We start from the raw sequence: 119,462 nt of genomic DNA, 5'->3' as shown, positions 1-119,462 counted from the left end.
CAGCTGTCCAGGGCCGCCGCAGGAGACCTCCCCCAGAGACCTCCCCATCAGCGGGCGGGCAACCAGACGTCTACAGCCCAGGATTGCTGGGGTTGCCGGACCCCCTCCACCACGGGTCGCCCAGGGGCATAGAGAACAGGATGCCAGCAAGGGCACGTGGGACACCCTCCATGTGCAGAGGAGGCCTCACTGCAGCGGCTCCCCCAGTCACCATGGGAACGACCACGCTGCCACCGTGTAAATGGAGGGCCTGTTGCTGCTCCATCGCAGCCACAGAGAAGGTATGCTGCCCCTGGCCTTTCCACCACTGCTGCCCAGCCAGGGTGCCCCCCCCCCGGCCTCATCTCCACCACTGCTTCCCAGCCCGGGTGGCCCCAGGCCCCACGTCCACCACTGCTGCCCAGCAAAGGTGCCCCCTGGCACCACAGGGCCCCCACTGTGTCTGCACCCTCATTACCCAGCCGTGCGGACTTTTGAAATTAGAAGCGCTTCTCCTCGAGCAACCTGGCTCAAGTGAACACTGCTGTCCGCCTCCATCATGATCCCCCCTCAGCTTCCTCTCTACTTTTCGTGGACAATCGGTAGCACCTGTCTAGTTGGGAGCGTGTCGCTGTGTAGCGTCCAGTGCCGAAAATGGCAGCGCTCATATCAGCTCTCAGGCTGCTCCTCCAGTCCCACTCTTTTCTGTTCCTGCTATCAGTGTATGCTTTGCTATGTTTTGTATTACGTTAATTGTACGTGTATGCTGTAATGTTCTCTGTGCTTGCTTTTGATTTTGCTTTTATTGTCTATATGTATGTACCATGCTTAACTGTATACGACGCTCTGCTTAAATGTACGCACAAACTGTAATGTTGTCCTATTATTATTATTATTATTTTTTATTTATATAGCGCCAACATCTTCCGTAGCGCTGTACATAGTACAAACAAATAATGGGGAACAAATATACATAAGAAATACAAGACACTGTACAGTCATGACATTGAATAGAGTAAATACAGATACATACATAGTTGATATGTAGTTGGTACATATACATATGTTAAAATTACAGCAGCATGAGAAACACTAGGAGGAGGTCCCTGCCCTTGCGGGCTTACAATCTAGAGGGTAGTGGGTAGGAAACAAAGGGGAAGGAAACACAAGGATAAGTGGGTGAGCCAGTGTGCCTTCAGTGCTGCCTATGGCAAATTATAGGCTTGTCTGAACAGGTGTGTTTTCAGAGTACGTTTGAAGGTTTCCAGACTCGTGGCATGACGAACCGGTTGAGGGTCCTATGAATGCTTGTCCCACGTCTACGTATGTACCATGCTTAACCGTGCTATTTTCTTGTTTTTCATCAACGACCCTGTATGCGCCAAAACCAATTCCGGGTACAATCCACCGTAGTACTTGGCGAAATAAATTCTGATTCTGATTCTGATATCACAAAAGTGAGATACTCTTTTTTTTTTTTTTTAAATACTGTATTTGTATTATATCTTTTCATGGAACAACACTGCAGATATGACACATTGATACAATGTAAAGTAGTCAGAGTCCAGTTTGGATAACAGTGTAATTTTGGTGTTCAATCAAAATATCACACAGCCATAAATGTCTAAACCAAAGGCAAAAAAGTGAGCACAACCCTAACTTAAAAACTTGAAAATTGTGCCCAAATTGTCAATTTTTGACCACAATTTTTTTTCATTTTCCAGCACTATCTGAGCAGTGTCAAAAAAAAAAAAAGAAAGAAAACTGGACCTACCTGAGTCTTCCTCCAGCCCACCGTAGCCCGCAAGGCCCCCCAACGTCCTCCTGGCTCCTTCCGCAGATCCGCTGGCGGCCCTGGCAATGTGGCGACTTCAGGTGAAGTCATGCGTGCCCCCGCCCCGCAACGTCATCACGCCGGTCCCCGTAAGAGTCTTGCGCATGCATAATTCAGTCTTTAGAGAACCTCGCATGTGCAGGATTCTTACAACGACCGGCATGGTGACACAACAGGTGCGTGGTGGAGCTCACACGCGTGACTTCACCCAAAGTCGCCACATTACTGGAGCCGCTAGCGGGACCACTGTAGCGGCCAGGAGGATGCTGGGGTGGGGGGGGGGGTCTCACAGGCTACAGTGGGCTGGAGGAAGCCCGAGGTAAGTCCAGTTTTCTTTTTTTTGCCACCGCTCAGGGTCCCTTTAAAGCATACCAGAGCTGAAACGGTTATTAAAAACGGAGGGGCAGGTATGTGTTAGATGCAGTCCTCATGCACACCACTCCCTCCCCCTCCTTTCTCCGATGACATCATTGTGCTGTCGTGGGCATCTGCGCACTACCGCCTGACCTGGTTGACCAGGAATGAGTTGTGGTGGCAATTTAGGTAAGAAAAGAGGGGGAGGGAAGAGAAACTGTGGGCACGAGAACCGAATCCAATACATACCTGTGGCGTCACCCTCCAATTCCTGTTCCCTTTGCCGCAGTTTACCATTCAGCCTCAGACCCTGAGGGAATCCTGAGGACATTCAGCACTGCAGGCAAAGTAACCTTTTGGATTGGTTGGTGAGTCTTCACATAGTACAATTTTGATTGTATGTACAAATCGATGCAATCAGCAATTTCCTTGGATCGGGATCAATTCACAATAAGCCTGCGGACATGCAATCTAACTCTATCTAAATCTTGTAGGAAAAAGGGTTAATTCAACAACCTTTCTAGAGATAGCAAAATAATATCAATAAAATGGTTATGGTAACATTCTCTTCTGAAATCTCTGCAGAGTGCCACGTTTCCTAACAAGCACTTAGACAAACATTTTTTTAATTGTTTATTTCATAGGAAAATAATGCATAAAACTGAATACAGAAATGGAACAGATTTATACATCTAAAATAAAATGAATAAAAGTGAAAAATAACTGAGTATAATGTCTGAGTTGTGTGTTAAATGACCATGCCCTTTGCGATGGTAAGTCCAAACAGAAGATATAAAGTTCTGTGTGTAATAGTCCAATGATGGAAAGTCTAGATCCTTGATGGATACTGGCTGGGACTTTTTGACAGACTGTGTCCAGCAGTTTTAACTCTTTCTCTGTTGGAGGGTGGAGATGGTAATGGGAGATGGGCAGGGTCTTCTACATGCTCCAGCTCCACCCTCTGTCATGGCAGGCAGAAAAGAATATGAAATACCTGCAATGGTCATATCGCGACGTCACTTGACCAGAACCCACAGAGAATGATCCATACGTCTTCCTGCCATTCTCTGCTTTACTTGGAGTCTAAACACATATATATTAGGATATTTCATTTCAGAGAAAACTAGATCTCGGCTAGAGCCAGAAGATGCTAGACAAACGCTTTGTTAAACACCCCCAGATTGGATCTAGTGCACATCTGATAATTTTGACATTTCTGGCATCTATGGAAAGCTGATTATTTTAGTAAAAGTACTATTCTTTTATTCCAAGGTTAATTATAAGTAATTGCCCCTGTCACCATACGTGAAGGAATGTGGCTCTGGTCAGCTAGCAATTTATGAGGGGGGTCTGGACTTCTCTGCCTGTCTTTGAAGTAGAACCAAAAAGAATGTCAGAGAGATCTGCTGGGTTAATTGTATCCTTTTCCAAGGAGCAGAGAGTGACTGGTTTGGTAAGACAGAATATTTCTTGTTTTTTCAAGTCAGGCTGGACCTTAAGGGGCGCTGGGCGCACTTACCGCAGGTGAATCCGTCACAATGCCTGCTCCCCCCCCCCCCCTCCCCCATTTTTAATAACTGTTTCAGCTCTAGGGCATGGAGTTCACTAGGGCTTTGCGGGTTGCCACTGGAATCCTCTTTCACACCAGCATCCTTTTATTGTGTGCTTACACATGGTTAATATTACCAGAAAAGCACATTTTTGGCAAGGTAGCCTTTTGTCAAAGGAGCATTTAAGAAAGTGCTACCTTGCCTGGAATGTGCTTTTCTGCTTTTGTAAGGCCCCTTTCAGACGGACAGCTGAAATTGCCACATGCCACGTGACACATGCCAAGTGACACGTGCTAAGTGCCAATTGTCACGTCCGGCATGCTCCTGGCAGACCTTACACCTGCTGCTGCTGCATTGCTCTGCTCCTGCTGCCTTTGCTGCTCCCACCGCCAGGTTGCCACTGGCCACTATTGCTGTGCTGATACCACCTATATTTAACCCAAAACACAATTGCTTGTCATTTTTTGGGAGGTGTCTGGGCTGAAAACTGCTATGTCCCAGTTGTGCGGTTGGACTTTGGACACAATGTGGGCTGCACGACCGCTGTCTGGAACTTAGTCCTGATGTTAATTGACAGCCATTTTTTTTTGGGGGGGGGGGGGATTTAAAGTCCCCACATCATCAATTAGTGTTTCCCTTTAAAAAAAATAATGATTCTACCTGCCTCATTTACCCTAGAAAACGTTTTTAAAGCAATTTAAAGGCCACTACCGTTTTTTCTATCCGGTTATCCGAATCCGCCCGGATACTGGAGTCGGATATCCGATTCGGATCGGATACCCAAAAGTTAAAATCCGGATATCCGATCTGGATCCGGATATCTGGGTATCCGGATCCGGGTCAATACGGATTTTGAAAAGGGGTATCCGAGCACCCCTGATTGTGACCAGTGAAACGCGTTGCAACTTTGGAGCTTTTAATAAAAGTTACTTTATACTGTGAGTAACGTCCCACTGTCCAGTTTGTCTTTACATGAGGGAGGTGAGTCCACCAACTTCCCCCTTTTTAAACGGTTTTTAATCGCTTTTATTCTACTTGGCGCCTCTGTGTTACTACTCTACCAATGATTTCAAGCATCACCCTCCTTTTAACATGTCAAGTCTGCCATTCTAACCCAATCAGCCTGACATAATGATCTCCAGCCTTGTGCTAGTCAACATCCTCACCTGAGTTAACCAGACGATTACTGAAATGATCTCAGCAGGTCCTTTAATGACAGCAATGAAATGCAGTGGAAAGGTTTTTTTGGGATTCAGTTAATTTTCATGGCAAAGAAGGACTATGCAATTCATCTGAACACTCTTCATAACATTCTGGAGTATATGCAAATTGCTATTATAAAAACTTAAGCACACTTAACACTGTACACTGGACTAGCTTCCTGTACATCATCATACGGATCTGCAAGGTATGTAAGGCCCCATTCACACTTGCGGTTCAAGTCCGCAAGTGTCCGGGGGTCCGGGTCCGGGGCCACAAAGAGACCGTACGGGTCTCTGCGGTGGCCACAAGCAGAGCCGGGACAAGGTCCTCCAGCACCCAAGGCTGAGACACCAAAGTGCGCCCCTCCATCCCTCCCACCCCAGCAGTCACACACTGATTACTATTAGACTAAAAGACGCCCGAAGGCCCCCAACACCTTAATCTCTAGTTATCTGGCTTGCAGTCACTGCCATGTATCCCCTTTTCTTACTTCTCTCTGCTTCGAACACAATAGGGTAATGATAGCTAAGTGAGATGTGCACCCCCTCCTACACTGCGCCCTGAGGCTGGAGCCTCTCTCGCCTTTGCCTCGGCCCTGGCCACAAGTTGCCACCAGTTGCGGATCCGGAATGTATCAGTTCCGGCTACAATAAAGTAGCCAGAACTAGATACATTGCAGTACCAGAAAGGCACCGCAAGCATGGGGGATACCGGCGTGTAGTCCGGGCCCCCCAAGTGGCATAGGACCGGTGCTGGAAGCATCTGGTCCTATTGCCAGTGTGATGAGAAACATCCGTTTCTCATTGCACAGCATGGCCGCATGTTCGGGTCAGGATCCGGCCCGGGTCCGCAGCCGCACGGGGACGGACTGAAAAATAGAGCATATTGGAAAAAAAGCCAGATCGTCTCGGAGCTGCGTTCCCGGATCGAATCCGGACGGTCGCACGAGTGTGAATGGATACATTGATTAACAATGTATCCATTCACCATCCGCTGTGTGCGGAGCGTTCCGGGGAAGCCGGACCTGCAACGCTAATGTGAACCGGGCCTTAGATTTCGTCTTCATTGTTGATCCTCTTCCACTCCTCCATGATGACGTCATGAAGCTGCTGGATGTTAGAGACCTTGCGCTCCTCCACAATTAGTTTGAGGATGCCCCACAGATGCTCAATAGGTTTAGATCTGGAGAAACTGATGACGCAAGTTTGCGAAACTGGTCTGGTAGGAGATGAGTGACACCTCATATTCTTGTTCTTACCACTGGCCAGTATACATGCGCTATTTTAATTCGGAGTACCCATAACTTTGGGCCCTTTAACCTCCCTGGCGGCTAGCCCGACACAGTGTCAGGCTAGCCGCCGCAGGGAATTGCGTGGCCCCAGGAGGATTTTTTAAAATAAAATTTGTTACATAGTCTTCAGCTAGCACTTGGCTAGCTACCTGTACCCCCCAAGTGTCTCCGCTCTCCCCCCCGATCCTTGCCGCAATACATACCCCCAAGGGATCCCACAATGGCGCAACCTCCCGATCAGCTCAAGGCTTCGTTATGGGGAGGATCGAGACTGCGCATGACATCATGTCCGATCGTCATAGCGACGACTGAAGCTAATTGGGAAGCTACGGCTCTCGCGGGATCGCGGACGGGTGAGTTGCCGGCGGCGATCGGGGGGGGGGGAGCAGATAGGTGCCGGGGAACTTGGGGGACGCTGGTAGCTTGCCTATTGCTAGATACGAAGTGTAAAACAAGATTTATTCCAAAAATCCCCCCCGCGGACGCAGGCTCATAAACTGCGTACCGCCAGGGAGGGTAAGTACTCTTTTTATGATTTTATGTTTCATTTATCCTTAAAGGATACCCGAGGTGATGTGACATGATGAGATAGACATGTGTATGTACAGTGCCAAGCACACAAATAACTATGTTGTGTTCCTTTTCTTCTTTCTCTGCCTGAAAGAGTTACATATCAGGTATGTAAGTGGCTGACTCGGTCCTGACTCAGACAGGAAGTGACTACAGTGTGACCCTCGCTGATAGGAAGTTCAAACTATAAAACACTTTCCTAGCAGAAAATGGCTTCTGAGAGCAGGAAAGAGATAAAAAGGGTCAATAGTTCATAGATTTTAGCTCTGGCATACTTCAATGAATGTAGATCCCAGGTAGACAAAAACCCCAGGGGGACAGATGTGTGCTTAAAGGGAACCAGAGAGGAAGCACCCTTGTGTATTTTACCATGTATATCAGTAAGAACATTAGAGAAAACACTTACCATGCTCTCTGTTTCCTCCTCACTGCTAAAAGTGTCTGTTTTCAGCAGTCACAAGAATCCCAGACTGAGCAATTAAATCTGGCTTTGCTGGGAATGATTATAGCTGAGTCATTATAGCAAAGCCACAAGGGGGCAGGCTTGAGCTTGAAATAACACCACAGAATACATACTTAGCTATAATCTTTCTGTAGCAAAGCTAGACGGAGCAGCCTGACTTCTCAGTCGAGGATTCTTATCAGACGTGATAACAGTCAGATTACACAGAGAACAATGAAACAAAGGGCAGATTAGGTGTTTACTGTCATGTTCCCACTGATTTATAAGGTAAAATACAAGAGGGTGCTTCATCTCTGGTTCTCTTTAAGTGGAAAGACACAATAGCCAAATGAGTCAAATAAAATCTATTGCGAAGAATCCACAGCACCACGTCAGTAATGTATATGTAACGATCGGTGTAACACAGAGAGGGTCTGACTACCGGTGAACTGCAGTATCACCGAGAATACAGAATATACCCGATTATTGGTGATCTGCAGTATCACCGATAATCAGATATATCTACTAACCTCTGGACACCTGAGATAACAAGTGAGTGTTAGATGCAACAGTATACTTTGAGTACTGCACAGAAGTATGTTCCTTCCGATGGCCTAGACTCTCCCAGGGGAGGAGCTAGGCTGAGAGTAGGAAGGACAGAGCGTGAGTGACACCAGAGAGAGAGGGTGTCACTAACAGATCTGAGAACTGCCTCTAACGGTAAGGCCAGTTCTCGAGGTCGGCAAGCCAGGTCGTTAACACACAGACAGATAAGGTACAGATTCAGGAGACAGATACGGAATCCAATAAACAGGCAGGGTTTGGCAACAGAGTATCAGAATAGCAAGGTACAGAATCAGGAGGCAAATACAGAGTCCAGGAACGAGCAGAGTTTGGCAACAGGATATCAGAAATAGCAAGGTACAGAATCAGAGTTCAGAGGAATAGTCAGGCAGGCAGAAGGTCATAACAAATAATACAATTCAATATTCCTAATGCTAAGGTGTGAGTTCCTTGATCATCAACACCTTTGGAAACTATGCTAGAACACAGATACAGACAAGGTCTGAGTGCTACCACGTAGTGATTGCAACGGCAGACACCAGAGAAATGACCAGCATCCAGTATATATACTATAGCGCTCACCAGCGCCTCCCCTAAGTGCTGGACCAATGGAAGGCGGTGAAAATGTCAGCTGACCCGCTTGGTCAGCTGACTCTTCTCTGGCTGTCATATAAGCTCTGCCTCTCAGCGCGCGTGCGCGTCCTTCTGAACCTGTGTGGACTAGCAGTCCCAGCCACCCCAGACATGTCTTGCAATGCATCCGCTGACTCAGGCGCGGGGGCCGCCGCCCCGCTCACCAAGCAAGCGGCGGCTTCCCCGCGTCCAACCACAATGTCAGCAGTATTGCTATGCACGCAATCCGCTGCATCCAACACGGACTCCACCGCTCTGCCCATGCGGCAGTTTCTTCGCGTTGTTCCGCCATGTTAGACGCGGAAACAGCCGCCTCACTCTGAGCCCTTGCGGCGGCTTTTCCACGTTTCCTCAGTCCTCACAGTATAGCTCTTTTACTGTTTAAAATAATAAAGAGATAGCCATAGCAGCATGAATGTGTCACTGAACAAAAACAATAAACCAGTTAAAGCTTAAAAAGTAGATTTAAACATAAAATAAAATGGTGGAATATCTTAAAGTCATTTTTAGGAGAAGGAAGATAGATACGATCGTTTATTTCATTAATTTATTTTCACCTCGGGTGTCCTTTAATAAAGCGGTCCACACTTATTACTGCAGTTTTTTAAATCATTTTTATAGACGATTATCGATCTTCCACTGATGCTATCTGGAGGACGACTTAACGCAGTTGGAACACCGGGAGCCTCATGCTATGTATACAACCTCATAACGCAGGTTGTTATTGGCTGCTAAGCCTTTTTCCTTCTGGGTGCTGGGATTCACTCATTGGCCTGATACCCCAGATATGAAGCACAGTGGAAATGTATCACATACCTACTTGTGGCCTGCGCTGATTCAGTTACATTGTTACTTGAACATTGGACACTGTTTTCTCTCAGCTGCAGTCTTTAGATGATAAACATTGGCGCGGTTCTGCTTTCTCTTTCGATCTTGAGACAAGCTTGGCCAGTCCAGCACCACTGTCCTCACTTTCTTTAGCAGGGTAGAGGTGGTCTTGGAGGTGTGTTCGGAAACTTGGCTACTTGGTAGTATTCAAATATATCAACTCCAAAGGGAAGGAATCATGCTCTGCTCCAGTATTGGCATTCATAGGATTCATAGGATCCCAGTGTCGGCAGCACTCATGCAGCCCCAAACCATGACACTCCCACCACCAGGCTTCACTGTAGGCAGGACACACTTATCTTTGTACTCCTCACTCGGTTACTGCCACACACTCTTGACACCATCTGAACCAAATACGTTTATCTTGGTCTCATCAGACCACAGGACATGGTTCCAGTAATCCATGTCCTGAAGGTGCATACACACATCCAATTTTGATTGGCCACTAATCAATTTTACTACCTCTGTATAGTAGGAGTGCCAACAGATTTTGAATACTATGAACTGATTGGGTAGGTAAACCTTCATAATACAGGGAAGTGGTAAATTGGCCAAACAAAATTGGATGTGTGTACCAGGCTTGGTCTGCTTGTCTTCAGCAAACTGTTTTCAGGCTTTCTTGTGCATTATCTTTAGAAGAGACTTCCTTCTGGGACGACAGACATGCAGACCAATTTGATGCAGCGTGTGGAGTATGGTCTGAGCACTGATAGGTCACCCCCACATCCTCTGTATACCGAGAGCTCCCTCTGTCAGGGTAGGAACACACTAGACAGTCCGGTAAAAGTTGTGTTTTGCAGCATATGCTTTTTAAGTGCGTTTGTGGTTTCTCCCACACGTGTTTTTCTTGTGTGTTGTGTGCATTTTAACCACTTAAAGACCACAAGCTTTACCCCCCAAAAGACCAGGCCATTTTTTCTAAAATAGGCCACTGCAGCCTTAAAGCCAAGCTGCAAGGTCGCACAACACAGCACACAAGTAATCCCCCCCCCCCTTTTCTCCCCACCAACAGAGGTTTCTGTTGGTGGGGTCTGATTGCCCCCCCCCCCATGTTGTTTTTTCTTTTTTTTTTTTTTTTTAGAAATCTGCCTTTTTTATTTTTATTTTACACTCCTCCCTCCCCCAGCCAATACCTGTGATCAGCTGTCATAGGCTTCAGCCTATGACAGCCGATCACCCCTGTGCCTCTGGAGGGGACAGTAGTGTCACACGGCTGTCCCCAGTACAGCGCTGCTGTACATCGCAGCGCTGTACCTGCTAATTAGACAGCGGTTTCACCATCTAACAGTCTCCGAGCGGCGATCACTGCTGAGAGACTGAAGGAGGAGCTCCGCCTACCAAGTAGGAGATGCGCGCGCAATCTCCTGCAAACTGAAGCCCCTGGACTTTACGCCGGTCGGCATTAGGCAGTCCAGGGGCTACCGGCGTGGCCACGCCCATCGGCTAGTAGTTCATGTGTTTGCGGTTCACATATATAAAATGGATATGCATTTGCATTGCATTTTGGATGCGTTTTATGCAAATCACTAGGAAGACAACAGGAAGCGGAAAATCATCAAACTTCTTTTTTTTTTAAAGTAACGCATGAAAAAAAAACAAAAAAAAAACATACAAAACGCATAACAAATGCAATAAAACGCAATGCCCTTGCTTCAGCACTGACTTTCATTATGTGCATTTCTAATGCGTTTTGGAAAAATATGCACCAAAACCAGCATTTGAAAAAACGCCCATTGCAAACTGATGCGTTTTTTTATTGCCCATTGACTTGCATTAGGAGCGTTTAACCCTTTTTAAAAAGCTGAAAGTCTCGGCTTTCCATTACACCAGATCCCGTGTCAGTGTAATGCTCCGTTGCCAAGTTATAGGGTTTTGAAGGAGGAGTGTCTCCTGCATCTTGGCTGCTCAAAGCGTGATTGCAGAAGTACCGGACAAACCCGACATTGATGATCAGCAGCGCCCCCGGGAGGTGGTCTTCTGTAGCACAGGGGTATCATTACAGAAGACTGAGGAGCAGACAAGCTACACACCCTCCTGACCTCTCTCTGTGTTACTGGCCGGGGCTGGAGATTCTATGAAGAAGGAGCAGACAAGCTATACACCCTCCTGACCTCTCTCTGTGTGTTACTGGCCAGGGCTGGAGACTCTATTAAGAAGGAGCAGTCCAGCTATACACCCTCCTGACCTGTCTCTGTGTTACTGGCCGGGGCTGGAGACCATTAAGATGAAGGAGCAGACAAGCCATACACCCTCCTGACCTCTCTCTGTGTGTTACTGGCCGGGGCTGGAGACTCTATGAAGAAGGAGCAGACAAGCCATACACCCTCCTGACCTGTCTCTGTGTTACTAGCCGGGGCTGGAGACTCTATGAAGAAGGAGCAGACAAGCCAAACACCCTCCTGACCTCTCTCTGTGTGTTACTAGCCGGGGCTGGAGATTCTATGAAGAAGGAGCAGACAAGCTATACACCCTCCTGACCTGTCTCTGTGTTACTGGCCGGGGCTGGAGACTCTATTAAGATGAAGGAGCAGACAAGCCATACACCCTCCTGACCTCTCTCTGTGTGTTACTAGCCGGGGCTGGAGATTCTATGAAGAAGGAGCAGACAAGCTATACACCCTCCTGACCTGTCTCTGTGTTACTGGCCGGGGCTGGAGACTCTATTAAGATGAAGGAGCAGCTCAGCTATGCACCCTCTTCACCTCTCAAGATGCAGCGGACACCCCTCCTTCAAAAACCCTTTAACTTGGCAACAGAGCATTACACTGACACGGGACCTGGTGTAATGGAAAGCCAGGACTTTCAGCTTTTCAAAAAGGGTTAAATTTTGGTAGTGGAGCAAACAGAACTTAAACAAGGAACTGCCAAAGTCTTCAGACGGTATAATACATAAGTACCAAAATAAATTTTATTCACCTGGGGCTTCTACCAGCCCCCTGCAGCCGCCCCGTGCCCTCATAGTCACTCTCAGATCCTCCGGTCCACCGCCGCCAGCTAGTTTCAACGCGTAGTCTTCTTCATGTTCCTGTCCACAATAGTGCTATTGCAGACGGGAACGCGAAGAAGACCCGTGGCCAGGCCTGCGCAGGAAGCCTGTCAGCCGAAAACGACACTAACTGGCGGCGGGGGACAGGAGGGTCCGTAAGTGACTGCGAGGGCACAGGGTGGCTGGTAGAAGCCCCAGGTGAGTAAAACTGATTTTAGGCTTAAAGATCCCTTTAAGGCTGTAAAGGAGAATTAATAAAGAGATGAATACAGGTGACTTCATTGAGGTCGGTTTCACACTGAGAATTCGTGGCAAACAGGAAGTCACATGACTTCCAGTCTGCAGCACGTCACTACCCGTTGCATCGCGCCGCGTCAGTATGAACAGCCCCATAGACTTTCATTGGGCTGCGGTGGGGTACAGTAACATCACCGCACCAGTGTGAAAGGACCTGAGGGTTTGGAGACCGTTCCTTGCAGTCCGGCGAATGCATCATGTGTATGGGGGAGGGTCTTGCTGGAGTGAAATGCAACGTGTGTATGGGGGAGGGATTTGCTGGAGTGTAATGCATCGTGTGTATAGAGATGGGTTTTGCTGGAGTGACATGCATCGTGTGTATGGGGGAGGGATTTGCTGGAGTGAAATGCATCGTGTGTATGGGGGAGGGTCTTGCTGGAGTGAAATGCATCGTGTGTATGGGGGAGGGTCTTGCTGGAGTGAAATGCATCGTGTGTATGGGGGAGGGTCTTGCTGGAGTGAAATGCATCATGTGTATGGGGGAGGGATTTGCTGGAGTGAAAAGCATCGTGTGTATGGGGGAGGGATTTGCTGGAGTGAAATGCATCGTGTGTATGGGGGAGGGTCTTGCTGGAGGGAAATGCATCATGTGTATGGGGGAGGGTCTTGCTGGAGTGAAATGCATCATGTGTATGGGGGAGGGTCTTGCTGGAGTGAAATGCATCATGTGTATGGGGGAGGGTCTTGCTGGAGGGAAATGCATCGTGTGTATTGGGGGAGGGTCTTGCTGGAGTGAAATGCATCGTGTGTATGGGGGAGGGATTTGCTGGAGTGAAATGCATCGTGTGTATGGGGGAGGGTCTTGCTGGAGTGAAATGCATCGTGTGTATGGGGGAGGGTCTTGCTGGAGGGAAATGCATCGTGTGTATGGGGGAGGGTCTTGCTGGAGGGAAATGCATCGTGTGTATGGGGGAGGGTCTTGCTGGAGTAAAATGCATTGTGTGTATGGGGGAGGGTCTTGCTGGAGTGAAATGCATCGTGTGTATGGGGGAGGGATTTGCTGTAGTGAAATGCATCGTGTGTATGGGGGAGGGATTTGCTGGAGTGAAATGCATCGTGTGTATGGGGGAGGGATGAATACAGGTGACTTCATTGAGGTCGGTTTCACACTGAGAATTCGTGGCAAACAGGAAGTCACATGACTTCCAGTCTGCAGCACGTCACTACCCGTTGCATCGCGCCGCGTCAGTATGAACAGCCCCATAGACTTTCATTGGGCTGCGGTGGGGTACAGTAACATCACCGCACCAGTGTGAAAGGACCTGAGGGTTTGGAGACCGTTCCTTGCAGTCCGGCGAATGCATCATGTGTATGGGGGAGGGTCTTGCTGGAGTGAAATGCAACGTGTGTATGGGGGAGGGATTTGCTGGAGTGTAATGCATCGTGTGTATAGAGATGGGTTTTGCTGGAGTGACATGCATCGTGTGTATGGGGGAGGGATTTGCTGGAGTGAAATGCATCGTGTGTATGGGGGAGGGTCTTGCTGGAGTGAAATGCATCGTGTGTATGGGGGAGGGTCTTGCTGGAGTGAAATGCATCGTGTGTATGGGGGAGGGTCTTGCTGGAGTGAAATGCATCATGTGTATGGGGGAGGGATTTGCTGGAGTGAAAAGCATCGTGTGTATGGGGGAGGGATTTGCTGGAGTGAAATGCATCGTGTGTATGGGGGAGGGTCTTGCTGGAGGGAAATGCATCATGTGTATGGGGGAGGGTCTTGCTGGAGTGAAATGCATCATGTGTATGGGGGAGGGTCTTGCTGGAGTGAAATGCATCATGTGTATGGGGGAGGGTCTTGCTGGAGTGAAATGCATCGTGTGTATTGGGGGAGGGTCTTGCTGGAGTGAAATGCATCGTGTGTATGGGGGAGGGATTTGCTGGAGTGAAATGCATCGTGTGTATGGGGGAGGGTCTTGCTGGAGTGAAATGCATCGTGTGTATGGGGGAGGGTCTTGCTGGAGGGAAATGCATCGTGTGTATGGGGGAGGGTCTTGCTGGAGGGAAATGCATCGTGTGTATGGGGGAGGGTCTTGCTGGAGTAAAATGCATTGTGTGTATGGGGGAGGGTCTTGCTGGAGTGAAATGCATCATGTGTATGGGGGAGGGATTTGCTGTAGTGAAATGCATCGTGTGTATGGGGGAGGGATTTGCTGGAGTGAAATGCATCGTGTGTATGGGGGAGGGTCTTGCTGGAGGGAAATGCATCATGTGTATGGGGGAGGGATTTGCTGGAGTGAAATGCATCATGTGTATGGGGGAGGGTCTTGCTGGAGTGAAATGCATCTTGTGTATGGGGGAGGGTCTTGCTGGAGTGAAATGCATCTTGTGTATGGGGGAGGGTCTTGCTGGAGTGAAATGCATCATGTGTATGGGGGAGGGTCTTGCTGGAGTGAAATGCATCGTGTGTATGGGGGAGGGTCTTGCTGGAGTGAAATGCATCGTGTGTATGGGGGAGGGATTTGCTGGAGTGAAATGCATCGTGTGTATGGGGGAGGGATTTGCTGGAGTGAAATGCATCATGTGTATGGGGGAGGGATTTGCTGGAGTGAAATGCATCGTGTGTATGGGGGAGGGATTTGCTGGAGTGAAATGCATCGTGTGTATGGGGGAGGGTCTTGCTGGAGTGAAATGCATCGTGTGTATGAGGGAGGGTTTTGCTGGAGTGAAATGCATCGTGTGTATGGGGGAGGGTCTTGCTGGAGGGAAATGCATCGTGTGTATGGGGGAGGGTCTTGCTGGAGTGAAATGCATCGTGTGTATGGGGGAGGGTTTTGCTGGAGTGAAATGCATCGTGTGTATGGGGGAGGGTCTTGCTGGAGTGAAATGCATCATGTGTATGGGGGAGGGTCTTGCTGGAGGGAAATGCATCATGTGTATGGGGGAGGGTCTTGCTGGAGTGAAATGCATCATGTGTATGGGGGAGGGTCTTGCTGGAGGGAAATGCATCATGTGTATGGGGGAGGGTCTTGCTGGAGTGAAATGCAGCGTGTGTATGGGGGAGGGATTTGCTGGAGTGAAATGCAGCGTGTGTATGGGGGAGGGTCTTGCTGGAGGGAAATGCATCATGTGTATGGGGGAGGGTCTTGCTAGAGTGAAATGCATCATGTGTATGGGGGAGGGTCTTGCTGGAGGGAAATGCATCATGTGTATGGGGGAGGGTCTTGCTGGAGTGAAATGCATCGTGTGTATGGGGGAGGGTCTTGCTGGAGGGAAATGCATCATGTGTATGGGGGAGGGTCTTGCTGGAGGGAAATGCATCGTGTGTATGGGGGAGGGTCTTGCTGGAGTGAAATGCATTGTGTGTATGGGGGAGGGAGTTGCTGGAGTGAAATGCAGCATGTGTATGGGGGGAGGGTCTTGCTGGAGTGAAATGCAGCGTATGGGGGAGGGTGTTGCTGGAGGGAAATGCATCGTGTGTATGGGGGGAGGGATTTGCTGGAGTGTAATGCATCGTGTGTATAGAGATGGGTTTTGCTGGAGTGACATGCATCGTGTGTATGGGGGAGGGATTTGCTGGAGTGAAATGCATCGTGTGTATGGGGGAGGGTCTTGCTGGAGTGAAATGCATCGTGTGTATGGGGGAGGGTCTTGCTGGAGTGAAATGCATCATGTGTATGGGGGAGGGATTTGCTGGAGTGAAAAGCATCGTGTGTATGGGGGAGGGATTTGCTGGAGTGAAATGCATCGTGTGTATGGGGGAGGGTCTTGCTGGAGGGAAATGCATCATGTGTATGGGGGAGGGTCTTGCTGGAGTGAAATGCATCATGTGTATGGGGGAGGGTCTTGCTGGAGTGAAATGCATCATGTGTATGGGGGAGGGTCTTGCTGGAGGGAAATGCATCGTGTGTATTGGGGGAGGGTCTTGCTGGAGTGAAATGCATCGTGTGTATGGGGGAGGGATTTGCTGGAGTGAAATGCATCGTGTGTATGGGGGAGGGTCTTGCTGGAGTGAAATGCATCGTGTGTATGGGGGAGGGTCTTGCTGGAGGGAAATGCATCGTGTGTATGGGGGAGGGTCTTGCTGGAGGGAAATGCATCGTGTGTATGGGGGAGGGTCTTGCTGGAGTAAAATGCATTGTGTGTATGGGGGAGGGTCTTGCTGGAGTGAAATGCATCGTGTGTATGGGGGAGGGATTTGCTGTAGTGAAATGCATCGTGTGTATGGGGGAGGGATTTGCTGGAGTGAAATGCATCGTGTGTATGGGGGAGGGTCTTGCTGGAGGGAAATGCATCATGTGTATGGGGGAGGGATTTGCTGGAGTGAAATGCATCATGTGTATGGGGGAGGGTCTTGCTGGAGTGAAATGCATCTTGTGTATGGGGGAGGGTCTTGCTGGAGTGAAATGCATCTTGTGTATGGGGGAGGGTCTTGCTGGAGTGAAATGCATCATGTGTATGGGGGAGGGTCTTGCTGGAGTGAAATGCATCGTGTGTATGGGGGAGGGTCTTGCTGGAGTGAAATGCATCGTGTGTATGGGGGAGGGATTTGCTGGAGTGAAATGCATCATGTGTATGGGGGAGGGATTTGCTGGAGTGAAATGCATCATGTGTATGGGGGAGGGATTTGCTGGAGTGAAATGCATCGTGTGTATGGGGGAGGGATTTGCTGGAGTGAAATGCATCGTGTGTATGGGGGAGGGTCTTGCTGGAGTGAAATGCATCGTGTGTATGAGGGAGGGTTTTGCTGGAGTGAAATGCATCGTGTGTATGGGGGAGGGTCTTGCTGGAGGGAAATGCATCGTGTGTATGGGGGAGGGTCTTGCTGGAGTGAAATGCATCGTGTGTATGGGGGAGGGTTTTGCTGGAGTGAAATGCATCGTGTGTATGGGGGAGGGTCTTGCTGGAGTGAAATGCATCATGTGTATGGGGGAGGGTCTTGCTGGAGGGAAATGCATCATGTGTATGGGGGAGGGTCTTGCTGGAGTGAAATGCATCATGTGTATGGGGGAGGGTCTTGCTGGAGGGAAATGCATCATGTGTATGGGGGAGGGTCTTGCTGGAGTGAAATGCAGCGTGTGTATGGGGGAGGGATTTGCTGGAGTGAAATGCAGCGTGTGTATGGGGGAGGGTCTTGCTGGAGGGAAATGCATCATGTGTATGGGGGAGGGTCTTGCTGGAGTGAAATGCATCATGTGTATGGGGGAGGGTCTTGCTGGAGGGAAATGCATCATGTGTATGGGGGAGGGTCTTGCTGGAGTGAAATGCATCGTGTGTATGGGGGAGGGTCTTGCTGGAGGGAAATGCATCATGTGTATGGGGGAGGGTCTTGCTGGAGGGAAATGCATCGTGTGTATGGGGGAGGGTCTTGCTGGAGTGAAATGCATTGTGTGTATGGGGGAGGGAGTTGCTGGAGTGAAATGCAGCATGTGTATAGGGGGAGGGTCTTGCTGGAGTGAAATGCAGCGTATGGGGGAGGGTGTTGCTGGAGGGAAATGCATCGTGTGTATGGGGGGAGGGTCTTGCTGGAGTGAAATGCATTGTGTGTATGGGGGAGGGATTTGCTGGAGTGAAATGCAGCGTGTGTATGGGGGAGGGTCTTGCTGGAGTGAAATGCATCGTGTGTATGGGGGAGGGTCTTGCTGGAGTGAAATGCAGCGTGTGTATGGGGGAGGGATTTGCTGGAGTGAAATGCAGCGTGTGTATGGGGGAGGGTCTTGCTGGAGTGAAATGCATCGTGTGTATGGGGGAGGGTCTTGCTGGAGTGAAATGCAGCGTGTGTATGGGGGAGGGTCTTGCTGGAGGGAAATGCATCATGTGTATGGGGGAGGGTCTTGCTGGAGGGAAATGCATCATGTGTATGGGGGAGGGTCTTGCTGGAGTGAAATGCATCATGTGTATGGGGGAGGGTCTTGCTGGAGGGAAATGCATCATGTGTATGGGGGAGGGTCTTGCTGGAGTGAAATGCATCGTGTGTATGGGGGAGGGTCTTGCTGGAGGGAAATGCATCATGTGTATGGGGGAGGGTCTTGCTGGAGGGAAATGCATCGTGGGTATGGGGGAGGGTCTTGCTGGAGTGAAATGCATCGTGTGTATGGGGGAGGGTCTTGCTGGAGTGAAATGCATCGTGTGTATGGGGGAGGGAGTTGCTGGAGTGAAATGCAGCATGTGTATGGGGGGAGGGTCTTGCTGGAGTGAAATGCAGCGTATGGGGGAGGGTGTTGCTGGAGGGAAATGCATCGTGTGTATGGGGGGAGGGTCTTGCTGGAGTGAAATGCATTGTGTGTATGGGGGAGGGATTTGCTGGAGTGAAATGCAGCGTGTGTATGGGGGAGGGTCTTGCTGGAGTGAAATGCATCGTGTGTATGGGGGAGGGTCTTGCTGGAGTGAAATGCATCGTGTGTATGAGGGAGGGTCTTGCTGGAGGGAAATGCATCATGTGTATGGGGGAGGGTCTTGCTGGAGGGAAATGCATCATGTGTATGGGGGAGGGTCTTGCTGGAGTGAAATGCATCGTGTGTATGGGGGAGGGTCTTGCTGGAGTGAAATGCAGCATGTGTATGGGGGAGGGTCTTGCTGGAGTGAAATGCATCGTGTGTATGGGGGAGGGTCTTGCTGGAGGGAAATGCAGCGTGTGTATGGGGGAGGGTCTTGCTGGAGGGAAATGCATCATGTGTATGGGGGAGGGTCTTGCTGGAGGGAAATGCATCATGTGTATGGGGGAGGGTCTTGCTGGAGTGAAATGCATCGTGTGTATGGGGGAGGGTCTTGCTGGAGTGAAATGCATTGTGTGTATGGGGGAGGGTCTTGCTGGAGGGAAATGCATTGTGTGTAAAGCCAATATAACATGCAGCAGCCATACAAATTAAGACTATTTTAATTTAAATTATTTAATTCAAAATGATTACGTGTATCCAAAATATACAACTCCAAAGCAACTATTTTCAGCCGTCCCAGTCCCTGCATCCTATTGTCTTGTATAAATAATCTTTTCATGTTCACAAATTATGTATATAGTGCAGCATCCTCTATAGTAGCCTGAGATGCCTGCACTCGCACCTGCCCTGTTATAGTGTGAACACAAGCCTTATGCTGTCAGATACTGAGATTCCTGTGCTCGCACCTGCCCTGTCATAGTGTGAACACAAGCCTTATGCTGTCAGATACTGAGATCCCTGTGCTCGCACCTGCCCTGTCATAGTGTGAACACAAGCCTTATGCTGTCAGATACTGAGATCCCTGTGCTCGCACCTGCCCTGTCATAGTGTGAACACAAGCCTTACGCTGTCAGATACTGAGATCCCTGTGCTCGCACCTGCCCTGTCATAGTGTGAACACAAGCCTTACGCTGTCAGATACTGAGATCCCTGCGCTCGCACCTGCCCTGTCATAGTGTGAACACAAGCCTTACGCTGTCAGATACTGAGATCCCTGCGCTCGCACCTGCCCTGTCATAGTGTGAACACAAGCCTTATGCTGTCAGATACTGAGATCCCTGCACTCGCACCTGCCCTGTCATAGTGTGAACACAAGCCTTACGCTGTCAGATACTGAGATCCCTGCGCTCGCACCTGCCCTGTCATAGTGTGAACACAAACCTTATGCTGTCAGATACTGAGATCCCTGCACTCGCACCTGCCCTGTCATAGTGTGAACACAAACCTTATGCTGTCAGATACTGAGATCCCTGTGCTCGCACCTGCCCTGTCATAGTGTGAACACAAGCCTTATGCTGTCAGATACTGAGATCCCTGTGCTCGCACCTGCCCTGTCATAGTGTGAACACAAGCCTTATGCTGTCAGATACTGAGATCCCTGTGCTCGCACCTGCCCTGTCATAGTGTGAATAATTTATGCAGCCATATACCCACACCCATCAACTGCTTGACACTTCTCACTATGGCCTGAAAGAACCCAGGTGACTACTGTAAACTCCTGCTCTATGACAGCAGACTAAATGTTATAAACCCAGGCCTGTCCGTAAAACAACCCCAAAGGGTTCATTTAGTTAGTGGATAAGCAGTATGTTGAAGGACGCTGAACTAGCTCATCTGTGCCGGGAATATCTGAGAGTAAATTTAGAGAGCCCCTTCATCTCATGTAGGGTAATGATGAGCTCGAGATTTGTGAGCTACTCGAATTCGTGATCAACATGAGGCTTGATTGCCTCAGGTGTGCGGCTGGGAGAGAGGGGGTTACTTACCCAGAAGTCCGCTGTCTTCTATGCGTTCCAACTGTCTTGCACGCGTCCTATTGGACGGACTCACTACACGCACTTCCTCCTTCAAGCCAGGTAGAGGAAGTGCGCGTAGTGAGTCTTACAACGCGTCCAATAGGATGCATGCAAGACATTTGGAACGCATAGAAGACAGCTCGTGAGCTCATCACTAATGTAGGGTACAGAAGTCTATTACCTCCCAGGGGTGCGAGCCCAACTCCCCTCTGCTGCACAGAATACCTGACAACCCAGTAAGTCTTTTCATGCCTGCCAGCAGTGAAGATGAAGACCTGGAGGCTCTCTGTATCAAACAAACTCATTACATGGCAAGTGTCACTCATTTTCTGATCATTCTTCTATTTTATTTTTTTTAAACTTCTCACTTTGCAATGTATGGATTTATTTCCCCCCCCCCCCCCCCCACTGCTACCTTTCGATAAAGTTCCTCTTTAACAGAGCTTCCTCACACCACTCCCTGCTGCTAAAAAGTATCCACCACCTGTCTGTCCCTCCACCTGAGAGACCCTCTGCAGTCTCTGCCCCAGTCTGGCAATGTGGCTGAAGTTCCATTGCGAAGGTTTGGTTTCCTACATGCCAGCTTGTATGCTGGGTTAATGAGTGCAGAGACAGCACGTCGCCCTGCAGTTCTCAATATGAAGAAATAGCCACTGCTTCCCTCCTGAGGAGAATGCCACCCGCTCTGCATGACTGACAGCTGCAATCAGGTTAGGGCAATTCCAGCACATGGGCTCCATAAATCATTCAAGACAACCAGCGATGCGTAAAACATGGGCTGAGCCAGAAAGACACAGCAAAGGGAGTACAGGTAGTCCCCGACTTACGAACGGCATGGATTCTGTGTTTCCATGGGAACAAGTCCAACTGTTTTTTTTTCTATTGGACTTGTAGTTTTTGAGAAAATTAATAATAAAATAAAAAAAAAAATTGAAAGAAAAATGGCTTTTAAAACTTGTATAAGCAGGTACAGAGGACAGAGGTGACACAGGGGGATACTGGAGGCCCAAGAGGGAACAAAGGAGGTACAGGGGACAGAGATAGCACAATGTTCCGACTTAAGAACAGATTCAGGTTAAGAACGAGCCTACAGTCTATTTTGTTCGTTAATCGGGGACTACCTGTATTGTGAAGTCATCTAAAGAAGATCTGTCATATAACTAGTGTAAAATGTTGGTCCTCTGATTATAATACTACAATCCTTAAGTCACTCGGCCACAAGTAGTATGACAGAGGGGTAGACGTTATAGCCAGAGGACCAGCATGACAGCAGGCGGTCACCTATGGCAGTCTCCATCAGTCAATAAACATGGCAGAGCGGGGAAGGCACGCTGTAATCAGTTTCCAGTGTCCAGAAAGCTCCTTCATTACACACAATGAAGAATCCTCCAGCTATTGTGCCCTGAGCCATCATTGGTGAACTCAGGTCATGTGATCAGCCCATTTCCTGCAACCAGTAGGGTCTGTACAGCGCTCAGGCTGGGCTCAGGTTTGTGTCATCATCTAAATCTTTTGGAGGCGGTGCTCTGGGTTGCTCCTCCTCTCCGTTGTCCTGTTGGTCCTTCTCTGCCTCGATCCAGCTCTGCGGAGCAATCATCGTTTTCGGTCCGTGTGGAGGAGGACCGATCAGGGCTTCTATGTCACTGTAATTAATGACTTCCTTTTCCAACAGAGCACTGGCCAACTGTGAAGACAGAATTAGGAACCCACTTTAAGAGGAACTGCAGTGAAAATAATGTAATTAATACAATTGCTTTTTTTTCACCATATTCATTTCATAAGTTTAGTGTTTGCCCATTGTGAAATCTTTCCTCTCCTTGATTTACATTCTGAAATTAATCACAGGTGGTTAAATCTTTAGTCCTGCCAGGAGATCTCTGTTCATTTACTGAGTTCTAAATCCAGTAGAAAATATACCTGGTCTACCAGAACAGCTAAACAGCCTAGGGAGGGAAGGGCCACATTCAATATACAGCAATATATACAGGCTGAAACCAGGAAAATTACCATACTCCTAAATAATTTCCTGCACTCTACTATAAGTCACTACAGAGCATCTTTTACCACTTTATCCACCACTACAGTATATCTACATCCTCTGACTTCATCTAAGCCATGAGTATGTAGATCAGGGGCGGATATACGGCCGTGCAGCCGCACAAGGGCCCCTGAAGTTCCGTTGCTTCAGGGGCCCATTAAGTACTTCTGTTTTTTTGTTTGTTTTTTTAATTATTATTATTATTTTTCCTGGGGGGCCCCGACTCCTATCCTCCCCCCTTCACCTCGGGGCCCCCCCTCATGCGGTGGGAGAGCGGCAAACATATGAAGTCTCCGGCGTTCCATCACGCGCTAGAGGTTCAGCCGCTTGGTCTCCGCCTCTGTATATCGCTCGCTACTAAACCAGGAAGTAGCGAGCAGTATACAGAGGAGAGAGACATCGGAGACCAAGCGGCTGAACCTCTAGCGCTTGCTGGAGCCCCGGAGACTTCCTGTATTTGCCGCTCTCCCGCCGCGCATACCGGGAGGCCCCCCCCCCCGAGGTGAGGGAGGATCGGAGTCGGGCCCCCCACCCGGATAGCTACCCACCCGGCTACCTACCTACCCGGCAACCTACCTACCCACTCACCTGGCTAACTACCAGGCTAACTATCCACCCACCCGCGAACCAGGGTACCTACCCACCCACCAGGCTACCTACCTACCCACCCACCTGGCTACCTACCCACCTGGCTACCTACCTACCGGGCTAGTTACCAACCCACCCACCCGGCTACCTAACCACCCACCAACCAGGCTACCTACCCACCAGGCTACCTACCTACCCACCCGGCTACCTACCCACCTAGCTACCTACCCACCAGGCTACCTAACCACCCACCCCGGCTACCTAACTACCCACCCACCAGGCTACCTACCCACCCACCCACCAGGCTACCAACCTACCCCCCACCAGGCTACCTTACCCACCCAGCTACCTACCCACCTAGCTACCTACCCAGCCACCCACCTGGCTACCCAGCCACCCACCCGGCTACCTACCTTCCTACCTACCTACCTGGCTACCTACCTACCTACCCACCAGGCTACCTACCTAAGCACCCACCCACCAGGCTACCAACCCATGTTGCGGAAACGATATCGGCCAGATTTGATCATTATGATTGAATTAGCTGTATATCAATTTTAGGAATAGAATAATGAATGGGCACCCTGAAGCCTGGTACACACTTTCAAATCACTGACCTACTTTAACACCTCCATGCAGTGTGAGTGTCAACCGATATTGAATACTACGAGCAGATCGTGTTGGTCAAGACAAGACACACAGGACATTTATATCGCGCTTTTCTCCTGGCGGACTCAAAGCGCCAGAGCTGCAGCCACTAGGACACGCTCTATAGGCAGTAGCAGTGTTAGGCCAGAGCTGCAGCAACTAGGACGTGCTCTATAGGCAGTAGCAGTGTTAGGCCAGAGCTGCAGCCACTAGGGGTGCTATATAGACAGTAGCAGTGTTAGGCCAGAGCTGCAGTCACTAGGACGTGCTCTATAGGCAGTAGCAGTGTTAGGCCAGAGCTGCAGCCACTAGGACGTACTCTATAGGCAGTAGCAGTGTTAGGCCAGAACTGCAGCCACTAGGGGGTGGTCTATAGGCAGTAGCAGTGTTAGGCCAGAGCTACAGCCACTAGGGGGCGCTCTATAGGCAGTAGAAGTGTTAGGCCAGAGCTGCAGCCACTAGGACGTACTCTATGGGCAGTAGCAGTGTTAGGCCAGAGCTGCAGCCACTAGGGGGCGCTCTATAGGCAGTAGAAGTGTTAGGCCAGAGCTGCAGCCACTAGGACGCGCTCTATAGGCAGTAGCAGTGTTAGGCCAGAGCTGCAGCCACTAGGGGGCGCTCTATAGGCAGTAGCAGTGTTATGCCAGAGCTGCAGCCACTAGGGGGCATGCTCTATAGGCAGTAGCAGTGTTATGCCAGAGCTGCAGCCACTAGGACGCGCTCTATAGGCAGTAGCAGTGTTAGGGAGTCTTGCCCAAGGTCTCCTATTGAATAGGTGCTGGCTTACTGAACAGACACAGCCGAGATTTGGACCCAGGTCTCCTGTGTCAGAAGCAGAGCCCTTAACCAGTACACTATCCAGTGTCGGCAAACCCTCATACTACATAGAGGTGGTAAAATTGGTCAGTGATTGGCCAATCAAAATTGGATGTGTGTACCAGGCTTTATTCCAGGCTGAGAGAGCAGAGTTATCAGCTTATGTAAGGCTGAAGAGAGGGATGACTCTCCTCATTGGCCAGATACACAGCACTCTACTATCCATTGCTCCTCCTCCTCTGTCAGCTGATCACAGGAGAGACAAACCTCCATCCTGCACATGCTGGGGAGGGGCTTACTGCCGGTCCTACATGAACGGATGAGACAGCTTTCCGATGCTCCCTACTGGAGACCCCCCCCCCCCCGGCCAATGAGTGCAATACTCACCATCTGTAGCTTATCTCTGTTGTCCAGCAGTAGCTGCTCTGTGCGTTTATAAGCCAAGGACACCAGCTGCTGTGCTTCCTGATGGGAGAGAAGAGTATGAAGCAGTAAGGTCAGTCACACAGATTCACCATGTCTAATATAAATCTGCTGAGCTGCCCCTGCAGCAATCTGCAAACTTGTCTCTCCAGCTGTTAAGGAACTACAAGTCCCACAATGCATTGCGGGAGCCTGACAGCCACAGTCATGATTCATAAAGGCAAATGCATTGTGGGACTTGTAGTTCCTTAAAGGAAAACTTAAGTCAAATATAAAAAATGATTTTTACTCACCCGGGGCATCCCTCAGCCCCCCGAAGCTGGATGGTGCCCTCACAGCCCCGCTCCGATCGTCCTGTCCCTGCCGGCGGCTACTTCCGGGTTCGGCGACAGCCGCCGACAGGCTGGGAACGCGGCTGATTTTCCGCGTTCCCAGCCGCTATATCACCCTCTATGCTGCTATAGCGTATAACATATAAAAAAAAAATCAGCCGCGTTCCCAGCCTGTCGGCGGCTGTCGCCGAACCCGGAAGTAGCCGCCGGCGGGGACAGGACGATTGGAGCGGGGCTGTGAGGGCACCATCCAGCTTCGGGGGGCTGAGGGAAGCCCCGGGTGAGTAAAAATCATTTTTTATATTTGACTTAAGTTTTCCTTTAACAGCTGGAAAGCCAAGTTTGCAGATCACTGCTAGAGGGAGCTGCAGCCCAGACACCGCGCTCCTGACCTTCCAGCGGCATGGAAACACAAACTTTGTAGCACACAAAAAAGGGAAGCTGACCATGGTTTACCGCCATGACTTCTCGGGGGCGGAAATGTAGCGGTCACCCGAGGGCAGCCATCAGGGGGGGACAACTGACACTAGAGTGAGGGGCCCAAGCCCTCCAACACGTTGGCATTAAAAAGGACACACGAGGCGAGAACATCATAAAAAAAATACCTTGTAATGTCAATGATGCTGCCCTCACCCCTCCCAGGTCAGGATGGCTGACTCGGATACAGTATTTCCCCATCGCTCCCCGCGCAGTTTGCTATACAGACGTCCAGGAGCGCTCTGCACAGGCGCATTTGGTAGTTGTGACATCACAAATAAGTAGTGCACCTGCGCAGACCACACCCCCCCGGCTGCGTGAATGGATACAAGGATATGCTTCGCCAAGCAGCGCCAAGCAGGAAAGCCGCAACCACCCCAACCTGGAAGTAAGTTTGGAGAGTCGCTACTGACTAACTGAGGGGGACAGAGGAGAAGGGGGTAGCAGTGGGCATGAGGAGAGCCCACTAAACATGCCTGCTCCTGCCGTTATTTTATTTTCCACTAAGGTATCCTTAACCCTTTGAAAGCTCTTACTGGCAGGCACAGTGGTGGGGTGGCTAGTGGGCAGGCACAGCAGCCAGTGGGTGGGCCCAGGCCTGATGATGTGTGAGGGGCCCAACATTTCTGATGGCGGCCCTGGGTCACCCTGCTTCCTGCTGTTTTCTATGACGAAGGCCGTCTCTCACAATCCTATGCACTGGATCCTGGGATCAGGTGGCAGTAATTGTGGGAGGGGCACAGTCGCCATGTCGCTGCCTCCTCATGGTTTGTCTTTTGAGGCGAGTGTGGCCTGGAGAGGAATCCAAAAAGGCAAAGACTGGGGCGAGGGACCCCAACATTTTGCATGAAGGGCAGTCACATGACTGATGAAACTTATAACTGATTGGCAGTTAGTTTTTTCAAAACCACTATTTAGTAGCTGGGGGTGAGCTGCACTGCACGGCCAATTCTCTGGATGTCACACCCACCATCCAACCGCACTTCCTGCATGCTCCACCCAAACGGTTGGGCGGGGCAGGAGGGCCATGTGTACAGCGCTGCAGTCAGAGCAGGGCATGAGGGGGCATGTGTGGGACAGAAGGACACTCATACTGAACATACAGCTAGGAAGTTATAGATTTGTCTTTCAGGAGGGAAAAAGGGAGGGGAGGGGCAGAAGATCATAAATGAAGCTGTGGAAAAACAATAAAACAGACAAAGTGGAAAATACGAACCATGGAAATCCTGGGGAAAGTCCTATTTAGGAGTAGAACTAGTGACAATTGTGTTTTCATCAGTTTCTTTCTGGTTCAGGTTTGCTTTAAGTGGATGTAAGATTACATTGCAGTCCACATTACACAAATGGCATCAAATAAAGGAAAGTGGGTGGATAAGCAGGTAACAATCCTTTAAAACTGCTTTAAGCTGCATCTACACGCTGATGCGGCTCGATTGATAAGATCCGACAGGACGGATCTTGCCACTGCCGATTCCCTGCTCGCTCCCCGCGAGGGGACAATGGCAGGGAATCGAGCAGAAGATAAGCGGCGCCGGCGGGGACGAGCGGGGAATCGAATGCGGCGCACGCGCGGGGACGCTAATCGAGCCGCCGGATTGCAGCCTCATCTACCCGTGTAGATGAGGCTTTAAGGGGCCCATACACCAAATGATTTTTCCCGCTGATATACAGCAGATTCGATCACTGTGATCGAATCTGCTGTGAAATAGTCGCGTAAACGCTGACAGAACGATTGATTTCCGTCCGAAATCCATCGTTCCCGTCAATCCGTCCGTGCGGAAGATTTTTCTCGATCGCCGGCGGGTCAGGAGTGCGTCGATAGCGGCGTTCGAATGCCCGACGACCGACGCAATACAGCGGAGATACATTACCTGTTCCGGGCCGGTGTAATGTCTGATTGCGCTGCCCGGAAGCTCCCCTCCACAGTGAGTAGCACACATGCGCAGTGTGAAGTTAATTATGCTGCTGATGGTAACATAATAAATATCTCCGCTTCCACACATCCTACACGCCTCAAATTTTTAGGGAAGGGAGAGGATCCCCCGTACTACCTATATGCCAAATTGCAGCCCCCTAGCCCCACTGGTTCAGGAGATATATATGCAATTTGGTATAGAGGTAGTTCGGGGGATCCCTTCCCTACCCTGAAAATTTGAGGAGTGTAGGATATGTGGAAGCGGAGATATTTATTGTGTTACTATCAGCAGCATTATGAAATGGGAAATGTGACCGCACAGTCTCCTTCTGCGCATGCGGGGCAGCGCAAATCCACAGGCAGCGTAATCAGACACAACACCGGCACGACTCCCCCGGTCTCCGCTGTCTTCTTCTCCACTCCGGGCTCCAGCTTCACTGAACTTCCTGTCCCAGCAGGAAGTTTAAACAGTAGAGTGCACTCTACTGTTTAAACTTCCCCTGGACAGGAAGTTCAGTGAAGCAAGCCAGCGGGACCGGAGACCAGCGCGGAGAAGAAGACAGTCCGGGGGAGTCGCGCCGGCCGGATCAGGTAACGTATAGCTGGCGGGCAGCTCCACAGATTGTGATCGGATTCATGCTGAAATCGATTCACAATCTGTTTGCAGTAAAGGTGGCCATACGATCCCTCTCTGATCAGATTTGATCAGAGAGGGATCTATCTGTTGGTCGAATCTGATGGCAAATCGACCAGTGTATGGCCACCTTAAGACTTACAAAGCCTATAAGCCTCAGAGAGCGGCACTTCCACAGCTGCAACCACCACATGAGAGGAGGGAGCACCCTCATCCATTAATACTCACATAATCCATCATTTCCTGAAGACCCTGGCTGAAGGGTCGTCTTCCAATGCCCGTCTTCTCACTATCTGGGAAGGAAACTTGTCCAATGCTGGGCACCATCCCATACTGCTTCACCATGTCATACGCCACCCGGGTCACCTTCCTCAGGTCATCCTGAGCTCCTGCACAACAACCAATCACTAAATGAGTATACAGCTCCACCCCCCAGGTCACAGTGACCTATCTGCAGAGACACATTCCTGAGAATAGAAGCCGTAGACTGGACTGTCTACCGGGGCTGGAGGAAGCCCCAGGTACATGTAATTTATTTTCTCTGAGCCCATCTCAGGTTTCCGTTAAAGAGAATCTGTACTGTAAAATTCTTACAATAAAAAGCATACCATTCTATTCATTATGTTCTCCTGGGCCCCTCTGTGCTGTTTCTGCCACTCCTACTGGAGCTTGCTGTGAGTGTCTTGAGTGCAGAGGGTTAAAGGATCTCTGTCGCGAAAATCTTAAAATTTAAAATACATGCAAACATAAACAAATAAGAAGTACGTTTCTTCCAGGGTAAAAATGAGCCATAAAGTACTTTTCTCCTATGTTGCTGTCACTTACAGTAGGTAGTAGAAATCTGACATTATCGACAGGTTTTGTACTAGCCCATCTGCTCATGGGGGTTCTCAGGGTTTTCTTTATTTTCAAAAGCACTTAGTGAATGACAGTTGCTCCATCCAACTGCCAAAAAAGTGTATGGTGAGCACGGAGGCTGGCCAGTATCTTTTTATAAATCTTTTTCAAGGGGTGTCTTTATAAAGGAGAGATGGACTAGCCCAAAACCTGTCGGTAATGTCAGATTTCTACTACTTACTGCAAGTAACAGCAACACAGGTGAAAAGTAATTTATGGCTCATTTTACTCAGGAGGATATGTACTTGTTATTTGTATGTGTGTTGAATTTTAAGGTTTTCGCGACACATCCTCTTTAAATGACGAAAATAATGGAGATTGGGGAGACATAAGGGCATTGCTAGTTCGCTTACAGTATAATATGCAAAGGATGACATTTCCCGTGAAAGCCGCAACATGTAAATACACTGCAGGATTAGAGGCGGGTCTTCCATCATTTACCGGTTGTGACCTGGTTGAAGGTGATGACCTCAGCGACCCGGCCCCCCAGGGCCATACACATCCGCTCACACAGCTGCTCCTTGGTGTACAGGAACTGCTCCCGAGGCAAGATTTGAGCAAAGCCCAGCGCCGCGTTCGTCCTGGGAGCGATGGACACCTGCGGAAGATAAGCCCACAGTCACCGTGCTGCAACAATACCACAGCGTCAGCGTTCCTCAGTGTGTGACGAGTAACGCACAATCATCATAGTATCTCTACCAGCAGTCACAGGAGTGTGCACAGCACTCAGTCTAGAAGAACCAGACACCCTGACAAATGTTGTGTCTCACGTATCCCAGGACAGGGCAGCTGCCTTAGCTTCAAGGGAGTGCAGCCTATTTTGCTTGATTCAAACGTATTCAGTGACGGTTCTATAAGAATAGGCCACAAACAGGAACTGACACTGGAATCCCTGCATGTGTACACAGACGAGTTACACACAGTCTGTATTTATGGGAAGAGAAAACTTACCTCCACACAGTGAGAGAATTATATCTCTTCATTCCTTAAGTTACCTCCTCTGTAGTTATTTTCACACGCAGTTAACAGCCTGTCTTTAACTTTAGAATTCTGGAGTTATTTTAAGGATTGAAGAGTTAAAGGGACTCCGAGCTCACAATAAAAAAGAAAGTTGAACTCACCTGCGGCTTTCTCCAGCCCAGTGCTGGTCGGGAGGTCCCACGACGGCGTCCTGGCTCCTCTCCAACACCCCGATCCGGAATGGCTGACAGGCCGCAGCCCGGGCGACACTCTCCCGAGTGTCGGGCTGCTCCTTCCGCGTATGACGCGGATGACGTCACACGCCGGCCGCCTCGCGTCATCACGGCGGCCGGCGTGAAAGTACTGCGCATGCGCGATTAAAGCGCGCATGCGCAGTACTTTCACGCCGGCCGCCGTGATGCCATTCCGGATCGGGGTGTTGGAGAGGAGCCAGGACGCCGTCGTGGGACCTCCCGACCAGCACTGGGCTGGAGAAAGCCCCAGGTGAGTTCAACTTTCTTTTTTATTGTGAGCTCGGAGTCCCTTTAACTTAAAGACAGAAGAGTTAACTTTAGGTTTGCCTGAGGTAAAATGTTTCCTGAATACTACATGCTGCATCACCATGGTGACCACTCTAGAAAAGTTATTAAAGACAAGAGATAAGCTTAGTGAATTGAGGCCAATTGTGTAGTATGTATTGGAACAGGGAGGATTAATGAATCGTAAGTATTATACTTACAAACCTGGGTTACCCCTGAGGCAACCACTGTATAGGCAGGTGGGGAGATTAGGTCTTTCCCCACTCAGGACTAAGATGTCGCTCTCTGTAGATAGAAGATAAGAGGGTGTACCACCCTTCCACCTGGGGTGGGAAACTTGATATAAGGATATACAGAGGCGCCAAAAGGATAGAAATATGCTAAAAAGTTTAAAACGTTCAGGTGACGGTGGTGGACCGGCCACACCAAAAGCTGAGGATCAGCAGGGCAGCCAGGTAAATTGTATCTGTTCACAATTGCTTACCCACCATCTTCATTATTCCCCCCCCCCCTCCCTTGGACTTACACCCCACCCTCCCATGTGTCCCTTCTTCCACCCCTTAGATTGTAAGCCTATTCAGCAGGGCCCTCCTTACCATGTGCACTTCTACCCCGCCATATGGACTCAGTGACACGTTTGCTATATTTATACCTACAGTGTAACATCACTATTTTGTGTATCATGTAACAGCACTGCTCAATAAGTTAGTGTTGTATTAATAGTGTTTAATAATAATGCCAGTACACATCTAATGTACAGTAATATATCTACTGGACTAGCTTTGTACTGCTCCTAAATCATTATGCTCCCCCTTGTGGTTGCTGTCTGAAGTGTTTGCCGACACATTTTCAGTCCTCTAGTCCAGCAGTAAAGGAAGCACAGGTGGGTCAGAACCGTCCCGTGATCTCTGTTCGGTGCTTTTAGATGCCAGTTCTTGCTGAATTTGGGCATCACCAGCCTCCCTCCCAGCCGCAGTACGATTGTCGATTTCATAAAGTGGGTGCAAGACGTCGTTTGAAAGCTCTGTGGCCGAAGCCTAGAGGAGGAGTGTTGCCATCTCAGTATTTGAAAGGAAGATATCCCGCTGCACTGTGAGGTTCGTTAAACCTCAAATTTTTTTGTGACATCAATGGACAAAAGATCAAAAGCGCACGCGTATTATTATTAAGTATTATACAGAGTCGACATCCTCCACAGCGCTTTACAGAGTATATTGTCTTGTCACTAATGCTGGGAATACACTATGAGATTTTTTGCCAGATAGATGGTTCGATAGATAATTTCCGACAGGTCCGGTCTTATTTACGATCGATTTCTCATAGAAGTGAATGGAAATCGATTAGAAAAACAATCGGTCGGACAGTAAATCTGCTGAAAAATCTCATTGTGGATTCCGAGCGTAACTCACAATCTAATCCCTACCACAGTCCTATGTCTATATGTACTGTGTAGTGTATGTATTGTAATTTAGGGGCAATTTTAGGGGGAAGCCAATTAAGTTATCTGTATGTTTTTTGGGATGTGGGAGGAAACCAGAGTGCCCTGAGGAAACCCACAGGGAGAACATACAAACACCAGGAAGATAGTGCCCTGGCTGGGATTCAAACCGGGAATCCAGCGCTGCAAGGCAAGAGCGCTAACCACTACGCCACCATACTGCCCATGCGTATCGGAGAAAACATGGCATTTTAGTCATAGCTATGAGCCATGCCTAAGGAGCCATGGCTCAAACCATTCTTTGCCTCACTTTCTGAATGTTTTATCTGTGAGCTCCGGAAGAACAGGACAAGCCAATCTGGCACTATGGGTAATCTATGGCCTCATCACTCTGAGAACAGGCAGCAGAGAAAGCCTGGAAACATGGCCATTCTCTCCCCCTGCAGGGCAGATCCGTGTACTGAAGCCATGGAGTCCTCATTCCCCAAACAGCTGAGAGAGGCAGGCCAGAGCATGAAGATGTAACATTACACAAACTAATTTTCACAAAACGTACAGCAATTCTGGATACAGGCGCTTACCTTCATCACAGCCTCAGTGTGCTCCAGGAGCCAACCAACCAAAGCGTGGCCAGACTCATGATAGGCCACAACGCGTCGCTCCTGGGGGGACATGATTTTACTCCTCTTCACTGTGCCTGTGTGCAGAGGACAGATAATACTCACTGAGCGCAGAGGACAGATAATACTCACTGAGCGCAGAGGACAGATAATACTCACTGAGCGCAGAGGACAGATAATACTCACTGAGCGCAGAGTACCAAGAATACTCACTGAGAGCAGAGGACAGATAATACTCACTGAGCGCAAAGGACAGATAATACTCACTGAGCGCAGAGGGCAGGTAATACTCACTGAGCGCAGAGGGCAGAGAATACTCACTGAGCGCAGAGGGCAGATAATACTCACTGAGCGCAGAGGACAGATAATACTCACTGAGCGCAGAGGACAGATAATACTCACTGAGCGCAGAGGACAGATAATACTGAGCACAGAGGACAGATAAAACTCACTGAGCGCAGAGGACAGATAATACTCACTGAGCGCAGAGGACAGATAATACTCACTGAGCGCAGAGGACAGATAATACTCACTGAGCGCAGAGGACAGATAATACTCACTGAGCGCAGAGGACAGATAATACTCACTGAGCGCAGAGGACAGAGAATACTCACTGAGCGCAGAGGACAGAGAATACTCACTGAGCGCAGAGGACAGGTAATACTCACTGAGCGCAGAGGACAGGTAATACTCACTGAGCGCAGAGGACAGATAATACTCATTGAGCGCAGAGGACAGATAATACTCACTGAGCGCAGAGGACAGATAATACTCACTGAGCGCAGAGGACAGATAATACTCACTGAGCGCAGAGGACAGAGAATACTCACTGAGCGCAGAGGACAGGTAATACTCACTGAGCGCAGAGGGCAGAGAATACTCACTGAGCGCAGAGGGCAGAGAATACTCACTGAGCGCAGAGGGCAGAGAATACTCACTGAGCGCAGAGGGCAGAGAATACTCACTGAGTGCAGAGGGCAGAGAATACTCACTGAGCACAGAGGGCAGAGAATACTCACTGAGCACAGAGGGCAGAGAATACTCACTAAGCGCAGAGGGCAGAGAACACTCACTGAGCGCAGAGGACAGAGAATACTCACTGAGTAGTGCAGAGTACAGGTAATACTTACTGAGCACAGAGTACAGGTAATACTTACTGAGCACAGAGTACAGGTAATACTCACTGAGAGCAGAGGGCAGATAATACTCACTGAGCGCAGAGTACAAAGAATACTTTGTGCTCAGTGAGTATTACCTGTGCTCTGCACTGCACAGTGAGTATTTTTTGTACTCTGCGCTCAGTGAGTATTACCTGTACTCTGCGCTCAGTGAGTATTACCTGTCATCTGCGCTCAGTATTGCCTGTACTCTGCGCTCAGTGAGTATTCTCTGTACTCTGCGCTCAGTAAGTATTACCTGTACTCTGCACTACTCAGTGAGTATTCTTTGTCCTCTGTGCTCAGTGAGTATTACCTGTGCTCTGCACTGCACAGTGAGGACAAAGAATACTCACTGAGTAGTGCAGAGTACAGGTAATACTTACTGAGCGCAGAGTACAGAGAATACTCACTGAGCGCAGAGGACAAAGAATACTCACTGTGCAGTGCAGAGTACAGGTAATACTCACTGAGCGCAGAGTACAGGCAATACTGAGCGCAGATGACAGGTAATACTCACTGAGCGCAGAGTACAGGTAATACTCACTGAGTGCAGAAGACAGAGAATACTCACTGAGCACAGAGTACAGGTAATACTCACTGAGTGCAGAAGACAGAGAATACTCACTGAGCACAGAGTACAGGTAATACTCACTAAGCGCAGAGGACAGAGAATACTCACTGAGTGCAGAGAATACTCACTGAGTGCAGAGAACAGAGAATACTCACTGAGCACAGAGGACAGATAATATTCACTGAGCGCAGAGGACAGATAATACTCACTGAGCGCAGAGGACAGATAATAATAATTTTTTTCCAGCCGGGTGACATGAAAAAGTAGCTGGGTGGGGTGCAACAGGAGAATGCAGGGCTGGTGCTTCTCTGCGCAACTCTGCTTAACACATAGGAGGAGAAGGTGAGCTGATGACAGCCGGGTGCTCACCAAAATTAGCCAGGTGAAGCACCCGGCTAAAAGAGCCTGGAGAGAACACTGGTAAACCCAGGGGATGGTGTCAGCGTTGCAGCGCCACCAGGTGCCGGAAGAGGGTAGTGAAAGCAACTCTTCCACCACCGGGTGGCGCTGCTCCGCTGACCCCATCCCCGGGTTACGATCACACAACTTTGTTATATGTGACTGCTGAAGGGTTAATGGCGGGAGGAGCAGCCATACAGTCACCCTGCCTCTTACCTGCTATCACTCTCTCCACCGCGTACTCAAAGTTGGAGGTGTGCACTGACTGGTGGCTTTCCCGAGCTGCGTGCAGCGCCGCCTCATTACAGATGTTGGCGATGTCCGCCCCTGAGTGGGAATACGGGGTTCAGGTCAGCAGAGATTTCAGACATAGGAAGAGACTGGCAGCTTAAAGCGGTATTAAACTCTGACATAATATTCAATAAAAATGTGTTTTCCTACTTTTTATATTCCATACAGTTATCCTATTTGCTTTTGTGCAGAAGTATTATTGTTCATTTAGAAATTACAACTTCACAAAGTGCAGTTTTATTTGCTCTGAAAGCTGCCATTGCATTTCCATCATAAGTGGTGTATTTATATTGTAATGCACCCAGTAATGATTTCTCAGCAGCTGTCTGTGTTCTGGACACAGAAGAAGAAGATTCAGCACTGCCAGGGAATGTTTACATTCCTCTCGGCTACAATAAAGTAAACACAGGATAATGTTAACATGTTATCAGATGCGCATCTCCCTGCAGGGAGCTTTCTATTGAAAAAGTAAGTCCTGTGTTTTAACCCTTTGAATTCTGTTGTGCTAAAAATAAAATAAATTGTGGTTGTATTTTATGCTGCAAATAATCTTTTAGAGCAGAGGTAGGGAAGCTATGGCTCAGGAGCCAGATGTGTCTCTTTTGATGGCTACATCTGGCTCACAGACAAATCAGTAGGGGTTGATTCACTAAGCTACACTGCTCAAGCAGCGCAAGTAACACTACTGCTGTAGCATGCACTACTAACCTACTCGCCCCACCCCAAAACGAACAGCTGCTCCAATTGTCCCACTCTGGACCCTGTCAGGTCCAGTGACTTTGTAGGACGAGATCCCTGCACTTTGATTGGGCCAACAGGCTGCCTGTCATTTGACAGGCAGCCTATTGGGCCAAAGTGCAGGGATTTCATCCTACAAAGTGAATCAACCCCAAGTCAGCTAGCTAATTGTACAAGCTGTTAGTCTGTATTTCCCCTCGCTCAGGGAAATTGCTGATGTTGCTAAAACCTTGAGAAGCTGAAGAAGTGTCTGACACTGCCGCTGCCTGGCTGATCAACTGTATACACATCACCATGGTAACAGGGACATGAGCTCTACCGTCCCAGTTTAATTGTATGGCTTACTGAATTACATTTTAAAATATGTGGCGTTTATGGTTCTCTCAGCCAAAAAGGTTCCTGACCCCTGTTTTAGATCAAAGAAGAAATTCTGGGTTTTATACCGCTTTAAAGGGAATGTATAGCGATTTCTTTTAAAGTGGAACTAAACTCAGAACTTCCTCTCTGCCACTGGCCACAGCATGATAAACTGTACGGGAAATCATTACAATATATAGAAAACCTAAAAAAAAAAAAACCCTAAAACAAAAAAAACCAAAACCCCTTAGGTGCGAATTTGTGCGCTTTTTTCAGCACACATATTTGCACAGCTCTGAACTGCTATGGGCTCGTTTTCATGAGGGTCGGTTCACATTTGTTTTAAAAACGTATCCGTGCCTCCGTTTTTTTTGGCCCGGACCAAACCCGGAGCCATGGATAGGGCCGTCTTCACACACTTCAAAAAACGGATCTGTGGGCGATCTGGATAATTCGTTTTGAAAAACTGAACGGAGAGTCCGGATTTGTCAGGACGTCACGGACCCCGGATACACGGAGGAGTAGTGACAGGCAATGCAAAAAGGATCTCCCTCTACACAGAGAACTTGGCACAGAAACGGAGGGAGATCCGGATTGCCTACTGCCTGCTCCTCCCCTCAATGTCACCTCCATAGGTGTTCCCAGGTAGCCTGAGGGGGTAGCAGCCAGGAGGGACGGCAGCGGGCACAGCGGTGGGTGGGGGGGGGGGGGGGGCTTTGGGGTAGTGTCTGCCCCCCCACCTTCACCTGGGTCCCCCCTTACGCTCCCTCCAGCTATGTCCGCTATAAAGTATGGCAAAAAGTAATAATAAGCAGGGCTGTGGAGTCGGTCCAAAAATCCACCGACTCCGACTCCTCAGTTTAGGATTCCACCGACTCCGACTCCTCGACTCCGACTCCTCTAATTTGCATATTACAATTTTGTTGATTAAAAGTATGTAACATGAAATTCGTCTCTTAACTGCCAACGCCTAGGAATTTTACAAGACAACTGAAGTGAGAAGGATATGTAGACTACTATATTTATTCCCTTTAGACTGAAACTAGTCCTTGGTAAGAGTACTTGTAAAAGGTACAAACCGGAACAAAGAACATCTATCAGGCCCTAGGCAATGTAAGTGTGGGTACATGTAAGAATGATGTGCAGGTACTCTGCAGGGGAATGAGGAGATTCTTCCTCTATTACACATTCTTCATGCACAATCTGAACAAGGTTTATGGGTGACAGACAACACCTCTGTGTTCAATGTGCACAGCATTCTCAGTGGATTCCCTGCAGCTCTGTGGGGAGTGCATATGTAGAGTATAGTACTACTGTGTAACAAAGTAAACCTGAGACAGATGAAATTAAAGTTTTATACATACCTGGGGCTTCCTCCAGCCGCCTTCAGGATAATCAGTCCCTCGTTGTCCTCCTCCACCACCTGGATCTTCTGCTATGAGTCCAGGTACTTGAGCCAGTCGGGCGTAGTGCGCATGCACACACTCCGCCGCCAGGAGCATACTACACCTGTGCAGCACTATTGCGCAGGTGCAGAATGTTCCTGGCTGTGGGAGCGGCATGCGGCCGGACAGCGCTGACTGGCTGAATTACCAGGACTCATAGCAGAAGTTTCGGGTGGTGGAGGACAGCGAGGGACTGATTAGCCTGAAGGGGGCTGGAGGAAGCCCCAGGTATGTATAAAACTTTACTTTTCATCTGTCTCAGGTACCCTTTAATTTGTAGTCACCAAACCAAATTTTAATAACATATCACATTATTTGATTTCATCAGCAAAGGGAGTGCATACATTTGCATAAATCAGCATCAGTGCACAATTATTTCCATCTCATTGACCATCTCTATTAGTGACACAGCTACACATTAGGCTGTATTCTTACAGCATAGATGTTATTTAGTATATATAAGAGATTCCTGTGTACACATCATATATACTGTACAGTCACAATCAGTGAAAATACGGGAACTGCTTTATTGAAGCAGCACAAGTAACTAATTTTGATTGGTTTATTTCATTTTTGTGGACAGCTATTACTGTATTTATACATTATTTTTAATGACTATTATCTGAGAAATAGAACATTTTATCATATTTTCTATTTTAATTACAGTTACAAATTCATTAGGAGTCGGAGTCGGTGCATTTTTTCCCGACTCCGACTCCAGGCACCCAAAATTGCCCGACTCCACGACTCCGACTCCACAGCCCTGATAATAAGTGAGCGAGCTGGGAAGCAATTACCTTCCTTCCTCTGCTCGCCGCGTGACTTCCTGCACTAGAGGGCGGGGCATTGCAGGAAGTCACGCGGCGAGCAGAGGAAGTAAGGCAATTGCTCCCCCGCTCGTTCACTCATTATTACTTTTGCCATACTTTATAGCGGACATAGCTGGAGGGGGAGCAGGGATGGGGGTACTCAGGTGAGGGGGGGGGTCCAACCCAACTCCCCGCCACTGTGCCCGCTGCCCCCCTTCAGCATGGCGGCTCCTCCCCCACCCACGGCTTTGGGAAATGGACACTTTTTTTAAAACTTAACCACTTCACCCCAAAGGGGTTTTTACCCTAACGGACAAGAGCGATTCTCATCTTCCGGTGCTCATCCCTTTCATTTGCCAATAGCTTAATCACTACTTATCACAATGAAATTATCTATATCTTGTTTTTTTCACCAGCAATTATGCTTTTTGGGGTTGATATTTGTTTTCAGTAATTACTTTATTTTCTATGCATTTTAAAAGGGAAAAACAAGGAAAAAATGAAAAAAATGCACTATTTCTCCAATAATCACTGCTACTGTGTATAAAATACACACATTTTATCTGCCTATTTGTCCTGGTTATCACAAGATTTTAATTATGTCCCTAGTACAAAGTATGGTGACAATATAGTATTTGGAAATAAAGGTGTATTTTCTCTTTGGTGTCTTTTTTTCCACTATTTTCACGTGCACACACTGGAGCACGCACGCGCACAGCGGCAGCAGCACTGTCTGACTTATAAAAATGTCCTGGAGCCATTAAGAGGCTCTAGCAGGACGTTTTTATAAGTCAGCTTGTCATTAAGTGGTTAAACAGGCTGGAAACATGCTGCAAAAGGGCAGTACGGTTCCGTTTATGTTCCGGTTTAGAGAACCAGAGCCCGAACCGCGGATTGCGTTCTGCAACCGCACTTAGTGTGGACCGAGCCTAAGACGCAAAAATCGCATCCACAAAAAACAAAAACTGACAACCATGTTGATATTTTTCAAACATTGTATGCAGGTTGCTTTTGATGCGATTTTTGCATTTTCATAAATGCGAATAGGACTTTCTTGCCTTGTAAACATCGCAGTAAAGACTTTTTGCGAATTCGCATTTTAAAAAATCGCATATACGCGTATGCTTTTGTGCATTCGCATGCAAATTTTGCATCTGAAAATTCACATGCGATTTGCATGCTTCTAGTGGAAACGTAGCTTAAGGGCTCATTTTCAATTGGAAACGCGATAGCAATTGTGCTGCAATTGTATTTCTTTCCCATGTACACTGCCGCTATCCGTCGGGTGTACGGCGTGATTGCGGCGCATTTTGCGCTGGCGCTTGTTTTTCCGCATTGCTCCTAGTCCAACCATTCCTACAGAGGAAGGGGGAGAACTTACTAATGTGTGCAGCAAAGCAAATTATTGTTCAATTTACAAAAAGAATAAATTTGCCTAGCATTAGCATAACATTTGCATCAACTCAGAATGTTTAGCATGTCAGTGACCATTGTTAAAGAGAGTCTGAAGCTAGAATAAATCTCGCTTCAGACCTCAGAGATAGCAGGGGCATGTGTGCCCCTGCTAAAACGCCGCTATCCCGCCGCTAAACGGGGGTCCCTTCACCCCCAAATCCCCCTCCGTGCAGCGCATCCCCTCTTCCTGGTTGGGGCAGGGCTAACCGCCGCAGCCCTGCCCCACGCGCGTCTGTCAGTGCGTATCTCAGCCTCCCCCCGCCCCTCTCAGTCTTCCTTCACTGAGAGGGGCGGGGGAGAGGCGGCGATGCGCCGCTGATAGACGCGACTGGAGGCAGGGCTGCAGCCGTTAGCCCTGCCTCCAGGAACGACCAATTCTACGACCAAGGTTTGCGGGGGTGGGTTTGGGGGTGAAGGGACCCCCGTTTAGCGGCGCTATTGCGGCGGTTTAGCAGGGGCACACATGCCCCTGCTAACTATGAGCTCTGAAGATTTATTCTCGCTTCAGAGTCTCTTTAAGGAATGGTTATGCAGCAGCCACCTACAATCAAAGAATGATGTGCTCTGGGACAATCAGTTTCTTCACTTGAATCAGAATCAAACATTACAAAGAATTGGAGAATTACCACTGAAGCCAGGTGTGAGTTCTGCCAGGCGCTGGGAGTAAAAGCTTCCAGGGTGGGTCAGCTTCAAGATCTTCAGGTGCTGCTCAAAGATCTCTCTCCTCTCCTGGAAGACAGACAAGAGGTGTGTCTACGAGCTGCCAGTGCAGGACACGCCCCACAGCAGCCGCCACGGCAGGACACGGCCCACAGCAGCCGCCACGGCAGGACACGGCCCACAGCAGCCGCCACGGCAGGACACGGCCCACAGCAGCCGCCACGGCAGGACACGGCCCACAGCAGCCGCCACGGCAGGACACGGCCCACAGCAGCCGCCACGGCAGGACACGGCCCACAGCAGCCGCCACGGCAGGACACGGCCCACAGCAGCCGCCACGGCAGGACAGGCCCCACAGCAGCCGCCACTGCAAGACACGCCCCACAGCAGCCGCCACGAAGGGACACGCCCCACAGCAGCCGCCACGAAGGGACACAGCCCACAGCAGCTACCACTGCAAGACAAGGCCCACTGCAGCCGCCACTGCAAGACACGCCCCACAGCAGCCGCCACTGCCGGACACGCCCCACAGCAGTCGCCACTGCGGGACACGTCCACAGCAGCCGCCACTGCGGTACACGCCCCACAGCAGTCGCCACTGCAGGACACGCCCCACAGCAGCCGCCACTGCGGGACACGCCCCACAGCAGCCGCCATGAAGGGACAGGCCCCACAGCAGCCGCCACGAAGGGACACGCCCCACAGCAGCCGCCACGAAGGGACACGCCCCACAGCAGCCGCCACGAAGGGACACGCCCCACAGCAGCTGCCACGAAGAGACACAGCCCACAGCAGCTACCACTGCAAGACAAGGCCCACTGCAGCCGCCACTGCAAGACACGCCCCACAGCAGTCGCCACTGCCGGACACGCCCCACAGCAGTCGCCACTGCGGGACACGCCCCACAGCAGCCGCCACTGCTGGACACGCCCCACCGCAGCCGACACTGCAGGACACGCCCCACAGCAGCCGCCACTGCAGGACACGCCCCACAGCAGCCGCAACTGCAGGACACGCCCCACCGCAGCCGCCACTGCAGGACACGCCCCACAGCAGCCGCCACGGCAAACACCAGCACAGTGAACCAGCCTCACCTGTAATGTGGGGAAATCAATGAAGATGTGTCTGTCCAACCTGCCAGGCCTCATCAGTGCATTGTCCAGAATGTCGGCCCTGTTGGTGGAGGCCAGCACTATCACATGATCCGTGGTTCCCATGCCTGTCAGAGAGATAAAGGACAACAAAGACTCTGAGAAAACAAGCCCACCAATGTGTATCCCGCAGTCAGGGAGAGTTTCCCTGTACACCAATGTGTCATCCAATCAGCACAAACGTTTTGTCTAATTGTGTAACGTCTCTTATGCTGGGAACACACAATGCAGTTTCCCGTCCGATCGGGCGATTATTTCTGACATGTCTGATCTGTTTCCGATCGAGAAAGGCATCGATTCTGCGAAGTTATCAGAAAAATCAATCCCTTTATCGATTGGGAGCAGTGTGGACATGTACACACGCTACAACTTCCTGTCCAATCACCCATCAATCGGATGTGAAATTGCATCTTGTGTTCCTAGGTTGCCAATTTTATTTCCTAATAAACACCAGCTGCCTGGCAGCCCTGCTGACCTTTCATACGATACGTCAGTATTGTCCAAGTCACACACCTGAAACAAACACTTGGCAAATCCAGTCAAACACCTGATATACTGCATGCTTGTTCAGGGTCAATGGCTAAGGCTACTTTCCCACCAAGATGTTGCGTTTTAGGCTAACGCAAGCATGGTGGTGTTGAGGTTGGACGTCAGATTGAGCCGCGTTATGCAGCTCTCAAAGCAGCCACTCCAGGTTAGTGATAGGAAGTCCGGATCTTTTTAAGGATTCGGATCATTTGAATCGGATCATTGAAAAGATCCGGATCTTTGAACCGAATCATTTGAATCATTTTACTAGGGAAGCAGACTGGGGGTGAAATGACTAGCAGGACAGGACTTTCCCTGCACTGTACATCCTGTATGTTCCTGTTTCTTCCAGACAGACATCCACTGTGAACCGAATCTTTCATTGTGATGATCCGGATGATTAGACTCACAAAAAAGATCCGGATCAAATGAAGGATTCCTTTCTGATCCGGACAACACTACAGTCCTACCAGGAGTCTCTGCAGTGCAGTGAATATTAATTAGCCATGTGGCTGGCCGCAGAGGAGGAGGGGAGACCTCCTCCTCCAACATTACTGAGCATGTGCAAACAGTCTAACGTGGCTTAGCCCAGTATAACGTACAGCATGCAGCACGTTGTTTAAACGTGCTGCGTTACTATGTAACGCAATGTGTGCAGTGTGAACACCACAATTGATTTTACAGTGCGGTGGAGTTAGGCTGCGTTACTGGCTGCTGTAACGTGGGACTTTAACGCCCCACTGTGAAACCAGCCTAAAAGTATTAGAGGCAGAGGATCAGCAGAACACCAACGCAACTGGTATTGTTTAAAAGAAAATAAATATGGCAGCCTCCATATCCCTCTCATTACAGATGTCCTTTAATGAGCACCCTTCATTTGATTGTCACTTCCAGCGGTCTTAAATCACCTAGATCAAATGTTACAGGCCAAATCTGATCTGGACAATTCACCAATAAAGACAAATCAGAGAGGGTTATGGGATTGGAAGGGAGGGTTATGGGATTGGAGGGGAGAGTTATGGGATTGGAGGGGAGGGTTATGGGATTGGAGGGGAGGATTATGGGATTGGAGGGGAGGGTTATGGGATTGGAGGGGAGGGTTATGGGGGGCATAGTTCTGAATGATGAGGATTAATACAGAGCCAAATTCTCAGACATATTTCTTCTGAAATCTCATGATAAAATGGTAAATAATGAATGTTAGGTCATGCACCTTGGACGTACCAATGACAGAGCACCATATAAAATAAACGGAATACAGCTGGGAACATCAGACTTGGGAATACTGGTTGATAAAAAGTAGCCGTATACAATGCCAAGCAACGGTAGCTAAAGCAAGTATAATTCTGGGATGCATTAGTGGCCCTCTCCCTCCCTTATACAGTTCCCTGGTGTCTAGTGGACGCCTCCTCAATACAGTTCCCTGGGGTCTAGTGGACTCCCTCCCCTATGCAGTTCCCTGGTGTCTAGTCGACCCATTCCCTCCCCATAAACAGTTCCAAAGTGTATAATTTCACCCCCCCCCCCCCCACACACACACACACAGTTCCCTGGTGTCTAATGCTCCCCCCTTCCAATTCAGTTCCTTGATGTCTAGTGGCCCCCTTCCTCCCCTATACAGTTCCCTGGTGTCTAGTGGACCCCTCCCTCCCCTATACAGTTCCCTGGTGTCTAGTGGGCCCTCCCTCCCCTATACAGTTCCCTGGTGTCTAGTGGACCCATTCCCTCCCCCCAAAGTGTATAATTTCACCCCCCTCCATACAGTTCCTTGGTGTCTAGTGCCCCCTTCCCTCCCATATACAATGTTCTGGTGTTTTAGTGCCCCTCTCCCTCTCCTATACAGTTCCCTGGTGTCTAGTGGCCCCTTCCCTCCACTGTACAATTCCCTGGTGTCTTGCACATCCCCTGGAAACAGGCTGAGGAAGCAGCAGGCGATAGTGGAAACAGGACTAGCAGCTTTGATTGGTCTGCATAAGAAAGGGTTACTGAACTCACCATCCATCTCCACCAGCAGCTGGTTCAGGGTTTGCTCCTCCTCGGTGTTGGAAAAGGCAGCCATGTTGGAGGATCGCTTCTTCCCCACAGCATCTATCTCATCAATGTAGACAATGCAGGGAGCTCTGGCACGGGCTTCTTTGAACAAGCTGCGCATTCGGGCCGCTCCCAGACCTAACAGTGGCCCAAAAATAAAAATCATCAGAAACTTTCATACTCACATACACAGTATAAACAAAGTGGCTGATTGATATCCTGCTCCGCCCAGAGTTCAGAAATAGTATTAAAGTGTAACTGTCGGGCATAAAATCAAAAATCAATTCTTTATTTTTATCTGGTAAACAAGTAATAAGAATGCTAACCAGGCAATCCAAAAGTTAAAATCCCTATTACTTTTCTTGTTGATAATTTATCATTCCCCAGTTTACATGACTCTTACTTGGTACACAGAAAATTTGGTACATAAAAGAGAAGTTGCAGGGCATGCTGGGTTGTCTTTTTTTGGTAACCTACTTCCCCCTCAGACTTAACTAATGCAGCCTGATTGGCTGAAGCCTCTTTCTCTCCAGTTTTCCCCTCCCACATCTCTGTTCCTCTCTGAATGGCCAAAATTTCTCATGCTGAAACAATGCACTTTCTATAGTGAAGGGCAGGACAAATCAGGCAGACCAGACTAAAGGTGGCCATACACTGGCCAGATTCGCGGCCGTTTCGACAGCAGATTCAATCCTGAGATCGAATCTGCTGCCAATCATTTGCGCTAAACGCACCCGCCGATCCGATTTCCTCCCGAAATCATATCGGTCCGTCGATCGCGCCGTGCGGGAAATTACCCTTGATCGCCCGCGGGTAGGGAGCGCGTCGCTAGCGGCGGCCGATCCGATCAGGTATACATTACCTGAGGCTGGCTCCCGGGCGTCTTCTCCGCGCTGCACCGCTCTGTTCCGGCTCCATCCCGGCGCTTCCTGTGTCACTGCAGTGACCAGGAAGTTCAAATAGAGGGCGCTCTATTTGAACTTCCTGGTCACGGAGTGACACAGGAAGCGCCGGGATGGAGCCGGAACAGAGCCGTGCAGCGCGGAGAAGATGCCCGGGAGCCAGCATCAGGTAATACGGGGGGGGGGGGGGGGGGGGCAGGCGGCAGGAGCAGCTCAACAGATTGTGATCGGTTTCAGGCTGAAATCGATTCAGAATCAGAATCACTTTATTTCGCCAAGTACAGCAAAAGCTGTAATCAGAATTATTTGTGGTACACATGGCATAGGCCTAAATTAGTATAATACAAGACAGACGCACAACATGTACACTTTAAATGCATTGCTATTACAAACACAGGTAAATAATGATAATAATGATAATAGTAAAGGTGCAGGTAGTGGCCACGAGTCAATTTCGATGAGCCCAGCTAGAGTGCGCTGTTATGCGGGCCAGATAGGGGGAGGTTGGAGTTCAGAAGCCGAACAGCTTGGGGGAAGAAGGTGTTCTTCCGCCTGGTGGTTTTGGATGGTATAGCCCTATAGCGACGGCCCAGCGGGAGGAGCTTAAAGTAGCGGCTGCCAGGGTGAGCGGGGTCACGGGAGATCATGGTGGCCCTCTTCCTCATCCTATTTGAGTGGAGGAGGTCGAGAGGTGGAAGAGGAGATCCGATGATCTTCTCCGCGTCCGTTATGACTCTCTGCAGTTTGTGTTTGTCGCTGGCCTTTGCGCCCGCATACCAGACAATGACTGAGGAGCAGAGGATGGATTCTATGGTGGAAGTATAGAAACTAGTCAGCAGCTCCCTGGGCATGCCAAATCTCTTCAGTTGGCGCAGGAAGAACAGCCTCTGCTGAGATTTCTTCTGGATTTTGGTGGTGTTCTGTTCCCACTTCAGATTGTTTGTCAGAGTCGTGTTTGCAGTAAAGGCAGCCATAGATACCTCTCTGATCAGATTCGATCAGATAGGGATCTGTCAGCTGGTCAATCTAATGGCAAATCGACCAGTGTATGGCTACCTTAAGGGCGGATATTACATCAGGACTGGCTTCAAAATAGCCACAGTAAATATGGAAACTGTCTAGAATAGGATTCTCTACTTTTCCTTTATAAAATTCACAGGAATCATAATGTGAACAGTATAACAGGGCTGTGGAGTCGGTCCAAAAATCCACCGACTCCGACTCAGACTCCTCAGTTTAGGATTCCACCGACTCCGACTCCAACTCCTCGACTCCTCTAATTTGCATATTACAATTTTGTTGATTAAAAGTATGTAACATGAAATTCGTCTCTTAACTGCCAACGCTTAGGAATTTTACAAGACAACTGAAGTGAGAAGGATATGTAGACTACTATATTTATTCCCTTTAGACTAAAACTAGTCCTTGGTAAGAGTACTTGTAAAAGGTACAAACCGGAACAAAGAACATCTATCAGGCCCTAGGCAATATAAGTGTGGGTACATGTAAGAATGATGTACAGGTACTCTGCAGGGGAATGAGGAGATTGTAAACAGACAACACCTCTGTGTTCAATGTGCACAGCATTCTCAGTGGATTCCCTGCAGCTCTGTGGGGAGTGCATATGTAGAGTATAGTACTACTGTGTAACAAAGTAAACCTGAGACAGATGAAATTAAAGTTTTATACATACCTGGGGCTTCCTCCAGCCGCCTTCAGGATAATCAGTCCCTCGTTGTCCTCCTCCACCACCTGGATCTTCTGCTATGAGTCCAGGTACTTGAGCCAGTCGGGCGTAATGCGCATGCACACACTCTGCCGCCAGGAGCATACTACACCTGTGCAGCACTATTGCGCAGGTGCAGAATGTTCCTGGCTGTGGGAGCGGCATGCGGCCGGACAGCGCTGACTGGCTGAATTACCAGGACTCATAGCAGAAGATCCGGGTGGTGGAGGACAGCGAGGGACTGATTAGCCTGAAGGGGCCTGGAGGAAGCCCCAGGTATGTATAAAACTTTACTTTTCATCAGTCTCAGGTACCCTTTAATTTGTAGTCACCAAACCAAATTTTAACAACATATCAAATTATTTGATTTCATCAGCAAAGGGAGTGCATACAGCAAAGGGAGTGCATACATTTGCATAAATCAGCATCAATACAGAAATATTTCCATCTCATTGACCATCTCTATTAGTGACACAGCTACACATCAGACTTTATTCTTACAGCATAGATGTTATTTAGTATATATAAGAGATTCCTGTGTACACATCATATATACAGTCACAATCAGATCTGTATATCTGACCTTAAAAATACGGGGACTGCTTTATTGAAGCAGCACAAGTAACTAATTTTGATTGGTTTATTTCATTTTTGTGGACTAAGCACAGCTATTACTGTATATATACATTATTTTTAATGACTTATCTGAGAAATAGAAAATGTTATCATATTTTCTATTTTAATTACAGTTACAAATTCATTAGGAGTCGGAGTCGGTGCATTTTTTTCCCGACTCCGACTCCAGGCACCCAAAATTGCCCGACTCCACGACTCCGACTCCACAGCCCTGCAGTATAATACTAACCAGACTAACCAGCAAGGAAAGCAAACTTTTGTTTTTCTTAACATCTTAGTAAGGGGGCTTTTAGGACCATTGTAGTCCCTTACACACCCCAATGAGTTCTGGGTCACCATGAGCTTGCTGGTTAGTCTGTGCCTCTCGGATTTACAAGCCCTACTCTATAGAGCCAAATTAATCCATGCCATGCACTGATGAGGATCAAACAATCCGAAACAGTCTGTATGCATGTTGGATTATTATGGCTCTGTACATATTAACAAGCTGACACATCATTGCATTCCAGCGGTTCTGGAGGTGTGTTTAGCTTCTAAGGGTACAATGGTTAATTTGCATATATTCAGCAGTGGTGCCTGGGAGACATCTCGAGCTCACTCCAACCTGAATTATCGCAAACTCTTTCTGTTTTAGGAAAGCAAACTTTTGTTTTTCTTAACATCTTAGTAAGGGGGCTTTTAGGACCATTGTAGTCCCTTACACACCCCAATGAGTTCTGGGTCACCATGAGCTTGCTGGTTAGTCTGTGCCTCTCGGAAACACCAAAAGACTCCCGTCTGCCACTGTTCAGCACTGGGCAAGTGGACAGGGTCAGGAGAAGTACAACGCCCTGCATGAAAGCTTGCGTTTTGGTTTCTGGTCTGGAAGGAAGAAGATCGGAATCTCGTGATCTTATGGGCGAGGGGGGGGCTAGCGGCACACTGGAGGGTAGAGGAACTGGAGCGAGGGGCCGCACAGACTGCTAGAGGCTGGAAGAAGCCCCAGGTAAGTAAAGATTAACTTTTACATTCCAGCTCGGATATACTTTAAATTATGAAGGAACACAAGGCCCTGGTGATAGCGGGTGGTTCTGGACAACAGATCTAAAGCTGCTTTTGGGAGGAGCCAAGCAGCCCTGAAATCTCATTAGAGTATCTGTAATGCCTTGTAAAACAAAAGTTTGCTTTCTTAAAACAGAAAGTATTTGCAATAATTCAGGTTGGAGTGAGCTCCGAGAGGTGTCCCATGATGCATCACTGCTGAATATTTGCAAATTAGCCATTGTTGTCCTTAGAAGTTAAACACACCTCCAGATCCGCTGGAATGCAATGATGTGTCAGCTTGTAATATGTACAGAGCCAGAATAATCCAACATGCATACAGACTGTTTCGGATTGGTTGATCCTCATCAGTGCATGGCATGGATTAATTTGGCTCTATGCTGTAGGGCTTGTAACACCGAGAGGTACAGACTAACCAGCAAGCTCATGGTGACCCAGAACTCATTGGAGTGTGTAAGGGGGCTACAATGGTCCTAAAAGCCCCCTTACTAAGATGTTATGTAAAACAAAAGTTTGCTTTCTTAAAACAGAAAGAATTTGCGATAATTCAGGTTGGAGTGAGCTTGAGATGTCTACCAGAGCAACACTGCTAAATATATGCATATGAATATAGGCTGAATAAATGCCTTGTACACACATCACAATTTCCTGTCAGATTGACGGTTGAATTGATTATTCCTGAAAGGTCCGATCTGATTTTCTGATCAATCTTTCAATCACTTCTATACAAAATCGGTCAGAATCAGAAAAACGATCGGTAATCAGATAGGACCTGTAGTGAAAAAAAAAATCGATTTAACCGTCAATTTGACAGAAAATGGCATAATGTGAACTAGGCATAAGTGTCTGGGTGGGAGTGTACTTATCTCTCTCCCCCAACCTGACTGATGCTTTATCTGTAAGCTCAGAAAAATATATCTCAAACGCAGCAGGTAGAAGGTAAGAAAGTGGTTTAGACAAGACATAACAGGTGAAGTCAGCAGTGCATCTCTCTGACCTGATATTTTCTAAAGGTGTTAACGCAGCAACTTGTGTCAGGCAAGAGTGGAGAGGATATTTACTCAAAAATCTGAAGATCAAAATTTCAGAATGAAGTGAAAACCATTTCAATTCAAGCAGGAAAATGGCTGTCCCCCTGGCCACATGGAAAACGATACTGTTCTTTTCCTATGCCTGGAGATTTCGTTCTACCTGCTGGGCACATTACCGATATCTGGTGGAGCCCTGTGCTTTGCTCCCTGCAGAAAAGAGGCAATGATCTGGCAGCATTGGAGACTTCCTTCCCGATTTATGAAAAATGTGTGACAGAGGAATTATGGGTAAGGACACGCCCTATCCTGGGGGCGTGGCCCAGATACAGCATTCCGCAAGCTCTTACCTCCAATCACCTCCACAAATTCAGAGCCAGCCATTGCCAGGAAAGGCACCTGTGCTTCTGTGGCCACGGCCTTGGCCAGGAGGGTCTTCCCGCAGCCTGGGGGCCCCAGCAGCAATGCCCCTTTAGGCACTTTAGCCCCCAGAAGAAGATAACGCTCTGGACTCTGCGAGAGACAAAAAGAAGAATCAGAACTCGAAGGAGAGAGAACAGGTTGCTGTGAATTCCTCACTAATAGCAATAGTCAATGAGATGCAACTTATACTGAGCTGATGCAGTGCAGTAAAATCCCCTTATACAGTGGGGTCTTGGCTATCCGGCACAGGCCGCGATTCTCTGATGTCAGACGTGTGTAATTTTCGGTTGCCGGAGGAAACCATGTGGTAACCAGGGGACTTCAACATAATACTAAAGGTGGCCAAACATCAGGCGACTTGACAGCAAATCGACCGTCCGAATAGATTATTATAATCAAATCGGATAAAAAACGGTGACGCCAAATACATGCCCGACATCTTGCAGCATGCACGATCGACTATGCGACCAATTTCGGGGCCGAAATCGGTCGCATAGTCGATCGTGCATGCTGCAAGATGTTTGGCCGACTTGCACGATCATGTGCGCAGCGGGAACGGTGTGCAATTTCGAGACAATCGACGAACGCGACGAAACCCCCAATGCTGTGCCCCCTAATGATAAGGTCCCTTTGTGCCCAATGCAAGGTATACATTACCCCTCCGCTTGTCCCCACAGGCTCCGGGCGCACTCTGCTCTCCATACATGCGCGCCCTACATGGTTTCCTAGTAAGGGCGACACGTATGACGTCAGACGTCATACACATGGCCACGTTACTAGGCAACCACGTGGCATGTGTGTATGATGAGCAGAGTGTGCCTGGAGCCTGCAAGGACAAGCGGAGGCACTAGAAAGGTTATGTATACATCGCACCTGGGCACCGGGGGGACATTATCGTTAGAGGGGACAGTCTCGGGGGTGGGGAGAGGGGGGGGGGGGGGGTAAGGGGGCCGGGCGAGGCGGACGTATGCGGCATCACAAGGCCGATTCCCAAGAGATTTCATGCTGAAATTGCTCGGGAAATGGCATGCGGTGTATGGGCAGCTGACAGATCTCTCTAATCAGATTCGATTAGTGAGAGATTTGTCTCTTGGTCGAATCTGCGCATCATTGCTAGATATATGGCTACCATTACCCCCACCCCAGTAAGTGCAGAGCAGCGTGCAGTGGAAACCACTTACCAGAGCTCCAGGCACTGGTCCTTTCCACTTCCTGCAGCTGCCTTGCTGCTAGCTCTGTACTCCTGATGCATATGATGCAGGTCAGGTGACACATCGGGAGCCGTATGGAGGATGCAGCAGAGCAGCAGGCAGCTGTAGAAGATATATTAAGTGGTTTCCGCTGCGCGCTGCTGTGCAAAATGAAAGACATAGAGAGGCTCGCCCCCATGACTCCCCCCCACTTACTGCCGGTTGGAAGAGTGTCAGTTAACTAAGACTCTACCGTTATAAACTTCAAGGTACCTGTCCAAGTAATTGACTAGATCAGAAGTTTACTGTACGAGGATTGGTCATACATTGGATATTCATAGAGGCACATGGCCAGAACCTGGGGACTGAATTTACTGTTGCCAGAGGTTTACTACATCAGAGTTTACTATAACAGAATTGGTCATCGATTGTATAATTATACAGACGCAGTTGCTGGGACCTGAGGACTGAGGTTACGATATCAAAATTGGTCATGCATTGTATATTTATACAGACGCACTGGCTGGGACCCGGGGACTGAGTTTATTATATCCAGAGCTTCACTATATCAGAGTTTACTATAACGAGATTCTGCTGTATTACCCAAATCTATGCAGTTTGAAAATGGATCAATAGAATCCTGCAAAGGGAAAATCTGACCTGTTCAAGCGGCATAACTTTGCATTATCCGACATCAAATGCATCTCATCGACTTTCCCACTCACTACAATCAATCCCCCCTGAACAAAGCTCCGAGGGTCCATTCACACTGGGGGTCGCAAAGCTGGGTTTTAGGTTTTTTTGCAATAAATGCATATTTTTTACTATACATTTTCTCGATTTTTAGCGATCACGAATTGCTTTTTTAAATCACGCAATCGCGGCAGTGAGATTACTGCCATATACTTATTACACTAGCACTTTTAAAAGCGCTAGCGATCGCCGATGATTTGGCGATCGGCGGTAAACGGCAAGTGACAGCCTTTCAACACATCTGTACAGTGATCACCCATAAACGGTCGCCTAAAGTGATCACACACACACACAATCATTCCAAGCAACATTTAATGTCTGAAAGTCTACACAAGTCTAAGCTATGAAGCAAACCACAGCCATTTATATATGACACAAAACAACACAGTGGCTGCACAAACCAGTAACGTTAAGATCAGTGCAGATTTACACAGTGGCTCTAATCTTGTATGAAAGAAACATACACAGGAATACCCAGACAGCACATGGTGACCCAGGACCACCCCATACCATGCACTAATGAGGACCCAAAAGTAAGAAACAGGCTGCATGCATGTTGGATAGATGTGACTCTAAGGTTTATAAGCTGTAGGCTCACGATACACCAGCGGTCCTGGATATGTGCCTGGCTTTCAGGGGCATAAAGGCCTGGTGCACACCAGAGGAGTTTTTCTGAGCGTTTTGAGTTTTTAAATCTGCTGCTAATGTTATCCTATGTGTCTGTGCACACTGGAGCAATGAGGTTTTGTAAAAAAAAACCAAAAAAAAAAACCATAGCATTACATTGGGAAGAGCTTTTAGAGGTTTCAAAAGCTCTTCCCAATGTAATGCTATGGGGTTTTTTACAAAACCTCATTGCTCCAGTGTGCACAGACACATAGGATAACATTAGCAGCAGATTTAAAAACTCAAAACGCTCAGAGAAACTCCTCTGGTGTGCACCAGGCCTCAGGCCTGGTGCACACCAAAAACCGCTAGCAGATCCGCAAAATGCTAGCAGATTTTGAAACGCTTTTTCTTATTTTTCTGTAGCGTTTCAGCTAGCATTTTGCGGTTTTGTGTAGCGGTTTTGGTGTAGTAGATTTCATATATTGTTACAGTAAAGCTGTTAGGGCCCGTTCAGATCACAAATGCGGATGGCCATGCGTGCAGAACGCGTGCGGACCGCAACGCGTACGAACGCATGGCCATCCGCGTTTGTGTGCGTTGCGTGGCTGATCCCATCACTGAAAAGTGAATGGGACAGCCACGCGTTTTAGCAAAATCTGCGTGCAGCATGCGTTCCCGGACCGCACAGGTCCGGAACGCATGCAGTGTGAACATCAGACATTGCACTCTATGCAATGTCTGATGTCGTGCGTATCGGCCACCTGCACACGTTTCCAAAACGCGGCTGGAAACGCGTGCAGTGTGAACGGGCCCTTACTGAACAGCTTCTGTAACAAGAACGCCGGCAAAACCGCTCTGAACAGACGTTTTTCAGAGCGGTTTGCGTTTTTCCTATACTTAACATTGAGGCAGAAACGCATCCGAAATCCAAAATCTGCAGCAGCCCGGGAGTATGCGTTTCTGCAAAACGCCTCCCGCTCTGGTGTGCACCAGCCCATTGAAATACATTACCCAAGCGGATCCGCTCCCGCAAGCGGATCGCAAACCGCAGCTGAACCGCTCTGGTGTGCACTAGGCCTAAGAGATGATTTGGATATTCAGGAGCGATGCATCATGGGAAACGGGTTAAAGTGGACCCAAATTAAAAATACAAGATTTCAGAAATTAAATCTATTTTCTAAATTATTATAATAATAAATAGCAGCCTTTTTTCAGCTGCACGATGACAAATATAAAATATTTTACATTTATTGGAGGAACCCCTCCCTTCCTGTCATATTGCCGGGACAGAATCCGGCAGACTGGTGGAGTAGGCAGTGTCCGGCAATGGAGGAATTGCTAATGGCTGCCACCTGTATAACCCTAGTTATGAAAAGAGAAGGGTGAAAAGCAGGCACTGAAATGCTCATAGGCTTGAAGGAGTGTTTATTTATCTTTGTATGTGTCAGAGTGGTGCAACTAAATATTTTTAATTAAAAAAATGTTTGGTTTGGGTCCGCCTAAAAAAAAAAAAAAAAAGTTTTATGCATGCCTGGGGTTTCCTCCAGCCCCCTTCGGTCCCTCACAGTCTTCCCAGGCCGCCTGGATCCTCCGCTAGGCAGCCTGGCAATTTTGAAAGTCAGGGCGCACTGCGCATACGCGGGCCAGGCACAGGCCCCACCCCTGAGAGAGTTCTGTGGTAGTACTGCGGCGTAGGTGCAGAACGCACCTGGCTGCGGTAGCGCACGCGGTCAGACTGCGCCAAATTACGAAGTGACCAGGCTGCCTAGCAGAGGATCCAGGCGGCATGGGAGGACGGCAGTGAGGGACCGATCAGCCTGAAGGGGGCTGGAGGAAGCCACATGTAGGTATAAAACTTTTTTTTCGACTCAGGTACTCTTTAACTATTTCACATTCCTGGACGTGAAACTCACGTCCAGGAAGCCATGTGCGCTCCTGCGCGTCCACGCGGCCGATCGCGCGCGTGCACGCGCGCGATCGGCCGGCGGTTTGTTAGCCAGTGAATCAGTGAATCGGGCAACGGTGCCCGATCACTGATTCCTCTCCCCCGCAGAAAAAGCGACAGCTTCTCTCGGAAGCTACGCTTTTTCTGCCTCCTATGTCGCTCTAAGCGTACGTGGTACGCTTAGAGTGACGTCACTGTAAACAACTCATGGCTGCCATCTTGTGGCCAAAAAGTAAACTACATCTAAATGTTAAATAAAAATAAAAATACACATATATTTACAAAAAAAATACAATTTCAATCCCACCCTCCCAAAAATACCCACATAAAATGTTTAATTAAAAAAAAAAAAAAACATTACAATTAAAAAAAAAAAAAAAACACAAATATTTACCTAAGGGTCTAAACTTTTTAAATATCTATGTAAAGATGAAATATTTCTTTTTTTTTTTTTATTATAAGCTTGTAAATAGTGATGAATGCAAAACGGAAAAAATGCACTTTTATTTCCAAATAAAATATTGTCGCCATACATTGTGATAGGGACATAATTTAAATGGTGTAATAAACGGGACAAATGGGCATATACAATACGTGGGTTTTAATTATGGAGGCATGTATTATTTTAAAACTATAATTGCCGAAAAGTGAGAAATAATGATTTGTTTCCGTTTTCTTCTTATTCTTCCTGTTAAAATGCATTTACAGTAAAGTGGCTCTTAGTAAAATGTACCCCCCAAAGAAAGCCTAATTGGTGGCGGAAAAAACAAGATATAGATCAGTTCATTGTGATAAGTAGTAATAAAGTTATAGGCTAATGAATGGGAGGTGAACATTGTTCGGATGCATGAAGCGAAAAACGACTGAATGCGAACTGGTTAAAGAGACACTGAAGCGAAAAAAAAAATATATGATATAATGAATTGGTTGTGTGCTATGAATAATTACTAGAAGATTAGCAGCAAAGAAAATATTCTCATATTTTTATTTTCAGGTATATAGTGTGTTTTCTAACATTGCATCATTCTATAATATGTGCAGAGTACACAACACTCAGCATTCAAAATGAGTCTTTCAGAGCAGTCTGTGAAGTAATGACCTCTCCTCTGGCAGAGAAAAAGTAAACTGTTCACTTACAGTTGAGATAATAAAAGTCAGAAGACAGCCCTCTCCACGACTTTGAAAGTCGTAGAGCTTAATGGCTTTTTTGCATAGAGATAACAACTGGAGTTTCTTAACTCTTCCTGTACTGGAAACAATTACACTGATGTATCTGATCTTAATGTTTTATTTCTTAGCTGTGCTACACATACAAATCATAATATCATTTTTTTTTCGCTTCAGTGTCTCTTTAAGAGGGCAAAATTATATTTAGAAATATACAGATGGATTGCAGAGTGTTGCCACATGGGGGCGCTCTGTACACATTGCTGCAGCTTGACTTACCTTTAAGTAGTCAACAAATTCCTTCACTTCCATCTTGGCTTCATGCATCCCAGCAACATCCTTAAAGCTGATTCCCTTTCCAGAGGCTCCATCTACAATCGTGAAACGCGCCATCTTCAGCTGGTTCTGCAGAGAGACAAGCAGGGCGGAGCTATGAGCTATGCAGAGGACAGGGCAGCCAGGAGACAAGCAGGGCGGAGCTATGAGCTATGCAGAGGACAGGGCAGCCAGGAGACAATCAGTGCTGAGCTATGCAGAGGACAGGGCAGCTAGTATAGGCAGGAGACAAGCAGGGCTGAGCTATGCAGAGGACAGGGCAGCCAGGAGACAAGCAGGGCTGAGCTATGAGCTATGCAGAAGACAGGGCAGCCAGTATAGGCAGGAGACAAGCAGGGCCGAGCTATGAGCTATGCAGAGGACAGGGCAGCCAGTATAGGCAGGAGACAAGCAGGGCTGAGCTATGAGTTATGCAGAGGACAGGGCAGCCAGGAGACAAGCAGGGCTGAGCTATGCAGAGGACAGGGCAGCCAGTATAGGCAGGAGACAAGCAGGGCCGAGCTATGAACTATGCAGAGGACAGGGCAGCCAATATAGGCAGGAGACAAGCAGGGCTGAGCTATGCAGAGGACAGGGCAGCCAGGAGACAAGCAAGGCTGAGCTATGAGCTATGCAGAGGACAGGGCAGCCAGTATAGGCAGGAGACAAGCAGGGCTGAGATATGAGCTATGCAGAGGACAGGGCAGCCAGTATAGGCAGGAGACAAGCAGAGCTGAGCTATGCAGAGGACAGGGCAGCCTGGAGACAAGCAGGGCTGAGCTATGCAGAGGACAGGGCAGCCAGGAGACAAGCAAGGCTGAGCTATGAGCTATGCAGAGGACAGGGCAGCCAGTATAGGCAGGAGACAAGCAGGGCTGAGATATGAGCTATGCAGAGGACAGGGCAGCCAGTATAGGCAGGAGACAAGCAGAGCTGAGCTATGAGCTATGCAGAGGACAGGGCAGCCAGGAGACAAGCAGGGCTGAGCTATGCAGAGGACAGGGCAGCCAGGAGACAAGCAAGGCTGAGCTATGAGCTATGCAGAGGACAGGGCAGCCAGTATAAGCAGGAGACAAGCAGGGCTGAGCTATGAGCTATGCAGAAGACAGGGCAGCCAGTATAGGCAGGAGACAAGCAGGGCTGAGCTATGCAGAGGACAGGGCAGCCAGTATAGGCAGGAGACAAGCAGGGCTGAGCTATGAGCTATGCAGAGGACAGGGCAGCCAGTATGGATAAGAGAGCAGCCAGTATAGGCAGGAGACAAGGAGGTCTGAGCTATGCAGAGGACAGGGCAGCCAGTATGTTCCCCTTATGGACTAGAGCAATCATAAACATTTCAGCGCTCTCCCATTAATTCGCTTATAACTTTATCACTACTTATCACACCAAAATGATCTAGATCTTGTTATTTTTGCCACCAATAAGGCTTTCTTTGGGTGATACTTTATGGTAAGAATTAATTTTATTCTACAGTATGCACTTTAACGGCAATAATAAGAAAACTTCTCAGGGTTTCAGCCATTATAGTTTTACAATTAAAAAAAAAAAAAAAAAAAAAAAAATATTCTACTGTGGATAAAAACCCACATATTTTATTTGCACATTTGTCCCGGCTAGTACAGCGTTTACAAATGGAACATTAACAGTTTAGAAAGAAAAGAAGTTTCACTTACGTGGGGCTTCCCCCAGCCCTCTGCAGACGCCCTGTGCTAGCGCCATCACTCACCCATCATCTGCTCCACTGTCACGACTCAGTTTTGTTTTCAGCGACTGTCGCCAAGCAGTGCTCCTGCGTGGCTCTGGCTGCGCGCATCCGTGATCTCGCTGTCATCGCTGTAGCCACCTTGCGCCTGCGCAGTACGCCAGTGTTCTCCCCAGGCTCTTTTAGCTGGGTGCTCCACCCGGCTGGTTTTGGTGAGCACCCGGCTGTCATCGGCTCACCTCCTCCTCTGCTGTAAGCAAAGAAGCGCCGACCCCTGCATTCTGTGATATCGCCCCACCCGGCTATTTTTTCAGGCCACCCGGCTACATTTTCATACCACTCGGCTAGAACAAATTTCTGGGCTGTAGATGGCGATGAGAACATGCACGGGAGGGAGCGTGGTCACAGCGAGGTACATATAGCTATGCCCCTGGAGCTAAGATGAAGTCTTAAGGGGCGTAGATATACTGGCGTTGGACTGATCAGTAGTTAAAAGGAAATAACTATGGCAGCCTCCAGAGCCCTCATTTCAGGTGTACTTGAAGCTTGTCAGCTGAATCGCAGCAGATAGCAGGAGGGGGACACCAGCCAACCACAGGAATAAAGACCGATAAAGCACAACTTACAAAAGCACCGAAGCCACCTTGCCGACTCGCAGCGCTGGCCACACGGGAGAGGTAGAATATACCGGCAAGGCCTATGGCAGCAACGAATACGGTGCCCATCACTCTGTAGGGGGAGACGTTGCACAAATCAATCATCACATCTGATCGTCACAGATCCATATCCTGAATACTAATATTGTTATTCTACACAGTCTCTAAGTCATCCCATATTTATATATGTGTGATCTGTCCAGCCCATCAAACGTACAGTCATTCCTGTTACCCAGTGTTGTGATCCACACACCCCTGCCACACTGCACAGCCAGTCCTGTGATCCACACACCCCTGCCACACGGCACAGCCAGTCCTGTGATCCACACACCCCTGCCACACTGCACAGCCAGTCCTGTGATCCGCACACCCCCGCCACACTGCACAGCCAGTCCTGTGATCCACACACCCCTGCCACACTGCACAGCCAGTCCTGTGATCCACACACCCCTGCCACACTGCACAGCCAGTCCTGTGATCCACACACCCCTGCCACACTGCACAGCCAGTCCTGTGATCCACACACCCCTGCCACACAGCCAGTCCTGTGATCCAGACACCCCTGCCACACTGCACAGCCAGTCCTGTAATCCACACACCCCTGCCACACTGCACAGCCAGCCCTGTGATCCGCACACCCCTGCCACACTGCACAGAAAGTCCTGTGATCCCCACACCCCTGCCACACTGCACAGCCAGTCCTGTGATCCACACACCCCTGCCACACTGCACAGCCAGCCCTGTGATCCGCACACCCCTGCCACACTGCACAGAAAGTCCTGTGATCCACACACCCCTGCCACACTGCACAGCCAGTCCTGTGATCCACACACCCCTGCCACACTGCACAGCCAGTCCTGTGATCCGCACACCCCTGCCACACTGCACAGCCAGTCCTGTGATCCGCACACCCCTGCCACACTACACAGCCAGCCCTGTGATCCGCACACCCCTGCCACACTGCACAGCCAGTCCTGTGATCCACACACCCCTGCCACACTGCACAGCCAGCCCTGTGATCCGCACACCCCTGCCACACTGCACAGCCAGTCCTGTGATCCACACACCCCTGCCACACTGCACAGCCAGACCTGTGATCCAGACACCTCTGCCACACTGCACAGCCAGTCCTGTGATCCGCACACCCCTGCCACACTGCACAGAAAGTCCTGTGATCCACACACCCCTGCCACACTACACAGCCAGTCCTGTGATCCGCACACCCCTGCCACACTACACAGCCAGCCCTGTGATCCGCACACCCCTGCCACACTGCACAGCCAGTCCTGTGATCCGCACACCCCTGCCACACTACACAGCCAGCCCTGTGATCCGCACACCCCTGCCACACTGCACAGCCAGCTTGTGATCCACACACCCCTGCCACACTGCACAGCCAGTCCTGTGATCCACACACCCCTGCCACACTACACAGCCAGTCCTGTGATCCGCACACCCCTGCCACATTGCACAGCCAGTCCTGTGATCCGCACACCCCTGCCACACTGCACAGCCAGTCCTGTGATCCACACACCCCTGCCACACTGCACAGCCAGTCCTGTGATCCACACTGCTCTGCCACACTGCACAGCCAGTCCTGTGATCCGCACACCCCTGCCACACTGCACAGCCAGTCCTGTGATCCAAACACCTCAGCCACACTGCACAGCCAGTCCTGTGATCCGCACACCCCTGCCACACTGCACAGCCAGTCCTGTGATCCGCACACCCCTGCCACACTGCACAGCCAGTCATGTGATCCACACACCCCTGCCACACTGCACAGCCAGTCTTGTGATCCACACATCCCTGCCTCACTGCACAGCCAGTCCTGTGATCCGCACACCCCTGTCACACTGCACAGCCAGTCCTGTGATCCGCACACCCCTGCCACACTGCACAGCCAGTCCTGTGATCCACACACCCCTGCCACACTGCACAGCCAGTCCTGTGATCCACACACCCCTGCCACACTGCACAGCCAGTCCTGTGATCCACACTACTCTGCCACACTGCACAGCCAGTCCTGTGATCCACACACCCCTGCCACACTGCACAGCCAGTCCTGTGATCCGCACACCCCTGCCACACTGCACAGCCAGTCCTGTGATCCCCACACCCCTGCCACACTGCACAGCCAGTCCTGTGATCCGCACACCCCTGCCACACTGCACAGCGAGTCCTGTGATCCGCACACCCCAGCCACACTGCACAGCCAGTCCTGTGATCCCCACACCCCTGCCACACTGCACAGCCAGTCCTGTGATCCGCACACCCCTGCCACACTGCACAGCCAGTCCTGTGATCCCCACACCCCTGCCACACTGCACAGCCAGTCCTGTGATCCACACACCCCTGCCACACTGCACAGCCAGCCCTGTGATCCAAACACCCCTGCCACACTGCACAGCCAGTCCTGTGATCCGCACACCCCTGCCACACTGCACAGCCAGTCCTGTGATCCGCACACCCCTGCCACACTGCACAGCCAGTCCTGTGATCCGCATACCCCTGCCACACTGCACAGCCAGTCCTGTGATCCACACACCCCTGCCACACTGCACAGCCAGTCCTGTGATCCGCACACCCCTGCCACACTGCACAGCCAGTCCTGTGATCCACACACCCCTGCCACACTGCACAGCCAGTCCTGTGATCCGCACACCCCTGCCACACTGCACAGCCAGTCCTGTGATCCACACACCCCTGCCACACTGCACAGCCAGTCCAGTGATCCGCACACCCCTGCCACACTGCACAGCCAGTCCTGTAATCCACACACCCCTGCCACACTGCACAGCCAGTCCTGTAATCCACACACCCCTGCCACACTGCACAGCCAGGCCTGTAATCCACACACCCCTGCCACACTGCACAGCCAGTCCTGTGATCCGCACACCCCTGCCACACTGCACAGCCAGTCCTGTGATCCAGACACCCATGCCACACTGCACAGCCAGTCCTGTGATCCAGACACCTCTGCCACACTGCACAGCCAGTCCTGTGATCCACACACCCCTGCCACACTGCACAGCCAGCCCTGTGATCCGCACACCCCTGCCACATTGCACAGCCAGTCCTGTGATCCGCACACCCCTGCCACACTGCACAGCCAGTCCTGTGATCCACACACCCCTGCCACACTACACAGCCAGTCCTGTGATCCACACACCCCTGCCACACTGCACAGCCAGTCCTGTGATCCAGACACCTCTGCCACACTGCACAGCCAGTCCTGTGATCCACACACCCCTGCCACACTGCACAGCCAGCCCTGTGATCCACACACCCCTGCCACACTACACAGCCAGTCCTGTGATCCACACACCCCTGCCACACTGCACAGCCAGTCCTGTGATCCACACACCCCTGCCACACTGCACAGCCAGCCCTGTGATCCGCACACCCCTGCCACACTGCACAGCCAGTCCTGTGATCCGCACACCCCTGCCACACTGCACAGCCAGTCCTGTGATCCGCACACCCCTGCCACACTGCACAGCCAGTCCTGTGATCCGCACACCCCTGCCACACTGCACAGCCAGTCCTGTGATCCACACACCCCTGCCACACTACACAGCCAGCCCCGTGATCCACACACCCCTGCCACACTGCACAGCCAGTCCTGTGATCCGCACACCCCTGCCACACTGCACAGCCAGTCCAGTGATCCAGACACCTCTGCCACACTGCACAGCCAGTCCTGTGATCCAGACACCTCTGCCACACTGCACAGCCAGCCCTGTGATCCACACACCCCTGCCACACTACACAGCCAGTCCTGTGATCCACACACCCCTGCCACACTGCACAGCCAGCCCTGTGATCCGCACACCCCTGCCACACTGCACAGCCAGTCCTGTGATCCGCACACCCCTGCCACACTGCACAGCCAGTCCTGTGATCCGCACACCCCTGCCACACTGCACAGCCAGTCCTGTGATCCAGACACCTCTGCCACACTGCACAGCCAGTCCTGTGATCCCCACACCCCTGCCACACTGCACAGCCAGTCCTGTGATCCGCACACCCCTGCCACACTGCACAGCCAGTCCTGTGATCCGCACACCCTTGCCACACTGCACAGCCAGTCCTGTGATCCACACACCCCTGCCACACTGCACAGCCAGTCCTGTGATCCACACACCCCTGCCACACTGCACAGCCAGTCCTGTGATCCGCACACCCCTGCCACACTGCACAGCCAGTCCTGTGATCCGCACACCCCTGCCACATTGCACAGCCAGTCCTGTGATCCGCACACCCCTGCCACACTGCACAGCCAGTCCTGTGATCCACACACCCCTGCCACACTACACAGCCAGTCCTGTGATCCGCACACCCCTGCCACACTGCACAGCCAGGCCTGTGATCCGCACACCCCTGCCACACTGCACAGCCAGTCCTGTGATCCGCACACCCCTGCCACACTGCACAGCCAGTCCTGTGATCCGCACACCCCTGCCACACTGCACAGCCAGTCCTGTGATCCACACACCCCTGCCACACTGCACAGCCAGCTTGTGATCCACACACCCCTGCCACACTGCACAGCCAGTCCTGTGATCCACACACCCCTGCCACACTGCACAGCCAGCCCTGTGATCCGCACACCCCTGCCACACTGCACAGCCAGTCCTGTGATCCACACACCCCTGCCACACTGCACAGCCAGTCCTGTGATCCACACACCCCTGCCACACTGCACAGCCAGCCCTGTGATCCGCACACCCCTGCCACACTGCACAGCCAGTCCTGTGATCCACACACCCCTGCCACACTACACAGCCAGTCCTGTGATCCACACACCCCTGCCACACTGCACAGCCAGTCCTGTGATCCGCACACCCCTGCCACACTGCACAGCCAGTCCTGTGATCCACACACCCCTGCCTCACTACACAGCCAGTCCTGTGATCCGCACACCCCTGCCACACTGCACAGCCAGTCCTGTGATCCACACACCCCTGCCACACTACACAGCCAGTCCTGTGATCCACACACCCCTGCCACACTGCACAGCCAGTCCTGTGATCCACACACCCCTGCCACACTGCACAGCCAGCCCTGTGATCCGCACACCCCTGCCACACTGCACAGCCAGTCCTGTGATCCGCACACCCCTGCCACACTGCACAGCCAGTCCTGTGATCCACACTACTCTGCCACACTGCACAGCCAGTCCTGTGATCCACACACCCCTGCCACACTGCACAGCCAGTCCAGTGATCCCCACACCCCTGCCACACTGCACAGCCAATAAAAGAGGTAAAGGTCGCTTACTTGTGAGTGAAGGTGATGCGGCGGTAAGTGACGGGGACGCGGTCCAACATGGAGACGTTTAAGGCGTCCTCGGCGGATCGCAGCTTCTCCTCAAACTTGTCGATATTGGCGACTTTCAATCTGTACACATTCACTCTGGGCTGCTGGGAAGAAACAAATGCAGTGACTGCTTCCACAAACTCTGTCTCATTATAGCCCCACCCACTTTCCGTGTCTACTTGTTGCTACGGTTACGAGAGAACTCTTACCAGAACCATTAGGCTTGCAAACGTCACCACAGTGGGCTCTACTCATAAAAAATTTGTGCCGTAAAAACTTGTGGAGGGAAAATACCGCATCAGTATTTTAGACTTCTGCGTGGGCATTCATAAAAATTTTGGCAGCTGCGATGCAAGTGCGGAGATCTCCCGCTGAAGGCTGTCGGAAGGCATGCGGAAACACTTCAGCCGGCAGAGTCCCTCCGTGCGCTGCTCTTTCTGGGAGGTCTGTTCCATTCACTTGTATGTAATACGCAGGCTTCGAGGAAGCGGTATTTCCCGTCCACATACCGCTTCCTCTAATCTTTATGAATGGCCATTTTGTTACTTTTTTTTCTAGATAAATCTAGACAAACACTGCAGAAGGCGGAAATTTCTCGCTCTGCTGGGGGATTGTAGATTTTCATGCGGGAACAGCTTTTATGAATGCTTACTTTGCTAAATGGTCGGGAAAGTCCGCTGTTTTAAGCGGAAAACTTGCGGTAAAGTTTTATGAATAGAGCCCAGTATGGGTGCCAGGATCTTTCCTGTAGCATGTTCTGTCGGTCAGCTAGTGGCGTGCTATGCAGGGTCAGCAGGTGCAGGGCGAGCCCTCTAGTCTTGAGCATACACACTGACTCAGAAAGTATACCCCCCCCCCATTACATAGACCTCAGGACAGGAGCAGCCATGCAGGTCGCATTACCCATCTCTCTTCCATTAGGCTAATAGAGCCTGATGAAAGAGTTGAGCTCTCTGAAACGCGTTGCTGTTTATTCAGAATAAATACTTTGAAATGACACTATTCTTTCTACCACGCACCTTGCTTGTCAGCTCACAAACCTCTCCAGCTGATTGCTTGAGTAAGGCCCAGTGCACACCGAGCAGTTTTTGGAGCGATCCGCCGGCCGCATCCGCCTATAAAAACGTTTGTCTAATGTATTGCAATGGGATGGTGCACACCGGCGGTTTGCGGTTTTTGCCAAGCCGCAAACGCGCCTCCTGCTGCGCGTTTGCGGTTTTCGGAAGCGTTTCGTCCTCAATGTAAAGTATAGGAAAAACGCAAACCGCTCTGAAAAACGCTACTTCAGAGCGGTTTGCCAGGCGTTTTTGTTACAGTAGCTGTTCAGTAACAGCTTTTACTGTAACAATATGTGTAATCTGCTACACAAAAACGCACCCAAAACCGCTAGGTATGTTTAGAAAACCTCTCTAAACATACCTAGAATCGCTCTGAAATCAGCTCCCAAAACCGCTAGCGTATTGCGGATCTGCTAGCGGTTTTGGTGTGCACTGGGCCTGTGACACGCAGAGCAGAGTGGAGCTTTTCCCAGCCATTACCTCTCACACAAACTGAGCCAGCTGCTGGCATTAAAGGGGTTCTGTGGATGGGATATAAACAAAAACTGACACTTACCTGGGGCTTCTATCAGCCCCCGGCAGCGGTCGTGTCCTGCGCCGTCCTCCTCCGATCACCCGTTCTCTGCCGCCGGTCCAATATTCGTCTAACAAGACGAGTAATGCTCGCTCCCGCGCCCATCATCGGGAGCTTACTGCGCAGTATGAAGTTTTCTTGTACTGCGCAGTATGAAGTTTTCTTGTACTGCGCAGTATGAAGTTTTCTTGTACTGTGCAGTAAGCTCCCAGTGACACACGCGGCCGCAGTCCAATTAGATGCCCGATTAGACCGGCGGCGGGGAACGGAGGAGGAAGGCGCAGGACATGACAGCTACAGGGGGCCAATAGAAGCCCCAGGTAAGTGTCTTTTTTGTTTATTTAACCCCTCCACATAACCCCTTTAACCCTCCTGGCGGTCTATTAAAATCCGCCAGGGGGCAGCGCAGCAGTCTTTTTAAAAAAAAAATTTTTAAATCATGTAGCGAGCCCTGTGCAGCGGCATCCCCCCGCCCGCTTCGATCACCTCCGGCGATCTCCGATCAGGAAATGTTCAAAGAACGGGAATTCCTGGTGGGCTTCCCCCGTGGCGACGGGGCGGGATGACGTCACCGACGTCGTGACGTCATTGGGAGTCCCGATCCACCCCTCAGCGCTGCCTGGCACTGATTGGCCAGGCAGCGCACAGGGTCGGCGCGTCGGATAGCGGCGATCGAGCGCGGGGCGGCGGCGATCGGTGTGCTCACGCAGCTAGCAAAGTGCTAGCTGCGTGGAGCAAAAAAAAAAAAAGTATGCAAATCGGCCCAGCAGGGCCTGAGAAAACCTCCTGCGCGACTTACCCCTAACTACGTTCGGGGTTACCGCCAGGAAGGTTAAAGCAGCAGGATTAGCCATACTATGCCAGGGAAAAAAACACATATATAAGTAGATAAATACTTCCTCTACTTACATAACAGATGTATTGTACTGTCCATGTTTTGATTTCAGTGAATGTTATATAGTAAATGAAGAGAATTCTGTTCCTGGTGGGAACCATGTCTTTTGCTCACAGTCACCTCAGCCTTGCTTGTAATCACCAGTGAGCAGGGGATTGCGTTTCACCTAGGCAGCTAAATAAAGGGAAGAGGAGGAATATATTATAGATAAAAAGACCCCCCAGCATGCAACTGCTTGGCACTGACTACTAAAGGGCTAGTGCTCCTTAAAGGGCAACTGAAGTGAGAGAGATGTGGAGGCTGCCATATTTATTTACTTTTAAGCAATACCAGTTGCCTGGCTATCCTGCTGATCCTCTGCCTCTAATACTTTCAGCCATAGCCTCTGAACAAGCATGCAGCAGATCAGGCGTTTTTGACATTGTCAGATCTGACAAGATTAGCTGCATGCTTGTTTCTGGTGTGAATCAGACACTATTATAGCCAAATAGATCAGCAGGACAGCCAGGCAACTGGCATTGTTTAAAAGGAGATAAATATGGCAGCCACCATATCACTCTCACTTCAGTTCCCCTTCAAGTATGTGATAACTCCAAACTATAACAGTAGAAAAAGTTTTGAATGCAGGACTAGCATCTTTATCACTTAATACACTCAGACCAGTTGCTGTTGAAGTTTGATTTTTATGGTGACAATCCCGCTTTAAGAGCTCCTGCAGCCTGTGGCTTACAAGTGTAAAGCACACAGAGCAGCGTGGAAGCCTTTAAAACACTACTTGGTTCCTCCTGCACATCCAACACACCTCTGTGCAGACACTACTATACATAAATGTGGCCACCTATAGCGGTAGGTAGCATTTGTGAGGAGTGGAAATACATCTGATCCAGGACTGAAGTTGCATATGTGCCAGTACATCTTGTGGAGGAAGATCGCTGGAAAGACCTGGTCCTCGGATCTGAGAGGGTCAAAAGCTCTTCAGCCGACCAACCCATATGGACTAATCGGCAAGAATCCCAGGTGAGATTATTCCATGGTTGGCTAACCAGTTTTCTCAAATTGTCTATTGAGTGTGCCGCCCCCCTTATCCTTAAAGGCTCATACACATGAGCCACGGCGGTGTCTCGCGCCATAAAAAAAAGCGACAGCTCGTCACCAGGTTCCTCTGTGCAACAGCCGTACACACGGCGCACACAGATTCGGCGGAAGCTGTCGCCGAAGGTTCCTCCCCCCCCTGCCGGAAGCTCCATACATTGTGTATAGAGTAGCTGTCGCTAGTCCGCATACACACGGCGGACTAGCGACAGTTGCATCGATGTTGCGGCGAAAGCTGTTGCCGGCGATTGGCCACGCCAATCGCCCTGGCGACAGCAGCGACGGTTCGGGGTACGCGCCTCATACACACGGGCGACCTGTCGCCGCAACACGCGCGTGCCACGTGCTTGCAGCGACAGTTGTAGCCCGTGTGTATGGGCCATTACAGATATCTTACTGATGTGGCAGAGAGACAGCTCATTCATATAAGGGGGAGAACAGTTGAAATAGCAGCTCTGGATGTTTTATTACCTCCCCTCTGTGGCTGAGGTAATAGTTGCACATTCCAGCTGTCAGAGCTCCTCTTGCACACTGACGTGTGTTTTGAAAGCTACGAGGATCTGTGAGGCCCCCCCCATCGCAGGCTCTGCTGTGGACAGCTCAAGAGGCAGCTTTTTACGACACACTCCATACATTCACTGTTATTCTGCAGGAGTAACAGACTTGAGCTGTCCACAGCAGAGCCTGCGACGCCGGAGGGGGCCTCACAGATCCTCATAGCTTTCAAAACACACGTTGTCAGTGTCCAGCTCTGACAGCTGGAATATGCCACTACTTATTACCTCAGCCACAGAGGGGAGGCAATAAAATGTTCAGAACTGCCATTTCAACTGTCCTCCCCTGGCCCGTTTCTAGGGCCGTGTGGCCACTCTGAGCGCTGAGGAAAGGGGGGGGGGGGGGCGTGATGGAGGGGGAGCCGCATCCGTGGGGACAGCAAACCGACCTCTCCCTCTCTTCCTCTCCCGGGCTGCCTTCCATGCTCCCCCCTCCGCTGCAGACTGAGGGCAGGGAAGCGCTGTATAGAGCATCAACTCACCTCCCTGCGTTCCAATCGCAGATCACTACCCGCTGGTCTCCTGCTCTGCATAGCCGTATTTACACACTATACTTCCTGTTTAGCAGGAAGTAAAGTGTGCATCAGCGGCTATGCAGAGCAGGCTACCTATACACGGCTATCTATACTGAGTGCAACTAGACCTGGCTAACCTATACTGCCGGCACGCGGGTGGGGGGCACATTTTTTACACCCTCGCCGTGGGTGCATTTTAGCCTAGAAACTGCCCTGGTCCTCCCCCATATGAATGAGCTGTCTCTCTGCCCCATCAGTAAGATAAGCCCCGACTTCCTGCACAGAGATCAAGGATATGTAATGTGTCTCTCCTTATAACCTTATACAAGCCACTTATGTATTTTTATAATCAGACCTCAGATCTTAGTTATTTAACTGAAAATCTATCATTTCGCTATAGTTCACCTTTAAAGAGGAACGGTTAGGTATAGTAGCACATATCAGTAGCTAAATATTGGCTGTACTTACATTACATATGCATTTCACTGTCCACGTTTGTACTTCACAGAATTTTTATATAGGATTTGCAGAGAATGATGCTCCTGACAGCTCATGGCAGGTTCCATGTTTGTCTGTCTCCTATGAAGCCAATTGTGTCGTCATGTCCTCCCTGCTTCCTGATGATTCCACTCAGAAAAAAGCTTGTAATGAATAACACTACTGTGCAGTGAATATTCATTAGCCATGTGGCTAGGAACAATAGCGGACTCCTGCAGTGTACTCTGCCCAGAGATTTATCAGTGCTGTGAGCTGGGCTGCATTACATGCTGTTGTAACTTGAGCCTGTAACTTCTCACTAGCAGCCGAGGGGAGGGCCCCAGAATGCTTTGCTGTATGGTATGCGGCCTCTCGTCCTTTTTAAGGGCTTGGGAATACAGAGCCTTGCTGTCAGCACACATCAAAAGTAAGAGAGATTTTTAACTTCAGTATTGCCTTTTTGGCTTCCTTCTAAACTGTTTAACACAGGAGAATAGAGGTTTAAATTAGCTTTTGCAGCCTGACAGTTACTCTTTAAAGGATACCCGAACTGAAATGTGACATGAGATAGACATGCGTATGCACAGTGCATAGCACACAAATAACTAGGCTGTGTTCCTTTTTTTATTTCTCTGCCTGAAAGAGTTAAATATCAGGTATGCAAGTGGCCAACTCAGTCCTGACTGAGACAGGAAGTGACTACAGTGTGACCCTCACTGATAAGAAATTCCAACTATAAAACACTTTCCTAGCAGAAAATGGCTTCTGAGAGCAAGAACGAGGTTAAAAAGGGGAATTTCTTATCAGTGAGGGTCACACTGTAGTCACTTCCTGTCTCAGTCAGGACTGAGTCAGCCACTTACATACCTGATATTTAACTCTGACTCAGACAGGAAGTGACTACAGTGTGACCCTCACTGATAAGAAATTCCCCTTTTTAACCTCATTCTTGCTCTCAGAAGCCATTTTCTGCTAGGAAAGTGTTTTATAGTTGGAATTTCTTATCAGTGAGGGTCACACTGTAGTCACTTCCTGTCTCAGTCAGGACTGAGTTGGCCACTTGCATACCTGATATTTAACTCTTTCAGGCAGAGAAATAAAAAAAGGAACACAGCATAGTTATCTGTGTACTAGGCACTGTACATACACATGTCTATCTCATTATGTCACATTTCAGTTCGGGTATCCTTTAAAGAGGAACTCCAGTGAAAATAATGCAATAAAAAAAAGTGCTTCATTTTTTACAATAATTATGTATAGATGATTTAGTCAGCGTTTGCCCATTGTAAAATCTTTCCTCTCCCCGATTTACATTTTGACATTTATCACACGGTGACATTTTTACTGCTGGCAGGTGAGGTCAGTGGAAGGAGATGTTGCTTGCTTTTTTAGCAGTTGGAAACAGCTGTAAACAGTTATTTCCCACAATGCAACGAGGTTCACAGACAGGAAACCGCCAGGACCCTGGTCCTAACAGTTTCCTGTGGGAGGGGTTTCACCACAATATCAGCCATACAGAGCCCCCTGATGATCCGTTTGAGAAAAGGAAAAGATTTCTCATGGGAAAGGGGGTATCAGCTACTGATTGGGATGAAGTTCAATACTTGGTCACGGTTTCTCTTTAATGTTCATCACTGCCATCCGGTGGTACTTTTCGGTTTACACCCTTTTTCAGTTATGTACCCCCCCTATTCTCTGTTGACAGTTATTCTCTGGGCAGGGCATTCTGTGAAGGTATCCAAGGTAGCCGTTTTCCAGAGGTTTGGGGAGGAAAACATTGGGCCAGATTTATCAAAGCATTACCGACAGTTTTTTCTTCTAAAACTGTTCTAACTAGCAGAAGAACAGTTCTGCATGATAGTAAGAACCTTCCCAAAGCCTATGTAATAGCGGCAGCTTAGGGTGGATTTCTAGAGCTGCACTACAGTTAAGAAAAGTGCAAATCCATCCCTAAACTGTCGCAGATTAAGAAGTGCTCATTAGCAGTTCTACAGATAGTGCAGGCTAGATGTGATCTGTGAAGGGCTCCTCCCCCCTCACTCAGAGCTTGCTGACAGCAGGTGTATTGGTTACCTCAGCAACAGCAATTCCCCTCACACACTGCACTGCCTGACAGACCTTCCTAGCTCCTTCTATTCCTTACAGTTTAAGAAGGAATCTGCACTATCTAGTGATTTCTTAGGCTGTCTGAGACAGTTCTGCACGGATTTCTAAAAACCTACTAATATTTTGTCTCAGACACTCTTAATAAATCTGGCCCAGTTTTTTTTTTTTTTTTTTTTTACCTTTACCAGTGTATGCATCTCCCAGCATTACATCTGTACGGTTGCTCTAATAAAAGTAGATGTGATCAAGATCTGTATCAAGATCCAGACACATGGAATGAGTCTGCTATCAGCCTGAATCGATCAGAACGGTGAATCTCCGTTGTCCATGAGGTGTCATAACGAACCCCAGGTAGGAGGTTACCAAACGCAGAACTGAAGTCAGAATAATGAAAATGGACCAATCAAATCAACCTCAGAGGGATTCTACTGATCCATGTTTAAAGTGACACTGAAAAGGAAAAAAAGATTATGATATAATGAATTGGTTGTGTAGTATGGAGAATTAAAAGAACATTAGTAGCAAAGAAAATAGTCTCAATTTTATTTTCAAGTATATTATTTTTTTTCCCCATAAATTGCATCATTCTCTAATAATTGCAGTTTAAACACTACTCAGCAGTCTAAATGATTTCACAGAGCAGACTAATGACCTTTTGAACTTTCCACTGCAGAGAAAACAAAATACAGTGACAGACACTTGAGATAATAAGCTTCAGAAGACAGAGCTCCCTGCGACTTAGAAGTAGAGCTCAGAGAAGCTCTTTTGCATAGATAAAAACTGGAGATTCTTAACTCTTCCTGCACTAGAAACAATATTAGACTTATGTCTCTGCTCCTAATGTTTTATTTCTTAGCTGTACTACACATACAAATCATCATACGTTTAATTTAACTTCAGATTCTCTTTAAAGTGAACCAGAGACGAAGCACCCTCATGTATTTTACCATATATTAGTGGGAACATTAGAGAAAACACCTACCCAGCTCTCTGTTTCATTCTTCACTGCTCAGCCTGCTTCTTCTGGCTTTGCTGAGGAATCATAGCCGAGTCATTATAGCAGAGCCAGAAGGGGGCAGGCTGGGGCTTGAAAAGACATCAGAGAAGACAGACTCAGCTATGATTCCTGAGCAAAGCCAGACTGAATGCTCAGTCAGGGATTTTATCAAAGCTGATAAGAAGCAGGCAGAGCAGTGAAAAATGAAACAGAAAGCTGGGTAGGCGTTTTCTTTAATGTCCCCACAGATATATATGGTAAAATACATGTGGGTGGTTCGTCTCTGGTTCACTTTAAGCTGCATACATTTGCATCAACTTGGTATTATTTGCTAGGTAGCAAGAAAAAGTAGCCAAGTGGGGCGTGACGGGGGAATGAAGGGCTGGCACAGCTCTGCTTAAAGTGGATCCGAGGTGAACTTTTACTCATTGCATAATTGTGTTCCTTTCCTATTGTTTATAGGGCATTCCTCAAGCCAAATACTTTTTTGTTTTTGTTTTAATACTCTAATTCCCTATAAACTAAATAACCACTCCCACAGGTTTTCAGAGAGCCTTGGCAGTAGCAAGGGCTCATGGGAGCTCACTCTGGGCAGGAGGAGGAGGAGGTGTTACTAGCCAGAGATTTCAGAGGCAGAGGGGAGGAGGGAGGAGGAGGATAAGGTTTGTTTGCTCAAGATACAGATAAGCCTGCTTCTGTGTAATGTTTACAAACAACATGGCTGCTGTACGGGGGACACTCGGCTGTCCCTCAGAGCAGCCGCTAATGTCTGGCCTCTCATAAGCTGATGAGAGAGAGAAAAGCCTTGTATTTTTAATGAAGAAAACAAAACAAAAACAAAGGATAGCAGCGTTCAGAGACCTCCAACAGAGTGTCTTATTAAGGACAATATAAGGAGGTTAAATTCATGTGTATGTAGAGTTGTAGAGCTGTGCAACAACCTGATAAAGCTGCACAGCCCTGTATTGTTAAAAATGGCCTGATCCCTAGAGGGGTGTAGGCCTGAGGTCCTGAAGTGGTTAAAACATAGGAAGAGGAGGAGGAAAGCTGATTATACAAGTAGGGTGTGTCTCTGTTGGTCGCTTCCTATTGGACGGGCCCTTATTCCAGTTGGGTAACAGCGGCCTATCAGAGGACAGTCACTAGAGGCTAATGAGGTCCCAGACCAATATATCTACATACAGGGTGGAGATGAGTGGTGTGCAGCCTCTAAACGCCTAAAGAGCAGAGAAGGAGGGGCTTCTGCTGCCCCTCCCAAAATCTCAGATTAGTGCCTGCATTAATGGATGCCACAGAGGAGAAACTCACCATATGCCCCATCACCACTGCTCCACCATAGAGATACACGTAGACGTACTCATCTTCTGGATCCACCTCCACTCTCGCCACCTCGCCTTTGGCCAGCATCTCGTTCACAAAGTCCGTCCAGGAGACGTCGCTTATTTGGTCAAGTGTGGACATTATAAACCATGCAATCACTATGAACATGAGAAGGAACCACCTCGGTAACAGGTCGCCCTCCCGCTTCTTCTGCTCATCTACGAAACACAACACAATACACACCGATGAGTCACAACACAATACACACAGGTGAGTCACAACACAATACACACAGGTGAGTCACAACACAATACACACAGGTGAGTCACAACACAATACACACAGGAGAGCCACAACACAATACACACCAATGAGTCACAACACAATACACACAGGAAAGCCACAACACAATACACACAGGTGAGTCACAACACGATACACACAGGTGAGCCACAACACAATACACACCGGTGAGTCACAACACACACAGGTGAGTCACAACACAATACACACAGGTGAGCCACAACACAATACACACAGGTGAGTCACAACACAATACACACAGGTGAGTCACAACACAATACACACAGGTGAGTCACAACACAATACACACAGGTGAGTCACAACACAATACACACCAATGAGTCACAACACAATACACACAGGTGAGTCACAACACAATACACACCGGTGAGTCACAACACAATACACACAGGTGAGTCACAACACAATACACACAGGTGAGTCACAACACAATACACACAGGTGAGTCACAACACAATACACACAGGTGAGTCACAACACAATACACACCAATGAGTCACAACACAATACACACAGGTGAGTCACAACACAATACACACAGGTGAGTCACAACACAATACACACCGATGAGTCACAACACAATACACACAGATGAGTCACAATACACACAGGTGAGTCACAACACAATACACACCAATGAGTCACAACACAATACACACAGGTGAGTCACAACACAATACACACAGGTGAGTCACAACACAATACACACCGATGAGTCACAACACAATACACACCAATGAGTCACAACACAATACACACCAATGAGTCACAACACAATACACACAGGTGAGTCACAACACAATACACACAGGTGAGTCACAACACAATACACACAGGTGAGTCACAACACAATACACACAGGTGAGTCACAACGCAATACACACCGGTGAGTCACAACGCAATACACACCGATGAGCCACAACACAATACACACCGGTGAGTCACAACACAATACACACAGGTGAGTCACAACACAATACACACAGGTGAGTCACAACACAATACACACCGATGAGCCACAACACAATACACACCGGTGAGTCACAACGCAATACACACCGGTGAGTCACAACGCAATACACACCGATGAGCCACAACACAATACACACCGGTGAGTCACAACACAATACACACAGGTGAGTCACAACACAATACACACAGGTGAGTCACAACACAATACACACAGGTGAGTCACAACACAATACACACAGGTGAGTCACAACACAAAACACACAGGTGAGTCACAACACAATACACACAGGTATGAATGTGTGAATTGTATGAATTTGCATACAATTAGTATCAACCCAGGTTGACTACACCACATTTAGTCACAGGGAAAGGTTTGGTCCCACAGTACCACTACATCCCTGATCTCTGTGGCCATAATCTATGCTGTTGTCACTGTGGGGGACACTGGCAGCCTGGGACACACTATGGAGGAGGGGCACACAAACAATGTGTATGTCTCTTCACTTAAAAGGACATCTGAGGTGAAAATAAATTGATGAGAAAAACTATTGCATCTATCCTCCTCCTAAAAATGACCCCTTTTTTTTTTTTACCAATATTCTATTATTAGGCTCTATGTAATTATGAAAGTAGAATAGAAACTAGAATTGTTACCAATATTTCACCATCAGCTAAACTGACCCCATTCTCTTTTGTACCTTTCCTGTATTGATGCCCAACCATAACCAACCTCCCCAACTGATGCCTAACCCCAATTCAGCCATTCAAATGCCTAGCTGACCCCCCCAATTGATACCGAACCATAACCGACCCCACAAACCAATGCCTAGACCTAATTAATCCCCCCAACCGATACCTAGCTGACCTAACTGATGCCAAACTCGGAGGCTCACACCAGACACCAGGAGCCATTCTCCTGCACGCTTTGATAGCTGAATTTTATTACATTTATTTGGGCCACCCCCTCCTTTTAGAGGTAAGCCTATTTATTTATGTTTTATCCAGCTGACATCATCCCTTCTACACATCACATCTTGGGGCGCCTCCTCCCTCCCAGTAATATCCCACACCAGCCCCCCCTGCTTGGGGTGTTGGCTGTGTATGTTGGTTCCTTGGAACCCTTACACGCCTTTTTCTTTTCCTGGAGAGCAACTTACATTGTCGAAGACTAAAGAACCCAAGTGAGGACGGGCTTCCCTCACCAGCCATTACACTGTGGTTGCCGGGGAGGACGGGCTTACCTCACCAGCCATTACACTGTGGTTGCCGGGGAGGACGGGCTTACCTCACCAGCCGTTACACTGTGGTTGCCGGGGAGGACGGGCTTTCCTCACCAGCCGCTACACTGTGGTTGCCGGGGAGGACGGGCTTTCCTCACCAGCCGTTACACTGTAGTTGCCGGGGAGGACGGGCTTTCCTCACCAGCCGTTACACTGTGGTTGCCGGGGAGGACGGGCTCTCCTCACCAGACATTACACTGTGGTTGCCGGGGAGGACGGGCTTCCCTCACCAGCCGTTACACTGTGGTTGCCGGGGAGGACAGGCTTTCCTCACCAGCCGTTACACTGTGGTTGCCGGGGAGGACGGGCTTTCCTCACCAGCCGCTACACTGTGGTTGCCGGGGAGGACGGGCTTCCCTCACCAGCCGGTTCACTATGGTTGCAGGGGAGGACGGGCTTCCCTCACCAGCCGTTACACTATGGTTGCCGGGGAGGACGGGCTTTCCTCACCAGCCGTTACACTGTGGTTGCCGGGGAGGACGGGCTTTCCTCACCAGCTGTTACACTGTGGTTGCCGGGGAGGACGGGCTTTCCTCACCAGCCGTTACACTGTGGTTGCCGGGGAGGACGGGCTTTCCTCACCAGCCGCTACACTGTGGTTGCCGGGGAGGACGGGCTTCCCTCACCAGCCGGTTCACTATGGTTGCAGGGGAGGACGGGCTTCCCTCACCAGCCGTTACACTATGGTTGGCGGGGAGGACGGGCTTTCCTCACCAGCCGTTACACTGTGGTTGCCGGGGAGGACGGGCTTTCCTCACCAGCTGTTACACTGTGGTTGCCGGGGAGGACGGGCTTCCCTCACCAGCCGTTACACTGTGGTTGCTGGGGAGGACGGGCTTTCCTCACCAGCCGTTACACTGTGGTTGCCGGGGAGGACGGGCTTTCCTCACCAGCTGTTACACTGTGGTTGCCGGGGAGGAGGGGCTTTCCTCACCAGCCGTTATACTGTGGTTGCCGGGGAGGACGGGCTTTCCTCACCAGCTGTTACACTGTGGTTGCCGGGGAGGACGGGCTTTCCTCACCAGACATTACACTGTGGTTGCCGGGGAGGACGGGCTCTCCTCACCAGCTGTTACACTGTGGTTGCCGGGGAGGACGGGCTTCCCTCACCAGCCGTTACACTGTGGTTGCCGGGGAGGATGGGCTTACCTCACCAGCCGTTACACTGTGGTTGCCGGTCTTACAACCTATTCTTGTGAGTATTCTGCACATACTGTTGATGTGTGTACCATACCCTCGATGTGCCACACTATCAGGGGCTCCTGGTGTCCTGGTCTTGTTTTTCATCTCCTTTGAAAGGTCCTCGGACTTCATTGGTACCACACCTTCTACATAGGTATGTACTGCAAGTAACCTTAAAGAGACCCTGAGCAGTAAAAAACAAAAAAAACGAAGAAATTTGGACTTACCTGGGGCTTCCTCTATCCCCCTCCTAAGCCCACGAGGTCCGCCCGCATCTTCCTGAGCCCTTTTTTCCTCCCGATAGCAGCTCCGGGAGAAGTCACACATGCGCGTTCCCGCCGCGTCATCCCACTGGTCACTGTAAGCGTCCTGCACATGTGCAGTTCTCTAAAGACTGAACCGTGCATGCACACAATGTATGTAAGTGGCTGACTTAGTCCTGACTCAGACAGGAAGTGACTACAGTGTGACCCTCACGGATGAAACACTTTCCTAGCAGAAAATTAAAATAGATTTAAATATAAAATAAAACTGAGGAATAGTGGAAAGTCATTTTTAGGAGAAGGAACATAGGTACAATCGTTTATTTCATGTTTATTTTCGCCTCGGGTGTCCTTTGAGTGAGTTTCCTCTGTTCAGGTTTGTTTTAACCGCAACACAGAAATAAAAAGGTTCATACCGTCCTCTTCCTGCTGATTTCTCTCATTCGGATTGTCTTTTTGGTTCTCTTGTCTTCTGTATCCCGAGGTATGAAAATAATGAATACTCCCTGAGGAAGAAACGTACAGTTATGGTCTAAGCACAGAGCTTACACCATCCATCGTTTATCAGAGAAGGACAACAACTCACCCAGCATCCTCCATATCTGTTGAGGGTCTCTGAAGAGATGCCGCTGCACCAAGACCCTGGTTATTCCAGAAAAGGTGGGAGTTGTCTTCCTGCACAGCAGGGCCTAGACGAGAGCAGAGAAGCAACGTTACACAGATTTGTGCAGGGCTGTGGAGTCGAAGCAAGTTTTGGGTCCCTGCTGCGAGCGCTGTAAACACAGCGCAGGAGATTTGGGCGCAGCTTGCGCCGCCATAGGCTGTAATAGTAATTAAAGGACAACCGAAGTGACATGTGACATGATGAGATAGACGTGTATGTACAGTGCCTAGCACACCAATAACTGTGCTGTGGTTTTTTTGTCTTTCTCTGCCGGAAAGAGTTAAACATCAGGTATGCAAATGGCATTTTCTGTCCGGGTCAGGACCGGGACAGAGTCAGACTATAGCATAACCCTCACTGATAAGTAATTACTGCCATAAATCACTTTTCTGTCAGTAAATGGCTTCTGAGAGCAGAAAAGAGATAAAAAGGGTTAATAATTCACAGATCTGAGCTCTGGCATACTTCAGTGAAGGTGTCATTGAGCAGAGACAATGAAACAGTAAAAACTAGATTTAAATATAAAAACTGTGGGATGTCTAAAAAAGTCATTTTTAGGAGAAGGAGGATAGATACAATTGTTTTTCTCATCAGTTTATTTTCACCTCGGATGTCCTTTAACCACTTCAGCCCACAGGGTTGTTCATTTTTTGCATCTGAGCAACTTTCACCTCCCATTCATTCGCTAATAACTTTATCACGAATTATCACAATGTCACAATGTCTATATCTTGTTTTCCACCACCAATTAGGCTTTCTTTGGGTGGTACATTTTGCTAAGAATTATTTTATTCTAAATCCATTTTAATAGGAATATTAAGAAAGAAATGGAAAAAAAATCATTATTTCTCAGATTTTGGCCATTATAGTTTGAAATTAATACATGCTACCGTAATTAAAACCCATGCATTTTATTTGCCCATTTGTCCCGCTTATAACACCATTTAAATTATGTCCCTATCACAATGTATGGCGCTGATATTTTTTATTTGGAAATAAAGGTGCATTTTTTCAATTTGCTTCCATCACTATTTACAGGCCCATAATTTAAAAAAATAATATACTCCTTTGACATGCACATTTAAAAAGTTCAGACCTTTAGGTAACTATTTATGTTTTGTTTTTTTAAATTGTCATTTTTTTCAAAACATTTTTTAATTAAAATGTTATTTGGGTAATTTTTGGGGTGGGAGGTAAACAGCTAATTTTAAATGTAAAAAAAAATAAAAAATGTATTTAATAAAAAATGAATGTGGGTGTAGTTGTACTATTTGGCCACAAATGGCCACAGTAAAAAGTCCTGGAAGCGTACGATTACGCTTCCAGGAACATGAATGAGGATGGGAAACATTCTTAACTCTGAAACACCGCAGCCTCTGATAAGAGGCTGTCGATTTTTCTGCGGGGGGGCTTCGATCAATGAATAGGAGCTATAATCACATTAATTGATCGCTGAGCTAACGGCCGGCGGGAGCGCGCACAGCTGGCGGGAGCTCGTGCAGCCTATCTGGACGAGAATGTTCGTGCAGATAGGCTTAAGTGGTTAAGGCTATAGCTGTGCTCAGAGAGTGATTTGGGCGCTGTCAAACAACAGAGCACAAATTACTCTAAAAACACTGTAATTCGGCCACCAGCAATAGTTGGAAGCCAAAATTTTGTCTTTCCCATACTATCCATGGCAGCCTGGAGGGGGTAATTAAAGCTAGGGACACACATCAGATAAAAGTCTTTGGAAAAGGCAAGACCACAGACCAATCTTACCCCATTCATGTAGTATGAGAGCCATACCTACACAGTCTATTCTATGGAGCTGCACTCCCCATCAGATAGAAATCTTACCCCCTTCCATGTAGTATGAGAGCCACACCTACACAGTCTATTCTATGGAGCTGAACTCCTCATCAGATAAATATCTTTGCAAGATGCTGCACACACAGATGCTGCACACATGCAAGAGATCAATATCTGCAAAAGGAAAATGGAGGCAGAAGAAATCATATAAAAAATTGTGGCCTACTGGCAAATTTGAAATATACTGAGCTCCCGCACACAGTAAATGACATTTTTAAAAACCTGTTAGGAGAAAATGCCCCTGAAACAATTGAGATGGATCGGGTGCATAAAATCAGTAAAGCTCGAGCTTCCGATAATGGCAATGTGATGGATGTTGTGTGTAGAGTCCATTTTTACGCCCAAAAATAAAGTATTTTGAGAAAAGCAAGGGAACTGGGAAGTGTGGACTATAAAGGGTCACAAAGTAGAATTATATAATGATTTGTCAAGGAGGACTATTTTGAGACGCAGATTATTGAAACCCATTTTGGCCAGTATAAAAGAGAAGGGTGGAACCTATCATTGGGGCTGTCCTCTGTCATTGACAGTTACCATAGCAAATAACTCCTATATTTTAAAGGATGGACATCCAATTGCTAACCAAATTTAAAGCGGTATTGTCACCATAAAAAAAAAATCAAATTTCAACAGCAACTGGTCTGAGTGTATTACGTGATAAAGATGCTAATCCTGCATTCAAAACTTGCAAAAAGTTTTCTGCTGTTATGGTTTGGAGTTATCACATACTTTAGGAGCATTGGCCCTAGTGCCAAACAGTTGAATGCTGGGAGTTCTTTTTATCTATAATATATTCCTCCTCTTCCATTTATTTCCCTGCCAGCTTTGTATCTGACACACCCTCTGATCACTTGTGTTTACAAGCAAGGCTGAGGTGACTCAGTGATTGGATGTGTAAGACAGTGTAGTTCCTAGTATACACCTCAGTGGGAGTGTCTGAAGATTCTGGAAGGAGAGGAGGGCAGCTAATGAATACACAATGAGCAAGAGAAGGGAGGGGGGGGGGGACAAGAGTCAGGGAGGATATGATGTCAGCATTAGCTTGGCAAGATGGCCACTGCCTAGAATAGGATTTTCTGCTTTTCCAGTGTTCTCCCCAGGCTCTTTTAGCCGGGTGCTCCACCCGGCTAGATTTGGTGACCACCCGGCTGTCATCGGCTCACCTCCTATGCTGTAAGCAGAGTTGCCCTGCATTTTCATCTCAACCCACCCGGCTACTTTTTCATGCCACCCGGCTACTATTTCATGCCACCCGGCTGGAAAAAAATTCTGGGGAGAACACTGTTTTCCTTTATAAAATTCACATGAATCATTACGTGGATGGCACAATACATCTGTTATGTAAGTAGACGTTAGTATTTATCTACTTATATATGTGTTTTTTATTTCTAGGTTAGCATGGGTGTCGCTTGTTCTTTAAACTGCCATCAATGGAGATAAAGGGTTGGGAGATGGGAGAGGAGGGAGGAGGCGGACTCAAGTCCGAAGCAGGATCTACCTAATCAGCTCCTGCAGTCGGAGGTTTCATAAACTGAAGTCGGATGATTTTTGTACCGACCTCACAGCCCTGGTAAGTATTAAACTAAGGAGTCGGATTTGAGGTGTTAGTAATTTTGGGTACCTGGAGTTGGAGGTTTTATAAACTGAGAAATCGGATGATTTTTGTACAGCCCTGGATTATTGTGTGCAAAAATGCTGTAACCCTGGCAACCAACCATTCTACTAACAGTGCAAGGAACTGTGGTATTTCTGCTGATCCTGACCCAAGATGAGTTTAGATCCTCCCCTCCTGCCACTCGCCATTGGTCAGTCAATGTTACAGCCAGTCTGGCCAACTAGCAGGAAGCCACAGGAAGGGGAGGTATCAAGCTAACTTTTTTACTGTGACCCAGGATTTATTCATTCAGGCTACTTTCACATATGGGCCCATATGCACGTTTTCTCCTCTGTGATATTTTCAAACTTGTCAATAAAACGCCTTTTAAACCACCAGCAAGCAAGAAAATACTCAAAATAACTTTGAGACCACTTTTTCACCAACTTTTAGTTCCTTTTTCAATTGTAAAATGCTTAAACGTTATTTTAAAAAAAGAATATGAAAATTATCTCCAAGGAGATACAGTGGGATGCGAAAATGTGGGCATCCTTGTTAATTGTAATGATTTTCCTGTATGGTTGTTCCTGTTTGGTTGTTACGATAAAAAAACGTCAGTTAAATACATCATACTGTATAGGCGACACACACGATATTTGAGAAGTGAAATGAAGATTATTGGCCAGTGCAAGGACTGGGAATCTTATCAAAGTTGAGGGACGCATGTCCAGGAATTAGTGACAAAGCTGAAGCTGCGCCGGGGCTGAATCTTTCAACAAGACAACGACCCTAAACACTGCTCAAAATCCACTAAGGCATTCATGCAGAGGAACAAGTACAACGTTCTGGAATGGCCACCTCAGTCCCCAGACCTGAATATAAATGAAAATCTGTGGTGTGAGTTAAAGAGAGCTGTCCATGCTCGGAAGCCATCAAACCTGAATGAAATAGAGATGTTTGGTAAAGAGGAATGGTCCAAAATACCTTCAACCAGAATCCAGACTCTCATTGGAACCTGCAGGAAGCGTTTAGAGGCTGTAATTTCTGCAAAAGAGGATCTACTAGATGATGTTGATCCAGGGATATTATCTGATTGCCATCTGGAGTCGGGAAGGAATTTTTCCCTTTTGGGGCAAATTGGACCATGCCTTGTAAGGGTTTTTTCGCCTTCCTCTGGATCAATAGGAATATGTGAGGGAGAGGGCTGGAGTTGTACTTTGTTCTCTGGTTGAACTCGATGGACATATTTCTTTTTTCAACCAAAATAACTATGTAACTATGATTTCATTTCTTTTTTGTGGTGCCCAAATTTATGCACCTGCCTAATTTTGTTTAAACAATTATTGCACACTTTCTGTAAATCCAATAAGCTTCATTTCACTTCTCAAATATCACTGTGTGTGTCTCCTATATGATATATTTAACTGACATTTTTTATCGTAACAACCAATGTTTTATACCGGAAAATCGTGATGGTTAACAAGGTTGCCCAAACTTTTGCATCCCACTGTAACTCAGGTGAATTGCATATGGGCAATGGTGATTTGCAAGCAGCAGAAGAACCTACCGCAGCGTACCATTGCATGCAGATTTGTCCCTGCATCAGATCTCACCAACAGGGAAATCTGCACGGCTGCCCCCCAGGAAAATTGTGAGAGCAGGGGCTGCTGCAGGCATTCAGGCGGCATGATGTTTTCCCAATTTTAGGGAATGAAACGTGCTGAAAAGACCCCAAAATCTGTAAATAATCATACCGCCAGGGAGGTTAAAGCGTAACCGTCGGGCAAAAAAAATCAAAAATTAATTCTTTATTTTTATCTGGTAAACAAGCAATAAGGATTCTAACCAGGCAATCCAAAAGTTAAAATCACTATTACTTTTCTTGTTTATAAATGATCATTCCCCAGTTTACCTGACTCTTATTTGGTACATTGCCGGAAAAAGGAAGTTGCAGGGCATGCTGGGTTGTCTTATTTTTTTCTTCTCTTTTTATTTCAGACTTGACTAATGTACAGAAGCAAAAAAGGACAACCCAGCATGCCCTGCAAATTCCTTTGTGCGGCAACGTACCAAATAAGAGTCAGGTAAACTGGGGAATGATCATTTATAAACAAGAAAAGTAATAGTGATTTTAACTTTTGGATTGCCTGGTTAGAATCCTTATTGCTTGTTTACCAGATAAAAATAAGGAACTGATTTTTGATTTTATGGCCGACAGTTACACTTTAAAGTGGACCAGAACTTTTGCACTGGACAGAAGGAAAAACAGAGAGAAATACACTCTGTATGTATTTAGAGAGTTCTCCCCTCATCTGTGACTAATCACAAGTGTAATTTAATTTCCCAACTGGGTCAGCTGGCTGCCTCAGCAGAGCAGCTAATTTGTAAACAGAGGATGTTAAAGGCAATCGGACGTGGAAGTAAACTTATGAGATAATGGATTACATGTGTAGTACAGCTAAGAAACAGAACATCAGTAGCACAGAAACCTTCTTCCATTGATGCATGGTGTCAGTTCAGGCTCTCTGACTGGTCTGCAGCTACACAGCACCCCATACGCAGCATGTTGCGATATGTTGCGTTCTGACAGCTCTCTCTCGCGCGCGCGGCTAGCATTATGATTTTTCAATCATTTGTGCTTCCATAGATCTTCTGAGGGATTCAATCACCCTTGGTTACAGATGGTCCCGGTTGTCCATGCTTGTGGACCACACTTGTAAGGAGAGAACTGTTGCACGCTGGGAACATCCCACAAGATCTGATATAGTGCAGATAGATACACATGGACGCTTGACAATTCCCGTCGCCTGTAGCGCTCGTTAAAATGTAACTGAAGCGGAAAAAAAAATATGATGTAATGAATTGGTTGTGTAGTACAGATAATTATTAGAACATTAGTAGCAAAGAAAATATTCTCATATTTTTATTTTCAGTTATAAAGTGTTTTTTTATAACATTGCATCATTCTCTAATATTTGCAGTTTACACACTACTCAGCATTCTAAATGATTTTAAAGAGCAGGCTAGTGAACTTTTGAACTGTCCTCTGCAGAAAAAAAAACTAAATACAGTGACAGACACTTGAGATAACAAGTTTCAGAAGACAGAGCTCTCCTGCGTCCGCTTTGCGGTCTGCAAAGCGGTACCTGCACCATTTTGGGGGCGTTTTTGCTATAATGGAAGGTATAGTTAGAGCACTAAATGCTCACAAAACCCCTTTATACGGCGATTGCGTTAGCGTTTTTTTAGAATGAATACATTGCATTTATTCTTTTCTGGGTCAAAGGGTTCACTTCCTGACTTGCGTCAGGGAATGAATGACAAAACCGCTCTGGAAAAGCGCTTAGAAAAGTGCTTTTACCAAAAACGCAGCGCGCAGTGGAGCGCCGGGAGGGGGAAATAATGCACAAAATCGCAAAACGCTTGCGATTACAATTTTAGATGTGACCGAGGCATGAACGTGGTAGAGATCAGTGGCTCTTTTGCATAGATAACAACTGTAGTTTCTTAACTCTTCCTGTGCTGGAATCAACAGGAGACTCATATCTGTGCTAATAATGTTCTATTGCTTATCTGTACTACACATACAAATCACTATATGTTAAGTTTCACTTCAGATTCCCTTTAAAGCGCTTCCCATTCAAGTGTGTATGCAGCGCCTGTATTGTGATTTAACAACATTTGCACGAACACCGGATTCCGATCTCGATTCCCCCCCCCCCTCCCAATTTCAGCTGACCGTGAAAGCAACGCACTGGCCGCGACTCTGCGTCACCCGGTGGGTGAAAATCGCTGGAAGATGTGAAATGCTTTTTCTACACGCTTGTAGAAAAGCACTGGACTGACACGCTGGAAGACGCCCTTGTGAAACAGCCCTTACATAAGTTATACATAACAGGTTATACATAACAGGTTAGGTTGGGAAAAAAAAAAAAAAGAGATATTCATCAATCGAGTTCAACCAAAAAATCCAGCACAACACTACCTTGTACCCTCGCCTATCTCAGTTGATTCACAGAGAGATCTGATTGTCAGTGTGGCCCTTGTGAAAGTCGATCAGATTCTTACACACACGCCCATTTTTCCTGCTTCCAGCACATCACCATCAAGAACTGTTCACTTGTTATACAGCAAAACACGTAACAGATGGTATTGGGCTCGATTGACAAAGCATTACTGCATTCGGTCATGCTGAAAAAAGCTGATTTTACCGATCACCTTTCCAAATTACAATTCACTAAACCCCTCACTGCACAGAAAATCAGGAGTTCCCGACTAGTGAAGGTAATTACCATTCACAAAGATTTCCACCGGGCAAAAGTGTTTGGTATTTTTCTCCAGCTCACAGCAGCCGATATCTGACTCTCCTCCTGCTGTCTTTGTGCGGTAGGTTTGACTGACAGCCTTTGGGGAGAGCCAGGAAGCCAATAGGGGGGAGCTTCTCACTCTGATTGGATGTGAAGGGGTATCGGCTGGGTATTTCAATGTATCAAAGCAGAACTTCTGCCTCATGCTTGAAAACTTTAGTTGATTTGGAAAAAAAATGTTTATTTTACCGAGCCAAATGATTTTACCGAACTGCCCTTTGTGAATAGAGCCCATAGTCAGCAGAACCTCTTTCCTTCACCTGTCAGCGGTGCCAGTGCTGATCAGTATCCCCGTCACCTGTCAGCGGTGCTGAGGCTGATCAGTGTCCCCGTCACCTGTCAGCGGTGCTGAGGCTGATCAGTGTCCCCGTCACCTGTCAGCGGTGCTGAGGCTGATCAGTGTCCCCGTCACCTGTCAGCAGTGCTGAGGCTGATCAGTGTCCCCGTCACCTGTCAGCGGTGCTGAGGCTGATCAGTGTCCCCGTCACCTGTCAGCGGTGCTGAGGCTGATCAGTGTCCCCGTCACCTGTCAGCGGTGCTGAGGCTGATCAGTGTCACCTGTCAGCGGTGCCAGTGATAATCAGTGTCCCCGTCACCTGTCAGCAGTGCTGAGGCTGATCAGTGTCCCCGTCACCTGTCAGCGGTGCTGAGGCTAATCAGTGTCCCCGTCACCTGTCAGCGGTGCTGAGGCTGATCAGTATCCCCGTCACCTGTCAGCGGTGCTGAGGCTGATCAGTGTCCCCGTCACCTGTCAGCGGTGCTGAGGCTGATCAGTGTCCCCGTCACCTGTCAGCAGTGCTGAGGCTGATCAGTGTCCCCGTCACCTGTCAGCGGTGCTGAGGCTGATCAGTGTCCCCGTCACCTGTCAGCGGTGCTGAGGCTGATCAGTGTCCCCGTCACCTGTCAGCGGTGCTGAGGCTGATCAGTGTCCCCGTCACCTGTCAGCAGTGCTGAGGCTGATCACTATCCCCGTCACCTGTCAGCGGTGCTGAGGCTGATCAGTGTCCCCGTCACCTTTCAGCAGTGCTGAGGCTGATCAGTGTCCCCGTCACCTGTCAGCGGTGCTGAGGCTGATCAGTGTCCCCTTCACCTGTTAGCGGCGCTGAGGCTGATCAGTGTCACCTGTCAGCGGTGCTGAGGCTGATCAGTGTCACCTGTCAGCAGTGCTGAGGCTGATCACTATCCCCGTCACCTGTCAGTAGTGCTGAGGCTGATCAGTGTCCCCGTCACCTGTCAGTGGTGCTGAGGCTGATCAGTGTCCCCGTCACCTGTCAGCGGTGCTGAGGCTGATCACTATCCCCGTCACCTGTCAGCAGTGCTGAGGCTGATCAGTGTCCCCGTCACCTGTCAGCAGTGCTGAGGCTGATCAGTGTCCCCGTCACCTGTCAGCGGTGCTGAGGCTGATCAGTGTCCCCGTCACCTGTCAGCAGTGCTGAGGCTGATCAGTGTCCCCGTCACCTGTCAGCGGTGCTGAGGCTGCTCAGTGTCCCCGTCACCTGTCAGCGGCGCCGAGGCTGATCAGTGTCCCCGTCACCTGTCAGCGGCGCCGAGGCTGATCAGTGTCCCCGTCACCTGTCAGCGGTGCTGAGGCTGATAAGTATCCCCGTCACCTGTCAGCGGTGCTGAGGCTGATCAGTGTCCCCGTCACCTGTCAGCGGTCCTGAGGCTGCTCAGTGTCCCCGTCACCTGTCAGCGGTGCTGAGGCTGATCAGTGTCACCTGTCAGCGGTGCTGAGGCTGATCAGTGTCCCCGTCACCTGTCAGCGGTGCTGAGGCTGATCAGTGTCCCCGTCACCTGTCAGCAGAACTGAGGCTGATCAGTGTCCCCGTCACCTGTCAGCGGTGCTGAGGCTGATCAGTGTCCCCGTCACCTGTCAGCGGTGCTGAGGCTGCTCAGTGTCCCCGTCACCTGTCAGCGGTGCTGAGGCTGATCAGTGTCCCCGTCACCTGTCAGCGGTGCTGAGGCTGATCAGTATCCCCGTCACCTGTCAGCGGCGCTGAGGCTGATCAGTGTCTCCGTCACCTGTCAGCGGTGCTGAGGCTGATCAGTGTCCCCGTCACCTGTCAGCAGTGCTGAGGCTGCTCAGTGTCCCCGTCACCTGTCAGCGGTGCTGAGGCTGATCAGTGTCCCCGTCACCTGTCAGCGGTGCCAGTGCTGATCAGTATCCCCGTCACCTGTCAGCGGCGCTGAGGCTGCTCAGTGTCCCCGTCACCTGTCAGCAGTGCTGGGGCTGATCAGTGTCCCCGTCACCTGTCAGCAGTGCTGAGGCTGATCAGTGTCCCAGTCACCTGTCAGCGGTGCTGAGGCTGATCAGTATCCCCGTCACCTGTCAGCGGTGCTGAGGCTGATCAGTGTCCCCGTCACCTGTCAGCGGTGCTGAGGCTGATCAGTATCCCCGTCACCTGTCAGCGGTGCTGAGGCTGATCAGTGTCCCCGTCACCTGTCAGCGGCGCCGAGGCTGATCAGTGTCCCCGTCACCTGTCAGCGGCGCCGAGGCTGATCAGTGTCCCCGTCACCTGTCAGCGGCGCCGAGGCTGATCAGTGTCCCCGTCACCTGTCAGCGGTGCTGAGGCTAATCAGTGTCCCCGTCACCTGTCAGCGGTGCTGAGGCTGATCAGTATCCCCGTCACCTGTCAGCGGTGCTGAGGCTGATCAGTGTCCCCGTCACCTGTCAGCGGTGCTGAGGCTGATCAGTGTCCCCGTCACCTGTCAGCAGTGCTGAGGCTGATCAGTGTCCCCGTCACCTGTCAGCGGTGCTGAGGCTGATCAGTGTCCCCGTCACCTGTCAGCGGTGCTGAGGCTGATCAGTGTCCCCGTCACCTGTCAGCGGTGCTGAGGCTGATCAGTGTCCCCGTCACCTGTCAGCAGTGCTGAGGCTGATCACTATCCCCGTCACCTGTCAGCGGTGCTGAGGCTGATCAGTGTCCCCGTCACCTTTCAGCAGTGCTGAGGCTGATCAGTGTCCCCGTCACCTGTCAGCGGTGCTGAGGCTGATCAGTGTCCCCTTCACCTGTTAGCGGCGCTGAGGCTGATCAGTGTCACCTGTCAGCGGTGCTGAGGCTGATCAGTGTCACCTGTCAGCAGTGCTGAGGCTGATCACTATCCCCGTCACCTGTCAGTAGTGCTGAGGCTGATCAGTGTCCCCGTCACCTGTCAGTGGTGCTGAGGCTGATCAGTGTCCCCGTCACCTGTCAGCGGTGCTGAGGCTGATCACTATCCCCGTCACCTGTCAGCAGTGCTGAGGCTGATCAGTGTCCCCGTCACCTGTCAGCGGTGCTGAGGCTGATCAGTGTCCCCGTCACCTGTCAGCAGTGCTGAGGCTGATCAGTGTCCCCGTCACCTGTCAGCGGTGCTGAGGCTGCTCAGTGTCCCCGTCACCTGTCAGCGGCGCCGAGGCTGATCAGTGTCCCCGTCACCTGTCAGCGGCGCCGAGGCTGATCAGTGTCCCCGTCACCTGTCAGCGGTGCTGAGGCTGATAAGTATCCCCGTCACCTGTCAGCGGTGCTGAGGCTGATCAGTGTCCCCGTCACCTGTCAGCGGTCCTGAGGCTGCTCAGTGTCCCCGTCACCTGTCAGCGGTGCTGAGGCTGATCAGTGTCACCTGTCAGCGGTGCTGAGGCTGATCAGTGTCCCCGTCACCTGTCAGCGGTGCTGAGGCTGATCAGTGTCCCCGTCACCTGTCAGCAGAACTGAGGCTGATCAGTGTCCCCGTCACCTGTCAGCGGTGCTGAGGCTGATCAGTGTCCCCGTCACCTGTCAGCGGTGCTGAGGCTGCTCAGTGTCCCCGTCACCTGTCAGCGGTGCTGAGGCTGATCAGTGTCCCCGTCACCTGTCAGCGGTGCTGAGGCTGATCAGTATCCCCGTCACCTGTCAGCGGCGCTGAGGCTGATCAGTGTCTCCGTCACCTGTCAGCGGTGCTGAGGCTGATCAGTGTCCCCGTCACCTGTCAGCAGTGCTGAGGCTGCTCAGTGTCCCCGTCACCTGTCAGCGGTGCTGAGGCTGATCAGTGTCCCCGTCACCTGTCAGCGGTGCCAGTGCTGATCAGTATCCCCGTCACCTGTCAGCGGCGCTGAGGCTGCTCAGTGTCCCCGTCACCTGTCAGCAGTGCTGGGGCTGATCAGTGTCCCCGTCACCTGTCAGCAGTGCTGAGGCTGATCAGTGTCCCAGTCACCTGTCAGCGGTGCTGAGGCTGATCAGTATCCCCGTCACCTGTCAGCGGTGCTGAGGCTGATCAGTGTCCCCGTCACCTGTCAGCGGTGCTGAGGCTGATCAGTATCCCCGTCACCTGTCAGCGGTGCTGAGGCTGATCAGTGTCCCCGTCACCTGTCAGCGGCGCCGAGGCTGATCAGTGTCCCCGTCACCTGTCAGCGGCGCCGAGGCTGATCAGTGTCCCCGTCACCTGTCAGCGGCGCCGAGGCTGATCAGTGTCCCCGTCACCTGTCAGCGGCGCTGAGGCTGATCAGTGTCCCCGTCACCTGTCAGCGGTGCTGAGGCTGCTCAGTGTCCCCGTCACCTGTCAGCGGTGCTGAGGCTGATCAGTGTCACCTGTCAGCGGTGCTGAGGCTGATCAGTGTCACCTGTCAGCGGTGCTGAGGCTGATCAGTGTCACCTGTCAGCGGTGCTGAGGCTGATCAGTGTCACCTGTCAGCGGTGCTGAGGCTGATCAGTGTCACCTGTCAGCGGTGCTGAGGCTGATCAGTGTCACCTGTCAGCGGTGCTGAGGCTGATCAGTGTCACCTGTCAGCGGTGCTGAGGCTGATCAGTGTCACCTGTCAGCGGTGCTGAGGCTGATCAGTGTCACCTGTCAGCGGTGCTGAGGCTGATCAGTGTCACCTGTCAGCGGTGCTGAGGCTGATCAGTGTCACCTGTCAGCGGTGCTGAGGCTGATCAGTGTCACCTGTCAGCGGTGCTGAGGCTGATCAGTGTCACCTGTCAGCGGTGCTGAGGCTGATCAGTGTCACCTGTCAGCGGTGCTGAGGCTGATCAGTGTCACCTGTCAGCGGTGCTGAGGCTGATCAGTGTCACCTGTCAGCGGTGCTGAGGCTGATCAGTGTCACCTGTCAGCGGTGCTGAGGCTGATCAGTGTCACCTGTCAGCGGTGCTGAGGCTGATCAGTGTCACCTGTCAGCGGTGCTGAGGCTGATCAGTGTCACCTGTCAGCGGTGCTGAGGCTGATCAGTGTCACCTGTCAGCGGTGCTGAGGCTGATCAGTGTCACCTGTCAGCGGTGCTGAGGCTGATCAGTGTCACCTGTCAGCGGTGCTGAGGCTGATCAGTGTCACCTGTCAGCGGTGCTGAGGCTGATCAGTGTCACCTGTCAGCGGTGCTGAGGCTGATCAGTGTCACCTGTCAGCGGTGCTGAGGCTGATCAGTGTCACCTGTCAGCGGTGCTGAGGCTGATCAGTGTCACCTGTCAGCGGTGCTGAGGCTGATCAGTGTCACCTGTCAGCGGTGCTGAGGCTGATCAGTGTCACCTGTCAGCGGTGCTGAGGCTGATCAGTGTCACCTGTCAGCGGTGCTGAGGTTGATCAGTGTCACCTGTCAGCGGTGCTGAGGCTGATCAGTGTCACCTGTCAGCGGTGCTGAGGCTGATCAGTGTCACCTGTCAGCGGTGCTGAGGCTGATCAGTGTCACCTGTCAGCGGTGCTGAGGCTGATCAGTGTCACCTGTCAGCGGTGCTGAGGCTGATCAGTGTCACCTGTCAGCGGTGCTGAGGCTGATCAGTGTCACCTGTCAGCGGTGCTGAGGCTGATCAGTGTCACCTGTCAGCGGTGCTGAGGCTGATCAGTGTCACCTGTCAGCGGTGCTGAGGCTGATCAGTGTCACCTGTCAGCGGTGCTGAGGCTGATCAGTGTCACCTGTCAGCGGTGCTGAGGCTGATCAGTGTCACCTGTCAGCGGTGCTGAGGCTGATCAGTGTCACCTGTCAGCGGTGCTGAGGCTGATCAGTGTCACCTGTCAGCGGCGCTGAGGCTGATCAGTGTCCCCGTCACCTGTCAGCGGCGCTGAGGCTGATCAGTGTCCCCGTCACCTGTCAGCGGTGCTGAGGCTGATCAGTGTCCCCGTCACCTGTCAGCGGTGCTGAGGCTGATCAGTGTCACCTGTCAGCGGTGCTGAGGCTGATCAGTGTCACCTGTCAGCGGTGCTGAGGCTGATCAGTGTCACCTGTCAGCGGTGCTGAGGCTGATCAGTGTCACCTGTCAGCGGTGCTGAGGCTGATCAGTGTCACCTGTCAGCGGTGCTGAGGCTGATCAGTGTCACCTGTCAGCGGTGCTGAGGCTGATCAGTGTCACCTGTCAGCGGTGCTGAGGCTGATCAGTGTCACCTGTCAGCGGTGCTGAGGCTGATCAATGTCCCCGTCACCTGTCAGCAGTGCTGAGGCTGATCAGTATCCCTGTCACCTGTCAGCGGTGCTGAGGCTGCTCAGTGTCCCCGTCACCTGTCAGCGGTGCTGAGGCTGATCAGTGTCCCCGTCACCTGTCAGCGGTGCTGAGGCTGATCAGTGTCCCCATCACCTGTCAGCGGTGCTGAGGCTGATCAGTATCCCCGTCACCTGTCAGCGGTGCTGAGGCTGATCAGTGTCCCCGTCACCTGTCAGCGGTGCTGAGGCTTATCAGTGTCCCCGTCACCTGTCAGCGGTGCTGAGGCTGATCAGTGTCCCCGTCACCTGTCAGCGGTGCTGAGGCTGATCAGTGTCACCTGTCAGCGGTGCTGAGGCTGATCAGTGTCACCTGTCAGCGGTGCTGAGGCTGATCAGTGTCACCTGTCAGCGGTGCTGAGGCTGATCAGTGTCACCTGTCAGCGGTGCTGAGGCTGATCAGTGTCACCTGTCAGCGGTGCTGAGGCTGATCAGTGTCACCTGTCAGCGGTGCTGAGGCTGATCAGTGTCACCTGTCAGCGGTGCTGAGGCTGATCAGTGTCACCTGTCAGCGGTGCCGAGGCTGATCAGTGTCACCTGTCAGCGGTGCCGAGGCTGATCAGTGTCACCTGTCAGCGGTGCCGAGGCTGATCAGTGTCACCTGTCAGCGGTGCCGAGGCTGATCAGTGTCACCTGTCAGCGGTGCCGAGGCTGATCAGTGTCACCTGTCAGCGGTGCCGAGGCTGATCAGTGTCACCTGTCAGCGGTGCCGAGGCTGATCAGTGTCACCTGTCAGCGGTGCCGAGGCTGATCAGTGTCACCTGTCAGCGGTGCCGAGGCTGATCAGTGTCACCTGTCAGCGGTGCCGAGGCTGATCAGTGTCACCTGTCAGCGGTGCCGAGGCTGATCAGTGTCACCTGTCAGCGGTGCCGAGGCTGATCAGTGTCACCTGTCAGCGGTGCCGAGGCTGATCAGTGTCACCTGTCAGCGGTGCTGAGGCTGATCAGTGTCACCTGTCAGCGGTGCTGAGGCTGATCAGTGTCACCTGTCAGCGGTGCTGAGGCTGATCAGTGTCACCTGTCAGCGGTGCTGAGGCTGATCAGTGTCACCTGTCAGCGGTGCTGAGGCTGATCAGTGTCACCTGTCAGCGGTGCTGAGGCTGATCAGTGTCACCTGTCAGCGGTGCTGAGGCTGATCAGTGTCACCTGTCAGCGGTGCTGAGGCTGATCAGTGTCACCTGTCAGCGGTGCGGAGGCTGATCAGTGTCACCTGTCAGCGGTGCGGAGGCCGATCAGTGTCACCTGTCAGCGGTGCGGAGGCCGATCAGTGTCACCTGTCAGCGGTGCGGAGGCTGATCAGTGTCACCTGTCAGCGGTGCGGAGGCTGATCAGTGTCACCTGTCAGCGGTGCTGAGGCTGATCAGTGTCACCTGTCAGCGGCGCTGAGGCTGATCAGTGTCCCCGTCACCTGTCAGCGGTGCGGAGGCTGATCAGTGTCACCTGTCAGTGGCGCTGAGGCTGATCAGTGTCACCTGTCAGCAGTGCTGAGGCTGATCAGTGTCACCTGTCAGCGGTGCGGAGGCTGATCAGTGTCACCTGTCAGCGGTGCGGAGGCTGATCAGTGTCACCTGTCAGCGGTGCGGAGGCTGATCAGTGTCACCTGTCAGCGGTGCGGAGGCTGATCAGTGTCACCTGTCAGCGGTGCGGAGGCTGATCAGTGTCACCTGTCAGCGGTGCGGAGGCTGATCAGTGTCACCTGTCAGCGGCGCGGAGGCTGATCAGTGTCACCTGTCAGCGGCGCTGAGGCTGGTCAGTGTCACCTGTCAGCGGTGCTGAGGCTGGTCAGTGTCACCTGTCAGCGGTGCTGAGGCTGATCAGTGTCACCTGTCAGCGGTGCGGAGGCTGATCAGTGTCACCTGTCAGTACTGAGGCCGATCAGTGACTGAAGGGACAGCTCGTCCTCTGGCTTCACACAGTGATAAGACGTCCATCACTCCTCCCGCTATTACCTGCATTACTCCGCGCGGGGAGCTCCGGATCCCGGCCCGCAGCAGCGTCCTCCGGATCCCGACCAGGCACAGGGGCCGCCCCCGTACACCGAGCAACAACGTGCCCATTCCGGCCTCTCCGACTACTCCAGCCCGGTCTGACCGAGGCCTACTGTATACCGCCCCCTGCACCGCCCACACTGCCTCTCCTGACCCGCCCCTTGCACCGCCCACACCACCTCTCCTGACCCGCCCCCACTGACTGACCGCCCACTTCAACTCGCACACTGCATCTCCTGACCCGCCCACTCCGCCTATTCTAATCCGCCTCTGCACTACTCAGCGCCCATACCACCTCTCCTGACCCGCCCCTTTGCACCGCCCCCAGAACCGGACCCGCCCCTCTACCTTGGCCGCTCTGACCTCTACGCCGCCCAGATAGTCCTTCGTACTCCGCCCACTACACCAGACCCACCTATAAAATGCTTCGTATCCCGCCTACGATTCTAGACCCGCCCCCTGCCCTACAGAATATTATTGCAGGAGGGATCCTCCTATCATAATAATTAGAATTATTTTCTGGCACGTGGGTTTATTTCACTCTGACTTCCCTTGAGCTTTGCATGCGTTTCTTTAAAGAGGAACTGTAGTGAAAATTACATTATATATAACATTGCTTATTTTGTACAATATTGATTTATAGATAACTAGTTGACCTAAGCACGTTTAAAAACGGGCTCTAGGTCTCTTCACACTGCCACCGCCGCCAGTCAGAGCGCATGCAAACACGTGTTCGGCCAGCTCCCTGGTCCCCGTCCTCCTGTCCCAACGGCTGTCCGTCCTGCACATGCCCAGTAGCGCAACACACGTACATGGACAGGATGACGCAGGGACACTTAAGGTGGCCACACACGATACAATAAAATGATCCGATTTTACAGTAATTCGATAAAAACGATCGTATCTCGCGAAAAAATCGAAAGCTTTTTTTTCATTCGACTGAAAAATCTGATCGGATTTCCCGTTTTTTTCGATTTAAATTGATCCGGAATGCCAGATAATTATCTTCAATTTCTACTAGAGATTGTATGGTGTGTGTTGGATTGTTAATTTATTAATATACACACCCTAGCAATTTTCTCTTGAGTTTCCAATCATTTTTATCATAATTGAGGAAAAAATTGAACATACGTGTGTGGTACATTGGTCATATTTTTGAAATGTTACAATCAGTCAGAAAAATTGATTGCAATTCTTAAATTGAACAGATGTTTAAAAAATTGTATGGTGTGTGGCCACCTTTAGGCTCAACACACACCATACAATCTTGTTTTTTCAATCTTAACACTTTCATGTAGTATAAGAGCTTATCCAATCAGTCATCATTCAAGGTATTTTCAATCTGTTGACCCTTATACTACATAGATCTGGTAAATCTGTACAACCAAGATTGTATGGTGTGTGTTGAGCTTTAGCTATTATTATATAGGACTAGCAGTCCTAAGCTCGTTACAATAACGGGCACTAGGCCTCCCTCACAACCTCCCATCCTGCCCCTGTCACCGCGGCATGTCAGTACGCATGCAATCCACATACCCCTGATGCTACCACTAGGGGACACCGTGTGATGCTGGATACCCCTGATGCTATCACTAGGGGGCACCGTGTGATGCTGAATACCCCTGATGCCGACCACCAGAGGGCACTGTGTGATGCTGGATACTCCTGATGCCAACCACCAGAGGGCACCATGTGATGCTGGATACCCTTGATGCTACCACTAGGGGGCACCGTGTGATGCTGGATACCCCTGATGCCAGCCACCAGAGGGCACCGTGTAACGCTAGTTACCCCTGATGCTACCACTAGGGGGCACCGTGGGACGCTGGATACCCATGATGCTACCCACCAGAGAGCACCGTGTGACGCTGGATACCCCTGATGCTCTCCAACAGAGGGCACCGTGTGACACTGGATACCCCTGATGCCAACCACCAGAGGGCACCGTGTGACACTGGATACCCCTGATGCCAGCCACCAGAGGGCAGCGTGTGAAGCTGGATACTCCTGATGCTGGCCACCAGAGGGCACCGTGTGACACTGGATACTCCTGATGCCGGCCACCAGAGGGCACCGTGTAACACTGGATACTCCTGATGCCGGCCACCAGAGGGCACCGTGTGACGCTGGATACTCCTGATGCTACCCTCCAGAGGGCACCGTGTGATGCTGGATACCCCTGATGCTATCCACCAGAGGGCACCGTGTGACGCTGGATACGCCTGATGCTACCCTCCAGAGGGCACCGTGTGATGCTGGATACCCCTGATGCTATCCACCAGAGGGCACCGTGTGACGCTGGATACGCCTGATGCTACCCTCCAGAGGGCACCGTGTGAGGCTGGATACGTCTGATGCCAACCACCAGAGGGCACCGTGTGATGATGGATACCCCTGATGCCAGCCACCAGAGGGCACCGTGTGATGATGGATACTCCTGATGCCGGCCACCAGAGGGCACCGTGTGACGCTGGATACTCCTGATGCCAGCCATCAGAGGGCACGGTGTTATGATGGATACCCCTGATGCTATCCACCAGAGGGCACCGTGTGATGCTGGATACGCCTGATGCCAACCACCAGAGGGCACCGTGTGACGCTGGATACTCCTGATGCTACCCAACAGAGGTCACCGTGTGACCAGGGGCGTAGCAATAGGGGGTGCAGAGGTAGCCACCGCATCGGGGCCCTTGGGCCAGAGGGGCCCCGAAGAATCCACCCTCTATCACAGTATTAGCGCTCTACTGTTCCTGTGCTTGTAATAATCGCTTCTATAGATACTTTGAATAGTAGTAATCCTTAACCACTTTCCCCTCCACTACAGTATATCTACGTCAGCTGTGGCATCCTCCAAGCCACAGCGACGTAGATATACTGACCTGGCTGCAGCCCTGCTGTACACGGTCGGGTGCTCTTAGAGTGCACCCTCCGGCACTGTCAGCTGCAATACTAATTGGTGGAAGGGAACATGTTCCCTTTTGGCCAATTAGTCCACCCCTCTCCCATGAATGATCGATGCAGTAGTGAACTGCAGCGATCCTTCATCTGTCCCCCTCGGCGCACATATAGTTAATAAAAAGGCACAAGCAGGCAGCCACACTCACCTACCTCGTTCCTGCGACTGTCCTGAAGGCTGATCCTCCGATCCCCGCTCTGCAGTTAGCCGCATATTGCCGGAAACCCGGGTCCCGGCTTGATGACGTCATCAAGCCGGGACCCGGGTTACCGGCAATATGCGGCTGACTGCAGAGCGGGGATCGGAGGATCAGCCTTCAGGACAGTCGCAGGAACGAGGTAGGTGAGTGTGGCTGCCTGCTTGTGCCTTTTTATTAACTATATGTGCACGGAGGGGGCTGCCTGATGGGGGGGGGGGGGGACATCTGGCTATAGTTTCTTGGGGGGAGGGGAGGGGGATATCCAAAGGGGGGTATACATGTTCACTGGGGGGCATCTGAGGAACTAAGGGGAGGGGGGTTTACAAATTTTGCACATCTGGGCACCTGGGGGGGGGGGGCCCATAACTTAATACTGGGGGCACGTTTGGCTATAATGGGGGGCAGCGCTAATCCTGGGGGTACATCTGGCCATAATGGGGGTAATCCTGATCTGGGGGCACATCTGGCTATAAAGAAGGGCACTATTCCTGGGGGTGCATCTGTCAATCTATTCTGGGGGTGGCAAACACGGGACACATCTGGCTATGCTGGCGGGGCTAATATTGGGGACACATCTGGCTATACTGGGGGGGTGGGGTGATACTGGGGACACATCTGGATATCTATACTGGGGCGACTTTAACTGGTGGCACAGTTTTTATGTCAATCGCACTTTTTATATTTAAACAGAAATTGGTCAAAATTGAGAAATAGTGAACTTTTTTTATTTTCCCCCCTTTTTCCCATTAACATGCATAGAGAGGAACATTTTACTTGGGACCAAATACCCCCCAATGAAAGCTTAGTTTGTTTTGAAAAAAATGATATATAGATCATTTATGTGGCACGAGTGCAGATGAAGTTATTGGTGATTAAACAGGGACACCGCTAAAGCGTCAAAACTGCTCTGGTCAATAAGGGGAAAACAAGGTCTGGATGCGAAGTGGTTAACACACTGTTCCCAATCCCCTTCTTGTACTTCTGACACTGTGGTTGTCCTTGGCAAGTTTTGGTGCGCCATATCAATTGTTATGTATAGAGTACTTGGGGGGCCCCATGTAATACTTGCACCGGGGCCCATAGCTCCTTAGCTACTCCACTGCGTGTGACGCTGGATACCCCTGATGCCAGCCACCACAGGGCACCGTGTAACGCTAGATACCCCTAATGCTATCACTAGGGGGCACCGTGTGACGCTAGATACCCATGATGCCAGCCAACAGAGGGCACTGTGTGGTGCTGGATGCCCGCCACCAGAGGGCACCGTGTGACGCTGGATACCCCTGATGCCAGCCACCAGAGGGCACCGTGTGACGCTGGATACCCCTGATGCCAGCCACCAGAGGGCACCGTGTAACGCTAGATACCCCTGATGCTATCACTAGGGGGCACCGTGTGACGCTGGATTCCCCTGATGCCAGTCACCAGAGGGCACTGTGTGATGCTGGATACCCCTGATGCTACCACTAGGGGGCACTGTGTGACGCTGGATACCCCTGATGCCAGCCACCAGAGGCCACCGTGTGATGCTGGATGCCCGCCACCAGAGGGCACCGTGTGACACTGGATACCCCTGATGCCAGCCAACAGGGGGCACCGTGTGACGCTGGATACTCCTGATGCTATCACTAGGGGGCACCGTGTGACGCTGGATACCCCTGATGCTACCACTAGGGGCCACCGTGTGACGTGGGATACCCCTGATGCCAGCCACCAGAGGGCACCGTGTGACGCTGGATACCCCTGATGCTACCACTAGGGGCCACCGTGTGACGCGGGATACCCCTGATGCCAGCCAACAGAGGGCACCGCGTGACGCTGGATACCCCTGATGTCAGCCACCAGAGGGCACCGTGTGACGCTGGATACCCCTGATGCCAGCCACCAGAGGGCACCGTGTAACGCTGGGTACCCCTGATGCCAGCCACCAGAGGACACCGTGTAACGCTGGATACCCCTGATGTCAGCCACCAGAGGGCACCGTGTGACGCTGGATACCCCTGATGCCAGCCACCAGAGGGCACCGTGTGATGCTGGATACCCCTGATGCCAGCCAACAGAGGGCACCGTGTGACGCTGGATACCCCTGATGCTATCACTAGGGGGCACCGTGTGATGCTAGATACCCCTGATGCCAGCCACCAGAAGACACCGTGTAACGCTGGATACCCCTGATGTCAGCCAACAGAGGGCACGTGTGACGCTGGATACCCCTGATGCCAGCCAGCAGAGGGCACCGTGTAACGCTAGGTACCCCTGATGTCAGCCAACAGAGGGCACGTGTGACGCTGGATACCCCTGATGCCAGCCAGCAGAGGGCACCGTGTGACGCTGGATACCCCTGATGCCAGCCACCAGAGGGCACCGTGTAACGCTGGGTACCCCTGATGTCAGCCAACAGAGGGCACGTGTGACGCTGGATACCCCTGATGCCAGCCAGCAGAGGGCACCGTGTGACGCTGGATACCCCTGATGCCAGCCACCAGAGGGCACCGTGTGATGCTGGATACCCCTGATGCTATCCACCAGAGGGCACCGTGTGATGCTGGATACTCCTGATGCCAGTCACTAGAGGGCACCGTGTGACGCTGGATACCCCTGATGCCAACCACCAGAGGGCACCGTGTGACGCTGGATACCCCTGATGCCAGCCAACAGAGGTCACCGCGTGACGCTGGATACCCCTGATGCCAACCACCAGAGGGCACCGTGTGACGCTGGATACCCCTGATGCCAGCCAACAGAGGTCACCGCGTGACGCTGGATACCCCTGATGCCAACCACCAGAGGTCACCGTGTGACGCGGGATACTCCTGATGCCAGTCACTAGGGGGCACCGTGTGACGCTGGATACCCCTGATGCCAGCCAACAGAGGTCACCGCGTGACGCTGGATACCCCTGATGCCAACCACCAGAGGGCACCGTGTGACGCTGGATACCCCTGATGCCAGCCAACAGAGGTCACCGCGTGACGCTGGATACCCCTGAAGCTATCCACCAGAGGGCACCGTGTGATGCTGGATACCCCTGATGCCAGCCACCAGAGGGCACCGTGTGACGCTGGATTCTCCTGATGCCAGCCACCAGAGGGCACCGTGTGATGCTGGATACTCCTGATGCTACCCACCAATGGGCACCGTGTGACGCTGGATACCCCTGATGCCAGTCACTAGGGGGTACCGTGTGACGCTGGATACTCCTGATGCTATCACTAGGGGGCACCGTGTGACGCTGGATACCCCTGATGCTACCACTAGGGGCCACCGTGTGACGTGGGATACCCCTGATGCCAGCCACCAGAGGGCACCGTGTGACGCTGGATACCCCTGATGCTACCACTAGGGGCCACCGTGTGACGCGGGATACCCCTGATGCCAGCCAACAGAGGGCACCGCGTGACGCTGGATACCCCTGATGTCAGCCACCAGAGGGCACCGTGTGACGCTGGATACCCCTGATGCCAGCCACCAGAGGGCACCGTGTAACGCTGGGTACCCCTGATGCCAGCCACCAGAGGACACCGTGTAACGCTGGATACCCCTGATGTCAGCCACCAGAGGGCACCGTGTGACGCTGGATACCCCTGATGCCAGCCACCAGAGGGCACCGTGTGATGCTGGATACCCCTGATGCCAGCCAACAGAGGGCACCGTGTGACGCTGGATACCCCTGATGCTATCACTAGGGGGCACCGTGTGATGCTAGATACCCCTGATGCCAGCCACCAGAAGACACCGTGTAACGCTGGATACCCCTGATGTCAGCCAACAGAGGGCACGTGTGACGCTGGATACCCCTGATGCCAGCCAGCAGAGGGCACCGTGTAACGCTAGGTACCCCTGATGTCAGCCAACAGAGGGCACGTGTGACGCTGGATACCCCTGATGCCAGCCAGCAGAGGGCACCGTGTGACGCTGGATACCCCTGATGCCAGCCACCAGAGGGCACCGTGTAACGCTGGGTACCCCTGATGTCAGCCAACAGAGGGCACGTGTGACGCTGGATACCCCTGATGCCAGCCAGCAGAGGGCACCGTGTGACGCTGGATACCCCTGATGCCAGCCACCAGAGGGCACCGTGTGATGCTGGATACCCCTGATGCTATCCACCAGAGGGCACCGTGTGATGCTGGATACTCCTGATGCCAGTCACTAGAGGGCACCGTGTGACGCTGGATACCCCTGATGCCAACCACCAGAGGGCACCGTGTGACGCTGGATACCCCTGATGCCAGCCAACAGAGGTCACCGCGTGACGCTGGATACCCCTGATGCCAACCACCAGAGGGCACCGTGTGACGCTGGATACCCCTGATGCCAGCCAACAGAGGTCACCGCGTGACGCTGGATACCCCTGATGCCAACCACCAGAGGTCACCGTGTGACGCGGGATACTCCTGATGCCAGTCACTAGGGGGCACCGTGTGACGCTGGATACCCCTGATGCCAGCCAACAGAGGTCACCGCGTGACGCTGGATACCCCTGATGCCAACCACCAGAGGGCACCGTGTGACGCTGGATACCCCTGATGCCAGCCAACAGAGGTCACCGCGTGACGCTGGATACCCCTGATGCCAACCACCAGAGGTCACCGTGTGACGCGGGATACTCCTGATGCCAGTCACTAGGGGGCACCGTGTGACGCTGGATACCCCTGATGCCAGCCACCAGAGGGCACCGTGTGACGCTGGATACCCCTGATGCCGGCCACCAGAGGGCACCGTGTGACGCTGGATACCCCTGATGCCAGCCAACAGAGGTCACCGCGTGACGCTGGATACCCCTGAAGCTATCCACCAGAGGGCACCGTGTGATGCTGGATACCCCTGATGCCAGCCACCAGAGGGCACCGTGTGACGCTGGATTCTCCTGATGCCAGCCACCAGAGGGCACCGTGTGATGCTGGATACTCCTGATGCTACCCACCAATGGGCACCGTGTGACGCTGGATACCCCTGATGCCAGTCACTAGGGGGTACCGTGTGACGCTGGATACCCCTGATGCCAGCCACCAGAGGGCACCGTGTGATGCTGGATACCCTTGATGCCAGCCACCAGAGGGCACTGTGTGACGCTGGATACCCCTGATGCCAGCCACCAGAGGGCACTGTGTGACGCTAGGTACCCCTGATGCCAGCCACCAGAGGGCACTGTGTGACGCTGGATATGCCTGATGCCGACCACCAGAGGGCCCCGTGTGACGCTGGATACTCCTGATGCCAACCACCAAAGGTCACCATGTGATGCTGGATACCCCTGATGCCAGCCAACAGAGGGCACCGTGTAACGCTAGTTACCCCTGATGCTACCACTAGGGGGCACCGTGTGATGCTGGATACCCCTGATGCTATCCACCAGAGGTCACCGTGTGACGCTGGATTCTCCTGATGCTATCCACCAGAGGGCACCGTGTGACGCTGGATTCTCCTGATGCCAGCCACCAGAGGGCACCGTGTGACGCTGGATTCTCCTGATGCCAGCCACCAGAGGGCACCGTGTGACGCTGGATTCTCCTGATGCCAGCCACCAGAGGGCACCGTGTGATGCTGGATACTCCTGATGCTACCCACCAATGGGCACCGTGTGACGCTGGATACCCCTGATGCCAGTCACTAGGGGGCACCGTGTGACGCTGGATACCCCTGATGCCAGCCACCAGAGGGCACCGTGTGATGCTGGATACCCCTGATGCCAGCCACCAGAGGGCACTGTGTGACGCTGGATACCCCTGATGCCACCCACCAGAGGTCACCATGTGATGCTGGATACCCCTGATGCCAGCCAACAGAGGGCACCGTGTGATGCTGGATTAGTACATTTGTCTACCTAATACTTTCTGTAGGGGACTTACATGACTACCTACCTAATACTGCTGTTGTGAGACACATCTGGCTACCTCCTACTAATATCTAGTGGCACACCTGGCTACCTTATACTACTAATGGGAGGTGGGGGGTGGCATAGCTGGCTTGCTATTACTGCTATCTGCCAGAGGGCAGGACAGCCAGGCAAAGCACATAGTTTACAAGGAAACAAATATGGCCGCCTCCATATCCCTCTCACTCCATGTGTCCTATTAATTATTTTATATGGAAGCACATAGCTACTTGGCCATACACTTATAGATGGCCACCAGATTGATCATCAGATAGATCCCACTCCAGGGGCCCCAACCGTCCCGCATTCGTCGGGACGGTCACGAGTTGGGGGAGGGGTCACGCTGTCCCGGGATACCCCCCCTTGTGTCCCGGCAGGCAGCGGAGGTGAAAAAAAGGATCGAGGCGCCAGTCGGCGGCTGTGGTGTGTGGGATGCGGGTCTGGGATAAGATTGTCCCTCCCTTCCTCCGAATGTGCCCCCCAGTGTCCCCCTGTATAGATAGATTAAGAGTGCAGCGGAGCGGGCAGTCTTACCATTCTTCCTCGCGTACCGGGCATCTGGTCTTCTCCGCTTCCTGCTTCCTGTGATGTCACAGGAAGTTGATTGAAGCAAGATGCCTGGTACACGAGGAAGAATGGTAAGACTGCCCTCTCCGCTGCGCTCTTAATCTCTCCATACAGGGGGACACTGGGGGGCACAGTCGGAGGGAGGGAGGGACAATCTTTTTTTCACCTCCACACCCATGGGCATCCTCACCCTTCTCCTCACCATTTTTTAATAAATGACAATTGCAGATATATATATATATATATTGTATGATTGACTAGGGGTGTGTCAGGGGGTGTGGTTGGGGTGTGTGTCAGGGGTGTGGCTTAAGTGTCCCGCTTTCTCATCTCAAAAAGTTGGGAGGTATGCCACTCTGATTGAATCTGATCAGAGAGGGATCTAATGGCTGCCCATACAGTGAAATTGTTTCAAAATCTGCAGAGCCACCACCACTTGGATCGCCCCTCACCCTCCGCAGGTCTCCCCCCATGCTTGCTGCCCTCGGCTTGCAGTAGAGCTCTCACCTGTCCTGCCAGCACTTGTCCTCCTGGGCCCAGTGGTTTAACTTCATGATGTGATTCTCCTTCCTGTGTCCCACCTCTTTTTTGCGTCACGTAACACAAGATAAAGTTCAAACTGGCATGTATGCTGCCGGACCTCTAGTGTTTGAACTTCGGCTTGTGTCACATGACATGAAAGAGAAGAGGACATGGGGAGAAGACCTGCGGCATGAAGTTAGATCCAGGAGGAAATGCGTCGGCAAGACGGGTGAGAGTACTGCTGTTATTCTGCTCTGGTGTCGTCGAATAAAACACTGCTAGCAACAAGTTCCCGACCCGCCGTCCATCGACCAAAATTTTTCATCTTGTCTGATTTGAGATGGAAATTGATTGATCGGGCAACATTTGCATTACCGATTTCAAGCAGATTCGATCACGGTGGTTGAATGTGCCAATAGGAAACATTGACTAGTGTATGGCCAGCGTTAGGGCTTGTTCACACTACGAGCGCTTGCAAATTTGCTGGCAATTTTAGAAATCACCTTAAAAGCGCTTGTGCAATGATTTCCTATGAGTGTTTACATATGAGAGTTTCGATTTTCAGCAAATCGCAAACGCGCTATATGTACCATTTTCTGAGCACCTTTGCTATAATGGAAGGTACAGGAAATGCGCAAACCGCTTTGTATAGCGATTTCCCAAGTGCTTTTAAGAATAAATGCATTGTATTTATTCTTTTCTGGGTCAAAGAGTTCACTTCCAGACTGATGTCAGGAAGTGAAAATCTCAATTGCTCAGCAAAAGTGCTTACACAAACGCTGTTCTAAGCTTAAATCACAGGGTAAATCTCAATAAATCACTCAGTGCTTGCGATAGCGCTGGCGGTTTATAATGTGAACAAAGCCTAAGGCCCGGTTCACATTAGCGTTTTTTCCGGAACGTAACCGGAACGTATACTGTACAAACGGAACGGATGTGAATGGATCCAATGTTAACCTATGGATCCATTCACATGCGTCCGTTGGTACGGATAAGTTCCGTACGTTCCGGTCCCTGGACCTAAAAATTGCTGCAGGCCCTACTTTTCCGGACCGTTCTGCTTAGCAGAACGGATCCGGACAAAAATGCAGCAGCATTGGGGGCAATGGGAAATGGAACGTTTCTTCACACTAGTGAAGAAATGGACCGTTCCACGGGGGATGGGGGCATGGGCCGGCATGAATCTAGCAAGGGAGGGTAGGGTGCAGCAGCCGGGCGGGTGGGTGAGAGAGGGTTTATACATACCTAATCTTCCGTAGCAGCCGGCGGTAGAGGCTTCCGTCTTCTTCTGAGTCATGTGACTACATGATGCGTCGTGTGACTAGTCACATGACGTGCTGTGTAGTCACAGCGGAAGAGGAACCATCTACTAGAGATGGGAAGTTCGGATCTTTTCAATGATTCGGATGATTCGAATCGGATCATTGAAAAGATCCGGATCTTTGATCCGAATCTCGGATCATTTTACTAGGGAAGCATTCGGGGGTGAAATGACTAGCAGGAGAGGACTTTCCCTGCGGTAGACAGAGAAGGGAAGGGGGGTGGACACACAGAGATGGGCAGGGAGTGGACAGAGGAGGGACGAGCAGAGAGCAGAAATGTTTGTTTGCACACAATACCCACAAGCTGCAATCATACAATAGATTTACATATATTTCACCTATATGGTCATCTGTATACTTTAAATGCAAACCTCGCACAGTGAAAGAAAGCATTCCCAGAAGTTAAGTGCAGCTGTTTAGAGCAGTGCAGGAGGATTATTTTGCACGCAATCACAGTGCCTGCCCTGTCATTCTAGCCCAGCACAGTCTGCAAAGTTACTGAGCTGTGCTTCTGAGCCAAAACTTTGCCATTTGTTCACTGTGCACAACTACAGAACAGACAGCCTAAAATGAGCAGCACAAATTTTAGCCAGTACGTGTGCTCTACACATATCTGGCAGTGGCACCGATGTCCCCTCTATCTCATCTACCTGTGGCTGTGCAAGGCTGCCTCCCCTTCAACAGAGCGATCCATCTCCGCTCTGCTTCCAGGACCCCGCTGTCCGCTGAGAGGGGGGCATGTTGCTCCTGGCCCGCCCCCTTTGCGATCCGAATCACTCATTTTGATGATTCGGATGATTCGACTCACAAAGAAGATTCAGATCAAAGATCCGAATCGTTCATGATCCGGACAACTCTACCCTCTACCACCGGCTGCTGCAGAAGATTAGGTATGTACAGTGGTGTGAAAAACTATTTGCCCCCTTCCTGATTTCTTATTCTTTTGTCTGTTTGTCACACTTAAATGTTTCTGCTCATCAAAAACCGTTAACTATTAGTCAAAGATAACATAATTGAACACAAAATGCAGTTTTAAATGATGGTTTTTATTAGTTAGTGAGGAAACAAAACTCAAAACCTACATGGCCCTGTGTGAAAAAGTGATTGCCCCCCTTGTTAAAAAATAACTTAACTGTGGTTTATCACACCTGAGTTCAATTTCTGTAGTCACCCCAGGCCTGATTACTGCCACACCTGTTTCAATCAAGAAATCACTTAAATAGGAGCTATCTGACACAGAGAAGTAGACCAAAAGCACCTCAAAAGCTAGACATCATGCCAAGATCCAAAGAAATTCAGGAACAAATGAGAACAAAAGTACTGTAATTGAGATCTATCAGTCTGGTAAAGGTTATAAAGCCATTTCTAAAGCTTTGGGAGTCCAGCGAACCACAGTGGGAGCCATTATCCACAAATGGCAAAAACATGGAACAATGATGAACCTTCCCAGGAGTGGCTGGCCGCCCAAAATTACCCCAAGAGCGCAGAGAAAACTCATCCGAGAGACCACAAAAGGCCCCAGGACAACATCTAAAGAACTGCAGGCCTCACTTGCCTCAATTAAGGTCAGTGTTCACAACTCCACCATAAGAAAGAGACTGGGCGAAAACGGCCTGCATGGCAGATATCCAAGGCGCAAACCACTTTTAAGCAAAAAGAACATTAAGGCTCGTCTCAATTTTGCTAAAAAAACATCTCAATGATTGCCAAGACTTGTGGGAAAATACCTTGTGGACCGCCGAGACAAAAGTTTAACTTTTTGGAAGGTGCGTGTCCTGTTAAATCCGTCGTAGAAGTAACACAGCATTTCAGCAAAAGAACATCATACCAACAGTAAAATATGGTGGTGGTAGTGTGATGGTCTGGGGTTGTTTTGCTGCTTCAGGACCTGGAAGGCTTGCTGTGATAGATGGAACCATGAATTTTACTGTCTACCAAAAAATCCTGAAGGAGAATGTCCGGCCATCTGTTCGTCAACTCAAGCTGAAGCGATCTTGGGTGCTGCAGCAGGACAATGACCCAAAAGACACCAGCAAATCCACCTCTGAATGGCTAAAGAAAAACAAAATGAAGACTTTGGAGTGGCCTAGTCAAAGCCTTGACATGAATCCTATTGAGATGTTGTGGCATGACCTTAAAAAGGCAGTTCATGCTAGAAAACCCTCAAATAAAGCTTAATTACAACAATTCTGCAAAGTTGAGTGGGCCAAAATTCCTCCAGAGCGCTGTAAAAGACTCGTTGCAAGTTATCGCAAATGCTTGATTGCAGTTATTGCTGCTAAGGGTGGCCCAAGCAGTTATTAGGTTCAGGGGGAAATTTCTTTTTCACACAGGGCCATGTAGGTTTTGAGTTTTTTTTCTCACTAAATAATAAAAACCATCATTTAAAACTGCATTTTGTGTTCAATTATGTTATCTTTAACTAATGGTTAACGGTTTTTGATGAGCAGAAACATTTAAGTGTGACAAACATGCAAAAGAATAAGAAATCAGGAAGGGGGCAAATAGTTTTTCACACCACTGTACTTGCTGAATGAAAATCATTGATCAGATCCGTTTTCATATGTGAACCGAGCCACGGACTGAGCCATCCAGATCCAGTGAAGCGGAGGCCGGATCCGCTCACCGGATCTTTTTGGCTCATTTTGCAGATGTGAAGCGGGCCTTAGCGTGCAAACCACTATGCCACAGGATTCCCCACAAATTATGTGCAGCTTCAAAAACGCAGCCAAAGAAATGCTGCAGCTGTTGGTTTATTTGGATCTAAGCAATTTGCATGCAAATCAGAAATTTTTGCATCTCGCCAATCTCTAAAAATGTAAGAAAGTTTTGAATCAGGATGATACCATCTTTTGGCTTACTTAAAAAAAAAAACCTGCTGATATACATTACTGCTACTACTATCTCTGAAAATGCACTGTGTGTGTGTAATGAAGCCAGGCAGAATGTTCTATGAACTGACAGCAGGTGGCGCTGTCGAACAGCAAACGGATCCCAATGGGGCGGAAGTGCGTCATATTGGGGACAGAGGTCATGACTGCTCTCAGCACGTGCGCCTAGCAAGAGCGGAAGTGTCGTGTGCGCTCAGCAGAGATCATCCCTGGACTAGATTGACCACAGCCAAAGCACTGAGCAGGTTCAAGTAGCAATAACAACATTAAGGCAAGAATTCGTATATACATACATAGAGATATATACTTCTGAGCTGCAGCACAGAAACACTCAACTAGATATGTGCCAGGTGGCAAATTTCTGTCCCTCACTGGGGTGTTATTGGAAGACAGAGGACATGAAAATGACAACAGTGGTTTTGTTGGCATGCCCAGATAGACTGTTAGCCTTTGTTCACATCTAAAATCAAAATGGCCCAAATGTATCCCTTGCCTTTTTTACATGTATGTCAGGATTTCCCATGTCTAGCAGCTGAAGCCCAGAGCTCAGGAACAGGCTACAATCCAAGTTGGTACAAATAACAGGTTTAATGGATCCCAACAGGTAAAAGACAGCGGTTAACGTCCATGTAGACAGACCGGAGGAGTGCTTTTCAGCGCTGCTAGATTTGGGCGCAGCCGGCGCCTCCATAGACTACAATAGGAATCACTCCTATTGCAGCACTCAGTGAGTAACGTCGGAGCCGTCAGCAGACAGAGCCGAGGTTGCTTAAAAACATAATAATTCGGCTTCCAGCAATCGCTGGAAGCAGAATTATTTCATTCCCCCACTATCCATGGTGGCCTGGGGAAGGAATAGTAATTAAATCGTCCCGGACTTGTGCAGAAGCAGGATCAGCCATATACTGGCTGGATCCAGCGCCGATTTCGAATGTACTCAGACAGATTGGTCCTGGCGGATTGGCTGACAGTCGCTGTTTGTCTTGAACGATAACAACCGATGGCCCCATTGAAAGTATTCCGGTGTAGCTAGTTACGCTCTCCCGGTTCCTAACTGTAGTGCTTCCCCTAACAATCTGATTGGCACTCAATTCTTGTACCATCACTGAATTATTTCAAGACAAATAACATTTATATTGCACTTTTCTCCTGGCGGACTCAAAGCGTCAGAGCTGCAGCCACTAGTGGGCCCTCATTAAACAGCAGTGTTAGGGAGTCTTGCCCAAGGGCTACTTACTAAATAGGTGCTGGCTTACTAAACAGGAAGAGCTGAGATTTGAACCCTGGTTTCCTGTGTCAGAGCCCTTAACCATTAGATGATTTTGCAGGGCTGTCTGTAATTACTTCTTGTGAGATGGAAGGGCATGGTTAAAGGGGACCTGAACTCAGAGAATCCTCTCTACTCTAAAAGATACGCAACGGCATAATAACTTTAAACTTAAAACATTTCTTTGTTACACCTGAAACAAATCCTAAATTAAATCTGCGCTGTTTCTACTTCCTGATTCATGGAAGCAGGCATATTGTTAACCTCCTGTGCTTTCAAATGGCCTTATCTGCCATCTCTGCCATAGGCAGTCATGTGATACAGAGGAGAGATCAGATTACAACTTGTGATTAGACACAAATAAGGGGGAATTAAACAGGCTAAATGCTCTAAATACATACAGGGTGCATTTCTTTATGTGTTTCTTCAGTCTTGTGCAAGAGTTCAGGTCCATTTTAACAAGATTGTTGATGGGGTTTGTAAATACTAAAATGTCAGTGAGGGATGTACAGTATAAGGTCTATGACACTAGTGTAGTTTAGGGGACCCAGCAGGAAATCTCACAGGGAAATTCCGCTAACGTGATTGGGTGGACAAAACCCTCTCAAACTGTTAGGTTTCCGATGGGTTTTAGTAAGCGACGCCCACATTATCGGGCCAATCACAATGCTTTGTGCTGTAGAGTGTACTGTGAATGGAAAACTGTTCCCTATGAGGTTTCCTGCTGGGTCCCCTATAGTAGACTAGTGCCAGGTCTGTTCCACAGCACACCAGTCTATATCAGGCCTGTAATCCACTAGAGTGTATTTTTTAGCATTTAAGGAGTGCTTTAAATCGCTAGCGATTTCCCTAAATGCTCTGCCAATGTAAATGGATGGGACAGATTCCACTAGAGTGACTGCGATTAAGGAAATCGCTATCGCAGGGCATGGAGTATTTTGGGAGTGTTTCCATTCTAATTATGGTGGCTGGATGGTGTAATGGTTAAGGGCTCTACCACTGACACAGGAGACCTGATGAAGGGCTCCGCCCGAAACATGTAGTCTTATCGCTTACTCCAATACAGCTTGTCGCTGCATACAGCTCCTGAGTGCCCGGTCTTTTTTGATGTTTTTGGTTCGAATCTCAGCTCTGCCTGTTCAGTAAGGCCCGGTGCACACCAAAACCCACTAGCAGATACGCAAAATGCTAGCAGATTTTTAAACGCTTTTTTTTTATTTTTATGAGGCGTTTTGCTAGCGTTTTTGCGGATTGCTGCTGCGGATTTCAGACCAGTTTCCTAGCATATTTCATATATTGTTACAGTAAAGCTGTTACTGAACAGCTTCTGTAACAAAACCGCCTGGCAAACCGCTCTGATCTGAAGTTTTTCCTATACTTAACATTGAGGCAGAAACGCCTCCGCAATTCAAAAAATGCCTCACCCTGGGAGGATTTGTTTCTGCAAAACGCCTCCCGCTGTGGTGTGCACACCCCCATTGAAATACATTACCCTAGCGTATCCGCAGCCGCAAGTGGCTGCAAAAACGCTCAAAAAGCCACTCAGTGTGCCCCAGCCCTCTGCCAGCACCTATTCAGTAGGAGACCTTGGGCAAGTCTCTCTAACACTGCTGCTGCCTATAGAGCGCGCCCTAGTGGCTGCAGCTCTGGCGCTTTGAGTCCGCCAGGAGAAAGGCGCAATATAAATGCTATTTGTCTTGTCTAATTAATTGTATAGCAGCAGGGAAACCGCTTCCAAAATTGCTTGCAAAATGCTATCACAAATTGCTAGTGATTGCGCTTTCTAGTGAGTTCCAGGCCTCAATGTGCTTCTGGTTTAGTGAACAGAATTGATCCTAGTCTGAACATATCCATGAGGATAGATCATTTGCTGTGCTCCTGAACTCTCATTGGTTGTTACTGTTTTGTGCCACTAGGCTGTTTTTTTATGATTGTCTGAAGACTTCTTGTAGATCATTCATATCTAATGATTTTTATCTACTATGTGCACAAGGCTTTGCAGGTACACCTGTCGCTGCCTCCTTTGATATCCAACATTAATATTCACAGGGCCTTTGATGTAGATTGTGGGTGCAGCAAAGACAGACAGTAGCCATTGCATACCACTTGTTGCTTCTATAGGTGTCTGCATCAGAGAGCTGATAATGAAATGGGTGCTCTGCCCATTTACACCTTATTCAGGCAAGGAGAATAATTGGTCCCATTCACACACTTCAGTGCCTTTTATATGCATTTCCAGTGCTCTTTGTTATGCGGGGCTGTGTGCTGTTGATGTGTTTGGCCCAAGGCTTCTTCATGTTTTCCCTAAGGAGAGATCATTTCCTGGCCTTTTGTATTGTGCAACTGTCTGTGCTCCTTTTGACAACTATATTGGCCTGGATTCACTAAGGGCAGTTCGGTAAAATAATTTAGGTTGCTAAAATACCACATTCGGTATTTTACACTTTTTTTTTCGGCGTGATGACGCATATTGGCAAAGCGGGAAGCAGCTGCTTCTGAGGAGTCACGAGGGAGTGACGAAACTAGTCAAGCGAGGGATTGTACGCACCAAGAGTTGATCGGTGGAATGGCTGGTGGGACACGCGCAGCGTGGCACTAACGGCTGGTGGGACGCGCGCAGGATACAAACAGCAGTGCAGCAGGGCCCAGCACTGGCCAACGGGGGAGAGCCCGTAGGATAAACCTCTATGCGATTGAAAAACCTGGAGACATGTGAGTGTGATATTTTCATAAAAATTGATATTTTAAAACGGTATCACGCTATGGAACGTTTTTAACTTTGAGGTACTGGAGTGTATGAAGCAGAGATACGGATATTGGACCAGGACCTGATGCACTGGGGTTTCCTGGGTATATGCGATCTTTGACCAGTCTAGCAGTGGTCACTATTGACTCAGTGAGTCTGTTTCCAATTGCGTATTATCTGGTGGAGGATCTATTACAGTTTAATAGAAGCAAGAAACAGCATGGGCTACAGCAATAATGAATAATGAACTGTGTATAATATAATGAACTGTCTATGTAGGGGTACATAAAGGGGATGTGCGCTGGATCTATACATGTAAAAAAGCGAGAAGCAGCCCTGATGACTTCAGGCCAAAGTCGTATCATAACGAAGCCACCAGTGGGACTGGGAGAGGAGCCAGGAGGACACCGGGGGACCTTGCGGCCTACAGTTGGCTGGAGGAAGCCCCAGGTAAGTAACAATTTCATTTTTAACGATTGCTCAGGGTACCTTTTAGGCTGCTTACACACCAAGACGTTACAGGCGCACATTAGTGCGCCTGTAACGCTCCCCCAACGCACAGCAATGTAACACAAGTGGGCTGTTCACACAGCCCACGTTGCGTTACATGTAACGCTGCACGTTCTGTGCAAAGTGCAGCATGCTACGGCGTTAGATCGGCTATAGCCGCGTTAGACTGTTTGCACATGCACAGTGGGGGGCGGAGAGGAGGCGGGGAGAGCCAGCTACAGTAGCCGCGCACATGGCTACTTAATATTCACTGCACTGGCGGGCGCTGATTGGCCGGCGGGACCACGTGATGCGGAGTGTCTCGCTCCGCATCACGTGGTCCCGCTGGCCAATCAGCGCCACTCTGGGAGACATTATAGGACTCGAGCCGCCTAACGCGGCTCACTCTACCGTCGGCTCTTGCAGCACCATACATTGTGTTAGGTGCACATTATGCGACCTTAACGTGAAACCTAATGCAACGTCTTGGTGTGCAAGAAGCCTTAAAGTGTACTGGAGCCAAAGCTCAGGTACAAAAAGACATTATTACATAAAGAGAGGGAAGGCTCAGGATCCTATTGTTGCCTCCTCTTGCCTAGCGCAGAACCCTGTAAGATTACCGAGCATGGATAGTCGCCTGTCTTCTCAGGGCCGTGCGCCTCCTCTGACACCAGTGCAGACGTGCTCGTATGGCTACTGCATGGCAACACTCGTCACAGATGAAGAGCACCTCCCTGATGTGTAGGGGGTCCGCGCTCTGCAGAGAACACTGAGAGAAGTCTAAATAGAATCCTGAGGATTCTTTCTCTTAAATGACAACTGAAGCAAGAGAGATATGGAGGCTGCCATATTTATTTCCTTTTAAACCATACCAGTTGCCTGGCAGTCCTGCTGCTCTTTCATACATCAGTAGTGTTTGAATCACACACTCAAAGTAAGCATGCATCAAATACAGTGAGACTTCAGTCAAACATCTTATCTGCTGCATGCATGTTCAGTGTCTATGGCTAAAAGTATGAGAGGCAGATGATCAGCAGGATAGCCAGGCAAAATGCATTGTTTAAAATAAAAGGATACCTGTAATGATGTAAAAAATAAAAAAGTTTCACTTAGCTGGGGCTTCCGCCAACCCCCTGCAGCCGCCCTGTGCCTGCACCGGTATTCAGTGATCCTCCAGTCCAATGCCGCGGCTCAGTTTCACTTTCGCTGACTTGCAAGTCAATGGTCACCGTGCCTGCGCAGCCCTGGCCGTGTGCGTCCTCGTTCGCACTCCCATAACCCAAAGCGTTCTGCGCAGTACGAGAATCTATACTGCGTCTGCTCAGGACACTCCCGGCAACAGGAGCGCGAAAGAGGATGCGCGCGACGTTGGCTTGCAAGTTGACGAAAGTGAAACTGAGCCTTGGCAGGGGATCATTGAGTACCGGCCCAGGGAGGCAGAAGCCCCAGGTCAGTGAAACAAACTTTTTTTTTTTTTTAATCATTACAGGGTTCCTTTAACCCTCCTGGCGGTTTGGCAAAATCCGCCAGGGGGCAGCAAATACGTTTTTTTTTAATTTTTTTTTTCATGTAGCGAGACGAGGTCTCACTACATGATAGCCACTGCTCAGCGGCATCCCCCCAGCCCCTCCGATCGCCGATCAGGAGATCCCGTTCAAAGAACGGGATCTCCTGGAGGGCTTCCCCCGTCGCCATGGCGAAGGGGCGGGATAACGTCACCGACGTCGTGATGTCAAAGGGGACTCCGATCCACCCCACGGCGCTGCTTGGCACTGATTGGCCAGGCAGCGCACGGGGTCGGGGGCCACGGATAGCGGCGGATCGGCGGGTAGTGGCGGCGATCTGGCACTGCACGCAGCTAGCAAAAAAAAAATTATGCAAATCGGCCCAGCGGGGCCTGAGTGGTGCCTCCCGGCGGCATAGCCCGTGCTCAGCTCGGGCTTACCGCCAGGGAGGTTAAAGGACAACTGAAGTGAGAGGGATGTGGAGGCTGCCATATTTATTACCTTTTAAGCAATACCAGTTGCCTGGCTGTCCTGCTGACCCTCTGCCTCTAATGCTGGGCATACACGGCTCGTTTTTTATTATCAATCGAGCCGCTGATGGCTCGATTGCTAATATCCGACGTGTCCGATCACCGCGCCGTATTGATACCGCGCTCGATCCACGCGCCCACGCCGGCATTGAGCCAGCGGCTCGATTCCGGCGCACAATTGCACCGTGTATGCCCAGCATAATACGTTTTAGCCATAGACCCTGAACAAGCATGCAGCAGATCAGGAGTTTCTGACATGGTTAGATCTGACAAGGTTAGCTGCATGCTTGTTTCTGGTGTGATTCAGAGACTACTGCGGCCAAATAGATCAGCAGGGCTGCCAGGTAACTAGTATTGTTTAAAATGTAACAAAAATGGCAACCTCCATATTCCATTCACTTCAGGCTCCCTTTGACAATTTAGCTCCTATTGACTGGACTTCTTGGTAACCCCATCCCCAAGTGGTGTGATGGGAGGTGAAGGGCTGCCTGTAGATAGGCAATTCGTGGGTTCACCTTCACTATTGCACTGTACAGAGTTTATGCTGTGGGGAAGGGTTTGGGGGTCACACAGAATCTTCTGTTGTGTTTATCAATGGGGTATATAAAGAGATCCTGTCACTTTGCTGGGTTACCAGGGAGATATCGTGTCAGGGGGGAGAACCTACAGCTGCCATGGCAACAGTGACATCGTGTATTGCAGTATTATTGCTAGATAATATACTAACATTACTATATTGCGCTGCTGTTACTAGGTTACTATTATAGTGCTGTTTTCCTGTGCTGAGGCGGGGAGGCGGTGCTTGGAGCGTCACTGTTTTCAAACACTCCTCCAACTGGCCAATCGCATCCTCTGCTGCCAAAGATTGACAGCATCCGACCCGGCCATCCGCGCTAGCCCCTCCCCGGCGTGACGTCGCGGCAGCAACACACAACAACAGCCTGTGAGGCGAGCGCGCCCCGCCCACTTCTCTATTTCGCGCTGCGTCACGGCTCCCGGCCGACCAATGAGCTTCAGCGAGGCAGATGGTCGCTAACCGGTCGGCCAATCAGGAGGCCCGGCACGTCGCAGCGGCCTGGCAGGGAGCGCGCCTCGCGGGAGTGAAAGGGCGCGTGGAAGCGGCTCGAGATGGAAACGACGGTTGGGAGCGCGCACGGGAGCGCCGTGTGAGGCGGCGGCAGAACAGGCGGCAGCGGGATCGCGCTCTGCTCGTACTGCGGGAACAAGCGAGCCCGGAGCGCAGGAAATCCCGGAGGAGCCCCTTCCTTCCTTCCCCGCCGGCCTTCGCTCCTTCACCGGGGGAGGGGAGGAGGGGGAGGTAGGCCGCGGCTCCATGCGCCACATCGCGGCCTTCCCTCCTCCCCCTCCTCCTCCTCCGGCAGCCTGACTGACCCTGTGAGCCCAGCAACCCTGGAGGGCCGGAGAGGTAAGAACCGCGCGGCCTGTGTGCCTGGAGTGTGCTGCAGCCGTCCATACTTCCGGCCTGTGTGCCTGCTGGGAGCTTCTATGCTGCTGCCTGTGTGCCTGCTGGGAGCCTGTATGCTGCTGCCTGTGTGCCTGCTGGAAGCCTGTATACTGGTGCCTGCTGGAAGCCTGTATACTGGTGCCTGCTGGAAGCCTGTATACTGGTGCCTGCTGGAAGCCTGTATACTGGTGCCTGCTGGAAGCCTGTATACTGGTGCCTGCTGGAAGCCTGTATACTGGTGCCTGCTGGAAGCCTGTATACTGGTGCCTGCTGGAAGCCTGTATACTGGTGCCTGCTGGAAGCCTGTATACTGGTGCCTGCTGGAAGCCTGTATACTGGTGCCTGCTGGAAGCCTGTATACTGGTGCCTGCTGGAAGCCTGTATACTGGTGCCTGTGTGCCTGCTGGAATCCTCTATGCTACTGCCTGTGTGCCTGCTGGGAGCCTGTATACTGCTGCCTGTGTGCCTGGTGTCTGCTGGGAGACCGTATACTGCTGCCTGTGTGCCTGCTGGAAGCCTGTATACTGCTGCCTCTGTGCCTGCTGGAAGCCTGTATACTGCTGCCTCTGTGCCTGCTGGAAGCCTGTATACTGCTGCCTCTGTGCCTGCTGGAAGCCTGTATACTGCTGCCTCTGTGCCTGCTGGAAGCCTGTATACTGCTGCCTCTGTGCCTGCTGGAAGCCTGTATACTACTGCCTGGTGCCTGCTGGGAGCCTGTATACTGCTGCCTGTGTGCCTGCTGGGAGCCTGTATACTGCTGCCTGTGTGCCTGCTGGGAGCCTGTATACTGCTGCCTGTGTGCCTGCTGGAAGCCTGTATACTGCTGCCTGTGTGCCTGCTGGAAGCCTGTATACTGCTGCCTGTGTGCCTGCTGGAAGCCTGTATACTGCTGCCTGTGTGCCTGCTGGAAGCCTGTATTACTGCTGCCTGTGTGCCTGCTGAGAGCTTATACACTGCTGCCTGTGTGCCTGCTGAGAGCCTATACACTGCTGCCTGTGTGCCTGCTGAGAGCCTATACACTGCTGCCTGTGTGCCTGCTGAGAGCCTATACACTGCTGCCTGTGTGCCTGCTGAGAGCCTATACACTGCTGCCTGTGTGCCTGCTGAGAGCCTATACACTGCTGCCTGTGTGCCTGCTGAGAGCCTATACACTGCTGCCTGTGTGCCTGCTGAGAGCCTATACACTGCTGCCTGTGTGCCTGCTGAGAGCCTATACACTGCTGCCTGTGTGCCTGCTGAGAGCCTATACACTGCTGCCTGTGTGCCTGCTGAGAGCCTATACACTGCTGCCTGTGTGCCTGCTGAGAGCCTATACACTGCTGCCTGTGTGCCTGCTGAGAGCCTATACACTGCTGCCTGTGTGCCTGCTGAGAGCCTATACACTGCTGCCTGTGTGCCTGCTGAGAGCCTATACACTGCTGCCTGTGTGCCTGCTGAGAGCCTATACACTGCTGCCTGTGTGCCTGCTGAGAGCCTATACACTGCTGCCTGTGTGCCTGGTGTCTGCTGGGAGCCCGTATACAGCTGCCTGTGTGCCTACTGGAAGGCCGTATACTGCTGCCTGCTGGAAGCCCGTATACTGCTGCCTGCGTGCCTGCTGGAAGCCCGTATACTGCTGCCTGCGTGCCTGCTGGAAGCCCGTATACTGCTGCCTGCGTGCCTGCTGGAATTCTGTGTACTGCTGCCTGCGTGCCTGCTGGAATTCTGTGTACTGCTGCCTGCGTGCCTGCTGGAATTCTGTGTACTGCTGCCTGCGTGCCTGCTGGAATTCTGTGTACTGCTGCCTGCGTGCCTGCTGGAATTCTGTATACTGCTGCCTGCGTGCCTGCTGGAATTCTGTATACTGCTGCCTGCGTGCCTGCTGGAGTTCTGTATACTGCTGCCTGCGTGCCTGCTGGAATTCTGTATACTGCTGCCTGCGTGCCTGCTGGAATTCTGTGTACTGCTGCCTGCGTGCCTGCTGGAATTCTGTGTACTGCTGCCTGCGTGCCTGCTGGAATTCTGTGTACTGCTGCCTGCGTGCCTGCTGGAATTCTGTGTACTGCTGCCTGCGTGCCTGCTGGAATTCTGTATACTGCTGCCTGCGTGCCTGCTGGAATTCTGTATACTGCTGCCTGCGTGCCTGCTGGAAGCCTGTATACTGCTGCCTGCGTGCCTGCTGGAAGCCTGTATACTGCTGCCTGCGTGCCTGCTGGAAGCCTGTATACTGCTGCCTGCGTGCCTGCTGGAAGCCTGTATACTGCTGCCTGCGTGCCTGCTGGAAGCCTGTATACTGCTGCCTGCGTGCCTGCTGGAAGCCTGTATACTGCTGCCTGCGTGCCTGCTGGAAGCCTGTATACTGCTGCCTGCGTGCCTGCTGGAAGCCTGTATACTGCTGCCTGCGTGCCTGCTGGAAGCCTGTATACTGCTGCCTGCGTGCCTGCTGGAAGCCTGTATACTGCTGCCTGCGTGCCTGCTGGAAGCCTGTATACTGCTGCCTGCGTGCCTGCTGGAAGCCTGTATACTGCTGCCTGCGTGCCTGCTGGAAGCCTGTATACTGCTGCCTGCG

The 119,462-nt window shown here is 50.2% G+C and overlaps 2 protein-coding genes across 5 annotated transcripts in view; one reads left to right on the top strand and one right to left on the bottom strand.

Moving 5' to 3' along the window:
* Positions 1–21,158: 21,158 nt before the first annotated feature.
* SPG7 (SPG7 matrix AAA peptidase subunit, paraplegin) lies at positions 21,159–94,711 on the bottom strand. Of its 3 annotated transcripts, none has more exons than XM_068260980.1 (17): positions 94,542–94,711; positions 78,289–78,391; positions 78,119–78,208; positions 73,670–73,899; positions 64,055–64,197; positions 58,742–58,844; positions 56,378–56,503; positions 50,362–50,524; positions 44,643–44,816; positions 42,063–42,187; positions 40,935–41,037; positions 35,430–35,540; positions 33,045–33,160; positions 29,968–30,124; positions 28,858–29,018; positions 25,236–25,313; positions 21,159–22,442 (listed from the first exon to the last, which is right to left on the bottom strand). In XM_068260980.1, exons 1-17 carry the CDS (start codon positions 94,647–94,649, stop codon positions 22,233–22,235), a joined length of 2,301 nt encoding a protein of 766 aa, XP_068117081.1. In that variant the 5' UTR covers positions 94,650–94,711; the 3' UTR covers positions 21,159–22,232. The 3 variants fall into 3 exon arrangements, with proteins under 3 accessions (XP_068117081.1, XP_068117082.1, XP_068117083.1); XM_068260981.1 differs by having other exon boundaries at positions 64,055–64,194; XM_068260982.1 differs by lacking the exon at positions 56,378–56,503.
* Positions 94,712–116,534: 21,823 nt separating this feature from the next.
* ANKRD11 (ankyrin repeat domain containing 11) overlaps positions 116,535–119,462 on the top strand; it is a 282,262-nt gene continuing 279,334 nt past the window's right edge. For both annotated transcript variants that reach the window (XM_068259483.1, XM_068259482.1), the window contains exon 1: positions 116,535–116,875. The gene's annotated coding sequence lies outside the window, so the exon portion shown is untranslated. The remainder of the gene's footprint in view (positions 116,876–119,462) is intronic.

The sequence above is a fragment of the Hyperolius riggenbachi genome, chromosome 11, assembly GCF_040937935.1.
Source record: "Hyperolius riggenbachi isolate aHypRig1 chromosome 11, aHypRig1.pri, whole genome shotgun sequence".
NCBI lineage: Eukaryota > Metazoa > Chordata > Amphibia > Anura > Hyperoliidae > Hyperolius > Hyperolius riggenbachi.
The sequence above is the reverse complement of the archived record's forward strand: the minus strand, read 5'-3'. Positions and strand labels throughout refer to the sequence as shown.

Coding starts and splice junctions, on each gene's coding strand:
- SPG7 (XM_068260980.1), bottom strand. CDS start 94,649: ATGGGCACGTTGTTGCTCGGTGTACGGGGGCGGCCCCTGTGCCTGGTC. Junction 78,392..94,541: donor CCCCGCGCGGAGTAATGCAG/GTAATAGCGGGA, acceptor GCTCTCGTCTAG/GCCCTGCTGTGCAGGAAGAC. Junction 25,314..28,857: donor TTCAGGAAATGATGGATTAT/GTGAGTATTAAT, acceptor CTCTCCCATCAG/GAAGCACAGCAGCTGGTGTC.